General features: G+C 61.2%; 13 protein-coding genes across 28 annotated transcripts; 7 read left to right on the forward strand and 6 right to left on the reverse strand.

Moving 5' to 3' along the window:
- Positions 1-3,015: 3,015 nt before the first annotated feature.
- On the reverse strand, positions 3,016-30,037 carry RABL6 (RAB, member RAS oncogene family like 6). Of its 2 annotated transcripts, XM_045562033.1 has the most exons (15): positions 29,640-30,037; positions 18,107-18,241; positions 16,650-16,697; positions 13,434-13,486; positions 12,482-12,573; positions 10,095-10,235; positions 9,558-9,663; positions 8,408-8,511; positions 6,684-6,985; positions 6,279-6,432; positions 5,555-5,767; positions 5,202-5,481; positions 4,810-4,975; positions 3,898-3,962; positions 3,016-3,816 (listed from the first exon to the last, which is right to left on the reverse strand). In XM_045562033.1, exons 1-15 carry the CDS (start codon positions 29,767-29,769, stop codon positions 3,628-3,630), a joined length of 2,178 nt encoding a protein of 725 aa, XP_045417989.1. In that variant the 5' UTR covers positions 29,770-30,037; the 3' UTR covers positions 3,016-3,627. The 2 variants fall into 2 exon arrangements, with proteins under 2 accessions (XP_045417989.1, XP_045417990.1); XM_045562034.1 differs by lacking the exons at positions 16,650-16,697; positions 18,107-18,241; positions 29,640-30,037 and adding an exon at positions 14,516-15,850.
- Positions 30,038-30,197: 160 nt separating this feature from the next.
- Positions 30,198-38,585, reverse strand: CCDC183 (coiled-coil domain containing 183). The gene is made up of 14 exons (XM_045562041.1): positions 38,214-38,585; positions 37,615-37,736; positions 37,185-37,262; positions 36,810-36,977; positions 36,262-36,366; positions 34,404-34,526; positions 33,121-33,246; positions 32,958-33,012; positions 32,365-32,465; positions 31,363-31,523; positions 31,011-31,179; positions 30,821-30,931; positions 30,648-30,744; positions 30,198-30,364 (listed from the first exon to the last, which is right to left on the reverse strand). Exons 1-14 carry the CDS (start codon positions 38,293-38,295, stop codon positions 30,243-30,245), a joined length of 1,620 nt encoding a protein of 539 aa, XP_045417997.1. The 5' UTR covers positions 38,296-38,585; the 3' UTR covers positions 30,198-30,242.
- A 503-nt stretch (positions 38,586-39,088) lies between these two features.
- TMEM141 (transmembrane protein 141) lies at positions 39,089-42,087 on the reverse strand. 3 transcript variants are annotated; one of them, XM_045562039.1, is made up of 5 exons: positions 41,964-42,087; positions 41,644-41,710; positions 41,391-41,474; positions 41,081-41,188; positions 39,089-39,456 (listed from the first exon to the last, which is right to left on the reverse strand). In XM_045562039.1, exons 1-5 carry the CDS (start codon positions 42,015-42,017, stop codon positions 39,410-39,412), a joined length of 360 nt encoding a protein of 119 aa, XP_045417995.1. In that variant the 5' UTR covers positions 42,018-42,087; the 3' UTR covers positions 39,089-39,409. The 3 variants fall into 3 exon arrangements, with proteins under 3 accessions (XP_045417995.1, XP_045417993.1, XP_045417996.1); XM_045562037.1 differs by having other exon boundaries at positions 41,364-41,474; XM_045562040.1 differs by lacking the exon at positions 39,089-39,456 and adding an exon at positions 40,292-40,651 and having other exon boundaries at positions 41,364-41,474.
- Positions 42,088-42,355: 268 nt separating this feature from the next.
- Positions 42,356-45,072, reverse strand: LOC123646341. The gene is made up of 3 exons (XM_045563167.1): positions 44,952-45,072; positions 44,259-44,525; positions 42,356-43,039 (listed from the first exon to the last, which is right to left on the reverse strand). The coding sequence occupies exons 1-3, from the start codon at positions 45,070-45,072 to the stop codon at positions 42,645-42,647; spliced, it is 783 nt and encodes a 260-aa protein (XP_045419123.1). The 3' UTR covers positions 42,356-42,644.
- LCN15 (lipocalin 15) lies at positions 44,802-51,618 on the forward strand. Of its 6 annotated transcripts, none has more exons than XM_045562044.1 (7): positions 44,802-44,879; positions 48,425-48,564; positions 48,648-48,718; positions 48,911-49,021; positions 49,696-49,797; positions 49,998-50,062; positions 51,481-51,618. In XM_045562044.1, the coding sequence occupies exons 2-6, from the start codon at positions 48,452-48,454 to the stop codon at positions 50,030-50,032; spliced, it is 432 nt and encodes a 143-aa protein (XP_045418000.1). In that variant the 5' UTR covers positions 44,802-44,879; positions 48,425-48,451; the 3' UTR covers positions 50,033-50,062; positions 51,481-51,618. The 6 variants fall into 6 exon arrangements, with proteins under 6 accessions (XP_045418000.1, XP_045418003.1, XP_045418002.1 ...); XM_045562047.1 differs by having other exon boundaries at positions 44,847-44,879; positions 48,432-48,564; XM_045562046.1 differs by lacking the exon at positions 44,802-44,879 and adding an exon at positions 47,130-47,327.
- A 1,625-nt stretch (positions 51,619-53,243) lies between these two features.
- LCN8 (lipocalin 8) lies at positions 53,244-57,061 on the forward strand. Of its 4 annotated transcripts, none has more exons than XM_045562048.1 (7): positions 53,244-54,012; positions 54,923-55,053; positions 55,460-55,530; positions 55,990-56,130; positions 56,204-56,293; positions 56,396-56,421; positions 56,894-57,061. In XM_045562048.1, exons 1-7 carry the CDS (start codon positions 53,815-53,817, stop codon positions 56,918-56,920), a joined length of 684 nt encoding a protein of 227 aa, XP_045418004.1. In that variant the 5' UTR covers positions 53,244-53,814; the 3' UTR covers positions 56,921-57,061. The 4 variants fall into 4 exon arrangements, with proteins under 4 accessions (XP_045418004.1, XP_045418005.1, XP_045418006.1 ...); XM_045562049.1 differs by having other exon boundaries at positions 53,247-54,012; positions 56,941-57,061; XM_045562050.1 differs by having other exon boundaries at positions 53,252-54,012; positions 56,026-56,130.
- Positions 57,062-61,591: 4,530 nt separating this feature from the next.
- Positions 61,592-64,769, forward strand: LCN6 (lipocalin 6). Its single transcript, XM_045562058.1, has 7 exons — positions 61,592-61,741; positions 61,962-62,101; positions 63,280-63,350; positions 63,870-63,980; positions 64,110-64,211; positions 64,460-64,485; positions 64,668-64,769. The coding sequence occupies exons 1-7, from the start codon at positions 61,619-61,621 to the stop codon at positions 64,668-64,670; spliced, it is 576 nt and encodes a 191-aa protein (XP_045418014.1). The 5' UTR covers positions 61,592-61,618; the 3' UTR covers positions 64,671-64,769.
- A 797-nt stretch (positions 64,770-65,566) lies between these two features.
- Positions 65,567-69,045, forward strand: LCN10 (lipocalin 10). 2 transcript variants are annotated; one of them, XM_045562053.1, is made up of 6 exons: positions 65,567-65,976; positions 66,420-66,559; positions 67,047-67,117; positions 67,289-67,463; positions 67,974-68,072; positions 68,713-69,045. In XM_045562053.1, the coding sequence occupies exons 1-6, from the start codon at positions 65,662-65,664 to the stop codon at positions 68,831-68,833; spliced, it is 921 nt and encodes a 306-aa protein (XP_045418009.1). In that variant the 5' UTR covers positions 65,567-65,661; the 3' UTR covers positions 68,834-69,045. The 2 variants fall into 2 exon arrangements, with proteins under 2 accessions (XP_045418009.1, XP_045418010.1); XM_045562054.1 differs by having other exon boundaries at positions 67,356-67,463; positions 68,713-68,840.
- Positions 69,046-69,140: 95 nt separating this feature from the next.
- On the forward strand, positions 69,141-78,341 carry LOC123645614 (beta-lactoglobulin). 3 transcript variants are annotated; one of them, XM_045562056.1, is made up of 6 exons: positions 69,141-74,051; positions 74,584-74,720; positions 75,682-75,755; positions 75,924-76,031; positions 76,493-76,588; positions 77,275-78,341. In XM_045562056.1, exons 1-6 carry the CDS (start codon positions 73,830-73,832, stop codon positions 77,298-77,300), a joined length of 663 nt encoding a protein of 220 aa, XP_045418012.1. In that variant the 5' UTR covers positions 69,141-73,829; the 3' UTR covers positions 77,301-78,341. The 3 variants fall into 3 exon arrangements, with proteins under 3 accessions (XP_045418012.1, XP_045418013.1, XP_045418011.1); XM_045562057.1 differs by having other exon boundaries at positions 75,958-76,031; XM_045562055.1 differs by having other exon boundaries at positions 75,682-76,031.
- Positions 78,342-80,160: 1,819 nt separating this feature from the next.
- On the reverse strand, positions 80,161-91,758 carry GLT6D1 (glycosyltransferase 6 domain containing 1). The gene is made up of 5 exons (XM_045562059.1): positions 91,284-91,758; positions 89,933-90,012; positions 84,945-84,986; positions 81,452-81,589; positions 80,161-81,029 (listed from the first exon to the last, which is right to left on the reverse strand). The coding sequence occupies exons 2-5, from the start codon at positions 90,004-90,006 to the stop codon at positions 80,336-80,338; spliced, it is 948 nt and encodes a 315-aa protein (XP_045418015.1). The 5' UTR covers positions 90,007-90,012; positions 91,284-91,758; the 3' UTR covers positions 80,161-80,335.
- Positions 91,759-93,347: 1,589 nt separating this feature from the next.
- On the forward strand, positions 93,348-95,189 carry LCN9 (lipocalin 9). The gene is made up of 6 exons (XM_045563168.1): positions 93,348-93,506; positions 93,624-93,760; positions 94,073-94,146; positions 94,582-94,692; positions 94,923-95,024; positions 95,170-95,189. The coding sequence occupies exons 1-6, from the start codon at positions 93,402-93,404 to the stop codon at positions 95,187-95,189; spliced, it is 549 nt and encodes a 182-aa protein (XP_045419124.1). The 5' UTR covers positions 93,348-93,401.
- LOC123645617 (minor allergen Can f 2-like) lies at positions 95,031-106,092 on the forward strand. Of its 2 annotated transcripts, XM_045562060.1 has the most exons (12): positions 95,031-97,619; positions 97,756-97,811; positions 98,643-98,817; positions 99,847-100,048; positions 101,510-101,760; positions 102,087-103,430; positions 104,001-104,134; positions 104,611-104,681; positions 104,966-105,076; positions 105,371-105,472; positions 105,582-105,628; positions 105,941-106,092. In XM_045562060.1, the coding sequence occupies exons 6-11, from the start codon at positions 103,281-103,283 to the stop codon at positions 105,605-105,607; spliced, it is 594 nt and encodes a 197-aa protein (XP_045418016.1). In that variant the 5' UTR covers positions 95,031-97,619; positions 97,756-97,811; positions 98,643-98,817; positions 99,847-100,048; positions 101,510-101,760; positions 102,087-103,280; the 3' UTR covers positions 105,608-105,628; positions 105,941-106,092. The 2 variants fall into 2 exon arrangements, with proteins under 2 accessions (XP_045418016.1, XP_045418017.1); XM_045562061.1 differs by lacking the exons at positions 95,031-97,619; positions 97,756-97,811; positions 98,643-98,817; positions 99,847-100,048; positions 101,510-101,760 and having other exon boundaries at positions 102,840-102,852; positions 103,241-103,430.
- A 1,174-nt stretch (positions 106,093-107,266) lies between these two features.
- On the reverse strand, positions 107,267-112,558 carry SOHLH1 (spermatogenesis and oogenesis specific basic helix-loop-helix 1). Its single transcript, XM_045563169.1, has 9 exons — positions 112,494-112,558; positions 112,140-112,271; positions 111,480-111,651; positions 110,519-110,868; positions 109,875-109,972; positions 108,572-108,776; positions 108,321-108,364; positions 108,087-108,221; positions 107,267-107,484 (listed from the first exon to the last, which is right to left on the reverse strand). Exons 1-9 carry the CDS (start codon positions 112,556-112,558, stop codon positions 107,267-107,269), a joined length of 1,419 nt encoding a protein of 472 aa, XP_045419125.1.
- Between the last annotated feature and the right edge of the window lie 5,590 nt (positions 112,559-118,148).

Consider the following 118,148-nt stretch of genomic DNA (forward strand, 5'->3'; position numbering starts at 1 on the left):
CTTGAGCCCTGCGGGGAGGTCCCGGGTCTCCCCCACGAGTCACGGCAGGGCCGGCTCCGGGGAGGGAGAAGGGTCCTAGCACCGCGCCCTCTGCCGTCCGCGGCTGGAGTGGCGGGGCGCTTTCGGGCCACATCCACAGACCTGCCTGCCGGGCCGGCTCCACCAGTCGCCGCAGACTGCGGCCCCTCGCCCCGGTGCCCACGGCACAGCGACCCCGCTGAGAGTGCATAGGCCGAGGGCGAGTCCCTGGGCCCTAGCCCCTCTGCACAAAGTGTTTGTCACAACTGTCCCACTGCTGGCCAGGCTGAGCACAGAGCCCCTCCCGCAGACCTGCAAGGGCGCTTGCACTCTGGAGAGTCCACTGCACTCAGCCCAGGTGTCAACTCCTAGTGTGGCCCAGGCCAGGGAAATGCCCCCAGATGCATACCTGGGCCGTAAAGCTCCCTTTCCTTTCCAGGTACCTCCTCCTACCCCAGCTATCTTGGGAAGCTTAAGACAAGGGCCGGAGAACACTTTTCCCCAGCTTTGCACAAGTGCCCAGGACAGCCTCTGGATGTGCATGCAGCCTGGGCGCCAGGCTCTGTGAGCCATGAGCTCATGGCGGCCCCTCTTCCCGGAGGCGTCAACCAGGCCAGGAAGCAGCTCCCCCCCCTCTGCTTCACAGCAAGGGCCCTCCCCGCTGTGGCTCTGCAAGGCTCCTTGGAAACCCATGGTTCTGCAGCCCCCACGCTGCAAGATGGGCCGGGGTTCAGATGTGGACCACTGGCACCTCTGTGGTCCCCAGAGTCTGGGTCCTGCCGGTTGGGGAGGTGGGTGGTGGCAATGGGCCCCATCCTTTTTGCACCCAGCACCTGGTCTGGGGGAGTCTGCCCCAAGGTGAGCTGGGGGCAAGAAAGGGGCTGGCCAGGCCCGTCACCTGGCAGGACCCCTAGTGGATGGGCCTCTCCGGATCTGGATGGGTCAACCCTCTATGTCCCAGGTGTACAACGGGCTTCCTGCAGGGTTGCTTTTCTGGGTCAGGCCGCTAAGTCCTGGTCCTTGTCCCCACCCCTGGCTCAGCCCCACCCAAGTCTCTACCCTGATGACAGGACCATCCACCCTCCTGCTCCTTCCATCCTAAGCTCAAGGCCAGGCCAGAGTCGGCCAGGATGGCAGGGTGTGAGGCTCCACCCCAGGAAGGTGACAGAGGCCTTGCTGTCAGTGACATCCCCTCCCCTTGGGGGTGGGGGTGAGGTCGGTCTCCTCCGGGGTCCTAGGCCTTCCGGAACCCACGTGGATGGCCGGGGGGCGCCCCCCCCCAGCCCGGCCTGAAGCGGCTCTTCCAGGGATCCGCGGTGCCGCCTGGGGGCGGGGACTCCTCATCCTCTCGGAGGACCCTAAGGCAGCCCCCGCCCGTGAGAACGACACGCTGGGCAGCTCTACCCCCACCCCTTACCTGGGTGCTGCTCTGCCGACTGTGCCAGGGTGGGCTGTGCCACCCCCACGCCTGCTCTTGTGTCCGCGGCGCCGCTGCGTCCCCGGCACCGGCAGAAGCTTCGAGGCAGCTGCGCTGGCCTGGCCGCTCAGTGCTGCCCCCAGTGGCAGCCAGGGGAGCCACATTTAAAGGGGCCGCGCCCGATAGGGGCTGTAGTGGGGCCGGAATATCGTGGTCCGCACTGGCTCTGATTTGGTGCTGTGAGGAGTGCGGGGTCCCTGCGGCATCCCCCGGCACTGATCTCTGGGTGTAAGCAGGGGACTCGTGCCCCAGGAGCAGCCTGGCAGGGCCCCGCCCCAGCCCCCAGGACACCTGCCTGAGCAGCTGGCAGCCTGGCAGGGCCTCAGAGGAGGGCCCTGAAGGAGCCCGGGCCCTGGCCTGGGGTGGGGAGGGCGCGGAGCTATCGGAATTCATCTCTCCCGCTAGGCTCAGGCAGGAGCAGATGGGCTACCCCCTGCCCCACTGGCCTCTCCCCAGGCCCTGTCCACTTCAGTGCCAGAGATGCCAAAATCGCGTCAGGTGCTTGGGGCCAGATGGCCTGAGTGGGGCCTGCAGACTCCTGTGTCCCCAGGAAACCAGCCCCTCTGGGGTGAAGCCAGCATGGGCTGTCACATGGGCTACTCATAACCTGCACAGAGACATCCTCACTCTAACCCTGCCAGCCCCTCCCCAAGGTGCTGAGCCTTGGCACCTTGGATCTGCCAGGGCTCCAAGCTTGGCAGAGGGGCAGGCTGTCACAGATGCCTTGCTCTGAAGGGTGAGACCTGCCCCCTTCTGCTTCCCGTTCAGTGCAGGGTCCACTGAGACCCTGACGCTGCAGCTCCCTGTGTGGTCCTGGGCAAGTTCACTTAATGTTGACCCACCCCACATCAGGGGACCCCAAAAGACAGCCCTGGGTGCACTGGCTGTGGATTGAAGGGTTTGGCCCCAGCACTTGCTCAGAGCTGTGCCAGCCCAGGGGCACAGAGCTCCCCAACACAGGAACCCCGGGGGAGACCTAGGTGGGAGGGGTGCCCAAGCCTTGGCCACCGCCAGGGCAGAGGGCCCAGCAACATCCCCCCCCCGTTCTCATGGCAACAGTGGCTGTGGGGGTGGTGGAGCTGGGCACTGCTGGTAGCTGGAGGGGCAGGGAGGGCCTGAGAAGTGCAAGGCTGCAGGCGGCTGCCCAGGAGGCCGGGAGGCCCCAGAGTGCAGACAAGTGCGTGGAAGGGCTGGGGGCCCCAGGTGTTCTGGGTGCAGCTGCCTGGCCCTGGCCTGGGTGCCCCCAGGGTGTGGCCATGCTGATTCACCCTGGACAGCACCCGACATGGGTACAGCGGACTGGCTGTTCGCTGAGTTGAGGAACCTGGGGTAGTGCTGCCGGGCCACCTCCTGCCGCAGAGGCAACTGCCCCTTGGGGAAAATGGCTTTGGCCTGAAGGGAGGGTGCTCAGGGCTTTCCTGCCAAACCACTGCACCCGGGCAAAGCGGACTGTGGGCTCATGCCCTGCAGGTGGCTCTGGAGCAGGCGCAGGGAGATGGACACACACACACACACACGCAGCAGTAAAACAGGAGTGCTTTATGGTCCGGGTGGAGTGTCTGAGCAGCCTCCCAGCTCCCGCCTGCGGGCTCACCTGAGCAGGGGTGCGCACTGGGGCCACGGCAGGAAGACCGTCCCTGGAAGCACTCCCCCCAGGAGAGACCTCCAGGGATACCGTCTTGCCTGCCTCACCCTCCTGCAAGGCTGCATGCCTGTGCTCAGGGCCAGCTGTGGGGCTGTCCGCAGCCGAGCCTCATGGCTGGGAGTGGGCTGCCGGCATGCTGAGGCCTGGGTGAGCTCGGGAGGGCAAGCAGCAGCGGGCGCTAGGTGGTGGGTGTCCGAGAAGCCAAGCGGCCCCGGGCCCTGCCTCTGTAAACAGACCCTGGTGGGTCCCTCCTCCGCCTCAGTCAATTCCCTGAGAAATGCTGGGGACTGGCTGTGGCTCTGCCCCAAGAGGGCCAGTCATCCTCTGAGCCCAGCTGAGCTCAGCTGTCCCCTCCCTCCCTGCAGGGCAGGCTCACGCTGGGCCCGGAGGCCCAGCACCTGCAGCGCCCAGTCCAGGGGCCGCTGACCACAAAGGCCGCCGGGCACAGGCCTCCCGTAGGCAGCAGTGAGCACAGGGCAGCCCAGGGCTAGAGCGCCTCGTAGTCCCCACCGCCAGGGTGGTGGCCGCCCAGGAAGGCCTCCAGCTCATCCTCGGCCTTCTTCTCCCTGCTGCGGGGGGCCTTCCGTCTCCGCCGCCGTTCCTCCTTGTCCTTGTCCTCATCCTTGTCCTTGCTCCTTTTGTGTCTGCTCTTCTTCCTCCCAGCCTTTTCTTCCTCCTGGGGCAGGAGAAGGGTGTCACCTGGAGGTGGGAACCAGGGCCCTCACCCAGGCCCCACCAGCCTGAGGGGGACACATACCTCCTTGCTTTTCTTTTTCTTCTTCTTCTTCTCCTTCTCCTTGGAGGGCGGTCTGCCTTCCTTACCTGCACAGGTGACATGTGCTTCAGTGCCCTGGGCAGCCTGAAGCTCGGGGCCTGCCTGGCCCCTGGTACGGGAGGCAGGACGCGGTGTGAAGCTGGCTAGCATGTCACCCTGTCTCAGGGCAGGGGCCCTACCTCCAGGCCACTGTCCCCTCCCACCTGCCTAGTGTTGGGTGGGAGCCAGGGTGGGCTCAGCTGGCCCTGGCCACAGCTCTGCCCTGCACAGGTGGCTGAGGCACCCAAGTGCTGGTGACGATGTGCTGTGTACAAACGCACTTCCACCACGCCACGCCTCTCCGTTTGAGGATGAGGAACTTCCAGGATGAGTCTCTGGTTAAGCTGCTGGGCAGAGCCAGGCCAGGCCAGCCTCGCGCACAGGAGGGCTGAACTTAAGAGTACAATGAGCTCCTGGTCAGCCACGGAGCCCTGCCCGGGCCACGAGATGCCTGCTGTGTGGACACTAGGTCAGCCCTGTCCCCTAGCCTGGGGTCTGCTGTACAGTTGACACAGGCACCTGGGATTCGGTGGCTCAAATTCTTGGGTGCACAGAGTGATAGGACTTGTCCAGAAACTCACAGACCAGTCGGCCCTGGCCCTCCAGGAGGGGCCTTGAGCCACGCGGTAGACATCAGGCAGAGCTAGACACGGGGCCACCTAGGCCCTGGGCAAAGCCAGGAAGCCCACACAGCCCCTCCGCCTCCAGACGCCCACAGTCAGCAGATGGGAAACGGCCTCCGGGCTGGGCTTTCTTTTCTGAAGGCAGGTCCCTGGGCTGCCACAGGACAAGGACCAAGGGCCAAAGTCCCACCCAGGCTCCAGAAGGTGGAGCATGCCCCTGGCGCCCACCCACCCTCTTCACTGCTGTCCTTGGGGACGGCCTCCAGCTCCAGCCCGAAGAGATCCGCCTCGTTCTTCAGCTTGAAGGTGAGGGCAGGGGGCTTGGGGGGCGGCGGTGGCTGGGCAGGGCCCTCGTCCTCAGTCGTGTCGGAGAGGTCATCTCGCACCGGGAACTCGTCCTGGAGAGGGAGTGGCTGGTCAGGCCACTGTCACTCCCACCCCCACGGGACCCTGAGGCTGCGGGACCCCCAACCCCAACCCCAACCCAGAGTCAGCATCCAGTGACACGGGACACTGCTCCCACCAGCTTCCTGTCCACTGCCCAGCCTGGCTCAGGGCTGTCCCCGGCCGACCTGCAGACCCCGCCCCGGAGCCCCTCACCCTCCTGGTCAGTGGCTTGCTCACCCCCCTCCGCTGTGTGTCCGACTCTTCACTCTCGAAGTCGGGGTCATCCAGGACAAAGGACAGCATCTGTGCTGCGATGGGCCCCTCGGGGTCACTCTCTGACGAGGACGCCTGCGGGGCCTTGCCTTCCTCCGGCCCGCGGGAACAGCTCTCAGTGGGGGGCCTGGTGCTGCTGCGCTTCTCGGGCCCTGTGCACACAGGGGGACCTCCCGGCCAGGGGGGCGCCTCGGCCTTTGGGGGCACTGCCCCCTTCTGTGGCCTCGAGGCCTTTGCAGAGGACCTTGGGGAAGAAGCAGAAGGGTCAGGTGCCCGAGGCCATCTGCTGGCCACACCCTTGAGGACCCCACCCATACCGTTGCGTCTCTGGCTCTGGGCACTGCTGGGGGGCCGGGGCAGCAACTCGGGGGAGGTCTGGCACCTCTGCTTCCTCCTCGCTGGACAGAGTGACGTTTTTACTGGGGACAGGGCCTGAGGCCAGCAGGGGTTTGCCACGTGGCTGGTCTTCGAAGTCCACGTCGTCCTGGAAACCTGCCACCATGGGGTTCCCTCCCATGGCCTCCCCGTCACTGCAAAGGAGGGGGCAGGGCAGTCAGAGGTCACGAGGTGGGGTCTGGCAGCTGGGCCCTTACCCCATCTCTGGGCACCTATGGGATCCAACATGCCCTGGCCTTGGAGCAGCTCTGCCTGGGGGTGTGTTCTGGTGGGAGACCTACTTCTGCTCTCACAGGGCTCCCGAGCAGGGCAGGGGCAATGCGAGGCTGGACAGACAGGGGTGCCTCTGCTGGCCTGCGGGAGGGAGGGCATGCGTGCGGACAGTGCGCTGGGAGGTTGGCAGCCCAAGGGGAAGGGCCTAGCCCTGGCACCTGGGGCAGGAATTGAGGACTGGGGGCTCTTCCTCCGTGCAGCCCGGCCTGGCCCACCGGGAGACAATGTCTCATGGCTTGGTGCTTTGTACCTGGACCTCCTGGGGGCCCAGAGCAGCCCTGACAACGCCCCCCACATGAAGTTGGCCCAAAGCCACTCCACTTGTAAGGGCCCAGGCCCCGTGCTAGGAGGTCCACCAGCCCCATCCTGGACCTGTCACTGTCCTGCCGCAGGGCCTTGGCTCCAGCTCCCTTCTCATCCTCCAAGGGGGCTGTGTCCTCCAGGAAGCTGCGGTCGAGGCGGTCGTCAGGAACAAAGTCCTCCACATTCTGGACCTCTGTGGGGGCCTCCGCCACAGGGGCTGGCTCTGTGAACAGCAGGTGTTGGCACCTGACCCTTCAGGGTGCCCCCAACCCTAGGCCAGGGCCACCCTAGGGCCGTGCCGGCAGGACTGGGACCCTGGGGGGGGCATGTGCCCCCCCCAGGAGGTGGGAGAGGGGAGCTTTCCAGAGACTCGGGGGGCCACACCGCAGTCTGAGGGCACAGGGGCCCACAGTGCAGAGCCGTGGCCAGGGAGCCCTGCAGGAACCGACCTTGAGGGGCTGCCCTGGAGCCTACCTGGAGGGGAAGGTGCCGGGGCAGCAGGCGAGGAGGCCCCAAACAGACGGGAGATGATGCTGCGCCTCGGGGGTGGGGCAGGGGCCTCCAAGGGGGCCGCAGGGGTTGGCGGGGTGGGGCAGGCTGAGGGGGCGCTGGCGGGCAGCTGTGGAGGAGGCTGGGGTGTGCTGGGGCTGGAGCTCCCTGTGGACATGGCGCTCAGAGGCACGACCGGTGACTGGGAGCCTGAGGACGGGCTCTGCCCGTTGGCTGCCAGCGGGGATGTGTGGCCACGGCTTCGAGCCTCCATCATCTCGAGGAAGCTGGAGGGGAAGGTAGGGAGTGAGAAGTGGGGCCCCCGCCTCTCCCCGGGCGTTCCCCAGCACACCCTGGTGGGACACAAAGTAATTCCTGGCTGTTGCCAATGCTGAACCAGGGTCCTAAAGGCAGGAAACAAGTGTCACAGAGACAGGGGCATCTGGCTCCCTGCAAAGTCGCTTCAGATCTATTTCCTAGGTTGCCTTGTCCTGAGTCACAGCCCTCAGGGACTCCACGCAGAATGCTGCTGCATGGTAACGGGTGGGCCTCGCTGCCCGAGCAAAGGGAGGCTTCTGGAAGAGGAGAGAGGGTAGGGCTTGGTGGACACCTGCCCAGGTCACCGTGCCGCTGGCCCCTGCCCTGGCCCAGGCTGCCTGCCCAGCTCTGTCAGAGGAAACACCAGGTTGGTTCACAGAGAAGCACCTGGGCACCGGCTCCCTTTGGCGAAGGCCACCACCGCTCTCGGCACCCAGCTGCCTTCCTGGCTGCAACTCCTGTATCCAGAACCGATAGGCAGGGTCTCCTTCTGGGGACAAGCCTGCTGGGGACGTTGACAGGGCCACTGGTACGATGGTCCTGTCTGGGTCCCGGGGGAGGTGCCGCCCCAGCTCATGGGCACAGAGCCTCTCTGGCTCCTCCCCAAGGCCCCCAAAGTCGGTTTCAGGGCTGCAGCTTCCCTGGAGAGGAAGTGCCCCTGAGGAGCCGGAGGGCGACAGGACAGGCGCCCAGCCCACAGCCCCCAGGGCTGCCTGCACTGCCGCGCACTCAGGAAGACGCTGAGCTACCCGCTGCTGAGCACAGGGAGGGTCCACGTCCTGCCCTGCGTACCTCTTTAGCAGAAGGGCCCTTTGAGAGTCGAGGAGCTCTCAAAAGCCTGATTCCACACTGGTGCCAATCTGCAAAACCGAGCCCCCTAACAGGGACGGTGGCCACAGCCAGAATGCATCAGGGCCAGCCCGTCTGGCCACCCTGTCAGCAGTGCCACACACCTAGGGACCAGCAGGCGTGGCTCATTCTGCATAAGGCAAGTCGAGTCAGGGAGTCCATGCAAACAGTGCCCTGGCCACGCTGCCGTGCCGGCCAGAGGTGGAGCACCGGGGGAGTCCTGCCAGGCCAACCAAGGAGGCCCAAAGTGCTGGGGCGTGGGGCAGTACCCCACATGCTAGCCCCAGGTAGCATCTGCCTCCATGTCCCCAGGAACCAGCAGCCACTGGGGCAGCCAGAGTCCTGCCTCCCAAGGTAGGCCTAGCTCCAATTAAAACTTTAATGTATTTGATCTAGATAATACTTATTTTACTCTAAATAGTTCACGATTGCATATTTATGATAAAATCCCAACATTTAGGAATAGGAAAGGCTGTGGGCTGACAGGATGCAGAGTTGTGCCCCGGGACTGGGACTGCCCTCCCTTCTCTAGGGCCACGTACATGCCGTAGTTCTGGTCCTCGGTTTCCTGCTGCACCGACAGCTCCTCCAGCGTGGCATCCATGTCCAGCTGGTTGGTCTCCAGCTGCCGCAGCAGCGTCTCCCTCTGCAGGAAGGGGAGTAGCCAGCCCTGAGCAGGTGCTCTCGTATGACAGGTGCCCCCTCTCTGCCCTCTGAGTGCCCCGCACAGCTCGGTGTGGTGGTGACCTGTGGTCATCAGGACGCAGGTGCAGCAGGGCCAGCTGCCGAATGCAACACTACGGACAAACCTGGGGGGCCTGTATGATCTCATCCTGGTGGTCAGTACAACACCCCAGCTGCCAGTGTGGCTTGGGGGACAGGTGCCAGTCACAGGAGCAGACCAGGACAGAAAGCACCCCCCTATCCACACGATCTGCCCCCCAGGCTAAGTAGCCCCAACATTTGCCTCCGGAGAACAAGGCCTTCCTGCCTTGCCCCACGAGTGTGGGCCTCCTGGGCAGGGCCGGCCCTCACACCGGCCGCCACGACCCCCTCACGGGCAGGAACGCGCGGCATAAAGAGGAGAACTGATCTGATGGGGCCTCGGGGCCGTGCGGCCACTCACACTCAGACCCCGGTCAAATGAGATACCAACGCCAGACCCTCAGTCACAGCAGCCACAGTGGCAGGAGCGGCACCCACGGGACAGCAGGGCTGTGCCTTTCCACCGCCACAGCAGCTCTGCCGGCTGGACACAGCCATGGGCTGCCGCCCTGCACCCACACCGGGGACTCGACAGGACAGAGCGAATAAACCCCAAGAAGAAAGCAGGAGCATCTATGGACTAGGAGAGACGGGACGTTTATGGTGCATGTTGATAAATAGTCAAAAGGCTGTGTGAGTCGCTGGGAGGCCACACTGGGGATGCCAAGGAACACAGGTGCGCACGGGCCAGGTGAGGGTGGTGGCCGGCACCCAGCCAGCATCCCAGCAGCCGCCTGGAGCTCAGGGTCCGTGAGTGGAAAAGGTGCCACCTCCCAACTGTCCATCTGCTCTGGCTGGCCCCAGCCTCCAAGCCCACACCCAGCTTTCTCAGTCGGGGATGGGGGCCACATCCCCACGCAAGAGGCACCTGCAGCAACAGGTGAGACAGGAGTGCTGCCCACTCCGCCCTGTGCAGCAAGGACTTACCTGGAGCTGCAAAAATGGAATATTGAAGAACTTATGAAGGTACTTCAGGCCGAAGCTGTTCTTCATGGAAGACTCAGCATAGCGGAAATAAGAGGCACCTGGAGGTCTGTTTTCAGAAAAGTAGACGGACCCTTGGTTGGGGTGTGGCCTGGCCCCTCCTGTGCCTGAGGCCCCCTGTCCTCGCTGGCCTCCCACCTCCAGGAGGCTCCCGAGGGCACAGGACCCTGCTGAGCCCTGCTGAGTGGCCCGCAGGGGACCCTGCTGGAGAGGCCTGAGGAACCGGACAGAGTGCAGTGGCTCCACACGCCTCCCACGCACCAGCCTCCTGCTTCGACCTGTGTGTTATAAGCCCAGTGAGTCCCCCTTGGCCCAGCCAGGGCCTGCTCACCCCAGCTCCCCCCCCAATCCTGAGAGGCTCAGCCCCACCCTCCAGGCCGGGACTGGCCTCAGAGAGTGAGTGAGCACAGTGGCTGCCTCCGTGTCCCTCCCTGGCACTACCGGAGTGCACTGAGGGGCCGCAGGGCCGCCAGCACCCACCTGTCCAGGCTGTCGATGAAGTCGCGCACGTCGTCCGGCAGGATGACCCGGTGCTCGCCCATGTCCCGGTAGTTCCCCAGCACGCACACCGGCACGTGGGTCGGCACTTTTGGCAGCTCCCGGAGGATGTAGTTGAAGGTCCTTTGCAGAGCGGGGAGGAGACCCGCCTGAGTTTCGGCCCGGGGACACCAGGCCCTCCCAGGGAAGCCGGTGTGTGCCTGGCCGAGGACCGTGGCTGCCTGTCATTTCCAAGATCCTGCTTGCCAGAGCGCATGTCACATGTGTGCAGAGTTGACAGAACACAATGCAGTGGGTGCTGAGCCCTCTCCCGGCCTGCAGGCCCTGCCCACCCGTCCCGGACATGTCCCCATAGCTGGCCCTGGTCTGCCCGTGTCAGCCCTCATCCCGCACCGCCCTGCATCCTGCTCCCTGAGCTCGGCCCCACTCGTGGCACATGGCTCCTGACGGCCGAGTCGTCTTCAGGGCTTTGCTCTTCTGCGGTCACCGCCAGGAAGGTTCAGTGGCCTCTCCGGGACTGGCGCCTGCGTGGAGTTGCCAGTTGTGTGGCCTCATGGATTATCCCAAATCGTTTTCCAAGTGGTTTGCAGAGGAATAACCGATGATACAAATGTAACAAAACCTCCTCACATGAGAAAAAACCAATACAAATGAGTGGAAAATACGTGTACTAACATTCCTGAGTTGAGTGTACTTTGCACACAGTAACTTAAACTAACCACTAACAAAGGCTAGGCCCGTGGCCACCTGCAGCCTCTGTCCTTGGGCTTGTCCTACCTCTGGTGGCTCAGAACGCACCTTGAGGCAAGCTGGGGAGCGAATGCGCCAACCCACAAGGCACTGAGAGCCACTGTCCCGGCTGGTTGTGTTCCACCGTGCAGATCCGGCCCAGGAGCCAGCTGAACTGAACGTGCGGTTTCGGGGGCCCAGCAGTCTCTGCTGTGTGCTCACTGAGCTCTCCCTGCCAATGGGGTCTCACGGCCCCTGCACGAGGGTCTGCACCACTTCTTCCCCGGGCTGGTTCATGTCCGCCTGTCCTTCCTGTCCACTCTTCACGCCTCAGCCCAGGTGGCAGCCAACTGTCTCAAGTGCCCACACGGTGGCTGTCCCCCAGCGCTCTGCTCCCTTGGTGGCTGTGGGAGGCATCACGGGGCTCGTCTGGCAAAGGCTACATACAGGATGCTCGGGTGGAGCCCACGTGGCCACTCAGTGTCCAGACTTGACCGGACGTGGGAAAAGCCACTTTCCACTCAGCAGGGCAGTGGACCACTGCCAGGATAGGAGAAAATGTCCTCCGGGTCCTGTACCTGAGGGTGTGGAGCACTGTCCCCCACCTGGCGCGTGGCTCCTGGTGCCCTGCCGAGCTGGAGCTCACGGCCAGGGGAAGCTGCCTGCCCTGTGCGCGGTTCTCGGGCGCATACGCTCACAGCTACGCGGAGGCCTCTTCCGCGTGTGCCAGTGGTCAGACTTGGCGCTGCAGGCCGGGAGGGGGGGTCAAGGCACGTGGGCAGAGGCTGGCAGAGGCAGTGCTGGCTGGGCCATGGCCAGCAGCGAGCGGGAGGCCCATGTCCCTCAGGCCCGAGTGGCTGACATGTGCCAAGTGTGAGCTCTGGCCCCACGTTAGTGCGTGGACTGCTGTGCCTAACCGTGGTGTGGGTGTGTTCTGGAGTGTAGGCCTGTGTAGCAAGATCCCAACGTGCGAAAGATGGATGCCCGCGTGTCAGGGACCTTGCTGCTCCCGCTGTTCCCAGGACCCCTGGTAGGAGGGGCCCTGCTCCCACACGGCTGGTTTCCATGGGCATCTCCTCCTTTCTGGAGCCCGGAGCTCACGCGTGTCAGCAGCATGCTGGGGCTGAGGCTCCGGCGTTTCCTGCTCACGTCTCATACGTGACCCCATGTGGAGAGGACTTACGGGGCTCATGCCCCATCTCCCCAGATGTCCTCTGGCGCACCTCTTCCCTTTGCAGTTTTGCTGTGATGAACCTGAGCTGTGCTTCCTCCTGGCGAGTCCCTGACGGTGGGGGGTCCTGGGAAGCCGCCTGCACCAGTGGCCACTGGACGGCCAGGTCTCGGCTTGCGTCTCAGGAAGGACCGCAGAGGTGTCTGCCCCACCCCAGACCGCCCTCTGCGACTGGCCTGAGCCTGTCCAGCCCACTTCGCCCTCCTCGCACAGACGTGACCACGCGCCCTCTCCCCACAGGCCAAACGCCCAGGGACATCTAGGCCAGGTGGCACTCGCATGTGCCAAGAGGCACTTGGCACAACCAGAGTGATGCTAGTCCATTAACTGGTGGACAAAGAGGGTGGCCGAGAGGTCACATGGGGCCGAGTGTCGTGGGCAGCCGCTGCCAGCCAGCCCCCGGCCTTACCACTGCTTGGTGATGTCGAACATCATGACCACCCCGTTACAGTTCTTGTACACGTCCAGGAACTCGGCATCCAGGGCCAGCTCAGACTCCGCCTGGGGACAGGAGGGAACAGGTGTGAGGCTATTCTGGGCCAGGTTCCACCCATGTGGACCACGGTCACCTGGAAACAGCCCAACAGGGCTGATCTAATCTAAAAAGGTAACAGAGCTGTGTTCATTTGAGAAAAAACATGCTGGAGAGACATCACTGCTAAATAAACCCAAGACTGCTGAGCACAGGGGTCGAGGTTTGCCTGACAGGAAACACCAACCCTGCTGCTGGCCCTGGACAAGCCGCCTGCCCTGGGAGCCACTGACCACGGGCAGCACTGTCCCCAGGGCTCACGACCTGCCAAACCACCACTCAGGACAGAGAAGCAGCACTGGTGGTCAGCCACCCTTGGTCAGACGGGCCTTCCAGAACTTCCCAGAGCCAGAACCCGGGTGGCTGTAGTACTGCGAGCCACGTCAGGAGACCTATGCCAGCGGAGGGGCGGGAGGGGGTTGCTTAGCCCCGCTGTCCTACAGGGACAGGAAGTGGCACCTGCCCACAGGAGGGGAAGACACAGCCGACACTCTGGGACGTGCGGGCCCTTTCCTGACTGAAGGGGCATCAGCAGCTCTGGCTGCCCCGGGGTGGCTCTGAGGAGGGACACGCATGTGCCCACAGGCAGCAGGGCCATCGCTCTGAGATGCATCCTGTGCTTTGAGGGCTTGAGGCTGCTGTGACGTGGATATCACATTTGGCCAGTTCACTTAAATGCCTCTCAGGTCATTCAAACTCAAACTGGGGGTCAGTCCAAGGTGACGTCTGCCGAGTGAAGCAAAGGTAGTGGCACTAACTTGTGGCAGGTGGCTGGGGTGAGCTGGCCACCCCAAAACGCAACTGAGGGCAGCATGGGGGTGTGGCTCACCTCCTGGGGGTCATTCTCCATCTTCAAGCCGTCGCCTCGCTTTTTGCATTTTCCTTGTTAAAAGACAAACAAAAATCATGGGGTGGAATCGCTGGGCTCAAGGCTGCCGTGGGTAAGGACTCCTCCCCTGTGCCCACTCTGTCCCAGCTCGAGCAGCTGCTACTCCCCATCCCTGCTCGGCTGGCTGACCCCAGAGTGCCACCACTGCAGCAGCCCGGACCCAAGGGAGGCTTCCTGGGCAGCCCTAGCCGGCTCCCTCAGCTTGGGAAGAAAGGTGGAGGCCAGCGGCCCGACAGCCGGCCGGGCGAACAGAGGAGCCGGCGGCAGGGCCTGCACTGGCAGGTGCGAGGCGGGGCCCGCAGGGTCAGCGGGCTACTGGACAGGGGTGTCGGGGCAGCCCTGCCAGCCCCCACACCGAGTCCAGGGTGGGGGGCTTCCCCTTGGATAGAGCTTCTGAGACGGCTTTTTGACACCCCCTTACTTAGAACAGCCAACACTGGGAGTGCAGTGCCACAGCCACGCGGGACCTGCAGCCCTGGATGACGCTGCCGGCCCAGCCGTGCAGCTCTGGTGGCTCCTAAGTAATAAAGAGCTTCAAGTTTCAGTGTGGCCGGGCGTGGTGCTCACACCTGTGATCCCGGCACTCTGGGAGGCCAAGGCGGGAGGATCACTTGAGCTTAGGAGTTTGAAACCAGCCTAAGCAAGAGCAAGACCCCGTCTCTACCAAAAAGAAAAAAAACTAGCCAGGCGTAGTGGTGGTGCCTGTAGTCCCAGCTACTCGGGAGGCTGAGGCAGGAGGATTACCCGGGCCCAGGAGTTGGAGGCTGCAGTGAGCTGTGATGACGCCACTGCACTGTACCCAGGGCGACAGTGAGACCCTGTCTCAACAACAAAAAAACACAAGACTCTAAATATTAATAATAAAAAAAAAAAAGACTCTCAACACCATTAACCTCCCCTCCCTTCATCTCCAGAATGTTCCACTGAGAAGAGACTGCTGCCAGCTGGGCCTCCCCGGTCTGCGTAATGGACTGGCACAAACGGAACTGAGCACAAACCAGGAACAGTTAGAACCCACCTACCTCTTCCCATAGCTTGTTTCTGAGCGACCCGTCGTGGGCAGGGGGCCTTCCTTCAAAGGTGCAGTGGACGATCACAGCTCACTAGGAGCCGGCCTGGCCTGGCCGAACCCACGTGGGGCTCGGCAGACGGGGCCACATGGCCCCCTGGGACACTGCTGCACAGCCCGGAGCCCAGGAGGGACGCCTGCTGTGCAGCCAGACCTCCGGACGGGCTGCCTCGGCCCAGACCACAGGCCCAGTGCCAGCAAGGTGGGCAGGGCCTGGCTCCAGGACACCAGGGAGGAAGCCAGAAACTCCCAAGGCTGCTTCCCAAGCCATCCTCCCTTTCAGAAGCTTCTCAACACACAGGTCACGAGCTCTGCCTTCACAACCAGCAGGACAGCTCTGACCTGCCGGCCTGGCCTTGTCACTCTTGAGAACTCCCCCGTTGTCCACGAGGCCACAGCGGCTCACACCTGATCACCTGTGTTCAGGCATCGTCCCGAGCAACAGTGAGGGTGGGAAGCGGAAGGTGCCTTTCCTTCCCCCACAAAAAGACCTTAAACAGGATAACAAGAGGCTACAAGGACGCTGGGCATGCGAGTGGAGCTGGGATCTCCCTCCCAGTGCTGGCCTCGTTTTTGACCAGTGAGGCTCTCCGGGTGGGAGCTAATGGGAGGGTGTGAGGGGCACGCCCCGACCCCGGCCCCTGGCGAGCCCCCCCAGCCCATCACTGGCCAGGGCGTGGGACCCACAGGCCTAACACAGGCAGGAAGCAGCACACGCCGGGGCTCCCTGGGCCTCTGCACCCACAGGACCTTCACCCCAGCCGAGGGCACAGCGGCTGCCAGGAGGGGCCTGTCCCGAAAGGCTGAGACCACACCACGTAACAGCTGCCATGGCATCCCGCCCCAGGACTGACCCCATTCTGGCAACCTGTCCACAGGTAACCCGCACCCCCTCCCCAGCACAGACCGGAGGGCACAGCGGAAGCAGGGGCTCAGGAAATCCCTGCGATTCCACAGGGGAGGCACAAGGGTCCTCCTTCTGAAGTGGCCCAAGACCCAACCAGGCGTGGAGACGACTGAGGGCCACTCAGCCTGGGCCGCCTGGTGTCCCTGTACACACTCTCTGCGGAGGCAGCGTCTGGGGGTGCCGGGTCAGCACAGCTGCCGCGGGAGCCACTGGGCGCCACTCTCCACCCTTTGCCGGCCGCATCGTCCCCCTCAACCCGAACCCACCCCAGTGAGCGCAGGCCAAGGGGAGAGGAGCTGTGCCCCGAGCCAGGGTGGCCCGCAGAAGACACGTCCTTTCCAGCAAAGACACCCGTGAGCCCAGGGCCCAGGGCGAGAGCTCAGGCCTTGCTCATCTCTCTTCTCCCCCCCCTCACACTCTCTCTCCCTCCCCCCCCCCCCGCATGCACACACGTGGCTGGCACCAGGGAGGGACGTGTGCTCCCACTCAGAGGACAGGAACACGGGGCCGAGGCTGCCGTGCGGACGCCGTGGGCCCTGCCTTGGCCCTCCCAGGACTCCCAGAAGTTTGGCTGGGGGTCTGTGTATGGGCTGGGACCCTGACAGGGACCAGGCTTGGTGAGCCGACAGCCAGTGGGACACATCCACGTAGGGGGACGGCAGCTTCATAAGCGAAGGAGGTGGGTCCTGAGCTACGGGCACAGCTGCGCCTGGCCCCAGGCACTGCCTGGCCCCTGGGCGCTTTGGCAGCAGCAGTGCAGGAGGGCTCCCGAGATGCCCGGCCTGTGCCTGCCCTGCCCTACCGCTGAGGGCTCCGGGGCTCAGTGACTGAACACACGCTCCCAGTGGCAAAGTGCACGGCGTTCTGACAGACCCGCCGTGCGTCTGTCCCTGCCACCACAGATGCAGGCAGCAGCTGACCAGGACCTGGACCTAAATGAAAGCAGTTGGCAACAAACCCAAATCTCCGACCCTGGGACACAGCGGTGACACGTCTCCGGTGCACACCCTGGGTGTGTGTCAGAGCGGAGTGGAGCAGCAGCCACGTCTGGCCAGGGCCCGATGAGCAGCCGTGGTCAGGGCAACAGCCACAAGGCCACATGCGTGACAGGAGGTGTCAGGAGGGGAAGAGAGAGTAAAACACTAACAAAGAACACCTGAGATGGGAAGATGCACCTCACCTTTGTCAACCACGTCCCAGACTTCAACTTTCACGATGTCATCCGTGGCTGCAATGGGGAGAAATCCAAGATTAGAACCCAGTATGGACTTCTAGTTTCACAGAGGTGGCTGCCACTTGCCCCTGTGGGGCACCAGCTCCCACCAGCGCCTCCGCACAGAGGCAGACGCCGACGTCAGCACGGTGTCCCCTCCAGGCCTTGGTCCAGTGCTGCCTCTCGGGAGGGCTGGCTGCAAGCTGGACGCAGAGCCCTGCCCTGTGGTGGCGACCGCCTCCCGGGTCTGTTTCCCACCTGTAAGAGGCACAAGGCAGGGCCCGTGCCCGGCCTCTCCCCCTCAGACCCCGGGCCTGCACGAGACTCCTCTGGCCCCCAGCAGGTGCCGTCCTGCAGGACAGGTTGGAAGGTCCTGGGTCACCTCCTGCCCACCCTGTTTCTTCATCCGGTGACCGGCTCCAGCTCAGTATGAGGGCAGTGACCACCACTCAGTGTGGAGGCTGGAGCTCCGCGGTCCCCGGCCCTGTCCGGCCAGGTCCACTCCACACGCTTCCTGGGAGAGGCGGGTCGGCCCCTCTTCGCACCCCGTGAGGAAGGAGCCCCTGTTCCGATGCTCCCTCGCGCCCCAGCCCAGCAGCGACCTCACACTCTGGGGCGTGCTCGGCCAGGTGCCAATGGTGGTGGTGGGGACTCACGCCAGCCTCACCCCAAACTGGGAGGGCTCTGGGTCCTGGGCAGCAGCTAAGTTGACCCCAGGCAGTACCCCCGGCTGTCCAGGACATCAGCCATCACTTCTCGGGGGTTGGAACTCATCTTCTGAAAGGCTCCCGTGTGTCCCATCCCACTGTTAACCCACTAGACTTTTTTTCTAATAAAAAGAAGAAATGTTTAAAATGGCTCAGAGGCCTTTGCTATCAGGACTCCCAGACAAGCCAAGCAGCTGCTCTGCCTCCTGTGGCAGCTGCAGTCTGTCCCCAGCCGTCCCGTTTTCCCGAGGAGCCCAGGTGCACCCTGTCCTTGGCGCTCCCCACACGTGCCTCCCACAGCCACTGAGGCCCCAGCGCCCAGCACTCCTCAGCTGAGACCAGGGAGGGGCCCGTCCCATCCAGCCAGCCACAGCCACGAATCGTTCAGTGGTACAAGCTCCACGTTACTGTGAGCCGTGGCATGAGGAGTCGGGCACAGAGGAGCAGGGGGCTCCTTCTGCTGTGTGGTGTCGGGGGTGTTTCCTCAGCCCCTACCCTGTGAGCTGGGGCTGGCTCACGTGCAGCCACTGCCCCTCGGCCTGAGTCTCCAGTGTGAGAGCTCAGCGTCCAGACAGCAAGAGACCCCGAACACAGGGGCTCCCACACGCAGCGTCCCTCAGCCAGGGGCCTCGGACAGACACCAGACCCGGGACAGCGTCTCCCAGGAACCTCGGCACATAGGGAAAGGAAATCCAGGCCCAAACGGGGGCCACTCACTCTTGTAGTTCCAGTGGATGCTGGTGACCTGGATCTCCTGCGTGGGGATGTACTCCTCCACGAACCTCCTGCCCTGCAGCCGCTGCCACAGCGCCGTCTTGCCCGTGTTCCTGTCCCCCCGGATCACTATCTTCACTGTGGGGAGAAAGACAGTCACGTAAGACAAGCCAACCAGAGCCGTAACTTTAGAAGTAACTGCAGATATGTACCGAGTCTGTTCTGTTGCAATACCATTTTTGTTTCTCAGGTGACTGCCGTGTGGGGGACGATCTGCACAGGGGGGGACAGCTCCCAGGGCACAAGCATGCCTGGCAGGTGGTGTCCCGCTCAGAGCCTGACAGAGGCCACACCTGGGTCAGGATTTTACCTGGAGAACATGAATCTTTCCCAGAGCCTGAGGCCGGGGCCCCTGGACCCTCAGGGCCAGGGCCAGCCTGCTGGGGGGGAAGTGATCTCCCGACGCAGGGCCTGTTTCCACCAAGCGCTCTTAGCCGACTTCCTGTGGCCCTGGTGTTTTCAGCGCACAGTTTTGTGGAACACCAGGCTTTGCAAGACCACACAGGCGGGGTCACCAGAGAAGGCTTGTATCCTCTCTCACTCGCCCCGCAGGCCCCCATGAACAGCCTGAGCTGCCTGTGAGTGTCTCAGGGTCAGCTCGCTGGGGGCAGGGACGGGCACACCCCGCGACTGGGCGGGGCTGGGGTCAGAGGCACCACATGGTTTACATTGGAAAGGTGACTCGGTTTACTTTGGACAGGTGACTTGGGGAGCAGTTAGGGGAAGCGCAGGACCTGGCAAGGATGGGAAGGGCCCGCAGCAGGTGCAGGGCGAGGGCCTGGCCCCTGGTGACAGCCCTTGGCGGGGCCTCGAAGGAAGACGCCAGCAAGAAGCCCTCTGAGGTCTCAGGCGGTGGAATCCGCACAGCTGGAGGCAGCAGTGCTGGCCGGAGCCCTCAGAGGGCCTGGGCAGGTGCCACAGCCTGCGTAGGCAGCAGATGGTGTTGCGCACGTGGGCCTTGCTGAGACCACCAGGGGCCCTGGGGAGAGCACAGGCCCAGGAGGGGAGTCGGGGAAGGGCCTGGGTGGACAGCATATTATCTTTTACTGATCTCTCCTGCCAGGTATGACAAATTTATCGGTCTTTTCAAAAAATCACCTCTGAACTTTATCAGCCCCCCTCACTGGGTACTTGTGCTGTTTCTGCTCTGTCTTTATGATCCTCCTATCTGCTTTCTTTGGGTCCGTTCCACCGTTCTTTTAAAAAAATGTCTGACGTGGTCCTACTGCTTTCCAGCTCTTCTCTGTTACTCAGCATGTGGAATGCTGTGGCTTTCTTCCCAGCACTGCACGGCCATATCCCACCAGCTCTGACAGACGGCTTTTCTGTTACTCACTTCTAAGTACTTTCCTATTCCCATGATTTCTTCTGTTTATTTTTATTTTATTTTATTTTTTTGAGACAGAGTCTCGCTCTGTTGCCCAGGCTAGAGTGCTGTGGCGTCAGCCTCGCTCATAGCAACCTCAAACTCCTGGGCTCGAGCAATCCTTCTGCCTCAGCCTCCTGAGTAGCTGGGACTACAGGCATGTGCCACCATGCCTGGCTAATTTTTTCTATATATTTTTAGCTGTCCAGATCATTTCTTTCTATTTTTAGTAGAGACAGGGTCTCGCTCTTTCTCAGGCTGGTCTCGAACTCCTGACCTCAAGCGATAGACCCGCCTCGGCCTCCAAGAGTGCTAGGATTACAGGCGTGAGCCACTGCGCCCGGTCAATTTCTTCTGTTTAAAGTTGTGTCTGTCGTTAAATTTCCAAATGCAAGATTTAAAATTTTGATTATCATTTGTTATTGACTTTTAGAGAAATTGGTAGGATACTAATTCTTCGAAATGTATTGAAACATGCTTTATGGTCATTCTTAATTTTTCACATGGGTTGAAAAGAATGTGTGTTTTTGAACTAATACAAGCTTTTCTCACAGATTATATCAGGTTGTTATTGTGCCAGTCAAATTCTCTTCTTCTACACTGATCCTCTGGCTGCTTTACCTTCACTTACTGCAAGAAACAAGTTGAAATTTTTTGCCGTAGTGGTACAGTTATCAGTTTCTTTTTGCAAACCTGTTATTTTTCCAATGCATATAGCAGAATATATTACTAGGTGCAATAAGTTTATAATTACCTGCCTAGTAAGCTGAACATTTAAAAAGTCATTTTTGGTGATCCTCAATTTCTCATAATGCTTTCTGCCTCACAGTCTATTTTATCTGCATTTAATATCATGAAATCAACTTTCAGTTAGCATTTCTGGCATATATTTGTTAATTATTTTGGTTTTAACCTTTCTACCTTCTTGTGTTTTAGGTATGTCTCTTGGAAACAGCCGGACAATCTGTCTTAAATGAAGTAGTGAACCCGTTTATGTTTACTGTGATTCCCAACACATGCCACTGCACGCATTTATGCCACCTGGCTTTGTGTCTGTCTCACTTGTTTCTGCCCATACTCCCTTCCTTGTCTGCTCTGTTTTTTTCTTCTGCTATTAACATTTATCTGATAGGATAACAGGCATGCTTAATATCTTCCTCCCAGATAATACAAACCCTTCAGAATGTTTTCAATTCTGTGAGCATTTTAGCTCTGTTTTGCTTTTATTTTTTATTCACACAAATTAAGACTTTATTCTAACATGTCTATATCACATCTGTTTAACTTGCCGCTACATCTGCTCGCTCTTCCTTCTTGCATTTGATGCCTGCCTTCACGGGTCACTTTCTATCTTGCTGAAGTCCTTTCTTTTACGGGGATCTATCAGTTACATACTGATCTTGTCTACCTGAAAACATTTGCATTCTCAAAAGCCCTGATTCTAGACGAACAGTTTTTCAGAGCTCTACATGACTTTACTCCAATCCATCTACAAGGTTCGTTGGGCAAACACTCCTTCCCACCCCTCCCTTAATCTCCCCAGAGACCAATACTGTCATTTCATTTTTTTTTTTTTTTAAGAGATGGAGTCTCACTCTGTAACTGAGGCTAAAGTACAGTGACATGATCATAGCTCACTGTGGCCTCAAACTTCTGGGCTCAAGTGATCCTCCTGCCTCAACCTCCCAAGTAGCTGGGACTACGGAGGGGACTATGGAGTGTACCAACATGCCTAGCTAATTAAAAAAAGTTTTTTTGTAGAGACAGGGTCTCGCTATGTTGCTCAGGCTGGTCACTTCTTTTATTAATTCCTTTGGTACTTGTTTCCACGTCTCTGCATAAAATTCTATTGTCACTTCTCCATTTTAGGCGTTACCCATTGATTTCCCTCTGAGGAAGAGTGGTGAGCACCCGTCCACACGTGCCCTCCTCCCTGCTCCCCCAGTGCATGTATTTCCTGTAGTTTTTCATTTACGCTTTGCCTTGCTCAGTTCTCTGTGTGTGTATCGCACTCCGTGCCAGCTGTCTGGCTCTCCTGAGGGTATGTGTGTTGTCTGTCCGTCTCCCTGGACCGGTCTCTCCCCAGTTCTTGGGCCCCAGGACTGTCCGGGGGGGTCAGTCCTTGCTGTGACCCTGGGAGCTCCCTCGGCCCTCAGCCCCCAGCCCCGGTGTCTCTGTGCCTGTCTCCAATGCTGGGTCTACACTGTGTTTTTCTTTCTTAATTTTGTCCCATAGATTCAGTTAAGCAAATCTGCCAGTATCTTCCCAAAAAGGGAAATGAGGTAAATTTTTGAAAGCTTGTATGCCTGAGAATGTCTTTATGTGACGCTCACACCTGAGTGAGAACCTGGGCGGGCGTGGGTTCCGGGCTGGAAATCACGTCCCTTCAGAACTGTGCAGGCACTGCCCCCGCCGCCCTCCCGAGTCCTGGCCCTACGTGTGCCTATCTCTCACCTCCTCCTGTGATGCTCTGAAATACCACCATGACGTCCCTTGGTGGGAGCGTCTCCGGCCACTGTGCAGGGGGCACTTGCAACCTAAAAATGCACATGCTCCAGTCCTCAAGTTGTGCTCTTGAATTAAATTATTTAACAGACTTTACCACCCCACCCCACCCTATCCCAGAGTGGCCCATTTGTTACAACTGATGATCCTACACTGGCATGTCACAGTCACCCAGGGGCCACAGTCTGCACTAGGGGCTCCTCTCCATACACAGCTCAGGGGTTTGGGCAAACGCACAAGGACACGTATCCGCTGCAGTACCACACAGAATAGCTTCAGTGCCCTGAAATCCCCATGGTCCATCTATTCAACCTTCTCCCATCTCCACAGGTTTGCCTTTCCAGAATGTCATAACGTTGGAATCATGCGGTCCTTTTCAGACTGGTGTCTTCCACACAGCAACATGCATGTAAGGTTCCTTCTTGCCTTTTCATGACTTGACAGCTCTTTTCTCAGCACCAAATTAATACTCCATTGTCTGTGCCAGGCATGGTGGCGCACACCTGTAATCCCGGCACTGCGGGAGGCTGAGGCAGGAGGACCGCTTGAGCCCAGGAGTTGGAGGTTGCAGTGAGGCAGTGAGCTACGATGATGCCACTGTACTCTAGCCAGGGTGACAGAGCAAGTGAGACTGTCTCAAAAAAAAAAAAAAAAATTAAGAATCACATTCTTATTTCATAATTGTAGTTTCTTTTCTTAGCTTTAGGAGGGAATTCTTTTCCAAAATCTGAAGTCTTTTATAGGCCAGAGTCTGCTACTTGCTGCACCTGCTGGCTCCTGCTCCCTGTGTCCTGCCCCCCTGTACTTTCTCATCTTCTACTGGCAGCCCGTTTCCTGGAACTTTATCCACGGGACCTCTCTGACATACGGGTGGAAGTTGAATTCATCAGAAAGTATCTATGAGGTGGCTGCCGGTTGCCTAGAATGTTACCACCAAGGGAACACCTTAATTTTCCATTTGGGATTTTTGGGACCACACAGATGACTTTGAGGGCAAACCCACCTGGAGGCCAACCTGTGCTGACAAATACTAGGAGACACTGCCCCTACATTCAGCACCGAATTTTATGCCAGGCTCTCGTACCACGAGATGCCCCTTCTGGAGTGCCCCTCTCCCTCCCGCCCACGGCCACCAGAACAGAAGCACACGCCAGCCATCGGGGTTTGGGAAAGAGGCAGCTCCAGCTCCGATTCCCTCCCAGCATTCGACTCCCACCTTGTTTCTGAGAATAGACGACTGGACAGCTGGGTACCCTGCATCCAAATTCAAGAACTATATGATGTATTAATGTTTCTCTAAATGTTTTATTTCAACCTTTTGGGCTGTTTTCAGGGGCAGGGCTGTTCAGGTTATCAACTTTACCCTGCCAAAACCAAACTGGGTGCTATGTAAAAGCTATTTTTAGTCTAGTTTCTTACACATGAGAAAACTCGTATTTCTGATTTTATGTTAATTTTACTCCTGAAAAAGGGATAACCTCTCCTGTCCCCACATACATTTATTTTCCTTATCTTGTGCCGAACTTCAGTATACCAATAAAAAACTTGGTAGAAGCGGGGAGTCCTTGCTTTGGTCCAGGTTTTAAAAGGAATGCTTATGTGTCATTATTCCATACGGGCTGTGGTAGATACCCTTCGGCAGGTAAAAGAAGTTCTTTTTGCTTGGAGGCAGTGGCTCACGCCTGCAATCCCAGCACTTTGGGAGGCCAAAGCAGGAGGATTGCTTGAAGCCAAGAGTTGAAGACCAGGCTGGGCACCATAGTGAGACCCCGTTTAAAAAAAAAAAAAATCAGGCAAGTGTGGAGGTACACCTGTAGTCCAGCTACTTGGGAGGCTGAGGCAGGAGGATCACTTGAGGCCAGGAGATCAAGGTTGCAGTGAGCTATGATCACCCCTGTGAAAAGCCACTCCACTCCAGCCTGGGTAACAAAACAAGGTTTCTTAAAAAGAAAAAATAAAATAAAATAAAATAAATCCAATTTTATTCATTGTAGTCACAGACTGTGGTCTTTCTGATATATACTCTTGGGTGTTTGCTGAGATTGTCAATTTTTATGAACGTTTCCTGCTTTGAGAGGTGTTAGGTATAGATGGTTTTTTTCTTTTTTTTCTTTTTGAGACAGAGTCTCACTCTGTTGCCTGGGCTAGAGTGTCGTGGCATCAGCCTAGCTCACAGCAACCTCAAACTCCTGGGCTTAAGCAACCCTCCTGCCTCAGCCTCCCGAGTAGCTGGGACTACAGGCATGGGCCACCATGCCCAGCTAATTTTTCATATATATTTTCAGTTGTCCAGCTAATTTCTTTCTATTTTTAGTAGAGACGGGGTCTCGCTCTTGCTCAGGCTGGTCTCGAACTCCTGAGCTCAAACGATCCACCTGTCTTGGCCTCCCAGAGTGCTAGGATTACAGGCGTGAGCCACCGCGCCCGGCCTGTTTCTTTCTTTTATGAGTCTGCATAACCCTTCTTGTTCCTACTCGTTCTTTTTTATCTTAAAGTGCACTTTGGGTGAGTTACCATAGCTACGGCAGCTATGACTACAGCTGGAGCAGCTTTCTTGTGTCAGTGTTTACCTGTGTCTTGTTTCCAACTCCTTACTTTCAACCTTTCTATGTCAGTATGTGATATGCCTTTTATATACCAAATAACCAAATTAAAGAAAAAAAATCAAATCTCACATTCTTTCTTTGAGCTGGTGAGTTTTGCTTGTTTACATTTACTGTGATGGCTGATGCAAGTAGAATTACGTATACCACTTCATTTTATAATTTTTAGTTTCTACCCTGGTTTCTTCCCCCGACCCCGAGCCTTTTCTGCCTTCTATGAAGTTGAACAGGGGTTTTCTTTAAAACTGTTCTTTTTGTTTGGTATTTATTTGGAAGATTTGCAATCTATTTCTTTTTCCCCCCACAGGCACCTGTCCTGTGATGCGATCTATTTTCAGTCTTTGAATGGTAGCCCTTCCATTTTTCACATTCACATTTGCTGCAGTAAAGCCCAAGGTTAATACATTTACCTTCCTCTATGTGACCTCAGAATTCCAAATGCCTTAGCTCCAGCCAGCTCCGGCCTGGGTTGTGTGTTATTCCCAGCATTCTAGTTTCTTCGTTTATATTCCCTCTCTACTTATCACCAGTGATTAACGTAACCAACACTTATGTAGATTTCACCACATACTTACCAGTTTCTTTGCCTACTTGTGCTTTTTGAATCCTACTCCTATCTTTTGAGCTCAGTTTCTACCTGTCTAAAGTATATCCTTCTGTATTTATTTCTGCAAGAATCTTTGCACGGTAAACTGTCAATCCTAGACAAAAATTAAGTTTAATCACGCTGGCTCTTGCACAACCGCTTAACAAGACAGAGATTTCCAGGCTGGCAACCGCTTCCCACAGCCATGGATGCTGCCGTAAGCTCTGCCGTCAGTTTGCTGCTTGTTTCTTTGAGGGCAGCCTTTTTGCTCCGGTTGCATCTAAGATTTTTTTTCTTTGTGATGTTCCGAAAATTTCCAATGATGTATGTAGTGGTGAACTTTTTTTAACTCTGGACTTGGACTTCTTGGAGTTTCAAGTATTTCATGAATTCTGGAAAATCCTCAGTCTTCACTTCTTCAAATACGGCCTCTTTGCCATTCTTGCTACCCTTCCTCCAAAAGCTGTACCAGACGTGCTGGAATTGGCTTAATCTCGGGCCACAAGTCTCCTCCAGACACTAACTCTCCCCTCAGTGAGTTACTACACCCGCTTCACACGTCTGTTGACTGTTTAAATTTTAATGACCGTATTTTTCATGTCTAGACATTTTTTTTTTTTTTCTTTTTCTTTTTGAGACAGAGTCTCGCTCTGTTGCCCGGGCTAGAGTGAGTACCGTGGCGTCAGCCTCGCTCACAGCAACCTCAAACTCCTGGGCTTAAGCAATCCTACTGCCTCAGCCTCCTGAGTAGCTGGGACTACAGGCATGCGCCACCATGCCTGGCTAATTCTTTCTATATATATTTTTAGTTGGCCAGATAATTTCTTTCTATTTTTAGTAGAGATGGGGTCTCACTCTTGCTCAGACTGGTCTCGAACTCCTGACCTCGAGCGATCCACCCGCCTCGGCCTCCCAGAGGGCTAGGATTACAGGCGTGAGCCACCGCGCCCGGCCTTCTGATTCAGTTTTAATTCACTCACATTCCCATTCGTTTCCTGCAAGATATGGAATCATTTTCTTGTGTTTTCATACCAAAGAGCATATGATTTATTAATATCTCAGATGCACAATGTTTAAATCCCGACTATGCCCGCTCCCTCTGCCAGTACCCCCTCCGCCCGCACCCTGCAAGACACAAGCTAGCTTCCCCGTCCAGCAGTCAGTGCTGGTCAAGTCCTGTTCTACTCCCAGTCCTTCCAAGCTTCTCATCCCTTAAGAGCAAAAGCCAAAGCCCATGCCATGGCCTGGAGGCTTCACTCCCCTCCCACCCAGCCCTTTCCACCGAGAGCACCTCACCTGAAGGTCTTCACCGCAGGACGCCCTCTGCCTAGAGGTACCTCACCTTCCTCCCTGATCCTGAGTGAAGTCGCAGGCCCTTCCCTACCTGGGCGCACGTCCTACCAGTTTACCTGGCGCTATCTATTTGCTTTCCTAGCACTTAATGCTGGAACAGATTATAAATTTACGTCTTTATTATGCTTAGTGCTTATTGTCCCATCTTCTGCCTCACACCAGAATGTAAGCTTCACAAAGGCAGAGATTTTTGTCTGTTTTTTTCCCTGCTGATGGACACTTAATAAATATTTGCTAAAGGAATGAATGCTAGACAAGAAAAACCTATTAAAAATACATTGCATACCACTGCCAACAAAGGCTTTGGAATTTGCAAATCGGCAGGTCATATCATTTGCTAAACAAAGCTATTCATTTCCCAAAGGAAAAGCTGTTTTACCCTGAAATCAATCTTTCAAAAAGTTTCTTAGTGCGGAGGTGTTCCCCATTTTTAAGTTCTCTGAGACCTATTTGAAAAGGACTCTGGCTGTCCCAATGTCGAGAGTGAGGCCAGTCATAAGAGTTTTATAATAACGGTTTCCTCATTCTGGAGGCTGCACCACATTGAAACTTGTCCACCAATCACAGCTAATACACTGTGTCCAATCCCAGTAGAAAGAGACCAACACAGGTAATGTTTTTTCTTTGAGTTTATATACAAATGACTTCCAAATTGGGAATATGGTCCAATGTGTCTCATTCAAGTTTTGATGGGTGTCCTGGGACTCTATGCACTATGCACATGTGCCATGAGTCACTTCTCATTATCCTAGCAAATCTAAAAGAAAACAACTTATCTGGCCCAAGATGACAACTTTCTTTAAGAGATAACTCAGACACTGGGAAAACATCAATAATTAACAGCAATAGTTACCTATAAAAATCCTGAATCTGTAATTATTATATTCCTGGTTTGTTCCCCTAAGTAAGATATCTGGAAAAATAAATACCAGAAACTTTCTATTCTGCTAACACAGGAACTCACAAAGTGTCACAAGTGCATATTGTGGGTTTGTTCCAGGTGGAAACTCAGAGAAGTATGTAGGGACACGGAATGCGGAATGCGGTTAATGGAAAACGGAGGTTTGTGAAATAGCCGCAGGGGTCTGGAGATCCCTGGAGGTTGTGAAATCTAACAGCCGGCTGCAGATGCCGGGCATTCCTATCCCCCCTGATAAAGATAGACCTACCCTCCTCCCTTATCTCTACAGGATGAGACTGACCCAGGCAGGGGTCCCAGAAATTGGTTGTTTGAAAAAAAAAAAAAAATTTTTTTTTATTGCAGTGGCTGCTCTGGCCCAGGTACTCACTCCCCACTGAGAAACCCTCTATAAAACCCAAGGCTTCCCCTCCCTCAGTGTGGATGCTCTTTGGTCTTCACCCATCTGCACCCAGATGCCCAAAATAAACAGCATTTTGCTACACATGAGGCTCTCTCTCTCTCTCTCTCTCTCTCTCTCTCTCTCTCTCTCTCTCTCTCTCTCTCTCTCTCTCTCGGCTACGGACCTAACACATATTATTCAACTAGAGAGACAAAATCCCTCTCAAATGTATTTTAGGAGCTGATCCAAATTTCTCTCAATCTCACCCCCTTTCACTTAGGTCTAGGAGATAATAAATAACCCTGGTCTCCAACTACTGGAGACTGGGTTTCCTCCTCTGGAGGGACGTCTTTTTGGTCACACCCAGGGGTGGGTGACTAGGGAGCCTTTTCAGAAGGGGAATAGTTTCCAGTTTGTGACCTAATTTCCAAGGGACTAGGATTAAGTTTAAAATAGTACTGTAAGCAATCAAATTAGAGATCCAAATGCAGATTCTAAAGACTTGAATGAATATTTTGACTTAATGTTCTCTTCTGCAAATGTGAGAGAAATACATACAAAATTTCAAGTATGACACATCTAAAATCAAGCTCACTTTAGAACCTGCAGAAAAGTCTTCCTAATCAATAGCTCCTAATAGCTCACATTATCATCAAAATACGGAGCCTGCAAGGCTCCCCCTTAGAGTGACCAAAGGGGCGTGTGTGTCTAAAATCTGGTAGCAATATACGCACACAGTTGAAAGGGAAACAAGTCAAAGCATGGCCCGGTGCAGTGGCTCAAGCCTGTAATCCTAGCACTTTGGGGGGCTGAGGCAGGAGGATCACTTGAGCCCAGGAGTTTGAGGTTGCAGTGAGCTGTGATGACACCACTGCACTCTAGTCCCGGTGACAGAGTAAGACTCTTTCGGGGTGGGGGTGGAGGAAAGCAGGGGACAACATAAAAGCCTTTAAATACTGCTGAGAAAGAACCCTCAAAATGGAAAAACTCAAAAGAGGTCAAGAGGACAATTTACATAACTTATAACAAGGGAACGGAGCCGTTCTGGGCGCTCCAGTGTCTGTAAATAACTCCTCCTTCCCACAGGGAAAAGGATATCTCCTACAATCACAAGAGGCTGTGCCTTCTGGAGCTTTTCTAAATATGTCTCTTACAAACTCTTCTTAAAAAAAAAAAAAAACAAAGGCGAGAATGCGTGGCGTAGGTGACATTCTGTCTTCAAACTCGGCAGAAGTCAACAAAGAAAAATCCCAAGGCACATACCCCCGGAGCCGCTGGATCTCAGCGCCCGTCCTCCAGGTGGGCGCAGCGCTCCCTGCCAAGGCCCCCCGCCCGCCGTCGCGAGACAGCCCTCGAGCAGCGCCACCGACCGAAAGGCTCTTCCCTCGCGTTATGTAACAATTCCTCCCGGGCCAGGTCGCCTGGGCCGGCGGGGCCCCGCATGACGCACCGCAACTGCTGGGACCGAGTGTACCGTACGAGGCTGCGCGAACGGATTTCCCCCAGGCAAGCGCTCCCCAGAACCGACCACGCTCGGAGGAACCCGCCCTCGGGCCCGGCCCGCCCGGCAGCACCTCCCGTGCCTACGGACCTGTCCCCGGAGCACCTGCCCCGTGCCCGGTGCCCGCGGCGCTCGCGCACGGACGACAGACCGCCGGGCCCGCGCCCCTCCCCGACGACACGTCCCACTTTTCTCCGGCGCCGGGCGCCCTGCCAAACGCGCCGGGACCCGCGGGCGCGGAGAGCGGCCGCCCGCACTCACTGTTGTACTGCACTCCCTTGGCGAAGCGCCTCTGCAGCGCCTGGTTCATGGACTGCAGCCCCGCGGGGATGTTCTTGTCCCGGCCCGGGGCCTGCTCCGACCCCACCAGTTTCTTCAGGGCGGAAAACATCTTCCTGCTCAGACGTCCGAGCCCCGGCGCGGCCCGCGAGCTCAGCGGCGGCGCGGCGTGGCTCGCACCATGTCCCGGCGGCCCTGGCCTCCCCGCGGCCGGAGCCGGCGCGGCCACAGGCCGGGGTCCCGGCGGCGGGACGCGGCCTCCAGCGGCAGCTCGGGTACTTCAGCCGCGGCAACTCCGCTCCGGGCCCCGCGGCCCCTGGCGCAGCCGCTCTCCCCCGGTCCGCGCCGCCATCTTGGCGCCGGCTGCGCGGGGCGCGCGGCTACGGGGCGGCGCGAGGGTCACGGCGGGGGCGCGCACGCGCAGACCCAGGCCCTGCGCCAGCCCCGCCGGCTCTGGCTCCCGCCCGGCTCCCGCTCCCGCCGGCCTCCCTGCGCGCGGCCGGCTTCCTCCGAGCCCCTGCCGCCCAGCGAGCCCGGCAGTCCTGGAAAAATGTTTATTTGAGTAACAAAGCGGGGCGGGCGGGGCTACTTCTTCTTCTTCTTCTTGGCCACTTTGAGCTTTCCCTCCATCAGCCGCTGGGCCTGCCTCTTGATCTCGGCGCGCGAGGGCACGTAGCTCTGGTCCACGTCGGCGAACTGGAAGGTCTCTGCGGGCGGGCGGCCGGGCGGGGTCGCGAGTGTTCGCGGCGTGCCCCTCGCGCCGGCCCCAGCCCGCCGCCCCGCCAGGCCCGGGGGCCCCTCCTCTCGGGAACACTAAGTGGGTTCTTGCCACGGCTTCAGCGCCCCTCGACATCACTAAGCCCCTCCTTCACGAAAGTTCCGCGGGCCCAACACACCCCGCAGCCCCCACTGCCCTCCTGGGCCGAGGGGAGCCGGCACCACCCCGCCACCGCCGCGCCCCCTCCCCGGGCTGAGCGCCTGGGCCTGTACCGATCACATCTTCCTCCAGGTCCTCAAAGCTGATCCTGGTGTTGTGCTTCTCCTTCAGCGTGGAGGACTCGAGGGCGTCCCTCACCTTCGTGTTGACCTGCGGGCACAGCCCGGTTCAGCTGCGGCCCACCCTGAGGGGACAGGCCGTGGGGGCTGCTCCGGGCCCAGCCTACCTCCTCCGTCCTGGACATGGCCTGCACTCGGTCGGCCAGCCACGTGAGCCTCCCTTCGCAGTACGCCAGCTTGCCGAACAAATCGAGGGTGTCGGGGACCACCAGTTCTCTCTGCAGGCCGGGAGGAGGGTCTCATCTCCCCTCTGGCCCCACCGGGGACCTGTGTACAGGCAGCTCCCCAACCCCATACCTGGGCAGGAGGCAGGACCACCCCGACCAGCCGGATGTAGAGGTTGTCGATGCCCATCTGGATGGTCAGCAGCAGTTTCTGGCTCTTGGTCAGGTTGGCGTGGGCCATCTGGAGCCTCTCCTCTTCCTCTTTCAGCATGTCCTTCATCTTCTTCTCAATGGACTTAAAGCTGTGGGGTCGATGGGAGCACAGCAATGAGGGCCCCTCAGGAGGCCAGGTCCTGACGTGGGTGCTGTCCTCGGGTCAGGGTCAGGGGCTCAAATGTTGCCGTGGGTCCCCTGAGCAGGGGTGAGGACGCTCCCAGCCCCAGCCCGGGTGGCCCAGCAGCCCCAGAAGCTTCCCCCTCCCCCACCTGACGGAGCCGGGCGTCCGGTGGAACTTGAGCACGGCCTCCTCCAGCTGCAGTTTCTTGGCCAGGGCCTCCAGCTGCCTCCGCCTCTCCTCACAGTCCTCCATCTGCAGCTCCAGGTTCTCCTCCGTGTTCTTCTGGGCCAGGAACCGGCCAGCGATGTCCTGGCGGGTCCAGAAGAGAGAGAGGCAGGTGAGGGTGGCTAGGTGGGGGCTCCACGGAACTAGCTTCCTCTGGGTCCCTCCCAGTGGCCAGCACAGATTCTCTGCACTCAGGGCTTCGTGATAATGTGAACCGTTGCTGGCACTGTGGGCTTGTGAGGGGCCAGCCAGGGGGTGATGCGCTTTTTTTAAATTTTAGAGACAGAGTCTCACTTTGTCACCTGGGCTAGAGCCCAGTGGCATCATCATCATAGCCTACTGCAACCTCAAACTCCTGGACTCAAGTGATCCTCCTGCCTCAGCCGCCAGAGTAGCTGGGAATACAGGTGTGCCCAGCAGGGGTGAAGCACTTTGTGTGGGAGAGACAGTGGATAACCCCATGAGAGACAAAGGAGACCACTGCTGAGGTACGTTGTGTCACTTTGAGTCACTTATCTGGCAGTGAACAAGCTTATGTCAGGGCCTAATAATAAACCCAGATGGAATTAAAATGAAAGGGGGGAGGTGGAGGCAGCTGCTTGGTATGACCGTCAGATTGGGAAGAGGCTGGGGGTTGGAAGCAGAGGCCACGTCCTTGGCATCTGGATCCTCCAATTCTGGCAGGTGCCCTGCTGCGCCTGGAGCGGGGCTGGGATACGCAGCCTAGTCCCAAGAGGGCCCTCTGCCCTGAACCTGCTCTGCGGGTCCCAAGTCTCCTTCCAGGCCTGGGAGCAGCAGGGCTGGCCCTGCAGGTTCGGGGTCCTCCAAGAGAGCTATAGCTTTCTGTGTCCGTTCCAGGGGGCCTGCAGACCCCAGCCCAGCTCAGCCCCTTCCTGCCGTGCCCTGGGAGCGCAGGGAATGTTACCCAGAGGTGGGAGCACTGCACAGCAGTCTTGACTTTCTCCACCAAAGCAGTCACATCCGTCTGGTATCCAATGTCAGCCTCAGAGGCCTCTTTTTTCCTCACTGGCAGAGGGGAAGGGGCTGTCAGCGTGCAAGGACAACCAGGGGCTCTGTGCGAGGCCATCAGACGTCCAGTGTCTAGAAGGCCACCCAAGCAGCTGATGCCCTCCAGCTGGGAGCCTGCACCTTTACCTGCCCCCTCCCTGGTGGGGACGCCCCAGGCAGCCGCAGTGCAGAGGAGGATAAGAAGGGCGTAGCATTGTAGGGCTCAGTGATGCTCCTTAGAGGCAGCTTGGGGTCCAGGGGACTCATCCCCTCTGAGAAGTCACTGAGTGATGGGGTCCTGGGGTGCCAGGACAGCATCACTGTAGCCACAATCGCCCACAGGCTGTCAGCCTCTGCAGGGGTCTCTGGGGACAGGTAGGGGCTCATCTGTGTCCCTCACCCCAGTGACTGCACGGTACACCTGCCTCACAGTGGCCTGACTGGGTGGCCCAAGCCAGTGCTGGCCTCTCGAGACCCTGGCTGAGGGCAGGCAGGGAGCCGAGCACTTGCCTCTCAGGGTTTCCGTACTCATCTGGTTGGAAGGATAGTCCAAGTCTGTCTGGCCCTGATGGGAGAGGGAGGAGGAGGAGGAGGGTGAGCCATGTCCTCTGCAGGGAGCGGAGCGTCCACTCAGCAGGGGTGGTGGAGAGGCCGGGCAGGGCCTGGGGCTCACCCGGCGGTACTTTTCACTGGTCTCCTTGGTGCGGATCTTGTCGATCAGCTTCTTCTGCTGGTTGAGCCGATTCTCCCTCGCCCTGCGCTCCTTGATGAAGGACGCCTCCCCTTGCCTCATGTTCCTCTGGGGACAAGGTGGGGCTGTCTCACCAAGGCCCCCCCATGGTACTAAAGCCAGGGGGCCTCAGCCCTCATCTTACTAGACTTTGGAACAGCGCCCGAGGCTGTGGGCTGTGCCTTCTTCCCAAACCAAACAGTGCCGCTGGCTCCACCACCACCTGCTTCCCAGCGTCCTCTGGGACCCCTGGCTCACACGTGCCCAGTGTTCCCTCTCCAGCCCTAAACACTAATTCATTGTCCCCCCCAAACCTGGTCTCTCCTGATGCATCCTGCTTTGGTAGCTAAAGCCACCATCCATCTGCCCCTGCCTCCACGTCCTGGGCACTGCTTCCCTCACCATTCCTGTCGTCACAGCTCCCTGGGGTTACCTCTTAGAGGCTTCTCGGCTCCATGTACTTCTGGCCACCCCCACTCCACCTCTGGCCTGCCCGAGTGACCAGCATTTCTGCCCCAGCACTGTCCAGTCCCTGCAGCCAGAGCGCACCCTTTTTGAAGCACGAATCTGGTCATGTCCCTTCCATCGCCTCCCAGGGCTCCAGGTGAGGAGTTTGGCCCCGCTGGCCCCACTGTGTCCACTGACTCTCAGGGACAGAACCTCTGGGACTTGCTCTGCCCCCAGGCACATCACCTGCTCATCATGCCCCTCCCAGCCCCACGCCTCTGCCTTTGTTGTCTCTCCTCCTCCCAAGTTCTGGCCACCCCTGTCCCTGCTCGTTCATTCCTTCAGAGCCCGGCTCAAGCCCTGCCTCCTTGGAAAGCCATCCCAGGATGGGCTCCCACAGCACCCCACACCTTGCTGCCATGCTGGCCAGGCGGCTGTGCAACATTTTCTCGTGTACTGTTGGACAAGTAGCTGCTTCCTCCTGCTGCCTCCTCCAGGAGGAGGGGCTGCATCCCCAGGGCCCTGTGGGGCCCTCGCACAGATGGGCTGAATGGGTGACCCCGCCCCGGCCAGGCTGATTCCCTCCCACCTACCTCATGGCTTCTGTGCCCAGGGGGACCCTCTCTGTCCTGTGGGTGAGCAGAGGCTGGGGGCTGGCTGGTGGGTCCCTCCAGGGGTTGTAGGCAGTGTGGGTGTGGGGGGTCTCCTGATGGACCGGGGGCCAGATGGGTCTAGGAGAGCCAGCCCTGGAGGCCCTCAACCCCGGGACCCCAGCTCACCTTGACCTCATCTGTGATCATCATGGCGTCTTGGGACATGACCGTCATATCCGATAGCTCAGAGCAGTAGTTGGCCACAAGATTCTGCAGCTTGTCCAGCTCTGTGGGGTACCCCACCAGCACCTATGAGGGCAAGGGCAGGTGGGCACACGGGCCACAGGCAGCTCAAGTGCTTCCCCTCCATGCTGAGTTCTGGGCTATGGCCCCAGCCCCCAGACAGGCACACAGCAGGTGAAAGGAAGGGTTTCGGGAGGGGCAGACAGTGCGGCCTGGTGGACTCTCCCGCAGCCCAGAGACACTGTGAAAAAGGTAGTGAGATGTTCTGCCCAGGAAAGGCTGAATGAAACCCAGGGAGACCCTCTGCTTGGGAACAGCTTTGGTCTGAAGTGACGCCGAGGGTCAGAGTCAGGGCTCAGGCCAAGGCTGCTTCAGACTGGGTAGCTGTGTGACCTTGGGAAAGTTACTTAACCTCTCTGAGTGTCCCCATCTGTAAAAAGTGATAATGGCTCTTTCCGAAGGTTGCTGTCAGGATCAGTTGAGAATGTAAAATTAAGTATTTAGCCCAGACCTGCTGCATAAATGTCCAAGATAGTTTTGCTATTAGTATTTTGTTTTTAATGATTATAAATGTAGAATTTTTGTCAGTTTTTAAAAAACATGGATGACTATGGGAAATTTTTTTTTAAGTGTGCATTCTAAAAAGAAGAGGAGGCTGGGCACAGTGGCTCACACCTATAATCCCAGCATTTTGGGAGGCTGAGGCAAGAGGATTGCTTGAATGAGTCCAGGAGTTTGAGACCAATTTGACCAACGTAGCTAGACCCTGTCTCTACAAAAATAAAAAAAAATTAGCCAGGGGTGGTGACGTAGCCTGTAGTCCAGCTTCTGGGGAAGCAAGAGGCAGGAAGATTACTTCAGCCCAGGGGTTCCAAGCTGCAGTGGGCTATTATTGACGCCACTGCACTCCAGCCTGGGTGACAGAGTGAGACCCTATCTCTAAAAAATAAATAAAAAATAAATTTTAAAAGGTAAGAAGAAGGTGCCACCAGGGGGACATAAAGCACCCAGGTGTAGGAGGGGTGTGGGAGGGATAGGCCAAGAAGGAAAGGTGGGGAAGGCCTCCAGGTGAGCCCCCAGGACCAGGGGCTGAGAGAGGAACAGGCAGTAGGATGGCCTGGGGTCATGGGCAGGATTGGAGGGGCAGGCCAGCAGCTACCGTGCCCCACCCATCTATCACCCCCGCCAAACTGCATTTCCACCATGTCACTGTGCCACACACCACCCTCCAGGCTCCCCTTTGCCCAGTTCTAGGGTGAGGGTGTCTGGGGGACTCCCCTACCCCTTCCCAGGCTCTCGGCTCCTGCGGCCCCTCTCTCTCCCTGCCCCATCCCTGCCTTTGTTCTCAGCACCGTCCCCCAGCCCCTCCTGTCTTCCTCCTCCTCCTCCTCATCTACTGTCCACTGGCCTGTGCTCTGCTTCGTGGGAGGCCGAGGGGCGGGACGGTGGGACTGTGCTCCGCAGGAGGCAGGGAGCTGGCTAGGGTGGGGGGCAGACCCTTCAACGTGTAGGAGGCGCCTGCCTTGTAATATATTAGGGGACCTTCCGTGCCGGACTCTCAGAGGCCCAGGCAATGAAAAAATACAAACGATCCTAAATCGTTTAAAACGTACAAGAAAGTCCAAGGGGTTCTGATGCGCCGAGGTTGTGCTTTTCTGGACTAGCAAAAGATCAAGTTTGTAAAGGAGTGTCCTGCTTAGCTAGTACCCAAAGCAGGACTCGGTCTTCCTGCCGGCCTGGGGGAGCGGCAGGTGCCAGCCCTGGCCCCGCCCCTCCCGGCCGCCGGACGTTGGGGGCTCACTTGCTTCAGGTAGTCCAGCAGGTCCACGTACAGCAGCTGCACCTGCTGGCTCGTGGTGATCTTAACCACTGTCTTTTCGATGTTGTTCTCCAGCTGGCGGATGACCTGGCGGCGGACCGCGGGCACGTCGAGAGCGCGTAGGGACCCGCCACCCGGGGCCCAGGGGCCTGCCCCGGAGGGCGTCGGGCTGGGCTTTTTCCGAGAGGTTCGTGCTCACCTCGCGGCGCCCGCCGGATCCACCCTCCGTCCCCTCGTGTCCCCTTGTCTCCCCTCTGCCCTCCTTTCCCGCTAGCCCCGCCCACCAGAGGGCCCGCCCCCGAGAAACCACGCTCTCCCGCTAGCCCCGCCCTCCCTGCGGCCCACCCACGCCTCCGGAGACCCCGCCCATCCTGCTAGCCCCGCCTCCCCACTGCCCGCCCCGCCCCTCCAGAGTCTCCGCCCATCACTCGGTCCTGCTCTCCCCTCTCGCTAGCCCCGCCCTCCAGAGGCCCCGCCCCTCTCCTCCAGAGGCCCCGCCCTCCCCGGCCCTGGCTTGGGCGCCCGGCCACCTGCAGCAGCCGCTGCTCCTCCTTGCTGGCGTCGGGCTGGCCGCACAGGCCGGCCAGCTCCAGCTGCATGTTTTCCAGCTTCTGCCCGCGCCGCCGCACCAGGTGGATCAGCACGTTGTGCACGTTCACGCGGTCAAACACGTACTTGCGCAGCCTCTCCCGCGCCACCTGCTCGGGTGGGCACCGTCCGCGCGTGGGTGCGGGGGGGGGCGCCGCAGCGTGCCAGGAGCGGGCAGGGGAGGGACAGGTCCGTGGCCACCCCGCAGGGACGCAGGGCCGAGGGTGGGCGCTTGCTTTGCCCTCGCCGGCTTAGCGGGGCGCGCTGGCTGGGCAGGGGGGGCGTTCCGAGGGCCGCCCCTGCCCCTGCCCGGTTACCTCCACGGTGCTGCGACAGTGCGCCAGCCTCAGGGGCGCGTCCTTCCCGCAGGCCCTGGACACGGTCCACTGGTCGCACTGCGGAGGTCGGCGGCTGAGCTGGGGCGCCCCTGCGCGAACCCCCAGCCGCGGCCCCGCAGGCGTCCTCCTCAGGGCCCCATACCCCTGCCGCGGGCCCTCCCGGCATCCCAGCTTGGACGTGGTGGGGTAGGTGAGGAGGGCCCGGGACTCCCTCGCTGGCCAGAGAGCCAGAGGGGCCCCTGCTGCAGGACGTGGACCCGGAGACGCCACGCCTTACGGAGTGCGTGGCGGGGAACCTGCGGCCAGTCTGCTGGGGTGACTGGAGCCGGTTCCGGATGCCCCCGGCTCCAGAAAGATTGGGAGGGGCCCTCTCACGCCCAGGCAGCTGGGAGGGGTGGGGCTCGTGCACCTTCTTGGCCAAAGCCCAGTCGTGGGCCCCGCGGCGGATGTTGCTGCGCAGGAGGGCCAGTGTAGCCTTGTTCTCGGCTGACTTCTCTCTCATCCCCTGGATCTGGAGCGCCCGACATTGCTCTGCGGGCGGGCGGAGGGGACAGGGTGGCCAGGATGTCGGCTAGGGCCCGGCCCGGAATCCCTCAGGGAGGGGCCCGCACCAGGGTTCTCTCCTCCCATCCTGGCCCCGGGACTCGGCTCCACTGCGGTCATCTGAGAGGCTCTCAGCGGACAGGGTGCTGGCAGCGGGGAGGGTGAGGCCAAGGCCGGGGGTGAGGTGTTGGTGTCCTGCGGTCCTTCCAGATCTGCTGCCCGCAGAAGCAGACGGGCCCCTTCCTGTCCTTTCTGGCTTTGGGGCCCATTTGCTTTTATGCTCACAAATATCCTAGAAACGCCCCCATGGGAGATCCCTTTGATCCCTCCCCCCAGTCTTGTTGGGAGTGGGCAATAGAGTGTCCACTTGTCCCTCCACGTCCTGGTGTTGAAACTGAAAGTTTTGCACCCAGAACCCCAACCACATGTGGGCCAGGGCGGCTGGTCACGCCCACGTTGGCCCACCCTGGAGTCGAGTGATGGTCTTCAGCTCCTGCGTCTGCTCCTCCACGTCTGCCTCGCTGTGTCTCTTTATGGTGGCCTTCATGGTCCCCCAGGGCCCCTGTGCACCTCCCACGCTCCTCGACCTTGGCCTGCTCAACAGAGTCGAGGTCCAGGTTGTCCCCAGAATCTCAGCCCATTGTGATGGGGGCCAGGGTTCTCGATGCCCAGGTAACCCTGGAATTGCAGGCCCTCCCTGCCCCGCTCTCTTGTTCTCATTTAAATGAGTCTTGTGGAGGCTGCCCGTGGCTCTGGAGCTGTGTTGGGGCTGAGGTGTCTCTCCTTGGGGAGGTGATGTGTGATGGGCTGGCACAGTACCCCATGCCACACCCGTGCCTTCCCAGTCCCCTCCCACGCCCCCAGGCTGCCCTGCACAAAGCTGGATTGCACCTACAACTGCTACTGCTTTACAGGATCTCTGCTCCCCGCCACTTCCCCAAGTTCAAACTCCATGCCCTGGGTGACCTGGCTCACCAGACCCCAAGCGGAATCCCTCACCACCTCACTTCTTCCCACTTCCCTTCCTTACCTTTGCTGCCCTGCCTGGAGCCCACCCTGCTCCGCCCCCACTTCCCTCTGGGAACACCTGGGTCTTGGCTCAGGTGCCATTCACTCCAGGAAGGGTGAGGTCCCTGTCGGTCTCTACACCCTCGCACCTTCCCTTCCAGTGAGTGGTGTGCCTGGAGCCCCCAACAGCCTGGGACTCTGTGGGGTACACACGAGTTGGGCTACTTTCCCCCCAGCCTTGCTGTATTGGTTTGCTAGGGCCACCTTGACAAAGCACCATGGATTGGACCCTTAAACAATAGACATTTATTTTCCCACAGTTCTGGAGGCTGGAAGTCAGAGATCAAGGTGTGGGCAGGGCTGGTTCCTCCTGAGGCCTCCACCTTAGTCTGCAGATGGCTGTCTTCTCTGTCACGGTCAGCTTTTAGAGGGCCGGTCCAGTCTAAAACTCCACGTTCACTCCTGCCCTCCCTCCCAGCCCAAGGCCTTGCCCTCAGGGGCTGGCAGCACCTGCCAAGGGTGTGGTCCGCTCACTTCCTCCTGGTTCTAGGGGGCGCAGCTTGGTGTCCTGTTGAGGCAGAGCCCACCGCTGTCCCCCAGTTTGGGCTCTCCCTTCTTCCTCAGGTCAAGAAGTCCAAGTCTCAATGGGGCAGTCACCTTCCTGGGTGCCCTGGCACTCGATGGACCGCATGACTTGGTTCTGGCAAAGCGTGTGAGCAGAAGTGGCAGGTGAACGCCCTCCTCCCCCCTCCCCTTCCTGCTACATGGGATAAGGACACAATGGCTGAGGCTGGTGCAGCCACCTGAGACCTGAGGCAGGCAAGGGAGGTGATGTGGGAAGCGAGATCATCACAGCAGGGACAGACTCAAGGGACAGGGGAGGGGGCCCAGCTCCCTGCCAAGCCTGGGTCACCCACTAGGACTTTTACATGAACCAAAAAATAAAAGCTCTAACTTGCTTAAGCCCTGTTCTTGGGCTTTCTGTCACTTTGCCCTCCTGCCTACTTGGAGGGTGTACCAGGTACTCCATAACATTCTTTCCAGCGACCCATCAGGCCAAGACGAGGCTAAGCGGGGCTGGAGCGCACAGCACTGCGCGGCCTTGAGTGTCACTGGGAGGCGTCCCATGACAGACTCGCCAAGGCTTTAAGCCTCTCCACCTCCTGCCTGGCCGGGTGCCGAGGGTGGCACGCCCGCTGGGGAGCATGCCTCGGTGGACAGTGCCCCAACCACCAGCTCTGCGGGGAGTGCCTGGGGGTGGCTCCACCTGACCCATGGGCACAGAACCATCGGCAGCCGGCCCTGCCCGCGCCCCTTCTGCTCTGCGCCTGCACAACTGGGACAGACTCAGACCCCTGCCCCCACCTCCCACCCTTGGCCAGAGGCCTTGGTGGTCTCACACGGCCTGCAGGGCCAGGAGTCTCTAATACTGGGCACAGCATTAGGAACTCCCTCGGTGTGTAGTCGGTATGTGGCCATGAAGGCAACATTTCATCTCCCTTCTCATCCTTTTGTTTCTCAGTTTAGAGCTCAAGTAGGAGAAGGGACAAGTCGTTTATTAGCCCCCCTACCCCAGCACCAGGTGTCACCCTGGACTTGTGAGTATGCAAGGCCAGGATGGGGACCCTAGAGCACCAGAGAGGGTGAGCAGCGCTGTTATACCACCCCGCGAGAGCCCTTCTGATCCCTGCTCCAGGGCAGGTCCCAGGCTGGGGCAGGGGCAGTGCACACAGGTTTGTCCGGCCTGACCATGCACACGTGCAGAGGACACGGCTGGGGCACCCCAGGGTGTGAGGAGGGCCAGCCTAGGGGTGGGGGGCACTGAGGGCTGTGTTCCAGGATGCCCCCTGCCCAAGTCCCCCATGCACGGCTGGAGCTCTCCTAGCTGCGTTGATCTGTAGGAGGCAAGGGGAGACAGCTAAAACCATATCCACTGCTGCTCGGAGCACCCATTTTATCATGCCAAAAACTGAGTCCAGAAAGGAGGTCAGCAGGCAGCATAGGCCAGGTCTGAGATCAACTGGGATGGTGTTCCACGAGGGGTCTCTCAGTCCAGCCACTCCCTGTGGGGCCCATGCGGCTGCTGTGGCCACCCGCACTCCTCCCCTCCCTGTCAGGGGCACTTCACTCCTCCTGGTCTCCTCCTGAGAAGCGAGCCCTCCAAGGGTGCGCTGGGCCCGCCCCCAGGGTCAGCCGTCCAGGATGCACAGGCCGGGCAGAGGGGCCCTGTCCAGCCTACCACTTGGGGTCCTGGGTTGGCCTGCCTGAAACTCTGGGCAGCGGAGCCTCGGTTTCCACTTCGGGCTGCCCCCAGGCCGTCTCACCTGTGCTCATGTCTTTGGGGAGCTTCCCTGTCTCCAGGAAGAGCCAGAGGTCGCTGCATTTCCGGGACTCCACCCTCGTCACCCCGTAGCTGGCCAGGGAGCCTGTGACTGAAGATGAGGAAGCTGCAGGGCAGCGGGCCCGGCCTGGGCATGAGGGGACTGGTGCAGGCCCCCGGTGGAGGTGCTGGTGTGCTTGGCAGGACTCCTCGCCAGAGGCGGTGGCAGCACCACAGCCCCCACCCCTCGTGGAAGCCCACCCGCGCCGACGAGCCCGGGCACCAACCCTGGGGCACTGACCCTGAGTACCCACCCACGGCCACCAGCAGGCTCCACTGGAAAGGGTACGGACACCTCCTCTGGAGGAACATCTGCAGGCCGAGGGTCGCACCGGTGCCTGCCAGGAGCCGAGGTCCCCATCAGTCAGCCTGTACGCGGGGCTGGCCGGGGCCCACCTGGCGCGGCGCCAGCACCCTGGGCAGGTGACTTGGCGCCACCTGCTGGGGAGTCGGGGTGAGACAGGAGGCGAGCTCTCCCCACGCCCGGGTCACCTGGACACAGCCTACCTGTGACGAAGGTGCAGACGCCCTTCACGAAGGCGCTCGACTGGCATGCGGCATACTCCCCGAGTCCCTGCAGGGGGCGGGGGAGGAAGGCTCCGCTCCACCTCTCCTCCCTCGCCGTCCCTCCTGGTCCTCCTCTGGGCACAGCCCGGCTGCGCGGAGACCGCGGCCTGGGCACAGCGCGCCGCCCCCAGGCCGCCCGGGACGTCCAGAACCCCACAGCAAGCGTCCCTCGCCCTGCGCCCCGCGGCCCTTGCCGGTCCCCCGCCCCGCTCGGGGTAGCTCTGGGGTCTTGGGCCCACGTCCCAGCCCGGCCTTCTCACCGGGTGCTTGGCGGCCACAGCGTCGTCCACTCGGGACAGGCCCAGGTTCACCATGGCTGGCCCGGCTTGCGGAGCGGCCTGCGCAGCCGCAGGCGGAGAGCTTGGGGCCTGGGGCGGGGCCCGGGGCGGGGGCGGGACGGGAACTGGGGCGGGGCCTGCGCAGAAGCAGGCGGAGACCAAGGGGTCTAGGGGCGGGGCCTGAGGCAGGGGCGGGGCGGGAACTGGGGCGGGGCCCGAGGCAGGCCTGCGCAGGAGCAGGCGGAGACCAAGGGGTCTAGGGGCGGGGCCTGAGGCAGGGGCGGGGCGGGAACTGAGGCGGGCCTGCGCAGGAGCAGGCGGAGACCCCGGGGTCTAGGGGAGGGGTCTAGGGGCGGGGCCTGCTCAGAGGGCGGGGCGGGGCGAAGGTGGGAGGGGCCTACACTGTCTGCCCTGCGCCGGCCGCGCTTTCTCGGGCCAAGGCTGCGGGTCCTTAGGCGCTGCTGACTCCGCTGCACAAAAGCGGGCGCTGGCGCAGCCAGGTCGGGGCCGTGTACACACTCGCAGCGGTGTAGTGATGATACTGTCATTTGTTGGGATGGGGCTTTGCTTAAGGACTACTCGAAAGCAGTTATGAGTTATGAGCTGGGGGTGAAGTCTCAGGAGGGACACGGAAGTGCCAAAGCAAGAGGGTTAGGGTTAGGGTTAGGTTAGTCTGATGGTGGCCTGCTCAGAAGCTGAGGTCTTTGCAGGGTGGGGGGTGGGGTTCAGAAGCAGCCATGCAGAAACCAGGCCTGAGCAGGATGGGTGGGAGGAGCAGACACCTGCCCTGGGAGGGCTTTGGAGACCAGACGAGGCCTCGAAGGGCCCAGTGAGAGGGTGAAGGGAGAGCTGGGCCCAGAGCTGTAGGGCCAGAACACAGCCCCACAGACTGGGCAGCTCAGACAACAGACCTGGAGGCTGGAAGTCCAAGGTCAAGGTGTCAGCAGGGCTGGTTCTTCCCGAGGCCTCTTTCCTTGGCTTGCAGACGGTGTCTTCTCCCTCTGTCCTCACGTGGTCTCCTCTCTGTGCCCATCTGTTCTGTCCAGCCAAACCTGCGGCTGCAGTCACCCCAAAAGCAGCAGCAGAGCAGTGCCCATGAGAGAGGGCCCCAAACTGTCCCAAGATGGGGCTGATTGGGATTATGGAGAAAGAAGCACTGGATGCCAGCTAACCAGTCCACAGCATCTGTGGGGAAACCTACATAGAGTGGGTTGCAGAGTATCCTCAGGTGGATATAGAAAGAAAAAGAATGTTTTATCCAGGCATGTCCACCCCGAGGGCGTTGGTATGGAGTCTCTATGAGGTTCAAGGAATTTGACTCAGGGTGGGAGCCAGTTTCTCTGTGTTTAGCATCAGGTTTGGTTGTCAGTGCTTTGGGCAACAACCCGCACACCTTTATCAGTGCCTGGGCATGTTCACAGCCCGGCTTGGGTTCAAGCCTTCTGGGAACAACCTGCAGGTAGCTGGGTCACAGAGTGGTCAAGGCACTGTGTTTCTTGGTCAGGACGAGAAAGAATTGGAGGAAACTGGGGTCTGACTCTACACCACCTGTGTCCTAATCTCTTCTCATAAGGACACCAGTCACATCGAATTAGAGCCCACCCTAAAATTTATCTTACTTTTTTTTTTTTTTTTTTTTAGAGATGGGTTCTTGCTCTGTTGCCCAGGCTGGACTGCACTGGCACAATCATAGCTCACTGCAGCCTGGAACTCCTGGGCTCAAGCAATCCTCCTGCCTCAGCCTCCCATGTAGCTGGGACTCCAGGCACATGCCACCACGCCCAGCTAATTTTTAAAATTTTTTGTAGAAATGGAGTCTTGCTATGTTGCCTAAACTGGTCTTGAATTCCTAGCCTCAAGTGATCCTCCCCCATCAGCCTTCCAAAGTGCTGGGATTACGGTGTGAGCCACCATGCCTGGCTCTCTTTTAGCTTAACTTCTTTAAAGGCCCTGTCTCCAAATATTAATACAATCATATTCTGAGGCCCAGGGTGTCTTCCTCTGTCTAAGACGGGAAAAGGGTCCTCTGCAGCGGCCCTGGACTGCCTGATACGGAGTCCCTCTTCCTCTGCCCCGAGTGGGAGCCTCCCCCCCACCGTGGAGAATCTGTGTCCCCAGGAGGTGTCCAGTGAGTGCGGGAGGAGGCAGGAAAGTCCAAGGAATGGTCTCAGTCTTGGAGAGACCCCCTCCCCTGCTTTTTCCACATCCCAGCCTGGCCAGCCCGGAGTGCTACCACGTGGTCCCGCGGGCTCAGCAGGGCGCCCAGGCCTCGCTCACCTGGGCCTGGGCCTCCAGCCACAGCTCTGGCTCCTGGGGCATCCCCAAAGATGAGCACCTTAGGAGGCTGGCCCAGCCCCTGCCGGCGGCGCCCTGCTCGGAGGGTGTGTCTGCAGCCGGGTGGAGGCTGGGCAGGGAGGGTGCTGGCCTTGACTGAGGCCCACCTGCTCCTTTGTCCCCAAGGGAACTGAGAGGGAAACAAAGTCAGCCGCTGCCCAGCAATGACGTCTGCCCGGTGCCCGCCAACTGGCGGTGGGTCCTGCGTCTCTGAGGGTCAGAAACAGTCCCGCTCAGCCTGGGAGCCAGAATGTCCCTGGAAGAATGTCTCCCCGCGTGGGGGGTGGGGGGGCAGGGCAGGTCACACGTGGCTCGCAACACTTGCTGAGCACAAGGTATGGACCCAGACTGTCCAGGCCAATCAGCACACAGCATGAGCCTACCTAGCTCTCTCCGCCAATCAGCCTGAGTCTTGGACCATAGCTGCTTCCAGCCAATTAAAGCAAAGCACAGACAGCTCTTCTCAGCCAATCAGTGCAGGGTGCGTGTCCGGCCCTCGCTGGAGGCTCAGCAGGTTTGAGCTGGAGCGAGAAGCCGGGGGGCGTGGGCCCCGTGCAGCTCCGGGTACCGGGGTTACCAGAGGGCGCAGGGAGAACGGGGGGCGGGGCAGGGGTTACCAGGGGGCCCAGGGGTTACCAGAGGGTGCAGGGGGTACTCGGAGGCGCAGGGGCTTTGAGGGTGCAGGGGCTACCCAGCGGCTCAGAGGGCACCCTGGGGCGCAGGGGCACCTCTTTTCCCCTGAGATTTTCTCTGTCATTCTCAGAGCACTTCAGCTTCTGTCCTCTGAAAGGTGGATGGTGGTTGGCAACAGGTTTTATTTCTAACAGCTTTACTGAGATTTTTTTCCGCGGACCACACAATTACAACTCAGTGGTTTTTAGTACATCAGCAGAGTTTTGCAGCCATACCGTCAACTCTAGGACATTGTCATGACCCCAAGGAGAGACCCCCTATCCACTAACAATCACTGCCCGTGCCTCTCCCAGCCCGGTAACCAGCGATCCCCTCGGGCCTCCGGATTTGCCTGTTCCTGACATTTCCTGAAAAGGGAATCATAAGATACGGGTCTGGCTTCTTTCGCTGAGCATAAAGTTTTCAGGGTTCCCCCACGCATTGCGTGAACCAGGCTCGTTCCCTTCCAGCGCAAGGCTAGACCTCACTCCGCCTGCCGAGCCAACCGGCGCCCTCTGCTCCGACCCGTCCCTGTGGCCATGGGGGGCACCGCACCTGCCAGCTCCTCTAGCAGGTCCAGGGGCTCCAGGTTGTAGGTCTGACTCCTGCCCTAAGGACACTTGTCCACCCGGCCCCGCATGCACCTCCTGGGCGCTGCCCGCCGAGCCTCCCGAGTGGGTAGGGGGGTGTGCACGTGCCGGTGCGCACAGGAAGCTGCGGCAGGCAGGACTCCAGGCCCTGGCAGCCTAGCCTGTGCCAGACCCCCGGGGTGGGGACTGAGGCGGCCTCCTGCTGGGCCATCTGGCTGCAAATGCTGCCGTGAGCTGCAGATCGCAGGCCTTAGTGACCTGCAGGCCAACCCAGCCTCACTCACTGACACAGGTTCACTGAGCACCATCTTCCTACACGCCGGGCCCCAGTAGGCGCTGGGGACACCGGAGTGAACACGCCACGCGAGGATGCTGTTCCAGGCAGTTTACAGTGTGCGCGTGTGGGGAGCAGGCACTGCCCAAACACAGGAGGCCACACGCATTGTGCCCAGTGCCCGCAAGGAGGCCAGAGGGAGAGGAGGAGCCAGGAGCAGACCCAGGAAGAACTCAGGCTGGGAACTCAGTTCTGAGGTTTAGCCGGCGTCCCCTTGGCCGAGGGGGTCTTTTCAGTCAGCAGGGAGGCTTAGGATCTATTTTTAGCTCCCGGGGTACAGTGCTATATGTTTCGACAGTTGCAAACAATCGCAGCATAGGACAGCTCCATCACCCCAAATCTTCCGCATAGCCCTTTGCCGTTAATCACTCCCGAACCCCCAGCCCCTGGTCACCACCGAGCAGGTTTCTGTCCCTGTGGTCTTGCCTAGTCCTGAATGTCATGCCAGAGGAGTCACAGGTGGTAGACTTTTCCGACTGGCTTCTTTCACGCAGCACCGTGCATCTGAGCGCAGCTGTGCGCCGCGTGGGTCAGCGGCTGGTTTCTTTATTCCGAGTGATGTTCCAGGGCACGATGGGCCACCGCCTGCTCATCCACCCGCCCATTGAGGGCATCTGGTTGTCGCCAGATTTTAGTGATTGCCAATGAAGTCACTGCCAGGGGCAGGTTTGGTGGAAACATAGTTTCATTTCTCTTGGGGAATGCCCGGGAGCGCCGAATGTTTCGCCTTATGGGAATCTGCCAGCGCGCCTTCGAGGGAGCGGTACCACCCCGTTCTCCCTGGAGCAGGCCCGGCTGCGTCTCAGCCATCGGCCCTTGGGACCGACGTTCTGATCAGTGCAGTCACTGTGTCCTGAAATGGCCGGTTTACATCTCCCTAATGACTCACGATGCTGAGCACCTTTTCTTCGGCTTATTCTCCATCTAGTTGTCTTCTTTGGTGAAATGTCTTTTCAAATCTTTGGCCTGTTTTTGTTTTTTAAATCGGCCTGCTTGTTTTCTTATTGTTGAGTCTTGAGAGTTCTGCAGGCATTTTGGACTGCATTCCACCTGGTGACTCTCGATGGCCTTGGCAGGGACCTGCCTGAGAGTTGGCACCTCCTGAAGCCCAGTGGGGGCAGTGGGGGGTGGCCAGGAGAAGCCCTCAGTTCCTTCCGCTCCCTCCCCGCTGGGTGCTGAAGTTCTCTGTCTGACCCTGTTCCTCCTTCCCCTCCGGAGGGCTGGCGGTGCTCCCCTCCCCGGGTGGTGTGCCCTGAGGCCACCTGCTGCTCCCTGTCCAGTCTCCCTGGGTGCTCTGTGCAGACAGAGAGGTCACCTGGAGAGACCTTCCCAGGCTCCAGCTTCCACCAGCCCCCGGCGCCTCCCGGCGTCACTCCCACCTGCGCACTTACACAACCAGTGATAAGGCAGCGTCCGGTACCATAATCCGCCCTAAGTCCCAGCCCAGCCCCATCCGGTCCCAGGTGTGCTTGCTAGAGGCCCAGCTGGTGGCTGTGTCGGGAACAGGGGGTGTTGGGAGTGAGGGGTGCCCAGGCCTTTCTCACCGCTGTGCTAGCTAGCACAGGCTCTGTCCAGAGTTCTGGCCAAGGATGAGCCCACCCCTGTGTTGGGGACGAGAGGGAGGGAGGACTGCTAGGTGACCAGATCCCAGGTGGGGGCCCGCTGGCCAGAGCAGACCCCAGGTACCCTGGGCCCCTGTCCCCAGCCAGGCCGGTGGGTGAACAGAGGTGCTTGGGGTGTGAATCCGGGCAAGCCTTGGTGGGGCGCTGGCCGAGAGGGCCCCGCGACTGGTGGCACATGCCTGGCAGGTCTGGGAGACAAATCCTCAGCCTGTGTGGTCAGGCGAGAGCCTGGCTGTCTGGAGCCCTCCAGGAAATGACCTCTGGAGCTGGTGGAGACACTCGAGCGATTGTGCCAAACAATGGACAAGGGCTGGAGCCACAGTGCCTCCTGCTCCCCAGCCTGCTCCGCGGGTGGGCCCGGGGGTGGGCTGGGCTATAAAGCTGGGCCACTGGGGCTTGGGGGCTCAGGGCACCAGGGGCTGGAGGGCAGCGTGGGCATGAAGTCGCTCCTGCTGAGCCTGGTCCTGGCCCTGCTCTGGGCGTGTGCAGCCCAGGCTGAGGTCCTGGTGCAGCCTGACTTTGATGCCGGAAAGGTAGCAGGGGCCTCTGCGCTGTGCCGCCGGTGGGTGGGGCTGAGCCCTTGCCTCAAACAGCGACGGGTGGTGATAGAAACGGCCCCTTTCCTGGAGTGCTGTAGAGCTGCTCTCTGTTGAACCCTGAAGCAACCCTGCGTGTGGGGTAATGACTGCGCCCATTTCACAGTTGGGGGAACTGAGTCTCACAGCAGGGTTGTGACCTGCCCGAGGAGAGTTCCTGCCCACTGTGGGCCAGAGCTGGACCCTGAGACCTTGCGCTGTGTGACTTCAGGCAGGGCCCTGTTTCTCTGGGCCTCAGGGGAAGGAGGGCTCTTGCCCTGGCTGGCCTTCCTGCTGGTCACTGAGTTGCCCACAGTTCTCAGGCCTCTGGTACGTGGTCTCCATGGTGTCCGACTGCAAAGTCTTCCTGGGCAAGAAGGACCACCTGCTGATGTCCACCAGGGCCATCAGGGCCACCGCGGGGGGCGGCCTCAGCGTCCACATGGAGTTCCCCGGGTGAGCTGCCTGGGCTGGCCGGCTGGGCTAGGGACGTGCTGGGGCAGCCGGGCTTGGGAGTGACGCGGGCCGTGCACCCCCAGGGCAGACGGCTGTAAGCAGGTGGATGCTGAGTACCTGAAGGTGGGCTCCGCGGGGCACTTCAGAGTCCCAGGTACGTCCTGCCCTACGCACCTTCGGGGGCCCTGGACCCACTCCTCCAAGGGTGACCATTGCTGTCTCCAGCCTCTCGCCAGCCCTCGCCTCCCTCTGCCCCCGCCCCGGCTCACAGCCCTGCAGGGGCAGGCGTGGGTGGGGTCGGCGCCCAGCTCTGTCCAGTTCTCCACGGCCCCCGCCTCCTCTGCAGCCTTGGGCTACCTGGACGTGCGTGTGGTGGACACGGACTACAGCTCCTTCGCGGTCGTCTACATCTACAAGGAGCTGGAGGGGGCCCTCAGCACCATGGTGCAGCTCTACAGTGAGGCCCCCACTGGCCCCGCCCCCACCAGGCCCCTTCGGCCACCCCCACCCTCTGGACCCCACCCGGTGTTTGGGGAGCACTCTGTTCGGGCCCCACTCTCTCCTGTCCCATCCTCCCCTTCTGGGCACGCCCCATCCCCCCTGCCCCCACCTCTTCACTCCGGAGTCTGGGCCTAGGGGTGGGGGTTGGACCTCACAGTGCTTTGGACGGGAAGGGGGTCGGCTGGAGGGGTCCCTGAGGGCCAGATGCTGGCCTCCTGGGAGTGGTGACCCACCCTGCCCTGTTTGGTCTCACTGCCTGAGTCCCTGAACTGGGGCTGAGGCTCTACTCTAATTCCTGGGGCCCGCCAAGGTGGCGAGGGCCAGGTGAGGCCTGGGGCTGGCCTTACGAGCTCCTGGGAAAGATGCCTCAGGGGGTGTGGGGCCCAGCAGAGCATGGCCCAGAGCTGCCAGGGCACCCCAGCCTCCAGGGTGCCATTGAGTGAATTAGCTGTGTGACTTCAGCCAGGCGGGCATTTTCGTGCAGTGCACAACCTGCCTGACCTCACCTGGAAGCCTTGCTGTCAGCCCTCGGGAAGGTGGAGTGAGGCCCAAGACTCCTCCCCCTGCCCCTTGCCCCTGCCACAGTCCCTGTGAGCTGCTGGCTTCACAGTGACCGCTGCTCTGCCCCAGGCCGGACCCCGGACGCAAGTCCCCAGGCGGTGAAGGCCTTGCGGGACTTCTACCCGACCGTGGGGCTCCCTGACGACATGATGGTCCTGCTGCCCAAGTCAGGTACGCCGGCCAAGCCCTGCCCCAGCCCGGAGCGAGTGGGTAGCAGGTGCTCCTCTCTGCTAGGGGTGGGCTGGCTGCCCCTCCAGCCCCATAGTCCCCCAACACAGACTAAGGGAGAGGTTTCGGTGGCACGGTGGTGGGGGGGAACGGAGGGCTGCCCCGGCCAGCCTGGCATCTCACTGACGTCCTCCTCCCCGCAGACGCGTGCTCCCCCAAGGACAAGGAGGCGCCCTGACACCTCTGGACACCACCTCGCCCCCCCCAGGTGGGCCAGGGCGACTCCCCGGGTTCTCTGGGCCCTGCAGGGCTGCTCGCCTCTCTCCTTCCCCTGCAGCTCGAGTTCTGCGTGTGTAGACCCCCCTGCCCCCAGTTCTGCCTCAGCTGAGACGTCACCTCTCCCGGGAAGCCCCCCTAGTTTCTTAGGGCTGCCACAACAGAGTACCGCAGACTGGGTGGCTCAGAACAGGAACTGTCCTCTCAGCCCTGGAGGCCAGAAGTCCAGGTGTCCACAGGGCGGTGTTCTCTGGAGGCTCACGGGGAGAGTCCGCCCCAGGTCCCCCAGCTTCTGGGGGTGCCACAGTCCTGGCGCTTCTCGGCACGTGGAGGCATCACCCCAATCTCTGCTGCTGTCGTCCCACGGCCACCTTCCCTCTGTGGCCTGTGTCCAAATCTCCTTCGTGTTGTGAGGACACCAGTCTTTGGATTTAGGCTCCGACTAGACCCAAGATGATCCCATCTCTAGATCCTTAACTAATGGTATCTTCAAAAGCCTTATGTTAAATACGGTCCTATCTGGAGGTTCCAGGTGGATGTGAAGTTTTGGGGCACTATTCGATCTGCTACACCTGTGTCCCCAGAGCCTGGGCCCACCTCCCAGGGCACAGACCCGACTTTGGAGTTGCCTGGTCCTCGTTCTCTCCCCGAGGGCCGCGTGAGGCAGACCCACAGCCTCGTTCAGTGCCCGTCACAGGGCCCCAGACACAGGTCCTCGGGAGACCGTCCCTCAGAGCAGGCACCAGGAAAACGCTGGGTGGCTCACCCGGGCCCATTGCCGGGAACGTGGGCACCTACGTAAAACCCTGGATCAGAGCTAAGACTGCAAGGTCCTCCAGCCTCCAGAGGGACCCTGCAAGGAGAGATGTTCCCGGGGTCCCCTTGGGGGTGGGCGTTTCCTCAGTTTTGCAGCCCGTTCCTGTCCCGGCACCTGCATTTCCCGCATCTTTGCGCTTTTCCATGAGCTTTGGGTCAGCGCCCGGCATTCTTCTCTCTGGGGTTTGCCGTGGCACGCGGGGACATCGGGGCTGCTAAGTTTCCCATCACACCCCTGGTGGTTTGGGACACATGGGGGGTCACTGCCAAATCACCCCCAGAAGGTTCTGTTGGCAGAAGATGTGAGCCCTATCTTCCTGCCCTCACCCCCCCGCCAATTTCATAGCGGCTGTGGGTTTCATTGTGGTTTAGTGGCCATTCCGGGGCTTCCTTGCCACACTGCCCTCTTCACCCAGGGCAGAGGCTGGCGTTCCTTGCCACTGAGTGAGTGAGGGGCCCCCGAGGGCAGGTGGGGGCAGTGGCGAGTGGGTGTGTCCACGTCAGCAGACAGAATCAGCTCTCCCTGCCCTTGGGGGGCAGCCAGGGCATCTGTTGGGGAGCAACTGACAGAGCAGCCAGACCTTCCCTGTGCAGGTGAGCCCGGGCCGCAGGCCTCGCCACCCTGGGAGTCCAGACCCGCGGGGGGACCGCCGTGGCCGCCTCCTCCACCTGCCAGCCCCGCTCCCACAGACCCCTCCTCCTCCCTCTCAATAAACAGATTCCGCAGCCTGACAGCTTCTTGCCTCTTTGGAGATGCCCTCAGGGAGGGCGCAGTGGGCCCCGTGCTGACCCCAGCACTCCTGGAGACTGAGGCAGTGTGGGGGCTGCACCCCCAGGGAGAACCCAGCACCCTGGTCCGGCCCCCAGGTTCCCAGTGGAGACAGGCCCTGCGGCTCCGCTGGGCAGCACAGGCCCGGCCGCAGGAGGCCTGGAGTCTGGCTTGCGTGGGCTTTGCCCTCCACCACTGGTGTGATCGTGGCACTTCATTCACGCCCCAGAAGTGGACTCCTGGCCCCTGCCCCTCGGCCTGTGGCTCCCTAGTAGACAGGCTGGGCACACGTAGCACCCCCGCCGAGCCTACTGTCTCAGAGGTCAGGACAGTGAGGCACCGGGAGGGACTCACCGAAGTTGACGTGGCCAGCAAGCTGCGGCTCGGGCTGCAGGGCCGGGGCTCTGCGCTGCCCCCGAGGCTGGGGCACAGAGAGGCCCTCCCCGGGGCCCGTCCCCACTGTCCCTCTCGGCCCTGGCGCTGTGCCACGGGGTCCTGATGGGAACTCAGAGGCCTTGCCCGTCTGGCACACGCTTCACAGGGCGGCTGGGGGTGGAGGCAGGAAGGTGCTGGAGGTTCTGGTCTGATGCTCATGAGTGCCTGCGGCCCGCGCAGGGCAAGGGTGGAAGCAATTGTCCAAGAGGCCATCTGCCCTTACCCTGCCCTGGTCGCAGGGGGGCCTCCGCCTCCCTCTTTTGCTGGGAGCCACCCTGGGGCCTGCTCCTCAGCCTCCCGCCGTCCCTGTGCTGCTCCTGGCCTTTGGTGTCCCTCTGGGCCTCCGGAGTGTGGGCCAGCTCTGGGCCGCCGGTCCTGACTTGTCCCTACACTGCCTGATGGGATCCAAGCTGCCCGGGCCGCCTGGGGAGTGGGGTCTGATGACTGGGACTGACCGTTCAGCTGGCCAGGCCTCGCGCCATTCCAGGTGGGCTTTTCCAGCCCCAGAGGTGGGAAGGCTGCCCCCGCCGGGCCAGGATGCTGGTCCGGGAGGAGCTGCCTCAGGTACCCTCCGACTTCCTTGGCCACGTGGCACCTGCCCCTCTGCTGGGAGCTGGAGCTCGGACCCCCGGTGACCGTGCCCCTGTGGCACTGGCACCAGAGCCTGCTACGTCCCTTGGCCCCACTGCAGGAGGGCGTCCCGGACAGGCTGTTCTGCCGCCATGCTTGGCCTCTCTCCCCTTTCTTCGAGGGCCGGGAGGAGGGAGTGGGAACGGGAGGTGGAGGGTAGATTTTGTTTATTTTTTAGCTCATTTCTGGAGGGTGGGAGTTTTTTTGATTTTGTTTTTTTTTAAGTATGTGTCACAAATAAAGTTGTTTTTGAAAATAAAATTGTCACTCAAAATCATCTCTGTGGGCTGAGAGAAGCTGGACACAGGGCTCGAGGCCGGCGGGGTGCCGGGAGTTGACAGGGGAGGGCTGGGCGAGGCGTGTGCCTGGGACGTCACGCAGGGCCCGTGCTCGTTTAATGTCTGCGGCAGCCGGCAGCCATTAGGGATGGGGAAACTGGGGCGGAGCGCTGTCTTGGGCCACGTGGCCGGAGGCAGGAGCTGGGGTGGGTCTGGAAGCCGGGCTCCGCGTCTGCCCGGACAGGTTCCGGTCCCCTGTGTGGTCCGTCGGGAGGAGGAAGAGGCTCAGGCCCCTGGGGAGAGGAGCATGAGCTGAGCCCGCGGTGGTGCCACCCCCACCCCCCCGATTTCTGTTTCCCGCTGGGCCCCCAAGTCTCACAGCCGTCCCTGGTGTGGTGCAGAACATGCTGCTGGTGGGGGGTCCGAGGCACAGCTGGGGGTCCCAGGCCAGGCGCCTAAGGGATGGGGCCTGGGTTCAAATCGCACCTCATGCTCAGAGGCTGTAAATTGTGGGTACGATGCGGCCGCCAGGCCCCGCCAGGCCCCAGAGCGTTCGTGCTGTTGTGCCCAGACAACCAGAAAGAACCCACAGAACCAAGTGTCCCGTGAGCAGGAGGGCCCCCCCGCCTGGCGTGGGTGGGCTGCTCCTGTTCCCAGGCCCCCCGACATCCCCACCACCGCGTCCACCCACGTCCACACGCCAGGAAGGCGGCGGCTGCCTGCTGCTGTCCAGCGTGGGTGTGGTGCCGCCAGGCCGGATGGCACTTGTGCAGAGACACCGGGAGTCTCTGAGCAGCTGGCAGCCACGTTTGCCTAATGTTGGTCCCCGGGGATTGCACACGCTTGCACGCTCGCACTCTCTCTCCAAATAAAAGCCCAGGTGCTGCGGGAGCAGAGCTGCCCACGAGCCCAGACCCTGCCATGGAGGCCCGGCTGCTGCGCGCCGTCCTGGGCATCTTCCTGGTGTTCCGGGCACAGGTGGAGGCGGCCATGGTGGACCTAGACCTGCAGAAGGTGGCCTTTCCTTCTCAGCATGAAAGCAAACGCCGGGGCTGGGTGGGCAGGGAGGGCCCCAGAGAGTGTCCAGCTGCTGCAGGCCACCTGTCCCCATCCCTGCCGCCCTGTCTTGGACGCCCATGAAGCCAGGCAGCTGAGGGTCCTGGTCGTGGGCTCCAAGCTCGGCTCGGCTGGCCTGGTCCCTCCTCTCCCGGGGTGTGAGGGCCTCCCTGGGGGTCCTCTGCAGACAGGGCTGTACCCAGCCAGGCCGGGCAGTCCTGGGCTTTTTCAGGGTGCGGGGCTCCTCCTGCACCCCTGGCTCTGCACACTCTGGGAGCCAGAGGCCCCTCCCGGTGCGGAGGGCTTGGCGGGGGTGCTGGGGTCCGTCCGATGCTTTCTGCTGGCGTTTCCTTCCTCACTGCGTCCGTGCGGGCTGCCGGCCTGGTGCCCCCGAGCAGGCCCAGGGATAACCCATGCTGGAGACGCGGATTCTTTTCTCTGGTAAAAATAACCAGTTTCCAAACATTTCAGAGGAAGTTCTGGGCTCTGGAGGATTGCCGAGTGCAGCAGGTGCCACTCCCACGGGGTTGAGGCTCTGACAGCCGCTCACTCTGCTCCGCTCCCCGGGCCCCTCCCGGCCCCAACCACCGCGGCTGCGGCTGCGGCTGCGGGGGTCTGCCCGGGGCCTGTGAGCCCCGCAGCAGCTGCAGGTGGCCCAGCGGAGGGGCCTGCCTGTGGGGCCTCGCCGTCTCACAGCCTGGGGGACCCTCCGAAGGACGGCTTGCGGGGACAAGTGGGCTCAGAGGCGTCTTGCTGCCATCCGCTGACCTCTCAGAGCCCCCAGCTCCCTTCCTGGGGTCTGAGAAGTGCCCCCGGGGGGTTCACCCCAGCCGCTCAGAGCTGGGCATGGCTCTGGCTTTCTCTCCAGCTTGTTGGGTTCTGGCGGGAAGTCGGTCTGGCCTCGGACCAAAACCTGGCACTGAAGGCCCCGAAGAGAGTGGAGGGCTTGTTCCTCACCGCGAGCGGGAGTGACCTGACCGTGAAGGCCGCGTATAACAAGTAAGAGGCCCTGCGGGGAGGAAAAGGCGTGTGTGGCTGCGGCCCAGGCGCCGCTGTGGGACCCGGGCTGCAGGTGTCACCTGGGTGGACCAGCCCTCCCCGTGCCTGGGACCCCGACCCCAGGGAAAGCCAGAACCCCGGGCTCCCAGACCTATATTTTCAAACATAATTTATAAGGAAGGAAAATGGGCACGGAGCAGGTGGCTCGCTGGAGGTGACAGAGCCCGAGGGGGAGAGGCGGGTGCAGCCCCTGCCCTGCACTCTCCCTGCCTGGTCCTGCTCCAGACTCCGGGGTGCTGCAGGGGCTGCCTGAGCCCTTCCTGAAGACACGCCCTGCTCTGGGAATGTGCCCAACAGAGGGGACGCAGACTGGCATTTTCCCAGTGAGCACTTTGCTGCCTTTCAGCTCAGGAAGCTGTGAGACAGAAAAAATAGTGGGCTCAGAAATAGACATTTCAGGGAAATTTGCTTTTCCTGGTAAGTGCTGTTGCCCTGTTGCTACAGTTACAACTCCAGTCACAATTCCAGTCACAAAAGCTTCACTAGGTCTTGCTGTTCCCTTGCCGTTACCCCTGCTGTTCCCTGCACTGTTCCCCACTCTGTTCCCCTTGCTGTTCCCCTGGCTGTTCCCTGTGCTGTTCCCTATGCTGTTCCCCTTGCTGTTCCCCATGCTATTTCTGGTGCTATTGCCTGTGCTGTTCCCTGTGCTGTTCCCTATGCTGTTTCCCTTGCTGTTCCCTGTGCTGTTCCCTGTACATTGTGCCCCACACCCTCCCATTGTCTTTACAACATGCTGGGTCATCCTTCAACGGCTGCCCTAGTGTCCCATACCAGGGCACCGTGGCAGGGCCTGGGCATGGGGTGGGGACAGGATGGAGCTGGGCCCTGCAGACCCTGGCCTCCGAGGTCCACCCCCTCGGGCGCCTGGATCTGCAGAAGGTCTCCCCGCCAACCCCGCGCTGGCTCCCGAAGGCCACAGGGAGATCCACGTGCTGGACACGGACTACTCGGGCTACGCGATCCTGAGGGTGTCCCTCCGCTGGCAGGGCAGGGACTTCCACGTGTTCAAGTACTTCAGTAAGCTCCTCGCGGGGGTCTGCCCTGCTGCTGTCCTCCCGGGGACCGCCCACCCAGCCCCTGTGCCCCACAGCTCGGAGCCTGGAGGACGATGACCCGCTGGGATTCTGGAGGTTCCGAGAGTTGACAGCGGACACTGGGCTCTACCTGGCAGCCCGGCACGGTGAGACCAGGGGCCGCTGGGGTGGATGCTGTGCTGGGCGGGGGTTCGGAGGGGTGGGTCCCGCCAGCCCCTCACCCGCCCCTCACCCGCCCCATCCTGCAGGGGAGTGCGCCAAGCTCCTGAAGGAGGTAAGACTGCGCCCCTCGGCCGCACTGATGCCCCTTGTTCCCGGGCCTGGCAGGAGCCCCTGGCTGGGGTGGGAGGGCCCATCTGTCCCTTGCTCTGAAGAGGATGTCCCATGGCACTGGTGGGCGACTCGAGAGATGGAGCAGGAGCCTCCAGGGTGGTGGTCGCAGGCAGGGATGCTGCGTGCTGGGTGGGGGAAGGGGTGGCCCCTTGTCCCCAACTTTCTGTCCAGCAGAGAGAGCCACACTGGGCTGTGGCTGGCTCTGCCCCTGTGGGGTCTGCCCGAGGGTGGGTGGGACACGGGCCCTGTGGGTGCCGTCTCGGGCCCGAGTCTGGCGCTGTGCTGGCCCCAGAGGCTGTGACTGTCACCCCACTGTGCAGACAAAGGAGTCGCGGCTCAGGGAGCTGGGCGCTCTGCCCAAGCCAGGTGGCTGGACACTGGCCCCATCACGCGGCCTCGCCACTGCCCCACAGGGCCTCCAGGGGCTGAGCGGGCCCTGAGCCTGCCCTCTCGGTCACAGGAGCTGATTTAGCGGAGCTTTTGCCACGGGCCGGTGCCTGAGCCCCACAGCCTGGCCTCTCCCGGGCCCCGCCTGAGGGGTTCCTGCACCTGCTCCGAATAAACTGTGCCGCCAAAGCCAATGCCCGCGTGTCCTTCCTGGGGGATGGGCCGAGGGTGGGTGGCAGGGAGGTGGGGGGCCATTCATAAAAGTGAGGCTTAGGGATGTGGGCACCCACCCAAGACCGGGGCGACGGCCTGGCGCACCCTCCCTGGTCACGGAAGAGAGGTCGCTCTTGCTGGGTGTTCCTGTGTGCACCCGGGTGTCGGAGCCCGGCCGGGTGCCCAGCCAAGCCCAGCGAGGGGCTCTGGTGGGAGGCAGGCGGGTGGGCTTCCCTGGGCCCCACCTGGGTCTGGCTTCTCAGTGTCAGGTTTGGGGTGTCCCCACTGGGCTGGCGGTGTCTCTGCCTTTCCCATCTGGCTCCCTGGGAGCCCCAAGATTGGGAGGGGGATTTTGTAGGTGAACTTCACTGTGGGGGCTCGGTGGGGATGTCCCTGGGGCAGGGCGGGTTTGGGGGACAGTGTCTGGCCCGAGAAGAAGTAGTTGGCTGGTGGCAGCCCCCGCACGAGGGCTGTGACCAGAGTCGGTGTGCCCATCACCCCAGGCACGGTGTCCCAGCGCAGCCGGTGCTGGCGTGAACCCGCTGCCAAACCCGCTGCCCGTGAGTCTTTCCCCGGGGGGAGCTGAGGGCTCACAGGTGGGGGCTCGTCTGCCTCGGTGCAGCAACGAGCGGCGGGATCTCCGTGACGACTCTCCAAAGCTGCGGCTCACACGCAGGACAGGCCTGCCCCCCGCTTCCCTGTGTGGAGGGCACTGCATGGCTCATGGCTGGGACCACGCTGGAGCCTGGACCCTCCAGTCCCAGAACGTAATGAGGTGTTTGGGCCTGGCTGGGGTGGGCGCTGCTCCCCCCCGGTGCTAGGACAAGGCCCTGCCGGGAGGACTGCGCTGAGCACTCAGGGTGGGAGGGTGGTGGGTGCTCGCACGGTAGGACGTGGACAGTGAGCAGGAGCAGCTCACGGATGGATGCTTGAGGCCAAGCAGTGCTGGGGGGGTCACCCAGCACAGTGGGGGGACCTCGTTGACCCTCAGGCATTGGCTGGGACCACAAGGTCCTGGCGATGGGCAAAAACTACAGCCTAGACTCACCTTGAATCCTGCACTGAGCCCCCAAAGGCCCACAGGAGAGACATTTCAGAGCAGGTGAGGGGTGCTTGGGGCCACCGTGACTGTCCCAGACCTGCCCGGCCAAAGCTGCGGCCAGTTCAAGGAGCTCGGCCTGTGATGGGATCTCCTGCTGGAATGTCCTAGGCTGCTGGGGCTGCCTGAGTGAAATGCCACAGACTGGGTGGCTTAGACGATAGAAATTTATTTTCTCACATTTCTGGAGATTAGGGGTCTGGGATTAATGTGCTGGAAAATTCAGTTTCTGAACTCCCTGCCTGGCTTGTGGACAGCAGCCTTCCTGTTGTGTCCTCACAGGCTGAGACAGTCCTCTCTCGTGTGGCTTCCTCTTCTTGTAAGGAATTAGGGCCACACCCTTTGACCTCACTTAACCTTCGTGACTGCCTAAGGGCTCTGTCTCCCAAACCGGTGACAGTGGGAGTTAGGGCTTCAACATGTGAATTTTGGGAGGACACAGTTCAGTCTCTAACAAAAGTCCACAGGACTCAGAGGGCGATAACAGCACGCAGGTCTCCACAACGCAGCATCAACAATGTCCTGCAAAGTTACTGGACACTCAAAGAAACAGAAAAATATGACCTGTGGTTTAAAAAAAAGTTACTAAAAACGGATTCGGAGAACACCTAAAGTTGGATTTCGAAGACAAAGGTCTAAAGCAGCCATTATAAGTAGTTAAAAGGAAAAAAACCCTAACAATTAATTAATGACATGATGGAATTAAAAGATGAATTAATTAATGAAGAAACTATAAATGACTGAACAGATAGAGGAATCATATAGGAAAATTCAGCAGAGAAATGGAAACTATACAAAAGAACAAAATGGGCCTGTAATCCCAGCACTTTGGGAGGCTGAGGCAGGAGGACTCCTTGAGCCCAGGAGTTTGAGGTTACAGTGAGCTGGGATTGCAGTACTGCACTCCAGCCTGCATGACAGAGCAAGACCCTGTCTCAGAAGAAAACAAACAAAACACATGAAACAACAACAACAAAAAACAAAATCACAGAATTGGAAAGTAAAATAAGCGAAAGAAAAAAATTTACTGGGTGGATTTAACAGTAGATTGGAGATGGCAAAAGAAAGTGTCCATGAATTTGAGCACAAAGCAATGTAAGTTATCCAGTCCGAGGAACAGAGGAGGGAGTGACTGACAGCACCTTAAGATATGGGGGGCAAAATGAAGCATGTAACACAGTCCCAGAAAGAGAAGGGAATGAGAATTGGGCAGAAAAATTATTTGAAGAAATGGTGGTCAAAATTCCCCAAACTAGATGGAAAACATCATCTTACAGACCCCATAAGTTTAGCGAAACCTAAGCAAGATAAAATAAAGAAAAAAGCCTCACAAAGCCACAGCCAGGGGCACTGTAGTCAAAGTACTGCGGACCGTGGTTTGCAGAAAATTTTGCAGGCGCCGCGGATTTCCCGTGCTGGCTCCCGGCTCCACGCGGATGCGTCGCGGCTGCAGCCGTTTCCGCTCCTCGGCTCTGTCTGGTCGGTCCTAGTCTCGTCCCACCTTCTCGCTCCTGTGCAAGTTTTGGAATCCGCCACGGCTCTCTGTGAAGTCTCCAGACAGCGTCTGGAGGGAGCCGTCTGCCGCACATTTGCGTTTATTTTTTACTTCTAGATAATGTGAAATTTGTAATTTCTTAAATGACTTGTGCGGTCGTATTTCTCTTTTTTCAAGAGCATCATACTTTTGGGGAGATTGCGCAGAGATCCGTTTCGGCACTTGGCCACCGGCGCGGGCGACCGGGGGTCGCGTCCACGGCCCGCTCGCTCTCGGCCTCCGCAGGCCTCCGCGGTGGCCCCCGCCCGCGAGCAGAGCGGGCGCAGCTCTCTCCGCGGTCCGCGTCCCGGAACGCCAAGGCGGGAGGGGCTCCCGAGCCCGCAGCTCGCTGGCGCGGTCCGAGTCTCCTCGCTGGAAAACGTACTTGAAACAGTTGACTGAATTAATTTGAAGAGCAGGATGGGAATCTGGGGAGACTGTCTCCCGAGGAAACCTGTCTCTGTGCCGGGCAGCCGGGGACCACCCTGAGCCCGGGTCACGGTGGGCTGCTCTGGCCCCGCGGGGCGGGGGGCGCAGCTGGCGTTTGCGCAGGGCTGGGGGCTTCTGCCCACCTTCGCCTGCTGGGCTGCTCGTCCAAGCAGGGCCGGGGCTTATGAGGGCTCCTTCCCTCGGGAGCCCTGGGGGGACAGTGGCCTCCCCTTCCCTCCGCCCCCCAAATCCCGCCGGTCCTGCGGCTGACGGGACCCTGTGGCCACAAGAGGCGCAAAGGCGTCTGGGAAACGCAGGCCCCGCGCATGCGTCCCGGAGCGTCTGCGGCACAAGCCCGCGTGTGGCGCCGCCACTCCTCGGGCACCAGTGCCCCGGGCCATCGGCCCCAAAGGGCCAGGACGTGAGCCTTCACCGGCCGCTCCCCTAAGTTTCGTCCCCGCTTCCGACTTAGGATCCTGCGCCTGCTCCGAGGCGCTTCCCGCCCCGCCCGCTTGGGGGTCGCGCCGCTGCCCTGAGCCCTGGGGCTCTGAGGAAACAGCCTTTGCTTCTGTCACCCACGGGGGCTTGGTTTCTACCCTGCCCGGCTGGCAGTGGCTGTGTCGTGGCCACAGCCCCCGGGGCCAGCGGCCGGGGCTGGGGCTGGCTCGCGCTTGCGCAGAGAAGGGCTGGGCGTCCGGAGCCCGCGGCGGCGCAGGAGCGTCCAGGGGGGTAAGCGGTGAGCCGGCCAAGGAGCGAATCCCAGAGGACGCAGCTGTGGCCTCGGCACGGGGCTGAGGCATCCTCGGACCCTCCTGGCCACCCCCAGGGCTTCGGGGGCTCAGATAGACCCTGCGGAGCACCGCTGTCCTCTGCTGCCAGGACGGCCCGGGGCGGAAGCCCAGGCCGCAGAGCGGGCAGCCCGGGGGGCCTGCGGGGGCGGGAGGACGGCTGGGCCTGGCGGGTGCTGGCTGGGGGCGGGAGGCCCGGCCCTCAGAGCAGGAGGTGGGCAGGCCAGGAAGGGGTGGGAGCCTTTTAAAAAACAGTTTTGGAACTTTTCATTCTTCTAACCATGAAACAAAAGATACCCCAACCGCAGTTTCTGGAAGAACCACTTGTCCTTGCGCAGCTTGTACCTCTCCCTGGAGGTAGCATTGGCCTCCCGACGGGCCTGGCAGTGGGCAGCAGGGTCTCCTGTCTCCCCAGACTCGGCGTGGGAGGGGGTCGGATCCCCAGGGAGGGGGAGGCGTGCCGCCGGGTTTAGGGTGCTCCTTCTGGATCACTCCCAGCACCTGTCTCGGCTCCACAGGGAGTCTGGCCAGGGACAGAGGCTACCCCGGCATAATCCCCTCCTTGGGTAATTTTTCCACTTTGTGAGAGGCCGGGACAGTGTCCCCATGGTTACTGCCGCCCACATGGAGGCATTCAGGGCCATATAAATGGTTTCCAGGGCCTGGAGGGACCGAGTGTCCCGGCCCCATGGTGTGCTGGGGCATGTGGGCCTCTGGGCGGATGGGGCGCCTGCTGCTGGCCCTTCTTCTGGCTTTGGCCTCCATGCCCAGGGCCCAGGCTGTGTGGCTGGGCAGGCTGGACCCCAAGCAGGTGGCACCCGTGGGGGGCATGGCACGGTTTGCTCAGCGTGGGCCCCGAAGTGGGTCTGGCCGGGCCCCTCCTCCGAGGCCACTTGGCTCCTGGGTCCCCTGATGCCAGCCCCGATCGGCAGACTGCAGGGGTGGGCTGGGCCTGCGTGAGGGGCCCTGGGCTTCCGGACAGCCACGTGGGCCTCTGCGGGCGGCTCTCTCACCGAACACCCTCAATGCAGCTTCTCGGGCCCTGGTATGTCCTTGCTGTGGCCTCCCGTGAAAGGGGCTTTGCTGTGGAGAAGGACGTGAGGGACATTGAAGGGGTCGTGGTGACGCTCACTCCAGGAAACAGCCTGAAGGTGCTGTCCTCCCGGCGCGGGTGAGTGAGGCGGGGTCCGGTGTGTGCCGGGTCCCGCCCGGGCTTCCCCGGCAGGTGCCTGTGGCCACAGGTTCCACAGGCCGGGCTCGGCCGGCTCAGGCAAGAGCCGTGTGGACTCTGCACACCTGCCCCTGGCCCCGCGACCCTGGGCCTCCCGCCAGCTCTGCTCTGAGCTGCCGGGCCTCTGCCCCGTCACTCCCGTCTATGTCCCTGGACTCTGGGCCTGGCTGCCATCTGGGTAGGACACATGCCCTCAGTGTCACAGCCAGTGCCCCTTGTTCCTGGTCACCCTGTGGGCTCCTGGAGAGCAGAGAAGCCTCCTCTTTGTGCAAATCCTCCTGAACATGGTCCTCAGGGTGGGCTCACGCCTTGGGCCCAAGAGCCCCTGATTCTTCCACAGAATGAAGCCCACAGGACGGGGCCTTGAGGCCATTTGCCAAGCCGGCCAAGACCCGCAGAGCCACAAGCGTGTGTTCACCACAGCAGACCACGTGCGTGGCCGGGGGTGGGGGGGCCAGGCCACCCAGGGGCGCCACGCTGGGGCAGGTGTCGGCACTCACCTCCCTTCACTGGGCAGAGGGCCTGGCGGGTGGCGCGGTGGCATTGCCTCCGGCAGGCTGCTCCACAGCGCAGCCTGAGCCACCACGCCAGGCACGAGGCTCTTCCCTCCTCCCCGAGGTGGCCTCCCTCCTGTGCCCGAGGGGCCACCCAGGCAGACTGGCCGCGGCACAAGCAGGGACAGGTCTGTGCCGAGGTGGCAGCTTCCACCGGCCTTCCCTGGTTCCTGTTTTCCCACATGCACTTGGGCACCAGTCCCTCTTGTTGAGCAACACCCTGGTCTTGCTGGGCTGCTCAGTGGGGACGGACAGCCCAGGGACCACCGGCCCCGCTCCCCGGCGTCACACTCACCTCCCGCCCGTCCGGGGCTCCTTCTGTGTCCCGTTTTCTGTGCAGACAGCTGGAGCCACAGGCTCTCGGCAGGTGAATGGGAGGTCTCGCTGCCCAGGCCGCCCCCCCCCCAGACGGGTCAGACTGGCGCAGGGCAGGTTTCCGGGTAACGGGCTGTCAAGAAGACGGGAGGCCCCCGGCAGCCTCGCTGGCCTCCACCAAGCTCCCATCTCCTCCCTTGGGGTCGCGGGGTCTTGACCTTGCGCTGGGGGGGGCCTTTTCTTTTGCAGGCTGGAGGGGTGCAACCAGAATGTTGTGGAGTTGCTGAAACGAGACTCCGGATGGGTGTTTGAGAACCCCGGTAAGTGTGGCCGCAGGTGCCTGCCCTGGGCTGAGTCTCCCTGAGGTGCCTCCGAGGCCGGCGCCTGCGGGGAGGGCGCAGCTCCACTCCGGAGATTTCCGTGTGGCTCTTCTCCAGGCAGCTGGAGAACCTGGTTTTGTCAGGGGCTCGGGCAGGTGCTGCGAGCGGAGAGAGGCCCCTGTGCCGAGAGCTCGGACCTCGCCGTGTGCCCAGCCCGGTCCCCGCCCCACACGCCTGCCCGGGCCTCGGTGCCTGGCTGGCGGCTGTCCCCCCACAGGGCCAGGGCTGGGCCAGGGCTTCTTCGTACGTCTGTCCGTCAGTCACCGAGCCACTCCACACCGGCGCCGGGTGGGGTGTGGGGGAGACAGGACCCGGGGGCTCTGGGCCGCTGGGAGGGGTCTCCTGGGGTCTGACGGCTCTGGCCCTGTGCTGGTTCCCCCATGGCCAAACTGGCTCGGGGGCCGCAGGCAGGCACGGCAGCTGCCCTACCATGCGGGGGCGGGGGCGGCTGTCTTCTAGCCCTGGGCGTGCTGGAGTACCGCGTGCTGGGCACTAACTTCAGAGACTACGCCATCATCTTCACCCAGCTCGAGTTTGGGGACGAGGCCTTCAATACCGTGGAGCTATACAGTGAGTGGCCACAGGGGCCTCTCCCCAGGTTTCACCCTGGGCCCGTTCCCAACTCTCCGTGATCCTTCCCTGCCTCCTCCCCGGCCCTCCCCCACCCTCAGAGCCAAATGGCCCCGCCATCGCCTGCAGGTCGCAGCGAGACAGCCAGCCAGGAGGCCTTGGGGCTCTTCTCCAAGTGGAGCGAGGGCCTGGGCTTCCTGTCTCAGCAGCAGGCCCAGCTGCGCAAGGACCGTGAGTGTCCCTGGAATGGCCACAGGGGTGGCTCAGGGCCAGGGCTGGTGCCCGAGGGGTGTGACAGGTGGCACAGACGTGGGGCTAGTTCCCGGCTGCTGCCAGTCTCGGCCGCCATGGAGGCCGCAGGGCGCTGGGCAGGGCTGGGGCTGCAGGGCCAGCCCCCGTCGCAGGTGAGGCTTGTGGCGGGGACGGGGCCCTGGGAGTGGCGCAGCCGGACCTCACAGCCCGTCTTGCCTCCCTTCTAGTCACCTGTGCGCGCAGGATCCTGCAGGTGAGTCACCATCTTCAGCATCGCCCGGGCCCTGCAGGCAGGAGGGGCTGCCACACCCCAGAGGGTGGGGGGACCCTCATCCAAGCCCGCAGGGCTAGTGGCTCCACTGCCCTGAAGGTGCTGAGGGCTTAGGGGGCCCCTCTGGTGAGCCGGGGTCCCCACACGCTTGTCTTGGGTTTCAGTGAAGGCTGCGGGTCTTGGGGACAGTGCCCACCAGGTCCCCGTGGAGGCCGGTCGGGGGCCACCCCGGCTCCGGATCAGAATAAAGTGATTCTGCAACCAAACCCGCCAATGTCTTGAGTGTCAGCCGGGTGGGGCCCTGGTAGGAAGGGGCCCAGGGGGGCTCTGCCCTCTCAGGGCTCTGACCCTCCCAGGGAGAGGGTCATGGGGCTGGTGGATGTCACAAGGGCCAAACCACAGGACCCGGAGCCATCCTGGATGACAGGCCTGCTTCTCTGGGGCTGGGGCACCACACTCAGGCCCCGGTTGGAGGTGGGGGCTGGTCTGGGGACGTGGCAGGCCACAGCCACTTCTCCCACCCGGACCCAGCATGGCCCTCGAGGAAGCTGGCACTGGTGTCCACCAGGACCCCTGGCTGGGGTGCCACGCTGTCCGCGGATCACCGAGGGCAAGGCGGCTGCAGCAGCTGCTGGACCCCCTGGGGGCCTTGGGGGCTCTGGACCTTCCAAGCTCTGTTGTCTCTTGGGCTGGGGCTTCGGCTGCTGCCGGGCCAGGGGGCCAGGGGTCCCGGAGGGCCTGCACCCACGGGTCCTCCTGCGTTCTGGAGGCCACGCTGTCGGAAGTCCTGGGAGAGGCGCAGGCCCTGGAGCCGCTGGGCGGGAAGCAGGGTGGAGGCTCCCTGTTGCCCTCACTGAGGCGAGCTCCCCACAAGGTGCCTCGGCTTCCAGGCTGGGCAGGCGCATGCGTGCACCCTCCAGCACCCACCCATGTGTGCACACGACGTACACACTCATCCGGCCCCAGCCCATCTGCTCGCACCTGCTCTGGCACTGCCATTGAGGCCTTGAGGAGTGGCCAGGTCTGAGCAGGGGTCTCCGTGGGGGCACTCTGCACGCGCACCCTGCCCGGGAAGGGCCCCAGTGTTTTGCCTCTCCCTGGGTGGTCCAGGATGAGCAGCCCGGCGTGCCCAGGTGAGACGGCCCAGGGCTGTAACAGATGCACATGTGGGGACCTGGGGTCAGGGCAGTGAGGAGTGAGTCTCTGGCAGCCTCGATGGGGCCTCTGGGCACGTGGCGGCCCCTGCCAAGCCCAGACCCCGCCTCCCTCCAGCCCAGCCCAGGCCAGACACCCACCATGGGGCGGGCACAGGGAGATGTAAAGGTGACGTCCAGCCTGGCTGGCCGAGGAGAAAGGGTGAGGATGAGGCCGGGGCCACCGGTCCTGCTGTTGGCGCTGGCGCTGGCCCTGGCTGCGGGGCCCCCGTCGCAGGAGTGGTCCCCCAGGGAGGCCCACACCCTCAACTGGAACAAGGTGAGCCAGGCGCCAGCCGCGCAGCTGGGAACAGCAGTTGGGCAGCCGGGACACGTGCCCTGCAGGGCCTGGGGGCAGCCATCCGGGACGGAGCCCGGTGCCGGTTTCTCCTGCCGCAGATGCAGCCATGAGGAGTACAGGGGCCAGCGCCCCGAGTGGGGCCTGGGAGGAGAGGCCCCCGAGAGCCGAGGCCTAAGGCCTCCAGGAGATATCAAGGGGCAGCGGGATGCAGAACAGGGGGCATGTCCTGGGGTGGGAGACTGCTGGCCAGTAGAAGTTTCCAGCACCATGCTGTACGGACCCCGGGGGCAGCCCTTGCCAGCCTGCCTGTGGGTGCGCCGTGGCCGGGCCAGGCACAGAGCGAGTCCCTCGTCTGCTGGATTCTTGGCCGGGGCCTCTGTGTGTGGCAGCTCCACACCGGCCCCCCTGACACCCCGTGGCAGCTTTCAGGCTTCTGGTACATTCTGGCTGTCGCCACGGACGCACAGGGGTTCTTGCCAGCCAAAGACAAAAGGAAGCTGGGGGCGGCTGTGCTGCGGGTGCACAAGAGGGGCCAGCTCAAGGTGGTTGTCGCCTTTAACCGGTGAGTGGGCCCCAGCACGCCCTCCCCACGAGGCAAGGGGCACCACCTCCCTTCCCAGAGGCAGGAGGACTGTCCCCCCCACTCCTCCACCGACAACGCACAGGACAGACGTTGGCAGGAGCTGCAGAGCGGACATGGGGGTGCAGGGAGTGGTGCTTGCTGTGTCCCTGAGCCCTGCGCAGGCCCAGCCACATGGAGAAGGCCCCACCTAGAGCCTCGAGCCAGCCGAGGGGGCTGAGAAAACACTGGGGAGCTTGTCCCCGACCACCTGAGACTCAGGCCCCCTGGCCCCCAACCACCCCAGGCCCCAGCCACCCCCAGACCCCCACTAGGCCCAGACAGCCCCCAGCCCCCCAATATCCCCCAGGCTCCTGCCTCCCCCAGGTCCACAGGGAGCAGGAGAGAGACCCAGACATTGTCCTGGGGGCTCTGTGGCCTGAGAGCAGGAGTTTCCATGCGGGAGGCTACAGCCCCTGCCTCCCCCTAGGCCGCAGGGGTGCCAGTCCCAGGAGGTGACCCTGAGGAAGGACAGGAAGAAGGCCGTGTTCAGGAATACCTGTGCGTATGGGGGGCTGAGAGAAAGGTGGGGTCGGGGTGTCCTTGCCCCAGAGCAGCAGCTGGTGGGAGGTCAGGCTGGCTCTGGGCTGCCCCTCCTGGGATGCGAGGCGGGGTGGGGGTAGGGGGACGGCACCTGCTTCCTCCCGATGCCTGCCCTGGCCCGGATCCCAGGCCTCGGGCGCCCCAGGGCTCAGGGCTGCAGACCGCACGGCCTCCCACCCACGGGGGTCTCTTCCAGTGAGAGGGGTGAAGGCCTTCCACGTGCTGTCCACCGACTACAGCTACGGCCTGGTCTACCTCCAGCTGGGCCGGGCAGCCCGCACCCACAGGACCCTGCTGCTCTTCCGTGAGTGGGTCTGTGGGGGGGAGGAAGGATGGAGGGGGAGGAGGAGGGGCCTCGGGGGCCAGAGAGGGCACGGTGGGCAGTGGTGGTGGGTCCAGGTTCCAAAGTCCTGGGTAGGGGGCCAGACGTGCCAGGGAGGAGGAGGGGGTGTGGGAGGGGTCTGGGCAGGGCCTGCCCCAGATGGCGGGGGCAAGCGGAGGAGGCCGGGTGGGACCCACATCCGCATCAAGCACTCGGGGTGTAGGGGCAGGAGCAGCCTGTTGGGGCTGGAGGGGGCCCTGGGTCTCAGTCGAGGCGTGGGCCTGTTCAGGACACAGCTGGCCAGGGCACTGTGCAGGCAGGGGGCTCCGTGAGTGGCCACCCTGGAAACGAGGGGGCAGGTTGCTGCCAGCCGTGGCGGGCCAGGTGCCCCTTCCCTCGCGGGGCAGCTGCTTGTCCTAGGGTGGGGGTCAGCGTGAGACCCCCAGTGGCCGGGTGGAGTCTCTGATGCGTGGGTTTGACCCCCGACTGCAGACAGACAGAACGTGTCAAGCTTCCAGAGTCTGAAAGAATTCATGGACAAGTGCGACATCTTGGCGCTCAGCGAGGCCGCTGTCATTCTCCCAAAAGACGGTAAATTCTGACCCCAGGCTTTGCCCCGAGTGGGCCCGAGAGGCAGCTGATTAACAGGGGGAGGGGAGACAAAGGGTCCATCTTTCCCGGATGCATGTTTTTTTTTTTTTTTGAGACAGAGTCTCGCTCTGTCGCCTGGGCTATAGTGCTGTGGTGTCAGCCCAGCTCACAGCAACCTCAAACTCCTGGGCTCAAGCGATCCTCCTGCCTCAGCCTCCCAAGTAGCTGGGACTATAGGCATGTGCCACCACACCCAGCTAACTTTTCCTATATATTTTTCGTTGTCTGGTTAATTTCTTTCTATTTTTAGTAGAGACCAGGTCTCGCTCTCGCTCAGGCTGGTCTCAAACTCCTGAGCTCAAACAATCCTCCCACCTCGGCCTCCCAGAGTGCTGGGATTACAGGCGTGAGCCACCGTGCCCAGCCTCCCGGATGCATTTTTACAGACCGGGAGCCAGCCGTGCCGGCCGCCTGAGCGCACTTCCTGGCCTGTGCCGGGGCCTCGCACAGACGGCCGAAGGTGGCACCAGTGCTGTCGGACCAGGCGATCACGGACAGTGGCCCACGGACATGGTTGTGGCAAATGTGGCCCCCCCACCTCGAGCAGCCAGCCCACTCATAGTCCCTTTCCTCCCCATAGCGACCTGTGCACACACCATCCTGCCGTGAGATCCAGCATCCTCTGCTCTTTTGACTTGTGGTCCTCCCAGACCCCAGGAGTGTTGTTCCAGATGACAGGTCTTCAGTTCAGTGGCTGTTGAGAAGGGTTTGGTGACCTCAGACCATTGACAGTGTGAAACTCGAGGGGTTCTGACCTCAGAGGGATCCTTTAGGTCGCAGAGTGATGGGGGGGAGGGTGCACCAAGCCAGGCCCTCCCCTGCGCCCTCCCGAGTGCCCTCTGCCCCCAGGCTGCTGTTCTTCTCCTGCTGTGAAATAGACCACACAACACGGTCCTTGCTGTGTGTCTCCCTCTGCCTCCGTGTCCTTGATGTCATTTCCCAGGAAGCCGAGCGTCCGCACACGCCGTTCTGTGTGGTGGCGGCCCTAGCTGGGGGGCGAGGCAGGGAGCCAGACAGGCCACCGCGGCTCTAGCCAGAGGGGACAGGCGGCATTGATCACCCCACACACGTCTCAGCCCTGAGAAGTGCGTCTGGGGACAGCGGGGCCCAAGACAGTGGGTCTGACTTGTTCCTTCTTGGGCTCAGGTGGGCTTCTTGGAGGAAGCGGCATTTGCATCAAGACCGGGGGTGGTAGTGGTGCTGGGGGAGCAGGCGGCACCCCCACAAGGAAATAACCTTTGAGAAGACCTTAGAGGCCAAGGACTGCAGTGTGGGGGCAGCTGCAGGGGCAGTGCCAGCTGGCACCAGTGGGAGCCCAGCCGGGGGCTTGGCTTTGCCGCGTGCCCAAGACGCTCGGATGGAGATTGCAGAGGCAGCTCGGGGGATAGAATTTTGGGGCCCTGACCTGTGCTTGGTGATCAAAGGGTTGGGCGTGGCGAGACCCCTATGTTGCTCAGCATCATTAGTCATCAGGGAAACGGAAATCAAACCCGCAATGAGATACCATTTTACTCCCACGAGGATGGCGTCAGTCACAGGAACGGACAACAGCAGGTGTTGCCGAGATGTGAAGGGAGAGGGCCCTGGCGCTGCCGGTGGACGTGAACGGTGCGGCCACCGTGGAAGCCACCTGGCCGTTGCCGGGATGGCTCACCTAGCGCGACTGTGGCCCAGTGATCCCACTGCGAGGTGCCCACCTGAGACAGCTGAAAACACTGAACACATCCACGTAGAGACCCGTGTGCCAACGTTGTTCCTAACAGCCGCAAAGTGGAAACGATCCAAGCGTCTGTCAACGGATGATGGATAAACAACGTCCTACCTCTCCGTATAAAGGAACATTATTCCGCGTGACACACTGACACGTGCCACGGCGTGGATGAACCTTGAAGCCATCGTGCTTGGGGACAGAAGCCAGACATAGAGGCCACACATGTGCGGCCCCGCTCATGTGAAGTGCCCGAGTTAGAGAAATCCTTCAAGATGCAAGTCGGCTCCTGCGTCCGGGCAGGGGTGGAGCTGGAAGCTGATGGCCGAGGGGCGCGAGGGCCTCTGTGGGGTGGGGAACGTTCCAGACTGCAGGAGGACCACAGGTGCGTTAGAAATCACAGGACCGGACGCACAAACGGCGAACACTACGGCGTGAATGTCACGGTGCGTGTGCTGTATGTCAGCAGGGCTGTTAAAGACCGTGGTCAGATGTGACCCAGAAGTGACTGTGCCCCATCACCGAGGCAGAGGAGGGAGAACTTACAGATGTTCCCAGAACAAAAGCAGCAGTTGTACGAAGTGCGGCCTGCTGCTGGCGGCTGGAGCAGAGTTCAAGGTGAAGTTCTTTACTGAGGAGGAACAGCCTGGTGCCCACCGAGTTCCGGGACGGTGTCTGCAGTAACACATGGCATCTCACCCTTGCAAAAACAAAACCAAAACCAGAAAGGAAGAAGGAAGAGGATCCCCTGAGAATGGTGACGAAGAGAAAGCTCTGCCCCCCTCGGGCCTACAGAAGGGCTGTTGTTGAACTGACCCTTGGAAGGTCCTGGACTGGCCTGGTCCCCCGTCTGGTGCCAGGGGCTTTGAGCTGGTGACCAGCTTCACTTCCTCACAGCCAAGCCAGCTGAAGCCAGCGTGCACAGAGGTCACTGTTGGCTCCCCACGGGCATAGTGACCTGCACAGTGGCCTATACCCTTCCCCATAAAACGGCCAAGCTGGCGAGGCCAGCGAGGCCTGGGAGGGGCTCCCGGGACAGGGAGCGGGTGGGAAGGCCACCAACGCTTCCCCAGGAGGCCACGTCCATGGTGTCAGCTTGGCAGCCGGGTGGCGGACGTGGGTCCAGGTGGCCTCCAGGCACGTTCCCATTTGTGTGACATTTATCATGACATGGTGCAAGCTGAGGTACAAAGAGTTTCTGTGCTCAGATAAGCCGAGCCTCGGAGGAACTCAAGGAGAACACAAGAGCTGGAACACAAACACAGCGTGACCTTTCCCGGGACCAGCTCCCCTGCCCCACCTGGGCTCCCGTGGCCAAGTGCGGATCCGCTCACACCGGCCCCGCGAGCCCCTGCTGACCCCTCAAAGGGCGGGCGAGCCCAGGCGGTGGGAAGAGGCCACGACTGTCCGAGTGACCGAGCTCCTTCAGGATAGGCACCACCGCCTGTGTCAGGGACACGCAGGGACGGCCGCGGCTGGCCTGGCCAAAGGGGTCCCGTAGGCTGGTGGCCAGGGCCCCTTCCTCCCCCAGGAGGTGGCATCGTGCTGGGCTCTGAAGGATGACAGAGGCTGGACGGACGCAGGGGACAGGCACGAAAGACCGTGCAGGCCTAAAACACACACAGCGGGGTCCACTCCCGGGGCCCCCAGGGCCAGTCAGGGAACAGGATGCTGGGGTGGCTGTCGCAGACGGGAACCCGGGACACGGCGTCTGGGAGCCTCGGCCCCCTTGGCAAAGAAAGCACCGAGTTCGCAGCAGAACTGCGGGTCACATCGGCGGCCCTGGGCCTTCGTTTCCGTCATGTGTAAAAGGCAGAGGGCAGGGCAGGTGGCAGCAAGTCCCTCGGTGTCCACCCTGCGGCTTCCTCTGTCACCCGTGGAGATGACGTGTCTGACGCTCCTGCATCCGTGCAGGCGGCTCTGCTAGAAAACAGGTAGAAAGAAAACCCTCCCACCCGCGGGAGTGACTCCCTCGGAACGGGGGGATCGTGGGTGACTGTCCCTCCTCTGCCAGCACCCAAGACGGCGTGGGACGTGCGTGTCATTCCAGCGTGTGCTGAGGAGCAGCCTCGCGAGGGTACTGTGTCTGCGCAGGAGGAGTCACTTGCTTTACGCGTTTGGTCGCCAGGCCGGGGGCTGCTCACCTTCCACGGCCACACGAGCGCTCTGGCTCTGTCCCCTGGGTGGCTGAGGGTGGCTTCAGGGCCAGCGGGCTCCCAGCAGCCTGATGGTCGCCTGGTTGGCGGGGCTGGCAGTGGGCAGAGGCTGCCAGTCCCCTGAGAAGGGATGACGCCTCAGGGACAGGGGAGGCTCTGCCCACGGCCCACCGGGTCACCGGCCCCCGCCTCCCGCTGTGCTTGCCGTGGGGCATCTGCTTCTCAGACTCCCTCAAAAATAGTATGAAAGTGACTTGTGGAAACGGCAAAAATCCAAATAAAAGCCTGCACAGCGCACAGCCCCCTTTCTGGCGTCCTTGCAGGTCCCAGCGCAGCCGGCCCTTCCCGGGGTGGGCTCCTCCCAGCCGCGTCCCGGCACCCAGAGAACAAGCAGGGACCGTGGACGCCCTCACGCCCTGCCCGGCTCTGGGAAACGTCCGCGTTGTTATTTCTCTGCTTCGGATTATTTTAAAAGGAAATGGAACTTACAGATACATCCAGGAATGAATGGATTTTGTGGGGCTCAAAATTTGTGCAAAATTTGGCAGCCACTTTAAACAATACTACAAATGACAAACCCTATCAAGGTAGGAAAATAAATATTTGGAGTGAGAAAGAAATCACAAAAGCTCACACGTTAAAGAGCTGGTCTCTGCTGAACGAGCAGCAGCTAAATAATAAAAGACCCTGATGACTGCAGTAAACACAACCAAATGGAGGGCGGCACATGAATCTACGATTACCTTAAATAAAGCTTTAATTTTTAAAAATACATAAAGATCATGATAGACAGTAAATGACAAAATGACTGTCACAGACTGGGGACCTGGCCCGAGGACGGCATGTGATGTGGGGTCGGTTCCAGACCAGGAACAGAGCGAGTCTTTCCTGGCAGGACTTGACTTCTGCCACGGTCTCAGTTTTCAGTCATCGTCCTGCGGTCACGTGAGATGTTAACCTCGGGGGACCCTCAAGGAAGGCGACACAGAACAGCTTCTCTGAGTCTTAAAATTATTTCAGAATAAGAAGCTGTGTTGACGTGGGCGAGATATTTGAACACCACGGAAGTGACACGGATGATGAATGAGCCCGTGGAAAGTGCTCAGACCCGCGAGTCACCGGGGAATATAAATTAGAACCACAACGAGACGCCGCTACAAACCTATCAGCACAGTTAACATTTTACAAATGTCACACAATCACAAGGCCGAACGCTGGCTGGCTGTGGGGCGGCGGGTGCTCTCACAGACCGCGCCCCGAAACGCAGAGAGGCGCGGCCACTTTGGACGCACTGGCGGCTTCTTCTCTTCCCGATTCCCACTGTCAACACCCTACCCACGGCCCCGCTTCTGCGTGTCCTCACGCAGACGTGCAGGTGGATGTCCGTCGCAGCTCCACTGACCGTCGCCGGTCCCGGAGGGAACCGGGCAGCAGCCGCCAGGAAATGACCGCGGACACAGCAGGCATGTTCTCAAAGCATCACGCAGAGCGAATGAAGGTCACACACGGGAGGCCCCATCTGTGGCGGCCAGGGGCTGGTCTGGGGGGTGGGCAGTCCTGCTCACTTAGGGGCCCCAGAGAACTGGGGGTGGGCCTGGCAGCCTGGAAGCGGCAGCTAGGGGGCGGGCAGGCGGGCACGAAGGGCCTGCGCCCTCTGAAGCCTTCCGCGGCCTCCCCTGCCCGTGCCCCAGCTGCGGCCTCGCCCCCGACACCCAGGACACACTCGCAATGCGGTTAAACCGCCCCGACAGCCACCCCACACCCTGCTCCAAATGACATCCTTGCGTGGCTCCAGACAGGGAGGGTGGCAGGGAGGCGGCCTCATTCCAGGGGATGGAGCGTGGCATTTTGGGGGACCGGGTGGGACAGCAGGGCTGGCAGCTGCTTGGGGCTGCCGGAGTTGACCAGGGACAGAGAGCCGGCGGGGGAGCCGCCACCCTGGCCATGGCCCTGGCCAGACCACCTCTCCTGCTGCTGGTGCTGGGCCTAGGCCTGGCCGGCGCCCAGAAGACGCTAGAAGAAGTGCCGGTGCAGCCGGGCTTTGAGGCACAGAAGGTGAGTCAGGTGGGGGGGGGGCAGAGGGGACTCAGGCCCAGCCTGGCCCTGGGGAGCCCTGGAAGGGGGGTGTGCGTCTGGGCCTTGGCCACCCCAGGTGGGACCTGGCTCTGTCCTGCTCAGCGGCACAGGCCACTGGTTACCTCAGGCCCTTCCAGCTCTTCCGTGGCCCAGAGCCGTCCCTGAGGGACGCCCAGGTAGCACGAAGGGGCCAGCCCTGGGGGCAGGGAGGGTCCCTCCTGCCCTCCCCTGGGGTCCCGCTCAGAGCTCAGCTCCAGGAGAGGGTGGCCCCCTTGGCCCCCCAGGACTGGGAAGGGGAGGAGCTGAGGGAAGTGGGGGCCCTGAGGGCGGGGCGGAGGCAAATACTCCCAGGAAGGAAGGAAGGGAGCTGGTTCCCGCCTGGCCCCGCAGACGGGCTGGCCAGTGTCGTGGGGACGTTTGCCCACACAGCCCTGGGCAGGCACAGCGTGGGGGCCGGCAGAGCCTCAGGGTGCCCCACGGCGGGGAGTAGCTGGCCTTGTGACCCCTGCAGGTGGAGGGACGCTGGCTCACCCTTCGGCTGGCTGCCAGCCATGGAAACCTGGTGTCCCCGGCGGACCCCCTGAGGCTCTCTCTCCACTCCATCCGCACGGGGGCCGGTGGGGACGTGGAGTTCCTGCTGCTCTGGAGGTAAGCGTGGGCCCTGCCACTCCCTGGGGACTGGTTCTCAGACCCAGGGGTTGGTGACAGCCATCAGAGACAGTGACACATGGCACTGCTCCCTCCACCCTCCCACCCCCACCCTCCACTTGAGAGCTGGAAGCTCCGAGGCTTCCGGGGGCTGGGCCGGCAGGAAGGACACACAGCCTGGCCACGGGGCGGCTGCCAGTTCCGGCGGAGGTGCCCATCACAGACGTGGGCCGGTGTGGCCACAGCTTCCAGCCACAGAGGGAGCCGCAGTCTGGCGTTTTCACTGTGCCGGCTCAGGTGTCAGAGTGGCCCGCGGCTCCCACCAGCCGCTCGGCACAAACCCCTTTCCACCCGAGGGTCCTGCGGAGGGCTGTGCCTTCAGCAACAGAAAACATGGGGGGGGAGGACAAGCTCCTCTGAGCTGTGACACGGACCACCCACGTCCTGGCAGACGCTCAGCCACAGACACCTCACGGCAGCCCCATGGGGTCCCAGGGCTCATGGGCACGGGGCCCCCCGCCCCAGGTGAGAGGCTGAGGACCCAGGCAAGGGGCGTGGGGCTGGGCCTTGTCTGTGTGCAGAGCCGCAGCCGGGGGACAGCCAGCTCTGGGTCCCCCAAGACCCGAGGCTCAGAGCCAAGGACAGACTGGGTCCAGCCCTGCAGGGAGGGTTGGCCTCACGGCAGAAGCGAGGAAGACCCTGCTTCCCCACTGCTGCCGAGAGACCCTCCAGCCGCGTCCCCAGCACCTTGCGGACACCCCTCCTCGCGCTGCGCGACCCTGGCGCCTGTGCCAGCACAAGGCCAGCTGAGCCCGGGGTGCCGAGAGCCTCGGGAGGCTCCAGGACACCTGCTGGGCAGCTCTCGTGTCCCCTGGTGCAGGGCCCTGGGCTGGCCACCACGTCCTGGGTAGGGCAACAGGGAGAAGAGGGGGCAGGCCTAAGTCCCTTTGCCGTCTCCCAGAGGAGCGGGGGTGTGTGGAGGAGAAAACGTCACTGTCCACCCTACCCAGCTGCCAGGCCAGTACCACGGCTCCTGTGAGTACCCAGCATGGGCGTCCTCCCGAAAGGACACACGGACACCCGGTGCTGGCCGTGACACCCAGGGGAGCCCACACGTCCTCTTGGTGCTGGCCACAGGGTGGGGGGCCGGGCCTGGGGGATGGAGGGGAGGTGTCCCACGTCACCCAGCTGGGGTCCCCACAGTTGAGGGGGGCAGCATGCACGTCCGCTTTGTCAGCACCGACTACAGCAACCTCATCCTGCACGTGCGCTTCGAGGACGAGGAGGTCACCAGCCTGTGGGTGCTGCTGGGTAGGTGGTGGTCTCCCCAGATGGGAGGAAGGGGCCGCTGGACTTGCTCTCTGGGGAGGGGGTCTCCACGGTCGCTGGCAGGGGGTGGGCACTGGGGGCTGCCGCGGCCTGAACGCCAGACAGACACAGAAGGGTCCGGGCAGCTTCGGGTGACGGGGCGTCGGCCAGAGCCCAGGTGGGGGGCCCAGAGCGGCAGAGAAGGGGTGGTGCTAGGCTGCAGGGGAGACCCTCTGGGGTCTCCATGGAGGTGGGCTTGGGCCCACTCAGCCGTTCAAGGAACACTTTGTCTGCTGTGCCCAGAGCAGCCTGTTTGAGAGACAGGACGGGCCGTTGCAACAGGAGCTGCCCGGGCTGGGGGCGCTGTGGCTGGGGGTAGGGGGCCAGCCTGGGTCCTGGTGGGGGCAGGGCAGAAGAGACAGAGGCTCCAGCCTCGGCCCCTCACCACCACCCTCTGCTCGCAGCCAGAAGGAAGCTCGAGGACCCCCAGTGGCTGGGGAAGTACCTTGGGTACGTGGAGAAATTCCACCTGCAGGAAGCTCCGGTCTCCAACATAGGTGGTAAGCACCGGCTGCAGCCAAGCTCCACTCCATGCGTCCGGCCCACACCGGGCACTTCCCTTGCGGACCTCGCATAGCACCGAGTGACCCGGTGATGTGGGCACGATGCTGTGTCCCTTGCATGGATGTGACGCAGAGACGTTCGGTAACAAGGCTAAGGTCACACAGCCAGGAGGAGGAGGAGCTGGCAGTGGCCCACAGCTCCTGCCTCCTGAGCCCAGTGCCCTGCGGCCTCGCCCGTGCCACCTCTCCTTGCATCATTCAATCAACAAACATACAGGCCAGGCCTGTTCTGGGAGTGTGGGATGTACTCGGAACAAGACAGGCAGCTTCTCCAGCCCTGTGCCGGTTGCACTGTGGGGACCATCGTGACTATGCGTGGCCAGGCTGTGTGTGCCGAGTGGCCAGGGTGGACGTCCCTGGGAGAGGATGGGGGAGGAAGCCCGCGGCTGCTGGGACTGTGCGGCTGGAATGGCGGCCAGAGCAGAGGGAGGGTGGGGGCCAGGTCCAAGGGTAGGCGGGGCCTGGGGGCCCCGTGAGGACTGGCAGGACACAGCCCGTGGGGGCCGGACAGCAGAGGCCAGGTGGTCCCAGCCATGGTCTGCTCTGTCCTGCGTGACTGATGATTGATTTATTTCACAATGAATGAATGAAGAATCACCACCGTTTCCTCTTCCTCCCCACAGGCCAATGCCCCCCTCCCCAGGCCTAGGTCCGGCTGCTCCCTGGGCCTTCCTGCCTGGCCCCGTCCCCGCGCTGTCCTTGGCCTCTCTTCCTCCCCTCACCTTGGCCTGTGGCTGGGACTCACCCTGGGGCCCGAGGAAGCCCCAGCCTGGAGCCTGGCCCAGCCCCTGTCCTGTCCCTTCCCCTGCTGGGAAGGGCTCCTCCCTCCCTGTGGGTCACCAGGTCCTGTCACCAACAGCCAGGCAGGGCAGGCTCTGAGAAACTGGGCCACGGGCCTCGGTACTTACCCTCCAGGAGTACCGGAGCCGGGCACGGCAGGAGCCTGCCCGGAAAACGCTCTGGCAATGCCGCACCTCAGCAAAGCCTTTTCCACCACGACCGACCTCAGTGAAATAAACGTGTCGGATTAAACTCGCAAGCCGGTGACGGGCGTGGTCACAAATCACACGCGACTCACCGCCGCTTCCCGCAGACCGGCAAGCCCCGCCAGAACAACGTGAGGGGAATGACAAGTGTATGCCCATCCATTCAGCAAGAAACTTCCAGAATTCACGTGAAGACGGTGAGAAATGGCCTGCTCTGGGTACGAGCAGTGACTTGAATAAACAGACGTGGCATTTCCGTAACTCTCAACAGCACACGACCTAATAACCCTCAGATTTATCCGCACATCTGAAGCCGTTCAGTCAATATTCCAATGGGATTTTCCCCCCAAACTGAAAACCTGAACCTAAAATTCACATGAGGGAATAAAAAGTTCTGACGTGTTCTAGAAAGAGGAGTGATGCCTGCGGCTGCACCATTCCACCCCTTGTAAACCGTGACTCAAGACCCGAGCGGCAGGAGCTCGAGGATGGACAGGTCAGGGAAACCGACACAGAGTCAGGCGACGGCACAGCCCGGCGTGACACTCGGCACACCCCACGGAGGCTCTCCGTGAAAGCGTATTCCATAAAAATCGTGTTGAGGGAAATGAACAAGACATGCAGGGCAAAGATGAGGTTAGACATCTCACCCTACATATTATCTTAAAAGTAATTCCTAATTCTGAATAAAAAGAAAACTTGAAGTCCTGTAATTTCTGTCACTTGGGGATGGGGCGTGAACACTGCGGAGAACGACGGTAGCCACGAAAGCCTTAAACTCCGGTGGTGTCAAAAATGTTACCAACAAAACTAAATGCAGTCGACGACTGGAGGTAATTTTTGCAGCAAACCTGACAGGGGCTCCCGGTCACGGTGAGAGTCCACACGTCAGAACTCCTGCAAGGACAAAAGAAGCGTCAGGAAAATGAGCAGGAGACAGAAAAAGGCCATTTGCATACACAGATCTAAAGGCCGGGAAATATAATTTAAAAGGAGGTTTGGCTTCATAAGTAATAAAAAGGAGATGCTTTTCTTGCTTATCCAATTGGCAGATTAAAGTTTAGACGTGAATTCACGTCCGCTGTGGGGGCAGGGTGCTCTCGCTGGCGGGGGCGGGAAGGCCGGCGACGGTTTCCTGAGCCTCCCACCTGGGCTCGCCCTCGGCCGGAAACTCTGAGCATTGATATGGTGACCTGCCGTCTTCCCAAAGACATCAAGGATTTTATAAAGTTTTAATATTGAGTCCGTGGTTCTTTTAATGGTAAAATTTCAGAAACCCTCCCGGTAAGTTTTCTAGCCTCGTCTGTGAATTGGCAGGAAAAGCCAATTTCAGTTTGTGGCTGATATAATATCTAGTTTTTCTCTTTTGAAACATGCACAGATTCTTTTGAACTGAGAGCTGCTCTGAAACGTCACCTTATTTTAGCCAAAGGAGACAGGTGCAGAGAAGGGCAGGGAGAGCTGCCCCCGACACGCATGTCCTTGCCATGACCTGGGTGCGCGAGGGAGGCCGGCGACACGCCAGAGAGGCCACGGATGTGGTGGCCTGCGCTCAGGGGGCCGCGTGGAGGACACAACGGTGGCCAATGCCACCGACCTGGTGTCTCGGTGGCCCTTATTTTGGCGATACTTCTGCGTTCGTTCCCCGGGGCTGCCAGAACGAACAGCCACACACTGCGCGTCTGGAACAACAGGAATTTCTGACAGTCCTGGAGGCTGGACGGCTGGCAATCAGGGCGCGGGTGGGCGGGGCCTCCTGCTCCTGCTCCCCAGGCTCCCCGTGGGCGTCCCTGCATGGGCGTCAGTGTCCTCACCTGCCCTTCCGATGAGGACACCAGTCACGCTGGGTAAGGCCCCCCCCTGTAACTTCTGTAAGGCCTGTCTCCAAACACGGTCATGCTCCGGGCTGCAGGGCTCGGCGCGGCTCAGCCCACGACTCGTGCTGGGACTGTCTGAGCCGCTCCACGCACCTCAAGGGGTCCTGGACACTCTCCCTCCGCGACCACACCATGCCTGTCACGGAGGGAGACCCCTGACCAGCACCGAGCTCCAGGCCCGGCGTCTTCCTTGTCAGTGTCAGCACATTTAGACACGCAAGGAAAGTGCCACAGTCTCAGCCCCCGCTGGACCACGGCCTGCTAGGGACACAGCCGCGTTCTTAACATTCTGTCCCCGAGCAGCGCTGGCAGAGGGCCTTTACCACGCAGGATGGTAAATATCTTTGCTTTAAATAAACTAAAATGCCTGTGGCTTTAAGACAGGAACCGATTATCTGTCTTTGTAACAATAAAAGTGAGAAGAGCATCGGGTCGATCCCTCTGGTTCGTCCGCGTGGACTCACAGGGCCGTGCGGGAACACGGGGGCGAGACCGCAAGCCCCCCCAACACTGAGAAGCAGGCTGCGCATTTGAAGAGGGAGCCAAGATTTATTTTTCCCCTTTGCATATACTATTTTTCCATTTTGTGAATGTAAAAAAATTCCTTCTATGTCAAAAGTATTTCCATGCTCCATGTTACCTACAATGTATAAACAATGGTGGCAATGCACGAGCACGGCTTCACCCGGCATTCGCCAGACTGCACGGCTCACGACCGCAAGAAGAAAAGTTTGTTTTGGAAAGGTGTGGATGTTTATGCCTCCCAGAATGGGCGGCTGTAAGGTGTCCTGTGTTGATGGGGAATCGCTGGGGGGCGTTCGTCAGTTGGCAAACCCCGGGGGAGAGTCAAATCTGCTTTCAGAGTAATGCACGACCCGCACGTAGTGGATCTCATCCGGCGGGTAGAAGGCAGCGTCCCAGTTGTATTCCGGCGACAGCAGCTTGGTGGGCTTATTGAGGAAGAAGTATTTGTTTAGGTGCCTCTCGTAGGTGCTGTTGAGTCCCCTCTCGAGGTCATGAATGACACCGCCCAGGTATTTCTCGATGAAGTTCAAGACGTTATGGGGCGTGCCGCCGACGATGGAGCTGTCGTAGTAGAAGTCTCCCTGTCCGAAGGGAATGTACGCTGCCGAGTCCGGCTTCCTCTCGTAGGGGAAGTTCCTGCTGTTTCTGAAATACCACCACGGGTGGAGCTGAGCCACGGACGCGCCCAGCGCCTCCACCCCAAACTCGTTCTGGAACACCTGGTTGACCGTCATGCTGAACAGGAAGTCCACCTCGGCCCGGATGCGTCTCACCATGTACTCCCCCAGGCTCCTCATGTGCACGAGGTTGGGGTCGCGCCACCGGCTCTCCCTGCCGACCGGAAGCACCTTGAGCGTGCGCAGAGGGTCCAGCTCCACGGCCGGCAGGTGGAAGAGGATGTCCGCGATGATGTAGAAGACGACTCTGTGGCCGGCCATGAAGTGCTTGTTCGCCGTCTGCAGGAACGACCTCAGGTGCTCGTCTGCGAACCTGGGAAACACACACAGAGGACGAGCTTACTTTCCTGCGCTTTCCCGGGAGAGGAGACACCGCCAGACCTGCTGCCCAGCACAGGCCTGCTGAGGCTGAACAAGTCCCGGCAGGAAGCGGGAGAAGTCACCCGTGGCTTCACCCGAGTGGGTGAGTGAGTGAGAACGTGGTGACCGCAGGCCTGGGGGAGGCCAAGGCAGCTGGGGACGGGTGACGTGAGGAAGGGGAGCGACAGCCAATGGGATGCCAGTCGAGAGTTCCCAAGTGGTGGCAGGACCTGGCCGCCGGCGGAGAAAATAACCACAGCAAACTCTGTCTACGGGACAGCGCGGCAGTGGTTGCCATTAGTTACGGTGTGTTCCACAGAGGTAGAAGGGCCACTAGTGTTTATCCTAAAAGGGGCAAAGGTTAGCGGCACCCACCTGCCGGTAGCAAAGACAGCCAGGCCCACGGTGATGTTCTGCCGTCTGTAATACTTTTCCAGGGCTTGTCTGTCGAAAGTCCCGTCCCACATGACCGGAGCGAGCCAGTCCGTTGTGGTTATGACATCAGGGCGATTTCTGTGGAACAAGCAAGACACAAGTGAGACGGGTGTGACATTGCTAAGGCAGCAGCAGCGGGGGCACCAGCGGCAACCGCTACCTCGTGAAGAGCAGCTGCCACGGGCCAGGCCCCGTGTCTGGGTGGGTGGATCCCTGGCTCCTTCCCTGCCACATCCCTGCGAGCCCAGGAGCTGCGTCTTCTGAGCTTTAACTGTGGCTCGGAATTGGGCAGCCCAGAGTCAGCAGCAGTGCCCTGGGCGTCGGCCGGAGCCAGGGCTGGGAGCAGACGCCGCCTCCCTCACAATACAGTTGTTTTCCCTCTTTCTTTCCCTCCCTCCCCGTTTCTTAGACATTTCCAGGGGCGCCTCTTTCACCTTCTCCCTCACGCCTTAAGCCCATCAGTGCAACACGGCAGAAATCAGAAGATAAGTCCAAAATAGAGACATTTACTTTCAATAATAATAAAACAACAATGGGATTCAAATTATGTAAGACCAGTTCCACATGTGAAAATCAATCCGTGTAAACCACCACATCAAAAGCTAGAGAGCAATCGCATGTCCACACCCACTGATGCAGAAAAAGCGTTATACGGAGTCCAACACCCAACTCATGGTAAAATCTCTCCGGAACAAACAGGAATAGAGGGGAGTCGCTTCAACTTGGTAAAGAACATCTGCAAAAATACCAACATACTAAACGGTGCAAGAGTGAGAGCTTTCTCCCTGCAATCAGGAAGATGACAAGTTCTAACACAGCCATGCAAGCTCTAGTCACTGCAATAAGGCAAGAAAATGAAATAAATGGCATCAGACTGGAAAGGAAAAAATAATACTGTCCCTATTGGCAGATTACTCGATTGTCTACATAGAAAATACTACGGGATCTAAAAAAGAAAAATCCACAGCACAATTCCCAGTTGCAAAGATGTGGAAACAACCCAAGTGCCCACCAATCCATGAGTGGATTCATAAAATGTGGTATATGTATACCATGGACTTCTACTCAGCCACAAAAAACAATGGTGATCTAGCACCTCTTGTATTAGCCTGTAGTCCCAGCTACTCGGGAGGCTGAGGCAGGAGGATCGCTTGAGCCCAGGAGTCTGAGTCTGCAGTGAGCCATGATCACACTGCTGCACTCCAGCCTGGGTGACACAGTGAGACCCTGTCTCAAAAAATAAATAAATAAGTAAATAAGATAGGAGAAGAAAAGAGTTACAAGCAAAAATACAATTAATCTGTCTTTTATATTTACCTATGCAGTTGCCTTTACTGGTATGCTGTGTTTATGTAGATTGTAGTTACTGCCTAGTGTCCTTTCATTTCAGCCTGAAAGAACTCTCTTCAGTATATCTTGTAGGGCGGGTCTGCTAGTGATGGTTTTTCTCAGTATTTGTTTCTCTGGGAATGTCTGTATATTTTCTTCATATTTGGAAGGATAGTTTTGCTGGATATAAAATTCCTGGCTGATAGGTTTTTTTTTTTTTTCAGTACTTTGAATATTTCATTCTCACTTCTAGCCTCTATTATGTCTGATGAAAAATCAGCTATTAATCTTATTGAGGATCCCTTGTAAATAATTAGTCACTCTGTTTTGCTGCTTTTAAGATTCTTTCCCTTTCATTTCTGATAGTTTGATTACAATGTATCTAGTAGTGGATCTCTTTGAGTTTATCCTATCTGAAGTTCATTGCACTTCTTAGATTACTGTTTAAATCTGCTGTTGAAACCCTCTAGTGAATTTTAAAATTCAATTATACTTTTAAACTCCAGAATTTATATTTGTTTTTTTAAAAAATAATGTCTATGTCTTTATTGATATTCTCTAGTTGGTAAGACATTGTTTTCATACTTTCCTTTAGTTCTTTATCTATAGGTTTCTTTAGTTCTTTGCACGTATTTACAACAGCTGATTTAAACTCTTTGTCTAGTAAGTCCAACAAATGGTCTTCTTCAGGGATAGTTTCTATTGATTGTTTTTTCTTTTCCTGTGTAAAGGCCATCCTCTCTTGTTTCTTTGCATATTCTATAATTTTTTGTTGAAAACTGGATATTTTAAATAATATAATGTGACAACTCTGAAAATCAGATTCTCCCTCCCTCCCAAGGGCTTGTTTTTGCTTTTTGTTGTTATGCTTGTTTGTTTTATGACTTTTCTGAACTAATTTTGTAAAGTCTGCATTTTCTGTGATTTACGGCATTACGACTTAAAAACTTTTGCAATTTTTCCAACATAAGTCTTTGCCCATATTTCCTTAAATGCCTGGAACTGGTAAGTCTCCCAGTCTTCCCAGCCGGTATGGGTGTGTTGGGGCATGTTTTCACCACCCAGTTCACTCCGCCCCAGCCTCCACCACCCAGCTCACTCTACCCCAGCCTCCACCACCCAGCTCACTCCACCCCAGCCTCCACCACCCAGCTCACTCCACCCCAGCCTCCACCACCCAGCTCACTCTACCCCAGCCTCCACCACCCAGCTCACTCTACCCCAGCCTCCACCACCCAGCTCACTCCGCCCCAGCCTCCACCACCCAGCTCACTCCGCCCCAGCCTCCACCACCCAGCTCACTCTGCCCCAGCCTCACTTCCTGTGTGCACAGAGCCCCCAGCTCGGCCAGAGGTAAGACCTGGAGCCTTCTCAGGTCTTTTCTGAACAGATGCACAACACTACAAATTCCCAGGTATTCCAAATCTGTCAGAGCTCTTCAACCCCCAATCAATATTTCCCAGCTTTTTGTTTAAATAACTTGCTGCATTATCACCTGACTCAGGTAATTGTGAAGTTAAACAATTGCCTGTACTTGCTTTCAACAAATGCCCTGGGGGAAAAATTTTTTTTCTTTTTTTTTTTTGAGACAGAATTTCACTCTGTCACCCTGGCTAGAGTGCTGTGGCATCAGCCCAGCTCACAGCCACCTCAACGCCTGGGCTCAAGCGATCCTCCTGCTTCAGCCTCCCAAGTAGCTGGGACTACAGGTGTGCACCACCATGCCCGGCTAATTTTTTCTATATATTTTTAGTTGTCCAGCTAATTTCTTTCTATTTTTTAGTAGAGATGAGGTCTCGCTCTTGCTCAGGCTGGTCTCGAACAGCATGACTGTGGCATTTTCGGGCTATTTCCAAAGAGATTCTCTTTCACTGAACACACCAGGAAAGGTAAGCCAGGCACGGTGTGTCAGCTGCTTAATAACCATCGCAATTGCCCGATTCTTGATAAATAGACCCTAGGTTTGAATATAAGAGCCTTGAAAATAAAAACTCCAATTCTGGAACCTCCCAGAATAGCTGTAACTTGGTGAGCGGGGGGAACTTATCACTTCAAACTAAGACATATCATTTTTGTGTGCATGTCAACGGATCTTTGTTCTTACCTAGGTGTAAACCAGTCTGAGAGCCGAGGTTCTACTTGGTTCCTAGGTACAAAGGGAAAATCAGGTTATTACAAGGCACTTTTGCTCAACACACACGCACTGAGTGTGTGCGGTGCAGGCGCTGGCTGGCGCTGGCTGGCACTGGCTCTGTACCCAGAAACATGCAGAGCTGCCTGCTGTCTCAGGACACTCAGAGTGGGAAGGAACCTCGCACAGGAAACCCCAGACCCAGTGGCAGGTGCGGCAGGGGGCGGCCAAGCTCGGGGGGAGCCTAGAAGAGGAATGTCACCTGAAATTTGGAGTCCAGGAAGCCACTTGGAGAAGAGAGATCTTACCCAGATCTGGAAGGTCCAAGTTGGTCCAGGAAAGAGCCGAAGGGTGCGGGGGTCATGACCAACGCAGAATCGCAGGAAAGAGTACGGTTGTTGGGAGGAAGATTTAAAAAAAAAGAAAAAAATAGATCAGATAAGTGAACATATATATAGACAAAAATGTAGATTTAATTAATTTATTTATCAAACATGAGTGGATTGATTTCATGTCGAAGAGGCTGGGAGAAGCCCAGATGTTCATCTCTGATTCTCTTTGCATGTAAATACTCAGTTACTCAATTAACAAGGTTACAAGGCATTTCTCTCTCATAACTCCGGGATATTTTGCAAGTAAAAGAAATGACTTTAAGACTGAGTCCCTTTCTGACATTCTCAGAAGTGTTCTTAGCCACAGATACTTCCTTATTGGATTCCCCAGGACTGGACTCTGTCCAAATCCAAACTGCCCAGGCCAAACTTCATCACAAACGTGGCATGACAAATGAGGAACTTCCTGGAAAGTCACCGTTCATTTAGCGCTCTGGGCTCATGAATTTCTGGGGCCCTACAGAGTGACCAGTGCAGAGAACATGTTGGCTAAAGAGGATTATTGTCACCTAAAGAAAAACACCATCCTTGAGAGAGACACGAGGAGACAGAGAAGGCAAACGCAGGTCCCGTGGGAGCCAGTGAGGGTGCGGAGCCGGCCACGGCGGGACTTCTTCACAGCAGGCTGGGATACGAACCCCACACCGGCAGGTACCCCACTAAATTCTTGCACATCCAGTTGCTTTAAATATCGGCCAAATACGCCTACTGCACATCCTACCTGTCAGACCCACCCAAACCGAGAGCCTCTCTCCCCCACTCTGCCCCAGACCCCTGCGGCTCCCCACAGGGCTGGCCGTGCACACTGTCTGCAGACGGCCTCCTGCAGTGCCAACCCACCGTCTCCGTCCTGTCCTCTCCGTAGCCCACTCCCCAATCCTCCTGGCCACCACACACACAGGAGCACGCAGCGCACACACACACTGCATGCACACTGAGCTGCACATACACAGATGGGGGACCCCACTCTGCTTTCCTGTCCCCCAGCTTTGCTCCCCAGTTTGTAGAATATTTATCCAACGAGATTCCTGACAGCAGAGCTGCCTTTTCTGCAGAGAGGTTTGCCAGGCAGCACACAGGGCGCCCATTAAGTTTGGATTTAAGATACGCAGTGAACAATTTTTTAGCCTATGTCTCAGGTCTTGCCTGGGACACACTTCTGCTAAAAATGATTCACTGTTGGCCAGGCGCGGTGGCCCACGCCTGTAATCCTAGCCCTCTGGGAGGCCAAGGTGGGTGGATCACTCGAGGTCAGGAGTTCGAGACCAGCCTGAGCAAGACCCCATCTCTACTAAAAATAGAAATAAATTATCTGGACAACTAAAAATTATATATATAGAAAAAATTAGCCGGGCATGGTGGCACATGCCTGTAGTCCCAGCTACTCGGGAGGCTGAGGCAGTAGGATCGCTTAAGCCCAGGAGTTTGAGGTTGCTGTGAGCTAGGCTGACGCCACGGCACTCACTCTAGCCCGGGCAACAGAGTGAGACTCTGTCTCAAAAAAAAAAAAAAAAAAAGATTCACTGTTTATCTGAAATTCAAATGTAACTGACACTTGGTATATTTATTTCCTAAATTTATCAACCCTACCAGTAAACGATTCCTTATTCTTTAAATAAATGAAAAAATTCATTTAAATTTTGAATTTGTATAAAGACCTTTTGCAATTTGAATAACAAAATTTCTAGAATTAGGATCCATTTATTGACTCAATTCTTAACCAAATAGTCACTGAGAACCGACCACTTGGCAGGTGTGATGCCACCGTTCTGGGGCAGACGGTGAATGCACGCCGTGGATTCGTGTGTGGCTCACTGTACCCTGCCGAAGACAGCCCATAATTACCACCAAACAGACACTCGTGATACCTTCGCAACCGGCGGCGACGCTGTTCCGTTAGCTGCCGTCCCCAGGAGCAGATGTGACATATGTGGCCAAAGCAGTGGGGCTCGTTTTCCCTTTTGTATTATTTATTTTTCTTTATTTCCCCTTTTTCTGTTTTAGGAAACATTTTTACAGCAGATTCAGATTTACAAGATTCTAAAGACAGCATCCAGAGCGCCTGCACCCAGCTTCCCTGCTACTAGCGCCGGATCGGTTACAATGTCGATACATTATTACTCACCAGAGTCCTTGCTTTAGACGGATTTCCTCAGTTTTTACGCAATGTCTCCCCTTTTCCGGGATCCGCCGGGACAGCAGGGTCCATTTGAGCTACGTTCACTGCCGGGGCCATTTCTCACACTTCAGCGGGACCTACTGTGGATGGCGACCTTGACCCCCGGCCGGGGCAGCGTGTTCAGGTTTTGTTACTCCCCCGCCCCCCGCATGCCGTAATCGATGCCAGGAGGCACCTGTGCAGCCCACACCTGGGGGCGGGGAGCCGGCCCCTCCTGGAGAGCCAGCGTCTGCTCGGAGCTCGGCAGAGATTTCTTCTCCTCCTTCCCTCCGCCATCCTTCATGTACGCCAGCATGGCTCATGGACACTTGTGTTTTAATTCGATGCCACTGTATGTATTTTCTTGCTCAATGTTTTCCAGCTGTGGTTTGGGCTCTTTCGGTTGGCTCCTGTGTCCCTTTGACGTACTCCTCCGATACGGGATTTTTAAAAAAATCACTTCCACACTTCCTGGCACAGTTGCTCCAGGCTCCTCCCCCGGCCAGAATCAGCCTTTCCTCAAGGGGCCTCGGTCCACTCTGTGGAGAGGGTGTTAGAAACCAGGCTCTGGGCACCTGGCTGCTCGTTACCGCAGGTGTCCTCGCTCCCAGGCGCTCCCAGCGGACAGGGCAGGGAATCCTGCGCTGACCTGCACGTGTGGCCACAAACACACCTGTACGTGGCATCTCCGTGTACACGTCCATCATGGCCACAGAAGCATTCCCCACCCTCCGCTTGTCAGTAGCCCCCCCAGCTCCAACAGCGCCCTGGCGGCCCCTCCGGGCCCCACCCACTTAATGGTCCACTTCCACCTGCAGGCGCAGGGGGAGGGGAGGAGCTGGGCGTGGGGAAGCCGCACCCCCCACTGCCGTGGCCACGGGCACTTCTGCTCCCAAAGCGACTGGGGTCAGCAGCCGTCCCTGGGGAGCGCAGCCCACATATTTGTGGTCTATTTGGGTTATTTTCTCGCCACCTGCATACCTTCCTGGGGTAATTTTCCTAATTTGCATATGTTAAGTTTCACACTTTCTGCTGTGAAGTCCTGTGGGTTTTGAAGAACGCAGTGTCATGTGTCACTGTGGCAGCATCAGACAGAATAGGTTCACCACGGAAAGAAACCCTGTGTTTCACCCACCCGCCCCTCCCCCCTGCAGTTTCACATTTTCCAGAACAATGATCGGAAGCACGCAGCGCCGGGACTTCCAGACTGGCTTCTCTCTCTCAGCAAGACACGTTTAGGGCTCCTCCACGTCCTTCAGGGGCTCGATGGCGCACTTCTTTTTGCCACTGAGTAGTATTCTGTTTATGGACGCGCACAGTTTGCTGTCGGTCACTCCTGAGGGACGCTTTGAGCTTCTGGTTGGGGCACTTATGAACAAAGCTGCAATAAACACCTTGTCCGTGGTTCTGTGTGGACAGTTTTCCAGTCGGCTGTACGGACGCCGGAGCACAGCGCTGGGTCGTGGGGAGGAGAACGTCGAAGGGACGCGACCACGGCACCGTCTCCCGCGGCGGCTGTGCCGGCTGCATCCCTACCAGCAATGGGTCTTCAGACTCTGGATTTCCAGACGTGAGCCATTCTAAGGAGCGTGTAGCATCATCCAGTAGTTTTAATTTGTAATTCCCCAATGACGGATGATGCGGAACATCTTTTTATATCTTATTTCTCATCTGTATCTTCTCTGCTGAGATGTCTGTCTGGTTCTTTCACCCATTTTTGTAACTGAGTCGTTTGTTTCCTTATTGTTGAGTTTTAAGAGCTGTTTGCGTATTTCCGATGTGAGTCCTCTATCAGATACGTGTGTGCGAAGGCTTAATTTTTAAAGACATTATCCCTCACAACACAACTACTTTTCAAACAGCGTCGGAAACACTGCATTGCTTACGAAGGAGACCGGGAGGTGGGGGCAAGAATTTGAATGTTTCTAGAGAGCAGTTTAGCAGGCTGGCAGATTTACCCTCCAGAACACGTGTGTATCTGGCAGGCTGATTTCAGTCTTGTTTATATTAGACACAGAGATGGAACTTCGAGAAAGTTTATAATTTATCTAAAATAGCACTCTCACCTTGCTTTGTATTCTATGGTGTTTATTCTGTAAAGTCCGATACCACTGATGTTGCAGTTCACGACTGCTCTCAGCTGCCCACTGGCACGCGAGCTCCCGAGGGCAGGGGCTGCGGCCACTCCACACCCCACGCCCAGCGCAGACACTGGCACGGAGAAGATTCATAGTTGTTGAATGTTTAAAACCAAAAGAATTAAAATGCGAATACTTTGCTTTGTCCCACAAAGAGCAGGTAACTTCGGATTAATTTACAGACTGTTATTAACGTCTCTGGACAAAACTCAGCAGTCTAGCTCATCTCTGCCAACTGCTAACGGCCATGATTCATCAATATTTCATATTTACCTGAAATAACGGTCCACCAAGATCAGTGATAAAACAGAGGAAATCAATAACAGAATTCTTCTTTTAGAATTCATTCTCTCCTGGGGAAAAGGGAGGAAACAGTAGATTTTAAGCAGTAAAAAACTACATCTTTGTGACCTTCTAACAACAGATTAACGAATAGACAACAACCTACGGGTGTGCTTCCAGAACGTTCGGCCTTTGGGAGACAGCCAGCGTGTGCAAGGGGAGCCTCTGCTCTGCCTCGAGTACCTGCAGAGCCTCCACGGTGCCGGCTGCTCTCGAGGCCGGGCACGTGCGCTCTGACCCTCCCCGTGTCCCCGAAGCCGCCCTTGGCCGGGGGAAGGAGGTGCACGAGGTGTCTCTGCTGTGGGGCTGTGAGCACACAACGACGGGGCCTTGGTGAGGACGCCGTCCTGGACGGGGAGAGACTGGGTTTTGGCCCACAGGTTGACTTTTCATTCCTTTTTCCTCACAGAGATAGTAGGACGGACGGTGTGCTCCGAGATCGCGCTAGTCTAAAGCGTGTGAGTGTCCCCAAAGCAGCTGCTTGCGCACAGGGAGTGAGGTCTCAGCCAAGGCTTTAAGCTGTAGAGTGGACCTTCTGGCTCCAGCCGGTGGCCTGATGGTGCGGGAGCTCACGTGACTGACTGCACAAGCCCGCCAGCATCGCATCTGAGTGACAAGTGACGGGAACTGGGCTCTCTGGTAGCTCAGGTCTGAATGCTCGTGTCACAAGCACGAGGCGCTAGCTCTGCGCTGGCCGGCGTGGCAGCCACCAGCCACACGTGGCCCCTGAGCCCGGGACTGAGGGGCCACACATGTACAAAGCACACTGGGTCCCGCGGATAGACAGTGTGAAGGAAAAGAATCTAACTAGCTCGCTCATAGTTTTAAGTTGACCATGTGTTGAAATGCTAATAGTCTGGGTAGTGCAGTCTGGATAAACTGTGTTAAGTAAAAATAAACCACGAGAATTTGTTCGCTGGTTTCTTTTCACCTTTTATAATGCGGCCACTGGGAGGGTGGACATTACATACGTGGCCCACGTCACAGTCCTACCAGGCAGTTCTCTGCGTGAGGCGTCCTGGGCAAGCCGTAGCTGGGCACAGTTTTTGTACTCCCGCAGTTGGAAATCGACCACCTTTTACATTCAAGATCATCCGAAATGCCACTCAAGGGGTGAAGACGGGGCCAGTCCGCCAGACCCTCTCAGTGGCACACTCCCTGCTGCATGTCGGAGCACCACCCGCCTGCCAGAGGCCTTCTGAGGTCAAGGTCAGAGGCGATCCCACCCCTGATCTGCCACAGCCCCCGAGCTGTGCTCCATCCCTCGGCAAGGGTCCCGTACCTGGGGTTAGGGGGATGAGGGGGGTCGGCCAGCGCGGGCCCAGGAGGACAGGTGCCTCCCAAGCATCGTGTTCTTGGGTCTTGATCAAAGACCCTGGTGCTTGGAGCTTCTGTTGGTGGTGACATCACCGGGCTCCGCAGACGATGCAAGTGTCATAATGATGCACCTCCCTGCAGGTTCTGCTCATCGTCTGGATCACGACTCTCTGGCTTGCTTTTCTCTCCTCTCTTTGGCAGCACGTCCCGGACAGAATAAAGAGTCCCGATGGCCGAGCTCCTGTTTCACTCTAGTCCTGGGAGGGGCTGCTGGGACCCCCCTGCGTCTGGGGCTCAGTGCTGGCCTTCGGTGGCACCTTTATCCAGATGAGAATAGAATTGGGGGTGGCTGCACTTCCTTGCCACTGTGGTGGCTGAATTTTGTTAAAATGACTTTGGCTTCTCAGAAATGATTATGAAGCCTGGGTCACAGCAGGGGTCCAAAGGACGGACGTTCACGACCTGGGCAGGGGTTTGTCCCACCGCTGCCCTGGGGCTGTTCCACCCACAGTGCCCTGGGGGCTCCCACCAGGACCCCCACTGCCCCTGAGCTTAGAGAGAGACCGGCCCTGCCCAGCTCTCGGGTCAGACGCCAGGAATCTGGAACAGGGCAGCGCCCCCTCTCCGCTGCTGAGGTGAGGGGCTGCACGGAAACATTGCCCCAGGCCGAATCTCTCTCTACGGGAGTAGATTCCACGTGGCTATGACGTGGTCTCTCCACTGACCATGGAGACCTGGGCACCCTCAGACAGGCCACCTGGGGCCTCGAAGTTCTGGCAACTTCTCTAAGTTTTCTGATGATAGAAACGGCACTGTGCCCGCCTGGAAGACCTTCCTGGGGTGAGGGAAACAGCCCATGTCGTGACTGGGCCAGGGGCGCCTGCCAGTGCTGCGCAAGCGCACTTTCAGCCTTGGCCTCTACCTCCACCATGACAGAGGGGACAGGCATGTCCCCAAGTCCCCAGGCCCAGGCATCTGCAAGGCTCCTGGGGGCTCCTCCTGGTGTCGGGTGGGCTCCGCCCCCTGGGTGAGGCTGCAAGTCTCCCTCCCTTGGAGAGCGCGTCGCTCACGGAGCCGTGGACACCCCATGGGTGTGGCCAGCTGCACCCCACGCACTTCAGAGACGCTGGCCAGACAGGACCCCCGCTCACCTCCTGGAAGCTCCCACATCTTCCCAGAGACCTTCAGCCAGTCGGACCCCAAAATGCCTTCCCCAAACTAGGACATTTGAGGCCTGTCCTTCCTGCCAGGCACTACAGCCCAGTGACACGGGTGCGCCCCGCAGAAGGGGAGACCCCCTGTCACTGCCCAGAGCACCCTCCCCCGCTGTCTCGAGGAGGCTGTCCTGCCCTCCATGCTCTGAGCCGCCCGAGCGCCTCCCTGTGCCCAGCCTCAAAGCGCAGAGCCAGGGCTGGTGGAGGGAGCCGCTGCTGCCGCCGCGCCTGGCAGAATTCCGGAATCTGACCCGAGAGCTGGGCAGGGCCGGTCTCTCTCTAAGCTCAGGGGCAGTGGGGGTCCTGGTGGGAGCCCCCAGGGCACTGTGGGTGGAACAGCCCCAGGGCAGCGGTGGAACAAACCCCTGCCCGGGCCATGAACATCCGTCCTTTGGGTCCCTCCTGGGATGCTGGGTCCCGGGTGGGCCCCCTGCTGCCTTGACACTGGGAGGCGCCTGCCTGGGGGGCGGGAGGGCCCGGGGTGAGCAGCACACCCGCCCTCCCTGCACACAGCCACACTCGGCTCCTTGGCAGGCTGGGAGCCGCTGCCCTGAGGCTGGGACAGGATGTCGCCTCCAGTGAGGTGCAGTGGGTCCCCTGTGCCCATGGACACGGAAGACCCTGGGGCGGTGGGACGGGGGTCCTCCCCTGCCTGTCCCGAAGTCCCTGTCTGGCTTTCTGACCCTGCGGCTGGCTCTAGAACCGGTTGTGTGCGGGGGAAGGTGGCGCCCGCAGGGGCCTCTGGCTGCATTCCCTGTGGTCACAGGAAGGGTGTGGACGGGCCAGAGGCGGGCCGCCCCTTGGGGGCCGGAGACCGCAGAGCCCAGCGGGGTATAAAGGCCCGGCCGGGCCAGAGTCCGCCAGAGAGGATGGGGACGACCCTGCTGCTCCTGCTGAGCCTGTGGCTGAGCCTCGCTGCGGCCCTGGAGTTCGACAACCGGGCGGTGATGCGGGGGGACTACAACATGGCCAAGGTGGGTGGGGCTGGGCCCCTGAGGGGCAGGGGCTGGGCGGGGCCGGCCCCAGGGGGGCCGTGAGCACTGCGCGTCCCTGGGCCGTCCCGGGCCACCCACTGGCACTGTTGCCCTCAGGTCTCCGGGGTCTGGCACTCCATCTCCATGGCCTCGGACGACCTGAAGCGGATTGAGGAGGACGGGGACCTGAGGGTCTTCGTACAGACCATCCAACACTTGAGAAACGGCAGCCTGAGATTCAATTTCCTCTTTAAGTAAGTGTCTCCCGCGTGGCTGGACCTGGGGGAGGCCCCTCCCACCCCCACCCTGGAGTCACTGCTCAGGCTCCGTGAGTGCCCGGGCTGAGCACATGACCCCCTGGGGACAGGGGACCGAGGACTGTGGGGCAGGTGGCAGGGGTGGGGGGCTGTGTGTCACGCATCCGGGGAGACCAGTGCCTGGCTGGCGTCCGGCTGTGGAGTGGGGCCGGGTGCCAGGACGGGGAAGCCGAGCCCCAGACGCTTCACGCCGCCCGACGCCCTGGGGGCGGCAGCTCCGCTCCGGGCCTCACCCGAGCTGGCCTGCAGGGTGCAGGGGGAGTGCGTGCCCGTGGACGTGGTCTGCAAGAAGACAGAGAAGAACGGGGAATACTCCATTGCCTGTGAGTGGGAGGCACACCTTCCCGACAGCCCGTAGCTCCCTTTCTCCAGGCCTTGGCGACTTTCTAAAACTGGGTGCCAACTTAGGGGATTTTATGGGACCCCCGACAGCTTGGCCCCGAATCGAGGACCCGGCCTGGCACCAGTCCCAGGGCGGCTCCTGGCCCAGGCCCACGGGGAGGCAGGTGCCGTGCTGGGCTCCCAGAGGCGGGCACCCCAAGGGACAGTGGGGTCTATGGGCCGACCACGGAGGGGCCCTGAGGCCGCTGCCGACTGCGCCACGCAGGGTCCACGCCTGAGCGGGCACTTCGGGCTCACCCGCTCCTCCCCCCGAAGGGCTGCTCGACCCAACATCCTCACCTGAGGCACGCAGTGCACCTGTCACCGAACCCCGGGGGCGGGCAGGGGGGGCCTCGCTGAGACGCGTCTCCACGGAGACGAGGGGGAGAACAAGGTCACCGTCCCCGAGACTGACTACCAGCTGTACGTCACCTTCCGCCTGCAGAATCTCAGGAACGGGACGGAGACCCAAGTGCTGGCACTCTACGGCACCGCCCCGGCCGCCGTCTGCCGGCAGAGAGTATCGGGCCCCTCAGGGACCCTCCTCCTCCGGAGCCAGGCCCCACACTGGGTGGGGAGTCGCGCCACGCCCTGGGATGTGGGGAGGTGTCCCCACCCGCTGCGTCCACCCACAGACACAGTCAGGATGCAGGTCCTCATCCTGCCTGAGTCACTTCCCTGGGGCTGTCCCCACACCGAGTCCCCAATCTGTTCGCAGGACGGATCCCACAGCTGGACCCCTCCTTCCTGAACAGATTCAAAAACATCTGCAAAAAATATGGACTTAGTTCACAAAACATCATCAACATGACCAAGCAAGGTGGGTGCCACGGTCTTGGGCCATGACAGCAGCTGTCACAGGGACAAGCTCCAGCCTGGTCCTGCCCTGCCCGCAAAGCCTGAGGGCCTGGGGGTTCAGGGGGCCCCAAGGAGGCCCCGTCTGAGAGCCCCGTTCTGTCTTCCAGACGACTGCTTCTCCAAGTAGCAGAAGAGCAGCCCGGGCCTCCAGTGCATGAGCGTCCACATGGGACGGGGCGGGGGCTGGACGGGGCCAGCTTGGGGTCAGTGCCAGAGGCCAGCGGTCCCAGCCCAGGGTGGACACTGGCACCGCTCCCTCACCATCTGCTGGGTTTTCCTGCAGAGAGAACAGAGCACAAAGCGTTTGGTGAAAGATGATGCACAAAATATCGTGGGAGGTGGGTTGAAATGGGGCCCTATGGGGTGGCCTGAGCCTCCAGGCACCGTGACAAACTACCAAGGCGGCGGCCGGGGACAGCGAGGTGAGCTGTCCCACAGCTCCCGAGCCCACGAGTCTGAGAGCAGGGGCTGCAGGGCTGCCCCCCTCCGGAGGCTCCTTCCTGCCTCTGCCAGCTGCTGGTGGCTCCAGAGGTCCCTTGGCTTGTGGCTGCATCACCCTAACTTCCGCCTCATGCCACCTTCTTCCCTCCCTGTCTCTGTCTCCTCCTGTAAGGACAGTTGTCATCGGATTGGGGGCCACCTAAGCCCCAGATCTCCTCTTGAGACCCGCAACTTCACCACACGTGCAGCCCCTTCCGGATAAGGTCACACTCACAGGCCCCAGGCATTAGCATGTGAACATGTCTTTTTGGGGACGCTGTTCAGTCCCCTTCGAGCCCCCTCCCCCCCAAGACTAAGCCTCCTGTCTGAGAAGCAGGGCCCCCAAAGCCCCCACTGCAGGGGGCCCAGAGGTTTAAAGGAGGTGACGGGGGTGGCCACCAGATCCACAGAGGCCCCTCCTGCCCCCGGGAGATAAGCAAGTGTCACGGCCGGGACTCACCCCTCCCCCTCGGGGTCTGGTGACCATAAGGGACGTGCCGCCTATCTGGTTACTTTGTGGGTTAAAAGTGCTTGTCAGGTATTTATCAGAGACACGGGAAACTCAACGTCCACACGCAAACCTCCCCAGAAGTGCGCACGACGGCTCTGTTCGAGACCACCAGACCCCACACAGCCCAGCACCCCCCAACGGCAAATGCCACACACGGGACGGGACTCGGCAGAGGAAGCGGGTGGGTGTCGGGGCTGCTGTGGGTGAACAGCCTGTCCCTGCGGGGTCCGCGCCCATGGTGCGTTTCTCAGCGAGCTCGCAGGGACAGGGCTGCAGAGGCGGGGACAGAGTGCGGTTTCCGGAGGCCAGGAATGGGAAGTGGGCACAGCTGCTGGGTCCTTGTGGGGATGGACTGTTCCGGACCCCAACTGTGGTGATGAACACACAGCCCTGCCGTGTAACGCAAGGAGCTGAACACACAGACAGGCTTACACACACAGGGGGAAGTGCCAGGGCAGGGGGGAGGCAGGGTCAGGGTCACTGTTATTTCTCACATCTGCGCACGAATCTACAATTCTCTCAGAATAAACAGTTAGGATGAAAAACTGTGTGTCCCTCCCGTGGCCCGATGAGATGCTGGCAGTTGCCGTCCTGTCGCTGCCCCTTCCCCGTCGCCGCCTGTAGCTCCCAGGCCACCACCAAGCCGGGCCCATCCCGCCGCCCGTGGCTGAGTGATTCCCCAGGAGCCCAGGGAACCTCCGCCCTCCCGTGTCCTGGGGACAGAGACCACGCTTCCTGCACGTGCGGCTGAGGCTCCCGGCCCCTCAGCACCCCCACGGCTCAGGCGGCACCTCCTGCAGCCGAGACCCACCCCACAGCCGCCACCCCGGGATCTCTGCAAAGGGGACACACATTGGGTGGCCTGGCTGGGGTCACTGGGCAGCCCCAAGCCCAGCTCTGTGTGCTGTCTGCACAGGGTCACCCACACCCCAGGGCCTGGGGGGAACTCGCCCCCGGCAGTGCCTGCCCACCCAGGAGCTGAGCTGAGCTGCCTGGGGGTGAGAGCGTGGGTGCCAGCCCCTCCCACGGGCACTCCAGGCTGTGGGGACACAGGCCTGGCAGAGCCGCAGTGCCCCTTCCAAGGACGCCCAGCGCCGAGTGGGGCACCTCCGTTGGCACAGGCGGGGCGGGAGGCACCCGGCACTCCACGGCCCATGGCTTCCTGTTCCCCGTCCAGCTCCTGGTGCAGCCTGCTGAGCTGAGGCAGGGAACACGCAGGAAGCTGCCCTTGGCGCAGGGCTGCCGGTGCAGAAAGGCAGCATTTGGAGCACAGCAGAGGGGTGCTGGGGGAGATGACCCTCATCACAGGAGATGCCCTGGCCGGGGATGTGGGCGGAGCCCCGCCTGGCCCCTGGAAGGAGGCACAGAGGGGAGCTGAGCCCAGAGCCGGGTGTCCCCAGCCCTCCCATCCGGTGCACAGCAGCCCAAACCCAGGGTCCTCCAGGTGGGGGCAGTCTCAGGGTCAAGGGGTGGGGCCGAAAGAACCACTGAGAGACCACGTCACTGTGCGCGGCTGTGGCAGCCTCGGTCAAAGCAGAGCCAGTGAGCGGCTCGGACACGTCAGAGGTGAGTCTGGCACCATCAGAGCCAGGTCAGTGGGAGACACACCCCACCGCCCGGTGCCAGTGTGGGCCGGCACAGGAGAGCCCTGCTCACCTCTCACTCGCCTGCCTGCCGCAATTGAGATCAATTTTATTTTCAGTGGAAAAGCATGTCGATAACCAACTCCCGACGTAACAGGGGCCACTGCCTCCCTTGGTGAGCAGGACAGCCGACCTCTGCCCGGGAGGTGACCCAGGAGCAGCCAGACCCCAGGCAGGGGGCCTGGGCAGGTCTGAGGGCTGAGCAGGCAACAGGCCAGGCCACCTGCAGGGGGTCCTTGGGGCCAGACACAGGGACGTGAACCTGTCCAGCAGGGTCTCCGGGTGCAGCCCTTGGCTCAGAGCTGCTGTCTGTGGCATCTCTCGGGGCCCTTCATGGGTGTCCTGAGTCTTTGGGGAGCAGCCTGGCTGGGTCCAGGGCAGGAGACCTGCCCTTCCAGTGGCAGCGAGGGTCTGACCCTCTCTCGCCATGCTCTGCCCCTCTGCACCAGGGACACGGCGGAGGACCGTGTCTAAGGTAAAGGCCGACGCTAGGCAGAGAGGGAGGGCTGCGATCAGTAATCACCATCACTGTGGGAGGACTGGACTCCACCTGCGTACAGAGCTGACCGGTTGTTTGCAAGAAAGAGGGAGTGGGGAGGAGGCCTGGGGCTCCGTGGAGTCAGGAGAGAGAAAAATTACAAAAGCAGAAAGGGCTGGTCCATGGGAGCCCCCAGGGTGTCGCACGGGTGCTTCCAGGAGTCAGGCTCCTGCCGGGGTGGGGGCCAGGCCACCGCAGGCTTGGGTTTCTCAGGCAGCTTCAGGGGGGCCGGGGGCATCCTGGGGTGCGGCCTGGAGAAGCAGTGTCAGTGGGTGTCCAAGTCTCCATGGCCAAGGTTGAGGCCAAGCCAAGAAGGGGGCACAGGGGGCCCGGCTGGAAATTGGTGGAGTTTGGCCATGGAGAGGGTCCTTGCCACCTGCCCCGCGGTACATGGGCACCTCCTGGTAGCGCCCGCCAGGACACAACCTGAAACGGAAAACAGGACGGACGCCTCGAGAGACAGCACAGGTGCCAGAGAGCACAGCCGCCAGGACCCCGGCCACGCTGAGCCCTCCGCCGGGAGCCCGCGGCTCCGGTGTCCCTTCCCGTTTCTTTTCTCTGCTTGGTCCTGAGATCCAGCCTGGTACGTGCGTTCTCGTCCCACTCGCGACAGCGACTAGACACCCCCCTTGCTCCTCGCCTTCCTTCCAGCTTTCCGGAGTCGGGGAGTGCCCCGCCCCAGGACTAGAACGCGAGCAAATCCACAAGCAGCGCGTGCTCCCGCGCACTTCCGCGTCGCCGGGACACTGCGCATGCTCCGATGTTGTTCACCCAATCACTGGCGGTCGAGGCTACGCCGACGCGCAGCGCGTGCTCCCATGCACCTCCGCGTCGCTGGGCACTGCGCATGCTCCGATGTTGTTCACCCAACCCCTGGCGGTCGAGGTTATCCCGACACGCAGCGCGTGCTCCCGTGCACCTCCGCGGCGCCGGGCACTGCGCATGCTCCGATGTTGTTCACCCAACCCCTGGCGGTCGAGGTTATCCCGACACGCAGCGCGTGCTCCCGTGCACCTCCGCGGCGCCGGGCACTGCGCATGCTCGGATGTTGTTCACGCAACCCCTGGCGGTCGAGGTTTCTCCGACTCGCACCGCCACACGCAGCCCTGCTGCATCCCGCACGTGGCTCCGCGGCATTCTTGCTGCGCTGCCCCTTTGGTCTCCGTTCTGCCAGTGGTGAGCGCGGGGATGTCCCTGACCCTGCGCCCGCAGCAACACCCTGCGGCAGACACTGGGGTGAGGGTGTGGGGCCCCCCAGGCGGCTGTGCCCCACGCCAGCCCGCGGACCTGCCGGCCCGTCTCCTGCCAGCCAGGTGTGCGCGGCCCTCGTTTCCCTTTGCGGCCTCGGCGTCGCGGCGGTGGCCCCCCCGGCGGCGGAAGGTGCGTTGTTCCCGTGTGGTTCCTCCGCTGGGAGTGGCCTGTTCGGACCCCTTGCCCCGTTTCCAGTTTTCCCTTGTCCTTGTTGGACGTTGGTTTTCTGTGTTGGACATCAACCCATTTCTGCTCACCGAGTGGCAGACGCCTTTGCCCCACCTCAGCCTGTCACTTGCCTGTCACCTTGCTGATTTTGTTGTTTGCCGTAGGACAATTTTAATCCGCTTCTCACCCGCAGGCTGCGGCCGTGCCCGTCACGCTGGTGCGCATTCCCAGGCCAGGTCCGCAGACCCAGACTCTGCCGTCCACTGGCTGTGCCGCCCTGGCCAGCCCCTCCCCCTCTCTGTGCCGCAGCGCCGCACCTGCAGAGCCCGGGGCGATGACAGCGTCTGCGTCATACGGTTGCTGTCAAGAGGGTACAGTCAGCGAAGACATGTGAGGTACTTGGAACCTAACGAGCACTGAGCGCTGTCCCGACTGCCAGTCCCAGGGTGGGGCCGGGGCCGTGCGCCTGGGTGAGTTCTTAGCGCTCAGGAAGAGTCTGCGCACGGCGTTTTCTGTTAAATAACCGCCAGGAGCCCAGCCAGGAGTGAGCTCGGAGATCAGGCAGATGCTGCGGCTCCGGGATGCGGCTGGAGTCCAGGCCGCGTGCGAGGAGCTGCCTGTCAGAACGCTCTGTTCTGGGCATTGACATTTGGAAGCCGGCATGGCATCCTGCAGCGATTTTTTTTCTCAGAAAGTACCTGACAGGGCCGTGTGTGAACAGTGGGAGGGAGGGTGACCTTGGCCTGACCCCTGGGGAAGGACACCCACGTCAGGCGGAGCTCAGGGCCCTGCAGGGAGAGGGAGGGACGGGTGCTGGGTGGCGGGTGGGCATCCAAGCCGGGGCCGGGAGGAGCTCTGAGCTGGGAAGCCCGGCCCAACCCGAATGTCCTCCCTGCAGTGGGGGAGGCCGAGGACGGGAGCCCACTGCCCACTCCGGGGAGGTCTGCCCTCGCTGGGACGAGACCCAGTGGCCCCGCCGTGGGCAGAGCTGTGCAGGGCGCTCACCATCTCCCAGGAGGCCTGAGGGACCTGCCCGGGGCAAGTGGCCTCTGAGAGCCGCACGGTGCCAAGACAGGAGCTCTGAGCTCGAGCTGCACCCACCGAGCTCAGCTTCTCGAGGGGCGCGGAGTCCAGAGTGGAGCCCTGGGGAGGAGAGCGGGGAGGGAGCCAGGCTCCCCAGGGCTCCAGAGCAGGGACAGCCCCGGCGGGTGACCCCACGGGGGCAGGGAGAGGTGACTGGGGACGGGCGGCGTGGCGGAGGCGTTGTCTTGGGCGTGCCTCACCCCTTCACCTGCCAGCCACATTGTCCGAGAAGCTGGTCCTTGGGGCTGAAGGTCGAGTGAAGGGCAGGGACAGACAGCCGGTGGTGATGGGACGTGGCACGGCAGGCCCCTCAGGCCCCGGGCACAGCTGGCACCTGGGCGTGGAGGAGAGATGGGCAGGAGCGCCAGCTCAGCAGATAATTCCGGATCTGCACCTGGGTCTCACCTGTACAATTACGCATTGTCTGGAGTCCAGGGCCAGCTGAACGGCCCCCACTGCACCTGGCACCACACCCGGGCACACTGCAGAGGGGAGGCGGGGGTTCCGGTGCCCCCTCCCACCCATGCCTGTGGCCTGTCCTGCCCTCCATCCGGGGGCCGCAGTGAACAAGTGACCTCCCTGGGGAGCAGCCATGGCCCCTTGTTTAGCTCGAGCTAGTGAGACCTCCCAGGAGGAAGTGGGGCTCAGTGTCCCATAAACAGCCAGAATAAACGCCCGCGAGCGCCCTGAGCCGGCTGGGCACCCGGGCCAGGGCAGCCGCCCAGCGCTCCCTGCACCTGTCTGAGGGCTGAGTGGCACCCTCTGTCCTGCAGCCAGGCATCCCCACACCCGGGCACTTTCAAGGTCAGCGCTGTGCAGCTACCGCCGTCAGCACCCCCAGCCTGTGGCAGAGCGACGCCACCCCCAGCTGCTGTCAGGAGACCACACAGGGACAGAAGGGTCCTCGGACACACGGCAGGGCCTGTCCCTGGCCATGCTGCGCAGACAAGCTTGGCCTGGAATGAGGCTGGGGGATCTCCGGGCTGTTCCCGGGGTCTCCCAGGGACCCCCAGCTGGTTCTCAGGTGCATGACCTTCCTGGAGATGGGCAGTCCCAAGTCTGACCATCCCCAAATGCAGCAAACTTGAGGGCTTCAGACCCTTCTGTCAACACACGTGCTGAGGGGCAGGTGGGGGAGAGGGGCGGGTTCAGCCGCCCGGGGCTGAGCAGGACCCTGAGCCCCACGTCCACGGGGAAGCTGAGCGGCAGGGGCTGGGGTCCTGGGGGGTCGGTGTGGTCTAGCGCCAGCTGCCCTGGAACTCAGATCTGCTAAATCTTTTCAGCGAAGACTTTTCATGTCACCCCACCCTACTCTTCCTCCCAAGGGCGATGACACGGGTGTTTTTTCAGTCCAGGTTCTTTCCAGGGGTCCAGGGCCTCCCGGCCAGGCTGCAGCATCTCTGGGCCCCTCGCTCTCCCTCGTGCCACCTGGTGCCGGGGACCCAGGCGGGCTTCCTGGAAGCACCATGTGCCTCTGAGCACCCCACTCGAAAGTTAACGTCCTCGTCGATGCCGTGTGAAATACCCAAGGTTACTATGTCGTCTCTCCTCTGTGCACCCACCTGTGGGGACCGTCATGTCTCAGGGCTCAAAGACAGAGCCGGGCAGGGACTCTCTAGCACTTTACCCACGATGCCGCATGGGTGCCCCGGCATCCTCTCTCAGCATGTGGAAAGCGGAGCCCCCGTCTCCCCACCCAGCTTTGCTGCACCCCCCCCCGCCTCCTGTCTGGCCAGCGGCCGGCCCGGTGTCTAGCCATGCGACTGGCAAGCAGGGATCCACCTGAACGCTCTCCTGGCTCTCACCAACGCCGCGGCGAGTCCACTCTGCTCAGGACGGATCAGACTCTGCCCCTCCCCCAGGTGGTCTCTGCCTCCTGTGGCCCCAAAGCCACTGTCCCTGGGCCGTGGGAAGTCAGTGCTCCGCTTCTGGGCATGTGGGGGAGATCCTGGTGGGCCCACTGCACCCCCCATAATGGCCTGGAAGTCTGAATAAAATGTAGTAACCAGCTCCCTGCAGGCACCAGTAGCCACAAGGGCAGAAACTGAAGCAAAGCTGGCACTGACTGCATCCGCAACAACCCTACTCTCAAACGGTCACATTCTGAAGTGCCAGGGTGAGAACTTCAACGTGTGCATTTTGGGGGACACAGTTGAACCCGTAGGAGACCCCAGTCACTGTCCTTGTTCCGCTGCCCAGTTGGGGGCTGCAGCTCGTCTAACCAGGTGGGGCGTGCTTGGCATAGCTGTCAGGAACCCTGGGCCCACCTGGTCCCGTGTGTACACCCTGTGTCCGCCCAGCCATGTGCCGGGAACGGTGCGTACGTGAGGGCAGCTCAAGGTGACTGTGACACAGCACAGCCCAGGAAGCTGGCCTGGCCCGCGCTGGCTGTTGACTTTGGAAATTGGCTCTGTGGAAACAGTTCTGGTGCCCAGAGCAGCAAAGAGGAGCGTAGACAGGGCTGGCAATCGTCTCTGAGGATTAAGAGCCCCACACCCCGCCAGGGACACGGCGGAGCCCTTCCACGTGGCCTCAGCTATATAAATGCCGTGGGGCCAGCATCACTGGAGCCATAGCCCCCACCGTCACCAAACACAGACAGACCGTGCCGTGAAGATGCGCCTGCTACTGCTGGCTGTGGTGCTCGTCCACGGGCTCCAGGCTCAAGAGAAGCAGCAGCCGGACGTGTCGAAGGTGAGACGGGGAAGGGCCCGGACCAGGGCCCCGGGTGCCCCCAGGGACGGGGCTGGAAGGAACTGACTCCAGGCAGCTTCGTGGTGGACGGAGGGTGGGCCAGGCCCCCGGCCCAGTGGAGGCATCACCGAGTCCCAGTGAGACCCAGGCGGGGTGTGCCTTCCCGGAGCAGGAACCCTGGGAGGGAACCCGCACAGGTCGGTGCTCAGGAGGCGGGCCGGGCGGTCCCTGCGGACCCCTGGTCAGCCCCGCCAGGTGCCGATAGCACCAGCGCCCACACCAGACCACGGGCAGCCCGTGGGCACCATTGCACCAGAGCCGCCTTAACACAACTCGTAAACGGGCCGTCGGGGGATTCCAAGGGCGGCTTTGGGGCTTGGGGGCCTGCTGTGGAAGTCACCCTCAGTTCAGACCGAAAGGGATTTCGGGGCGCACCATGTGCTTTAGCCCGGGAACCCACCAGCTCAGCCAGCACCTCGGGGCTCTCCTGGGTGTGATCTGGGCAGGCTGTTGGGCCAGGGGGGGTCCAGGGGTCCAACCCCCTCACCTGGCCTGTCTCATGGCCGGCAGCTCTCGGGGACCTGGTACACCTCCTCCTTGGCCTCCAACAACTCTGCCCTGATTGCACCCGGCGGGCCCTTCAGGGTTTTCCTGAACTCCATGGATGTGGACGACAGCAGCCTGACCGGGCACATCCTGGTGCCGTGAGTCCGGGGCAGGGTGGACGCTTGGGTGGGTGCAGGAGCTGGGTGGGCTTGGCTGGCCCGGGGGCAAGGACAGGGACACTGCTGTGCTGTGTCCAGTCTGATCCAACCTTCTCACCTGCCGTGTGACTGCCTACCTCCCTCCCCATGGACAGCCATGCCTGTCCACACGCACCGCCACGCCTGCCCCAGGGCTCCCTGGCGTTGCGGCATTGTGTGGGGAGCCTAAGGGCTCTGTGTATGCAGGGGGAAGGGGCCGTCCCTGCCACCTCCCTGCTGTTCCCTCGGCTGCTGCTGGCAGCTCAGTTCCCGGCTACCAGGGGAAGCCGGAGCCGGGAGGGAGGCAGACGTGGCCGGAGCAAGGGGAACCCAGGAAGCCGAGGGACTGATGTTTGCCACGCAGGCACGGGAGGGAGTGCCTGGTGCCTCTGATTTAAAATGGGAGGACAGAGGACGAGTGCCCCCTGTGCCCCCAGGACAGACAGCCAGTGCTACGGGAGCTCCCTTGTCGCGTTGAAGACTGATGCCGAGTGGTTCTACTTGGAGTGTGAGTGCTCACGTGGGCAGTGCCGGCTGTCCCGTGCGGCCCCAGCGCGGTGCCATCCCCAGGGGTCTTGGCTGTAGAGCCAACCGCACACCTGCGAGTCCCTGTCAGTGGCTCAGGCCCCCTGGGCGCTGGCAGCCACTCTCAGGGTAGAGCTGTTTTTTCGTCACCCTTGCTATGGTCCCCTGGGGCCCAGCTCTGTGCCCGTGCAGAGGACAGCGGGGGCTCGGCCGTGGACGCGGCCTGTGGGACCCCAAGCCCCGTGTCAGCCCTGATGTTCTCCGTAGTCTGGGGACGAAACAAGCTCTACATAGCGGATGTGGTGGCCGACAAGTTCTTGGTTCTGTACGTGATCAACGAGCAGGAGGGTGTGACCAGCCTGGTGGCCGGTCTGTTCGGTGAGTGCAGACCCCAGCCCACGACCACAGCCCTCCAGGAGGGAGCAGGGCCCTGCCGTCCACCCACAGTGGCGCCTGGTGTGGGCTGTCCTGGTCCCCTCCTGGTCCCGGAGAGCACAGAGCCCCCACCCCCTGGCACCCCACACCTCCATACCCTACCCCGGCACCCCAGCCCCTGCCTGAGGCCCTGTCTGAGGTGTGTCCTGGGAAGAGAACTGCCGCCCTGGGCCCGCTGCCCTGCCACGGCCGTCCCGTGGCAGCAGGGAGACCGAAGCGCCTGTGTCCTGCCCCCAGCGCGGAGCCCCGTGGCAGAGCAGGAGTCCCTGGACAGGTTTGAGAGCATCTGTGAGGACCTGGGCCTGGGCAAGGAGCAGATCGTGTTCCTGGAGGACACCGGTTAGTCCTGCGCTGCCCCGTCCCCGCTCAGTTTCTCTCTGCTCCGGTGTCCGCCCGGGGGGCCGGGGCGGGGGCCAGGCCCGAGGCTGATGGCCGCTCTGCCCCTCAGATCGCTGCCAGGAGTTCCGAGCCTAGGGCCATCGGCACCTGCAACAGGTGGGTGGCACCCCGGAGCTGGGTTCCTGCCAGCACACGCTGGGCACATGGCAGGCACACGCCACGTACACCGGGGTCTGAGGCCCATACTCCCGGCCCCTCGCTACCCTGAGGAGCCCGGGCTCCCACTGAGTGGGAAGGGGGCTCCACACCCTCCTGTCCCCTCCCTGTGTGTCCCTTCCACAATTCCAGCCCTGGGGACAGTGAGCCAAGGAGCCGGGTCTGGGTCACCTGGGGCTCGGAGGGGGAGGTCGGGGGTCAGAGGTCAGCCCTTTGCTTGGCTCCACCACCCATGCTCTCCAAACCCTCCAGAAATTCCGCCGAGAACGCCCCACCGTGCCCCTGCTGTGCGGTCCCTCCTGCCGCCTCGCCTGGGCCCCGTGTGCCCCTAGCGGGGTCTCTGCCCCTCCACGCTCTTCCCCTAGGCTGTGGTCCCTCCTTGCTCAATAAACGATTTTCCATCACAAGATGACTCTGTCCTCCCTGAGCTGGCCGGGGCCGGGCCCTCCCTGCACCCGGGCAGGAGATGCGTCTCAGCGGCCAGGCCCGAGTCCACCAGGAAGCTGTGCTGGGGGAGTGGGCTCCGCAGGCAGAGGAGTAGGCAGGTGCGGGAATGGACACGGGCCACCGCAGGCCACACTCGGGCCGCCCGTTCCTGTGTGATGCGATGCACCCCAAACCCCTCACACCTCCTGGGCTGAGCCGGGCACCGTGCCAGCTCCGGGCTGAGGGCTCCAAGCACCCAGCTGAAGCCCCTGCCCTGCACCCTCTGGGCTGAGTGGACTCCACTGCCCACAGCCTGCAGTGTGTGACAACGCTCACTGCATGGAGCCTCCCCGCCAAAGTGCCATCCTCCCACGGCAGGGGCTTGTTCTGAAGTGACTCCCAGGAATGGATGGAATGTTCCAGCTTGGGGGGGTGGGCTGCGCATAGGCACAAGGCTGCAGCCCAGTGGGGCTGTGCCCACATGGGGATTGTGTTCTCTCTATGGGGGACAGAGACTGCTCTGGTCTCTGACACACAGATCTGGAGGACTTGAGCCTGTCTCCAGGAGGGGAGGATGAGCCTGGCAGCCCTGGGTGGAGACCGTGCCCACCTCTGCACGGCTGAGGCAGGCGGGCAGCTGGCAGGGTTGGCCCCCCAGGCCTTGGGGGCAGGGGTGGTCCAGACACTGGGGCCAGGTGGCCTCTGCTCTGGGTCCCAGGGAGCGCAGCAGAGGCCAGCCCTTCCCTAGGCCACCAGGCCAGGGGAGGACACGCGGTCCTGAAACTACCCCACGTGGTGCAAGGCCCAGCCCCGCTGCTCTGCGGGACGTGCAGAAGAGCCGCCCGGGCAGCGCGGTCCAAGCCTCTGAGGGCAGCAGGGCAGGTGATTGGGCTCCCACGGCGCTGGCAGCCACCAGAGCAGGACCAGGCAGCTGCCTGCGCTCCACGGAGGTGGTGTGAGCGATCTGCCTGTGAATCGGATTAATCACACAAGAGCCACACAAGCTTTGCTTCCTCCGGAAAAACGCTTTTCCTCTTTAATAATCCACCTCCGCCAGTCCCGGCCTGCCAGCCTCTCTGAAATTAGAGCACAGCTGCACCCACTGGAAATAGGACAGGCGCACAGGCCGCCCCGAAACGCGCCCGCCGGGTCCTAGCAGGCAAAGAAGTCAGGGAAGATGCCGTCCTCCTCTTCCCGCAGGGCCAGGCCCGAGCAGGTGAAGTCCGAGCCCCACGGCTCCAGGGAGCTGTCCTGGAGCTCCTGGCAGCCCAGCTCGGGGTCCTCCGGGAGGCCCGGCTCTGCCCCATCCGGCGAGCTGCTCCTGGGTGTGGCCCAGGCGGAGGCCCCACTTCCTCTGCCCTCCAGGGACCCTGGAAGCAGACAAGCACATCAGAGGGGGCTCCAGGGCGCTGGGGCAGGTAGGTGGGACCAGAGAGAACCAGGCTCCGACCTCTGCCTGTCTGCCCTGCCCATTCCGGAGGCTCTGCACACCTGTGAGAGGGGGACACGCACTCTGCCTCGTCCCCCCGGCACAGAGCCGGTGACCAGGAGGGCAGATCACACCTGGCTGCCCTGCTCCAGGCCCAGGACACTCGCAGGGTCAGAACCAGGAAGGTGCCCCCAACACTAAAACCCGGGGAAGAAGGATTCTGGACACATCGCACAATCAGATGCCTTTGCAGCCAAGGCGGGCTGGCCCGGCTCTCGCCAGCACGAGAACACGGGGTCCCACACGCCACCAGCCCCACGAGTTGCACACACACGCACACATCACATACACATGCGCATTCACGCAGGCCCAGGCTCACACACACCCGCTCACACGTGACCTGCCCCTCCTGCCAGTCATCCTGACAACCAGGCACCACGGAGGAAACGGGGGCTCAGATGCAGACTCCGGGACCTGGTCCCCTGCAGGCCCGTGTCAGGTGCTGGTGCTAGAGAAGGTGGCCCCAGCCGCAGCCCCACTCACCTGGCCACCAGTCGGGACTGGCAGTCAGCAGGAAGGACATCTTGTCCTCCCCGTCGGATCCCGACACAGACCTGAGGGCGAGAAGACCCCCAAGTAGGCTCAGGCCCTCGAAGGCAGACACTCGGGCCCCGAGTCCTCAAAGACGGCTTCTCAGTCAACGGGGACCAGGCGCTGCCCACCCGCCCGGCGGGAGAAGCCGCTGCCCGTCCTGCCCAGGCTGCCAGCACCACCTGCCTCTCTCCAGCCGCGCCCCCCTTCCCCTGCCCACGCCCAGCTGGCTGCTGGGCAAACACAACTCATCTCACCACCAGCCAAAACAAGACCATTAGGAAGACAAAAGCATTTTCAGAAATGACACGGAGCACGTGGCGGCCGGCCCGGCCGAGACCCCAGCCCACCTCCCGCAGATGCCCGTTCCCACCCGGTGCTGGGGGGCCGAGGCAGAAAGGAGGCGTGACAGCACACACACACACCTGGGTACCCACCTGGCGTCTGGTGCAGGCACCAGGGCCTCCTCGGCCGGCCCTGCCAGAGGGGTGGCAGCCCTGGCCAGGGGCCCAGCGTGGCCCAGCCAGCCAGGGGCCTCCTCGCTCATCACGGGGGACGTCAACTGCCGCGAGCGAGGCCAGGGTGACAGTGGCCGTGGGACCTCAGCCAGGCCTGCGGGCGGGGGCGCCAGGCTGGAGGGCTCTGTGAGAGTCAAAGTGGGTCAGCGCTGCCCGCCCAGCCCCACAGGCTACCCTGAAGACCCCACAGGCCCAAGCCCAGTCCCCTCACGCCAACTAAGTGTCTGCCCAGTCACCTGTGCCCGCAGGGGATGTGTGGAGGGGAGCTCGAAGCGGGTGGCAGACAGGCACCCAGGGGGAGGGCAACCCCCCAGAGCTAAGGTGCCCAGCACCTGCAGTCAGGGGGCTTCCTGGAGACGGTGCCAACTCCGCCTCAGGTCAACTGTGTGGGGCTCAGACCTGGGGCCCCTCCTGGTGCTGCTTCCCTAACCCAGGCTCTGCCCTCCAACCTGCTCCCTGCCCCCAACCTCTGCACCCCCGTGCCCTGGAGACCCCGGGTCTGGCACCAGCCCCGCCATGGTGGGCACATGGGCCACCAAAGAGGGACCTGAGCCCGGCTGTGGGCACCGCGGAACCAGAGGCCCCGCCCTGCCGGGAGGGAACAGCCAGGCAGCTGCAGGCCGGAGACTCCCCCAGGTATGAGCAGAGCAGATGGGGTGCCCTGGGGAAGACGGATCTGAAATCTGAAACCAGCCAGGACTGGGGAAACAAGTCCACCAGGGCCGCTGGCTGCTGGAGGGAGCCACACACAGGAGCCGAGGCGGGATGACCAAGAGCAGGACAGAATCAAGTCCCCTGTGTTCTCATACTTCCAGAGAAGCCCAGGGGGCCCTGCCTCCAGGGAGCAGAGGCAGCCAGGACGTGGGCCCGCTGGACTCCACTCCCGGAGCAGAGAAAGGCCCCGGGGGTGGGCAGGATGCAGGGGACAGACCAAAGGCAGACCGGCAGGGACACTAGGCACCCCAGCCTGCCTCCTTCCCACCTTCCCTCCTGTAAGCCTGTCACGTCCGCCCCCACCCAAACACACATCCTTTACAGGAAAACCAAGTTTGGCTCGAGGTCCCTGCAAGGTCAGCCCCGACAAGCAGGTTTTTCAAACACGAGACTGACGTGAACCTGTTTAGACCCCATTGTTCTCAGGGTCAGAACGAGGTCTGGCCCGAGCCGGCCGGGCCCCCAGGCCAAGGACACCACACCCAGCTGTGCTCAAACGTGCACTTACCAGGGATCCGGGACGGCCTGCCCAGTGCCTCGGACGACCCCGCCGGAGCCTTGCTCTCAGCCACATCCAGGGCTGCACAGCGCGGGAGGTCCCCCTGCCTGAACATAGACACACAGCAGGGACTCTGAGCCCCACAGGCTGGACAGAGACCTGAACCCAAACCCAAACATGTTCTAAAACCACGCGTGTTCTTTACAGAACACGCTGATGGGGGCCCTGGGGCTGCCTCCACCTTCCCAGCCTAGGGGCACAGAGCCCCCACCGTGCCAGGACACCTCGGAAACCACCGTGCCTCTACTCCGGGCCAGCTCAGCCCACCAGCTTCCCCATAGAGGCTCTCTGCCCGTGCCCACCGAACCCCGCCCCGCCCCCCAACTCCAGAACGTTCCACAGCTAATTAGCTGCTGGCCCCGGTCCCCAGGGGGTAAAACAGGCATGTTTAACACAAGAGGCAGACAATCCTCCAGCCCAGTCACCTGCCATTCTAAAAACGACCAAACCGTCTTAACTTCAGGAAACTCCATTCCTGAAGCCCAGGTGGGATACAGGGGTCTCACCCGGGGACGGGTATAGCGCCACTCAACGACCCCAAAGGAGAGACTATCAGGCACCTCCCGCTCCCAGGCCAGGCCAGTCCTTCACACCTGCCAACCGAGTTGGCCATGCTGGAGCCACTCACAAGCCCACCGCACGCCCAGCCCTCCTGGGCCCGCAGGGTGCTGGCGCCACCGCCGGGCCCGTGGCAAGTTACTGGCTGTGGAGACCCAGCCAGGCCTCCAGGCCTCCCCCACTCTAGGACATGCTGGGGGAGGTGTGTCTGCCACCCCTGGGGGTCCCAGGGCCCTGCAGGGTGTGCCACGGGGGACACTAACACAGTCACGACGGACGCTTCTGTCCCCAGGCCTGGTGTGCCTGCCGGGACCTGACACGACAGGGCCAGCTGCAAGACGTTCTTCTGCAACGAGTGCCACGTCTCTTTGGAAGGAGCAAAAACCTGGAATTTAAACAGACATGTGAAACGGTGACAAAGTGGCCACCGTCAACCAGGAATCCCAGCGGAAAGGCAGGCTGTGGCCAGACCCCAGACCCAGATGTTCGGCACAGGCTCGGTCCCCTGCTGAGGATGGGGGCAGGGTGACAGCCAAGGCTGAAAACACCAGAGGGCTGGCTCCCTCTTCCAGGGGGCAGGCCACGCCCACCCAGGGGCCTTTCGGCAAAGGCTGGGACCCCAGGAAAGTAAGACAGCCCCACTGCCCAGGCCGGCCCTCAGCACCAGCACCTGCCTGCTCTGCCAGACCCACGCGGGATGGAGAGAGGGGACAGAAGCCTCTCTCAAGGGCCGGGTGCAGGGACATAATCTGAGTAGTGTTCAGCAGAGGGACCATGGGGACCCCGACTCTCCCCAAAGGCGGCATCAAGCTTTGGGGCCAGTTACTGAGGGGTGTGAGGAGGGAGGCAAGGCCCGGCCCCGCCCAGCAGAAGAACAGCAGCAGGTGGGGTGTGAACCAATCCGAGCCAGCCCTCGCCGTGGGGGCGGTGGCAGGGGTCACGCTGCCTCCAGGGTGGTGAGATGTCCCATCACGGGCTACTCTGCGGAGGACTCACCAGGTCCGTGCGCTCACAACTCTCGGCGTGCGGCTCCTGGCCAGGCACCAGCGTGCGTGCGAGCCGGATGAACTGCACGGCCGTCTCCAACACCGAGGCCATGTCCTCCCGCCGGCCGTGGAACCGCGGCAGCAGGGCCCGCAGGCGCTCACAGCTCAGGGAGATCCGCTTCCTGCTCCCAGGCAAACGACAAATGCTGTGAGCACCCGGGGCCTGCGCCAGGAGAAAGGCCGGTGGCAGCGCTGCAACCCGCCACGGAGCCACCCTGGGGCTTCCGAGGCAGAGGAACAGGAGGCACTGCCAGGCAGCTCTCCACCTGGTGTGCGCCCTCTGACCTCATCAGGCACAGACCGGGCCTGGCCCCGACCACAGGCTGTCCAGATGTGTGCAGTCGTCCCCCCAGGCCCAAACCACCCCTGCTTTGTGACGTGTGGAAAAAAGGGGGGGATCGCAGGCACAGTCAGGGGTCTAGAGGGTCCCAAATCCACAACTTCGGGAACCGAGGGCTTTAGGCCAAAGCAGCTACGTGGCGGCCACGTGGTGGTCCTTGCTTAGATGGGGACACACCTCACAGGCTGTCCCAACACCCACTCCTGGTCAGAACCACAAGCTAACCCCCACCCCCTTAAAAGCCTCCGACCCCTGGGGCCCGCCACTCACCGGCGCTCCCTCTCGCTCAGCACGTTCCGCGGGAGGCGGGGGCTGGGACCCTCGGCCACCGGAGGGGCTGTGGCAGGGCCCGAGCCCGGGGCGAGGTCCTCACCGCAGGACAGGGCTTCCGAGGAAGAGGCGCTGCCGAGAATAAGGGAGCCGGGCTGAAAACCGGGGAACGCCAGGAGCCTGGGAGCGGGTGCGGGCGTCTCCGCGGGCCCGGGGTGAGGCCAGGGTCTCCCGGGCATGCGCTGACTCCGGCGCCCCGTCCCGCCAGGGCTGGGGTCGGGGCCCTCTGCCTAGGTGGGCCGCGCGGGGAAGACCCTCGGACCGACGCCCGCTGCCGCCACCCCCGATCCTCACCTGCATCCCCCCGGGCTGAGGACTCGGGGGACCCCAGCGTCTGGCTCAGGGGCCTGGGACGCCATGCGCGCGTCGCTGCCGGAGGGAGCCCCGAGGCCGGACGCCCCCCGCCGCTCTCGCCCGCTCCCGCTCGCGGCTCCGCTCCCACCCAATCAGCCCCGGCCCCGCCCACGCCGAGCCCGCCCCCACGCGTGCGCCGGCCCCGCCCACGCCCCACGTGGCTGGCAGCCCCAGGTTCTTCCCCCAGAGAAGTTGCCAGAAGTGGGGGAGGTGCGCCACCTCCAAGCTCCAGGCGGGCACTCTGTCGGCGCCCTGCCCTTTCCGGTCCGCGCGCTCCTACCCAGGCGCGGGGTCTGCCCAGCTGCCGCCCTCCGGTGCCCTGAGCGAAGTGGGGACGCGGGCCCCGCCCGGAGGACCTCCCCACCTAGTCTGGGAACTGTGTGGCCGGGATCCCTCTTCCCCAAATCTCGTTCTCGTGCGCAGCGCTCCGCCTAAGTGCAGGGCCGCCACCCGCCCTACTGGGTCGCCGGCACCCTCTGGTCCTGGCACCCGGGGGGCCGCCTGACCCGAGCTCCCGTACCCTGGGCCTGTGCCCGTCCCGCCTCCGGCAGGTCGGGACAGGTTAGGTCCAAATGTGCAGTGGTCCGTGCAGTGCGTGCCAGCCGGCTGGTCTCTGTTCACCTCCCAGCTGAATATGGCTTGCAGAAGTCACTGGATAAACTTCTGTGGGACGAATACGCAGGGAAAGGGCAGGTGGAGACGTCCTCTCCCAAGGAGGTGGCTCCGAGGGCAAGCTGAGGACCGGGAGGAGAGCAGCGTGAGAAGGGGGGGTGGTGCCCCTGCTGGGGACGGGAGCCGGAGGACCTCCCGTGGAGGAGGACAGCTCCATTCCTGGGAGGAGCAGCAAGAGGGGGTCTGCCCAGGGTGCCCGTCTCCAGCGGAGGAGGCGGGGCAGCACCCAGGCTGAGGGGCGGGTGACACGAGGTGTCTGCTCCCTGCTGCTCAGCCCAGGCCGGCTGAGGTCAGACGTTAAGGACCTCGCAGGAGGGGCGGTGCGTGGAAGCCTGGGGGTGTCGCCGGGATGAGGGAGGGGTCGGCAGGAAGTGGGGGCCAGGCCGTCTCCCCTCCCTGCGCCTGGCTGGGGATGGGGGGGGCTGGTGTGCTGGGCTCGGCCCTGTGGCAGAGTGGGGCCAAGTTGTGGTCTCTCTAAAGCCCTCCAAAACGTTACCAAGCGTGTGAGACTCTTTCCTGCTGACAACGCTTGTAATTACCGCTAATCTGTCACAGGTGCGGGTGGGCACGCTCCACACGGCCGGCCGTCTCTCAGCCCCAGGCAGGAGGGGCCTCCCAGGAGCACGTGTGAGGGGCCAGGCGGAAAGGCTATGCGATCGGGGACCCGTGGGGGAAAAGCCCGCAAGATGCAGGACTGCCTATGAGCTGCGCGGGGGCACAGGCTGCGCCTCTTCTGGGGACGTGAGAGTGTCCTTGACCTCTGCCATGTCCCCCCACCAAAAACATCTGTCTTCGCTCTGTTGTCTGCTGGAGGCAAACAGGCAAGTGATCTCAGGAGAGATGGGGGGTGGGGGGCAAGCGCTGTGAAGTACACTCCTCTCGCCCTCCAGACTGGGCTCATAACAGTCTCAGCCCGCAGTGGGAGGCTGGGTGGGGACCCGAGGCCCTGAGAGGTCTCTGTGTTTCTTTCTCTCTCTCTCTCCCCTGCGGCCGTGGGTTGCAGAGCAACAAAGCACCAGGGTCAGAACTCTTGGCTCTACGGGGCTGAGGCCATCTGAGCCAGGTGACGCGAGGCCCCAGCAGTGTGCACGTGTACGGGACGGGGGCTGCAGCCAGACCTCTGCTTCCCGCTGGCCTTCCCTTGGGGCGGTGGGTGGGCTGCGGCACCTGAGGTCGGGGTCCCTGCTCTCTACCTGTTTGAAGGTGCTGTGTGTGCCGGGTGGGTGAGGGTGCAGGGTTGGGCACCAGGTGGGCGGGGGCACACCGCAGTCACCCCCAGGCCCAGCCCAGCGGGCTCTTGCACAGGTGGTGCCCACAGACAGCCCGGCACAGGCACCTGCCCAGGGGTCTTGAAACTGGTTTGTGCATGAGTGACCGTGTCTGACCGTGTGCTGGGCAGGGGTGAGGGCCGGCCAGGGGCAGCCAGAGTGGGATCGCCCAGCCCCCCGGAGCTGGTGCCGTTGCTGCAGCATTTAAACTGGAAGGGCCCCGAGCACCTGCACACCCACCCCCTGCAGAGCCCTCCCAGGGGCGCGTGGCCGGGAGGCACACTTTGGGGTTTCTGGACATTAACGGGTCCCCTCTTGTGTTTCGGGGTCTCGAGGGCTCTGAATGCCGTGATGGGGGCAGGTCCCAGGTGACGATGCGCGTGGGCCCTCCACACCTGCCCGGTCCCCGCCTGGGCCAGAGCCGCCGCAGGTCCCGGCGTGGCCGGCAGGGGGCGTGTGGGGACAGGTGCCCGAGCCCGACCTTGGAACAGAAGACGTGGTGTGCGGGGCGAGCCCGGGACGGCTCCCGGGACCTGGGCTCCGTCCGAGCCGCCGCCTGCATGCCGCTCCCCGACGGGGCTCGCAGCCCGGGGGGCGTCTACCAGGGGGCGCGTGGTGGCGGCTGCACCAACCGGAACTTCGAGTTCGACGCTGGCCCTTGCGCCCCCAGGTACGGCCTGCTGCGCCCTCCTCCACGCCGAGACCCTGCTCCGGGCCAGCACCACCCCTCGACCCCCACACCCACCAACCCCCCAGGACCGTCGGGCGCCCTCCCAGCCGTGTGGGGCTCAGGGAACCCCTGGGGTGGGGCTCTGCTTGCTGGGGGTGCCGCGTCCACGAGTCTGTGTCCTGGGACGGGCAGTGGCCATCCTCAGGGACTCTGAGCATCTGTGGGGCAGGAGAGGTGGCGGGGAAGCCGGGGGCCCTGCCTACAGGTGGCTGGAGGGGCTGGGGGCAGCACCTCCCACCCTGCCCCACCCCCGCCTGGGGGCAAGTCTCTCTCGTCCCTCCTGAGTGGGGTGGGCCCAGGTGGGGCACTGGGGCCAGGGTCCCCCACGCAGTAGGGCTTTCAGGGCAACCCATCCCGGGGAGATGCCTGACTGGGAAGTGGGGTGTGAGTGGGCTGTCAGGTGTGGCCAGGGGTCCTGGGCTTGCGTCCCTCTGACCGTTTTGCCATCCCTGAGAGGGATCAGCTGAGAAGGGCCTCCAGGTGGCCAGAGCCAGCAGCTCCGCGCAGTGACCTGGCGGTTAAGGCTGGAGGGAGTGGATGGGCACCTGACCGGCCAGAGCCCTGGGTTCAAGGCCGGGTGCTGCTGCTGCCCGTTTTCTGTGTGGGACTCAGTTTCCCTGTGTGTAAAAGGAAGAGGTGGGTCATTTAGGGTCCCGGTCTCTAAGGGCTGTTTGTGCTGAGGGACCAGACTCGAGGCAGCGCCAAGGGGCAGGCTGGTGCCGTAGGGTCCTGGCAGGGCACAGCTGGGCCGAGGCGCAGGTGCTGAGAGTGAGCCGTCACCTGCGGCGTCTTTGGAAGTGGGGCTGCTCTGAAGGGTCACCAGGTGATGTGTGTCTGCCTGCCGGGCACAGAGCGCGTGGGCCCAGGAGGGCTCTCGGGTTCCTGTCCTCACCGTGGTGGCCCTGCCAGCTCCGTCCGCATTCTGGTGTTGCTCCACCCCGGGCCGTGCGGTGCCCGGCTGGTCTTGACCACCTGCCCCAGGCACGGTGGGAGGGCCGTGTCCTCAGGGTCTGGGTGTCAGCCCCAGGCCTGGTGGGCTCAGTCCCACCAGGCCCCCGAGTCTTCCAAATGGCGCCGCCCACCCAGGGCCACCTAGCCTCCCCGCTGGTCTGAGCTGGCCTCTGTCCCTGCAGAGATTCACTGTCACACTGCAGGTAGAGCAGCTGCCAGGGCTTCGGAGGAGTCAGCAGGTTGGGTGAGGACCCCCCAGGGAAGGTGAGGGTAGGTGAGGCACCCCCCCCGGAATGTCAAGCTTGGGGAGACAGCAGGATCTGGCCTGGGCTGGGGGGGTGGGCAGCTGAGCTTCAGGGAGGCCAAGGCTGGAGGCCGGGGAGGCGGGGCCTGGGCAGGTGGGCTTTGACGGGCAGAAGGAAGCGCGTCTCAGGCAGAGCCGCCAGGTGGGTGGGGGGAGAGGGGCTGTCAGGCAGCAGCGGTGAGAACCCGGAGCCTGGGTCTGGCAGCCTTGGTGGCTGGCTCTGCTTCCTCTGGGCCCAGGCGTGTCTGCTGTAGGTGCTGGGTGCAGTGCCGGGACCCCACCCCACAATGTCTGCCCCAGTCCCCACCCACAGCCCCTCCCAGTGGTGCTCCAGGGTCACCAGAGAGGAACTCTCGTCCCAGGGGTCTTCACCCGGCCCCACCCCCCCCCCCCCCCCCCCCCCCCCGGCCAGCTCCTTAGAGCCCTCCCCCACCCTGCCCTGCCGGCTCCTCCCCAGCCTGGCCGTTCTGCCCTGGAGGTGGCAAGCTGCTGCAGGGAAGGGGCCTGGTGGCACCTGGCAGCCCCAGAGCCGGCCAGTGCCCGCCTCCTGCCTGGTGCACTTCCTGGCGGAGCCCCGGTGCCTCCTGGGATGGCCAGTTCCCAGCAGTCCTGCTCCCCAGGTGGGCCTGGGACGGAGGCACAGGGACCGGGGCCTGCAGGCAGCAGGAGTAGCCCAGGCCCCATGGGAGAGGTCCGAGGGCCACGCACGGTACAGCCCAGTCCTAGCTGGCAGAGGGGACCTGGGGGTGGCCAGGCGGCAGCTCAGGACAGGGGTTAGAAGGGCTCCGGTGAGTTTGGGGAAAGGCAAGTGGGGCTTGGCGTGCGGGCTGGGTGCCGGCGGGTTAAGAGGCGTGTCTCAGGGGTGCGCTGGAACCAGCTGAGGCCACCACATGCTCCCAAACCGCCCCTGGCAGGACGGAGGCAGGGTGGGGCCCTGGGAAGGCCCCTCTCAGGGGGCACCTTCAGCTGCTACTCGACCTGGGCAGGAGGGGGCAGGTGGCAGAGGAGGTGGCCTCGTGTGGGGGTGCTCTTAAAAATGGAGTTTCAGGTCAGAGCAGTCTTGCGTCGCGAAGGCTTTTGCCACCGAGCCCGGCGGCCCTGGCAGCAGTGCCCCCTGCCCCCGTCCCCCTGCAGCTGCAGCCTCTGACCCTGGTGCAGGAAGCCGCAGCTCCCACCAGGGCTCTGGGCCCAGCCCAGCCCATACGGGGGCTTTCTGCAAATTGCGTGTCCTGGTCCTTTTTATTATCGTGGGGCAGGCATGTCCCCAAACCCACCATTATTAGCCTGCGCAGGCCACTCCCGGCCCTGCGTGTCCACAGCTCGCTCCTGTCTCAGGCTGGGCTGGGAGCCGCAATTCCCCGTGGCCTCTGCCCCCCACAACCTTCCCCGTGGCCTCTGTCCACACCGTGGGCCTTCCTCTCCCCTCCGGGTCGGCTGGTGCACAGTGTGGTGCTCTGAGCGGCAGTTTGGACGGCGTTCCGGGCGGTTTCCACTCACTGATGTGCCCTGAGCTTCCACGTCCGACCTTGGTGTGTCCCGGGAGACGGTGAGCAGCTGCCGTGGACGTGGGTGTGAAGCCCTTCCCCCGGGAGGTCCCCCGGGACACCTGCCCCCCGGCCGCGTGGGCAGCTTGAGCAGCTCTGGCTTTTTAATTAACATGCAGAGGAAGC

The sequence above is a fragment of the Lemur catta genome, chromosome 10 (assembly GCF_020740605.2).
Source record: "Lemur catta isolate mLemCat1 chromosome 10, mLemCat1.pri, whole genome shotgun sequence".
NCBI classification, from domain to species: Eukaryota; Metazoa; Chordata; class Mammalia; order Primates; family Lemuridae; genus Lemur; species Lemur catta.

Excerpts from the sequence above, each read along its gene's own strand:
- RABL6 (XM_045562033.1), bottom strand. The coding sequence starts at position 29,769 with ATGTTTTCCGCCCTGAAGAAACTGGTGGGGTCGGAGCAGGCCCCGGGC. Across the intron at positions 18,242-29,639 it reads CAAGGGAGTGCAGTACAACA|TGAAGATAGTGATCCGGGGG; the intron begins GTGAGTGCGGGC and ends TTCTCCCCACAG. Across the intron at positions 8,512-9,557 it reads TTCCATTTTTGCAGCTCCAG|AGGGAGACGCTGCTGCGGCA; the intron begins GTAAGTCCTTGC and ends CCCTTCCTGCAG.
- CCDC183 (XM_045562041.1), bottom strand. The coding sequence starts at position 38,295 with ATGAAGGCCACCATAAAGAGACACAGCGAGGCAGACGTGGAGGAGCAG. Across the intron at positions 37,263-37,614 it reads ACTGGGCTTTGGCCAAGAAG|TGCGACCAGTGGACCGTGTC; the intron begins GTGCACGAGCCC and ends CGACCTCCGCAG. Across the intron at positions 30,932-31,010 it reads TGGTCCTGCCTCCTGCCCAG|AGAGAACTGGTGGTCCCCGA; the intron begins GTATGGGGTTGG and ends CCCGGCCTGCAG.
- TMEM141 (XM_045562037.1), bottom strand. The coding sequence starts at position 42,017 with ATGGTGAACCTGGGCCTGTCCCGAGTGGACGACGCTGTGGCCGCCAAG. Across the intron at positions 41,711-41,963 it reads CTGTGGCCGCCAAGCACCCG|GGACTCGGGGAGTATGCCGC; the intron begins GTGAGAAGGCCG and ends CGCCCCCTGCAG. Across the intron at positions 41,189-41,363 it reads CTCAGGGTCAGTGCCCCAGG|TCACAGGCTCCCTGGCCAGC; the intron begins GTTGGTGCCCGG and ends CCTCATCTTCAG.
- LOC123646341 (XM_045563167.1), bottom strand. The coding sequence starts at position 45,072 with ATGACAGAGAAAATCTCAGGGGAAAAGAGGTGCCCCTGCGCCCCAGGG. Across the intron at positions 44,526-44,951 it reads AGTACCCCCTGCACCCTCTG|AGACGCAGGACCCACCGCCA; the intron begins GTAACCCCTGGG and ends TCTGACCCTCAG. Across the intron at positions 43,040-44,258 it reads GGCTGGAGGCCCAGGCCCAG|CCGCAGGTTTGGCTGGACAG; the intron begins GTGAGCGAGGCC and ends GGGTGACTGCAG.
- LCN15 (XM_045562043.1), top strand. The coding sequence starts at position 47,971 with ATGAAGTCGCTCCTGCTGAGCCTGGTCCTGGCCCTGCTCTGGGCGTGT. Across the intron at positions 48,565-48,647 it reads GTCCACATGGAGTTCCCCGG|GGCAGACGGCTGTAAGCAGG; the intron begins GTGAGCTGCCTG and ends GTGCACCCCCAG. Across the intron at positions 49,022-49,695 it reads CACCATGGTGCAGCTCTACA|GCCGGACCCCGGACGCAAGT; the intron begins GTGAGGCCCCCA and ends GCTCTGCCCCAG.
- LCN8 (XM_045562048.1), top strand. The coding sequence starts at position 53,815 with ATGTTGGTCCCCGGGGATTGCACACGCTTGCACGCTCGCACTCTCTCT. Across the intron at positions 55,531-55,989 it reads AGGGAAATTTGCTTTTCCTG|AAGGTCTCCCCGCCAACCCC; the intron begins GTAAGTGCTGTT and ends CTGGATCTGCAG. Across the intron at positions 56,131-56,203 it reads CCACGTGTTCAAGTACTTCA|CTCGGAGCCTGGAGGACGAT; the intron begins GTAAGCTCCTCG and ends TGTGCCCCACAG.
- LCN6 (XM_045562058.1), top strand. The coding sequence starts at position 61,619 with ATGGTGTGCTGGGGCATGTGGGCCTCTGGGCGGATGGGGCGCCTGCTG. Across the intron at positions 61,742-61,961 it reads GCAGGCTGGACCCCAAGCAG|CTTCTCGGGCCCTGGTATGT; the intron begins GTGGCACCCGTG and ends CCCTCAATGCAG. Across the intron at positions 62,102-63,279 it reads GTGCTGTCCTCCCGGCGCGG|GCTGGAGGGGTGCAACCAGA; the intron begins GTGAGTGAGGCG and ends TTTCTTTTGCAG.
- LCN10 (XM_045562053.1), top strand. The coding sequence starts at position 65,662 with ATGCACATGTGGGGACCTGGGGTCAGGGCAGTGAGGAGTGAGTCTCTG. Across the intron at positions 67,118-67,288 it reads GGCCGTGTTCAGGAATACCT|GCCTCGGGCGCCCCAGGGCT; the intron begins GTGCGTATGGGG and ends CCCGGATCCCAG. Across the intron at positions 68,073-68,712 it reads TGTCATTCTCCCAAAAGACG|CGACCTGTGCACACACCATC; the intron begins GTAAATTCTGAC and ends TCCTCCCCATAG.
- LOC123645614 (XM_045562055.1), top strand. The coding sequence starts at position 73,830 with ATGGAGCGTGGCATTTTGGGGGACCGGGTGGGACAGCAGGGCTGGCAG. Across the intron at positions 76,032-76,492 it reads CAGCCTGTGGGTGCTGCTGG|CCAGAAGGAAGCTCGAGGAC; the intron begins GTAGGTGGTGGT and ends CTCTGCTCGCAG. Across the intron at positions 76,589-77,274 it reads TCCGGTCTCCAACATAGGTG|GCCAATGCCCCCCTCCCCAG; the intron begins GTAAGCACCGGC and ends TCCTCCCCACAG.
- GLT6D1 (XM_045562059.1), bottom strand. The coding sequence starts at position 90,006 with ATGAATTCTAAAAGAAGAATTCTGTTATTGATTTCCTCTGTTTTATCA. Across the intron at positions 84,987-89,932 it reads TTGGTGGACCGTTATTTCAG|GAACCAAGTAGAACCTCGGC; the intron begins GTAAATATGAAA and ends CTTTGTACCTAG. Across the intron at positions 81,590-84,944 it reads TCAGACTGGTTTACACCTAG|AAATCGCCCTGATGTCATAA; the intron begins GTAAGAACAAAG and ends CTTGTTCCACAG.
- LCN9 (XM_045563168.1), top strand. The coding sequence starts at position 93,402 with ATGGGGACGACCCTGCTGCTCCTGCTGAGCCTGTGGCTGAGCCTCGCT. Across the intron at positions 93,507-93,623 it reads GGGACTACAACATGGCCAAG|GTCTCCGGGGTCTGGCACTC; the intron begins GTGGGTGGGGCT and ends TGTTGCCCTCAG. Across the intron at positions 94,693-94,922 it reads CCAAGTGCTGGCACTCTACG|GACGGATCCCACAGCTGGAC; the intron begins GCACCGCCCCGG and ends ATCTGTTCGCAG.
- LOC123645617 (XM_045562060.1), top strand. The coding sequence starts at position 103,281 with ATGCCGTGGGGCCAGCATCACTGGAGCCATAGCCCCCACCGTCACCAA. Across the intron at positions 103,431-104,000 it reads AGCAGCCGGACGTGTCGAAG|CTCTCGGGGACCTGGTACAC; the intron begins GTGAGACGGGGA and ends CATGGCCGGCAG. Across the intron at positions 105,473-105,581 it reads CGTGTTCCTGGAGGACACCG|ATCGCTGCCAGGAGTTCCGA; the intron begins GTTAGTCCTGCG and ends TCTGCCCCTCAG.
- SOHLH1 (XM_045563169.1), bottom strand. The coding sequence starts at position 112,558 with ATGGCGTCCCAGGCCCCTGAGCCAGACGCTGGGGTCCCCCGAGTCCTC. Across the intron at positions 110,869-111,479 it reads GTTGTGAGCGCACGGACCTG|GTTTTTGCTCCTTCCAAAGA; the intron begins GTGAGTCCTCCG and ends TTTAAATTCCAG. Across the intron at positions 107,485-108,086 it reads CAGTCCCGACTGGTGGCCAG|GGTCCCTGGAGGGCAGAGGA; the intron begins GTGAGTGGGGCT and ends GTCTGCTTCCAG.